The 144179-nt window shown below is 37.3% G+C and overlaps 8 protein-coding genes across 13 annotated transcripts; 4 read left to right on the plus strand and 4 right to left on the minus strand.

Annotated features, from left to right (window-relative positions):
* Positions 1 to 1981: 1981 nt before the first annotated feature.
* On the minus strand, positions 1982 to 5871 carry LOC145774560 (uncharacterized). Its single transcript, XM_082585827.1, has 5 exons — positions 5792 to 5871; positions 4540 to 5587; positions 4153 to 4303; positions 3476 to 4014; positions 1982 to 2680 (listed from the first exon to the last, which is right to left on the minus strand). The coding sequence occupies exons 1-5, from the start codon at positions 5869 to 5871 to the stop codon at positions 2243 to 2245; spliced, it is 2256 nt and encodes a 751-aa protein (XP_082441953.1). The 3' UTR covers positions 1982 to 2242.
* A 1312-nt stretch (positions 5872 to 7183) lies between these two features.
* Positions 7184 to 36579, plus strand: LOC145774848 (uncharacterized). Of its 5 annotated transcripts, none has more exons than XM_082586177.1 (48): positions 7184 to 7358; positions 7771 to 7831; positions 9101 to 9177; positions 9428 to 9587; positions 10476 to 10555; positions 10822 to 10987; positions 11662 to 11741; positions 11965 to 12127; positions 12679 to 12758; positions 12918 to 13101; positions 13395 to 13474; positions 14034 to 14229; positions 14865 to 14944; positions 15850 to 15988; positions 17030 to 17109; positions 17231 to 17414; positions 17572 to 17651; positions 17929 to 18112; positions 18279 to 18358; positions 18610 to 18793; positions 19555 to 19634; positions 19973 to 20138; positions 20865 to 20944; positions 21077 to 21248; positions 21514 to 21593; positions 21833 to 21998; positions 22277 to 22356; positions 22601 to 22766; positions 23419 to 23498; positions 23732 to 23897; positions 24177 to 24256; positions 24528 to 24693; positions 24940 to 25019; positions 25249 to 25414; positions 25679 to 25758; positions 26423 to 26588; positions 26839 to 26918; positions 27149 to 27314; positions 27605 to 27684; positions 27914 to 28079; positions 28360 to 28439; positions 28682 to 28847; positions 29175 to 29254; positions 29658 to 29766; positions 33911 to 34003; positions 34207 to 34300; positions 34776 to 34817; positions 35180 to 36579. In XM_082586177.1, exons 1-46 carry the CDS (start codon positions 7272 to 7274, stop codon positions 34296 to 34298), a joined length of 5511 nt encoding a protein of 1836 aa, XP_082442303.1. In that variant the 5' UTR covers positions 7184 to 7271; the 3' UTR covers positions 34299 to 34300; positions 34776 to 34817; positions 35180 to 36579. The 5 variants fall into 5 exon arrangements, with proteins under 5 accessions (XP_082442303.1, XP_082442302.1, XP_082442305.1 ...); XM_082586176.1 differs by having other exon boundaries at positions 35213 to 36579; XM_082586179.1 differs by lacking the exon at positions 18279 to 18358 and having other exon boundaries at positions 17929 to 18052; positions 18737 to 18793; positions 35213 to 36579.
* On the plus strand, positions 31842 to 33904 carry LOC145774850 (cartilage intermediate layer protein 2-like). Its single transcript, XM_082586184.1, has 2 exons — positions 31842 to 32160; positions 32482 to 33904. Exons 1-2 carry the CDS (start codon positions 31915 to 31917, stop codon positions 32614 to 32616), a joined length of 381 nt encoding a protein of 126 aa, XP_082442310.1. The 5' UTR covers positions 31842 to 31914; the 3' UTR covers positions 32617 to 33904.
* A 478-nt stretch (positions 36580 to 37057) lies between the features above and the next one.
* LOC145774735 (galactosylceramide sulfotransferase-like) lies at positions 37058 to 49349 on the minus strand. The gene is made up of 10 exons (XM_082586032.1): positions 49159 to 49349; positions 48728 to 48818; positions 47088 to 47189; positions 46008 to 46176; positions 44445 to 44689; positions 43835 to 43954; positions 39424 to 39590; positions 38890 to 38966; positions 38554 to 38656; positions 37058 to 37275 (listed from the first exon to the last, which is right to left on the minus strand). The coding sequence occupies exons 1-10, from the start codon at positions 49252 to 49254 to the stop codon at positions 37126 to 37128; spliced, it is 1320 nt and encodes a 439-aa protein (XP_082442158.1). The 5' UTR covers positions 49255 to 49349; the 3' UTR covers positions 37058 to 37125.
* A 4469-nt stretch (positions 49350 to 53818) lies between these two features.
* On the plus strand, positions 53819 to 73211 carry LOC145774073 (long-chain-fatty-acid--CoA ligase 1-like). The gene is made up of 14 exons (XM_082585223.1): positions 53819 to 53968; positions 58948 to 59062; positions 59854 to 59921; positions 62780 to 62981; positions 64094 to 64302; positions 65838 to 65966; positions 67059 to 67162; positions 67374 to 67482; positions 69450 to 69577; positions 69662 to 69777; positions 69937 to 70205; positions 70385 to 70501; positions 70949 to 71149; positions 72832 to 73211. Exons 1-14 carry the CDS (start codon positions 53891 to 53893, stop codon positions 72967 to 72969), a joined length of 1983 nt encoding a protein of 660 aa, XP_082441349.1. The 5' UTR covers positions 53819 to 53890; the 3' UTR covers positions 72970 to 73211.
* Positions 73212 to 75677: 2466 nt separating this feature from the next.
* LOC145774562 (oxysterol-binding protein-related protein 6-like) lies at positions 75678 to 101251 on the plus strand. The gene is made up of 23 exons (XM_082585829.1): positions 75678 to 75728; positions 77677 to 77757; positions 78598 to 78651; positions 79051 to 79164; positions 80307 to 80429; positions 81221 to 81296; positions 81410 to 81660; positions 82138 to 82260; positions 82505 to 82667; positions 85039 to 85136; positions 85598 to 85708; positions 85994 to 86107; positions 86446 to 86524; positions 86926 to 87101; positions 87709 to 87833; positions 88412 to 88474; positions 88729 to 88817; positions 90095 to 90173; positions 90793 to 90928; positions 93901 to 94045; positions 94790 to 94916; positions 95552 to 95674; positions 96196 to 101251. The coding sequence occupies exons 1-23, from the start codon at positions 75678 to 75680 to the stop codon at positions 96305 to 96307; spliced, it is 2613 nt and encodes an 870-aa protein (XP_082441955.1). The 3' UTR covers positions 96308 to 101251.
* A 4923-nt stretch (positions 101252 to 106174) lies between these two features.
* Positions 106175 to 118429, minus strand: LOC145774733 (uncharacterized). The gene is made up of 10 exons (XM_082586030.1): positions 118326 to 118429; positions 116969 to 117085; positions 114593 to 114735; positions 113541 to 113755; positions 112384 to 112509; positions 111403 to 111497; positions 109752 to 109887; positions 109078 to 109181; positions 107516 to 108111; positions 106175 to 107039 (listed from the first exon to the last, which is right to left on the minus strand). The coding sequence occupies exons 1-10, from the start codon at positions 118374 to 118376 to the stop codon at positions 106544 to 106546; spliced, it is 2079 nt and encodes a 692-aa protein (XP_082442156.1). The 5' UTR covers positions 118377 to 118429; the 3' UTR covers positions 106175 to 106543.
* A 13818-nt stretch (positions 118430 to 132247) lies between these two features.
* LOC145773978 (uncharacterized) lies at positions 132248 to 139164 on the minus strand. 2 transcript variants are annotated; one of them, XM_082585107.1, is made up of 8 exons: positions 138078 to 139164; positions 137590 to 137769; positions 135474 to 137349; positions 135124 to 135253; positions 134776 to 134942; positions 134148 to 134356; positions 133737 to 133915; positions 132248 to 133512 (listed from the first exon to the last, which is right to left on the minus strand). In XM_082585107.1, the coding sequence occupies exons 1-8, from the start codon at positions 138083 to 138085 to the stop codon at positions 133253 to 133255; spliced, it is 3009 nt and encodes a 1002-aa protein (XP_082441233.1). In that variant the 5' UTR covers positions 138086 to 139164; the 3' UTR covers positions 132248 to 133252. The 2 variants fall into 2 exon arrangements, with proteins under 2 accessions (XP_082441233.1, XP_082441232.1); XM_082585106.1 differs by having other exon boundaries at positions 135474 to 137352; positions 138078 to 139163.
* Between the last annotated feature and the right edge of the window lie 5015 nt (positions 139165 to 144179).

Below are 144179 nucleotides of genomic sequence, written 5' to 3' on the forward strand. Positions count from 1 at the left end.
ATTTTCTGAATGGATATTTTTTGAGTGGGTGTTTTCCCGTCGGGATATTTTCCGTATGGATGTTTTCTGCATGGATTTTTTTTGTATGAATTTTTATCGATTACCATTCCAAGAACACAAAATAAATCTTTATCACCTTTCACGAAGCGTGCGTGCAGTAGTTTGCATACTGCAAAAAGATGCTTTTGTTGATCTTTCCTTTCACTTTCATCGAAGTATGTTTCGTCTTTGTGCATCCCCAGTAAACAATTTTCCTTGGCCCAACGTTGGCTGACGGTTGTTTGGGTTGGCTGAGGGTAGTGTTGTTTTGCCAACTTTGCCAACTTTTGAAATATTTTAATTGAAGATACCTTCGAAGAATTGTTTAAGTTTGCTTCTTGGTATTCCTTTTAAAATTGTAATGGGACAATAAAAATGCAAAAAAAATTAGAATTAGGAAGTCGTTCTTGCCAATGTTTTTAAAATAAGTTGGCCCAACTGCGACAAATGGTGCAAGATACGTTGGGTCAACAGAGGAGCACTATTTTACCAACTGTCACACTACGTTGGGCAGAGTTACAATGTTTGCTGGGTCTTTTCTGAAACCTTTGTGTGGTAAAAATACAATTTGTGCATTGAAATAGGTTGCAATTTTGTTGTGAATCAGCCTTGAATCGAATAACAGTTAAACTGCTTCCAAACGGTTTACCCGAGTCTCTTCCGCACAGTTATATGTTAAAAGTGCAAATATTGCTAAAAGCTTTCTCACGTTTTTCTTTTTACTGTTTACTTCAAGGCAAGTTTAAAGGCGGAATATCTTCGTATGGAGCAGGGAAGGTACCTCACCGAATATGTTCAACGGAATCATTGTAATAAAAGGTTTGAAGGCAATTGAAACAGTCTTGGAATTACGTCTTTTTTAGAAACACGACATTTCGTTACACTCGTTTATACATAGTTTCAATAGAAACTACACTTAATTAAACCAGGAAATTTAAAAGCTTTTGTCTTGACTTACCCGGGCAGTTCATTGCCAATAAATTCATTTAATTGAAAGTCGCCGTGCCTGGCAACAGCCATCTTGACCGTATCCAACTACTAGGCTACGAGCAAATCATGGCATGTTTGCTTATATTTGATTTTATGATTTCTTGTAAAATATTTTGCATTGCTATCAGTTGTTGCAACTGTATAGAAAGAATCCACAAAGTGCACATATTGCACCACATCTAGCAAAATTTGCAATCTAGAGTAACTTTGAAGTAAAATTTGTAGTCTATGTGGTTCCATATTTATTTGGGAGAGTTAGATTTATTTAAGTTTGATTGTTCCATATGCAGCAATACAAAAAATAACCTAATAGTAGGCCTAACAGCACAACAGCAAAACTATTGAAAATGTCTTCTATATGATAAAAATAAAATATATTTTCGTATAAAAACGTATTGCAGCTACTTTAAAATTTTCTGTAGCTGCAATGAGATGAATAACAGTTCAAATATCACATCACGTCCTTTACCTGGACTTCTTTACCTCACATATCACGCCAAATGGTTGGTTTGCTTTGGTTTTGAATCTTTATCTTCGGACTGACAAAGCTTTGATGGGTTATTCCTGGTAGTTTCGCATACTTGTATAGAGGCTCTTGACGCAGTGCCGGTTACCGAGATTGGCAGAGTGACGTTTTCCGATTGTTGAAGTGTTGTTGCTGGGGAATTATTCCATTTACCAGGTGCCGCTGAATGGAGAGCAGTCCTGAAATGAGTTGCTCGAACGCACACCCCGAGAGTCGAACCAGCGCCGCGTGATTTTTAGCCAGGCGCGTTACCACTGAGCTAACGGGGCGGACATAAAACTTTTCAAGTCCAATTTGATTGTTCTATATGCAGCAGGGTGAACGCACAACAACTTTTACAGTCGTTTCTATTAGTATTAGCAGGAGTTACGAATCAGTGTAAAACACTGGTGGTGCACATTGTAGTGAAACCATCTACAATTCCTCTATTAAGAAGTTTATTACGCTAAAATGCAACTAGCTTGTTCTGACGACATAAACTGCAAACTGAATTGAGACTGAAAATAAACACCAGTAAAAACGACAAAGGAACTTAAGGCAACGTAACAAAGCAATCAGCAACGAAGCAATCAGCAACAACGTAAATTACAATGCAACTTAAAGCAATAACACGTCATTCACCCCTTCCATAGATTATCAATAGGGATCAACAAAAATTAAAGGCGCTAATACATTAAATACATTTAATTAATTTACAAATCTGTTTGGCGGTCGCCTTGAACGAGATGAGCGCCGGGGCATGGGGCGCTCGCTGGAATCAGTCGGTATATGAGTTTCCGATGACGGGGCAGGTGCATCTTCATTGACAGACTCATTATTAGTTGTTATTTGTTCGGGACATTCCACAGATGGATTGTTTATCCCTTCGTTTGGACTCCCGGGATCCGGCAAACTAAGAGTCGACTCGTCAAGGCCACCACGAGCAGTTGGAGCGATGTCACGAATTGACACTGTGGTTTCGCGTCCGTTCGCGAAACGAACGTGCGCGTAGTTCGGAGTTGCATGAGTCATTTCCACTTCTTCGACAAGCGGTTCATACTTGCTAGCACGAACGTGTCGTCTCAATAAAACCTTTTGAGGACATTTAACCCAAGTAGGTATGGAAAGACCTAGACTTGAACGACGCTGAAAATTAAAAAATCGCTCGTGTGGCGTCACGTTTGTTGCAGTACATAATAAAGAGCGCATAGAATGTAAAACATCAGGTAGAACACACTCCCATTTAGAAATAGGAAGATCTCGAGTTTTCAAAGCAAGTTTTACAGAAGTCCAAATTACGTCGTTGTATCTTTCGCATTGGCCATTAGCCCGTGGATTGTATATAGAGGTTCTGCTGGTAGGAATACGCAAACTGTACATGTAAGACACAAAATCCTTAGACATAAACGATGCACCTCTATCCGAATGCACATAACCACATTTACCAAACATTGCAAAAAGACTAGACATGCACGAGATTACAGTTTCAGTGTCTACTTTACTACAAGAAAAGGCGAAAGGAAATCGAGAGTACTCATCTACTACAGTCAGAATGTATTTGTTATTCGTAGCAGAAGGTAAAGGTCCTTTGAAATCGATGCTTAAGCGCTCCATAGGTTGCGTAGCTTTTATCAATGGAATTTCAATTGGCTTGTAGAACTTAGGTTTCAACTCAGCACAAATTTCACAAGCGGATGTCATTTTACGGATGTCATCAATAGAATAAGGCAAATTCTTTGTTTTAACATAATGATGCATGCGAGTTACTCCAGGGTGGCATAAGGCCGCATGAATTTCATACAACGAATTGTCCATCATAGTTGCACAATACACTCTAGATAAAGTGTCGGGAGCAGTATTATACTTCCCTGCTCGATAAACAATTTCATAATCGTACTGTGATAGTTCCAGTCGCCATCTCAAAATTTTTGCGTTTTTTACCTTGCCATGGTTGTTGCTGTTGTACATGAATGCCACCGATTTTTGATCTGTGACAAGTTTGAATCGGCGTCCCGCTAGAAAATGACTCCATTTTCGAATGGCTTCGATAATTGCCGTCGCTTCTTTCTCTATGCTTGAGTGAACTTTTTCACTTTTGTTGAGTGTCCTGGAAAAAAAAGCAACGGGTCGCCCGTTCTGATTTAAAGTGGCTGAAATGGCAATGTCAGATGCGTCAGTTTCTACTGTAAATGAAATTTCTTCATCTATCACCCCAAGCGTAACTTGAGCCAATTCAGCTTTCAACGTCGCGAAAGAGTTTAGGGCTGCATCATTCAGAGGAAAGGTAGTGTTTCGAATTAGAGGCTGAATCTTGTCAGAATAACGCGAAATCCATTGCGCATAATACGCAAATAAACCGACAATCCTCTGCTGTTGTTTACTACTTTTTGGAGGCGGGATTTTTAGCAAAGATTCCACTCTTTCGGGGTTAGGACTTAAAGTATCTTTAGAGATTCTATATCCAAGCAAGTCGATTGTATCTGCCGAATAAGTACTTTTTGCTTCATTGAAAGTTAGATTGCATTCTCGAGCTACTGCAAGAAATTTTGATAAATTTTGATCGTGCTCTTCTTGGGTTTTCCCGCAAATGGTAATATTGTCAAGATAAGCGTACGTACCTTTGCACTCGTAGTCTTTGATAATGTTGTCCATTATCCGTTGAAAACCAGGTACTGCATTCGTTAGACCAAACGGCGTTCTCTTCCATTGCCACAAGCTTCCATCGGCTTCGAAAGCAGTGTAATTTCGATCTTGCAGAGGAACTTCTACCTGGTGGTACGCACTTTTTAAATCTAGCGTTGTATAGATGCTGTACCTAGCAACATTGTTCACTACGTCTGACATAAGAGGTAAAGGATACGCGTCCAAACAAGTGAATTTGTTTATGGTTTGGCTAAAATCGATGACCATACGCTTTTTGTGATTTTCTTGAGTGACCACAAGAGGTTGTGCTCGCCATGGCGAACGACTCGGCTCAATTAACCTTCCTTATAAAGTCGCTGCACCTCTGAAGAGATAAAACTTCTATCGGCTTGAGAATACTTTCTAGGCTTTGTAGCAATCGGATGGCACTCCTTCCTTAAGTGTTTGAAAAGCTGTATTGAAGTAGACGTTTTAATAGCTTCTAATGCTCCGATCTGTAACGTTGGCATAGGCCCTCCAAATTGAATGTTCACGCTTTTGTGCTGTTTCATAAAAGTTTGTCCGATAATTAGGTCGGTGAGCAAATTTTTCAAAACAGTGACTCCTACATTATCATACTCTTGTCCAAAAAGCGCGACTTTTACGTTACAGATTCCTAAACTTTGCGATGAACATCCTTTCACGGCTAAACCAATGCGGCATTCACTTTCTTCAAGATTTAGTTTTAGACGCTTTCTTAAACGGTCGCTCATGTGACAAAGGGTAGAGCCAGTGTCGATGAGAGCATTGGCTTGAACTCCGTTAACTGTAACAGGGACATTGACCTTTGCGTGGGTGTCGAAAGATTCGGTTGTCATATTCATAATGACATCTCGTGGAGTAGAAGCAGATGAATAAATAGGTTTTCGATTTACCCTGGAAAGACGACAAACTTTTGAGAAATGACCTTTTTTAGAACATTTGAAACAAATAACTTCACGAGCAGGGCAATATCTTCTACTATGTCGCCTATTTCCGCAATAGTTACACTTTTCAACCAACGTGGCGCTAACATCTGAGCTTTCTTCCTTATCTGAAGAATCTTCAATTTTAAAGGTAGGACGTGTTTCAAAAGCTGTTGCGCCACAATCAAGTGAAGACGAAGTCTGGCTCGCAGTCATTTCGACACGATTGCAAAACGTTTGGGCATCATCTAAGGATCGGGCTTTATCAAAAGTTTGTTGTAGCGAAGCATTTTTGTCCTCTAGCAAGCGTTGTTTAATGTGATTTGACGAAATCCCAGCGATAAACGAGTCACGTATAGCTTCCTCTTTATGCGCAACTGCCGATACGGCCCGAAAGTCACAGGAGAGGCTCAATCGCTTTAAGGTCTGCATGTACTCGTCTAGTGATTCATCTGGCTTCTGCTTCCTAGTTTTTAAAACAAATCGAGAAAACATGGGGTTAGAAACCTTTTCAAAAAGGCGCTTCAGTTGTTCGATAGCTTCATCATAATTTGTTGTCTCACACACCAGTTCATATATTGAAGCGTCTATATGATTTATAAGCAAATTCAACTTGTCTTCAGCTGAAACTTCTCCGAGCTTTTCTAGATAAATTGTAAAAGACTTGTACCAATGCACCCATTGTCGTTTAGCGTCTTTACTTTGCGGGTCCGCAGCTAAGAGTCTAGGGCGCAAGTCTTTTAGATCCATACTTTATTAGCGTAATAAAATGTAGTGAAACCATCTACAATTCCTCTATTAAGAAGTTTATTACGCTAAAATGCAACTAGCTTGTTCTGACGACATAAACTGCAAACTGAATTGAGACTGAAAATAAACACCAGTAAAAACGACAAAGGAACTTAAGGCAACGTAACAAAGCAATCAGCAACGAAGCAATCAGCAACAACGTAAATTACAATGCAACTTAAAGCAATAACACGTCACACATGTTTCAATGTTGTAGATGCGTAAAATAGACACATTGCTTAGAAACGAATGAAAAATAATTGAATTATTCAAAGACTGTTCAAAAGGATCGTCGTACCACTCAGCATGCGACAATTTAGCAAGTGCTTCAACTCAGCAATTACATTTCAAATAGTGCCCAGCAGTCAGCAAATGAGATTTACTTGCTCAGTTTGGATTTGCTTGGTCATCCCTTGTCAAACTCATTTTGCTGACTTGTGAAATTCCAAGTTATGGCTTTCTTAGTTGTACTTACTCAGTTTCATCATTTGCCAACTTCAGCCACTTGCTGAAATGTTGCTAGCTCAGTTGTTACTTGCTCACTTGTCGCTTGCTCAATTCACAACTGCTGACGTGTAGAAGACTCGTTCCAAAGCATCCAAAAATGATGTTGAAAAAAGTAATTGTATCTTTTTGAAGCTCCGGAAAGTTTTATCAGCTGTGATAGCTTGGTTAAACTTTTCTGAATGATTTTCATATGTGGTTTTGAAATGTTGACCACTTGAAAAGTGGCTTTAACAATGGAATTTAATTTACAGTACAAAGTTACGTTTCAACGTTAAGAAGGTGATAATAATTTCTATTTAAAAAAAATATTTTTTGACTAATCCCATCAAAATTTGGATTACGGCGAAAATTTTCACAATATTTTGTCACCAACACGTCCATTACTTTGCAAATGACCTATCAGTATAAATAAATTTATATTACGTCAGCAATCGTAAAAATTCTTGAAAGTTGGTTTCATGCTGTGAGAGGGCAATTGCTGCCATCAAAAATGTTTAAAAAAAACTTAAATCCCATTCATACATTGTCTCAATGCTAGCAGACGTATAAGAAAAATCAACATGTTTAAAGTTGTTTTTCAGATTCTAGCTAAACTCCACATATTGACCCTGTGGTGCGAGATTTTTACAACTTGGTCTAGCACGACTATGACCCAGAGCTAAGGTCCGTGCTGTGAATACGTCACTGTCGAAAGCAAACAAAGCTAGTCGCTATAAAACCGGATTTCTGGATTGAAATTCATTTCAGTTCTTTGCAGTGACGATTTTACTGTTGAATTTAAAAATCTCAGTTGGCGCATCTAGAAGAATAAAAACTGAAATTCTTGTTAGTTTACGGATAGGATTGAAATTAAAATGCTCAAAAGCGTACTGGTGCTAATTTTTGTAGCCAGTTTTGCATCCAGCGTTCCAGTAAAGAAGAACACAAATGTACATCGCCGAGTAAGTTCTAGCAATTGATAAACTATCTCTTCAGTTTGTGATAAACATTTGAACTATTTTATCCTTATCTGTAGCTAATTTTTATTATATTTAAAATGCAAATTTATTTTAAGGCCGATATTATTACATAGACCAAATCAAAAATTATTAATTTATTTAGGGAACAAGTTTTCTTGTCATTTATATATTTAATTGGGATAATAAGAAGATGTTGTTATTATTTCTTAGTTTATTTGTTTTAAAGATTTCTATATTCGGAAAAGTTTCTCAATAGCAAGAACTGATGGCTATAGAAATAAGCGTCTTGGCCATTAGTAATAGAGTTTTCGAACATTTGTTTGGAATTACATTTGTCATGTTACTTATTAATACTTTTGACAAATCTATTTCTAACTTGTATTTTATTTTATAGGTTATAAGAGGAATTGAACTCCCCCCTTCAGGTGAAGGTTTTCGGCTCGCTCCTTCAACACGTAAGAAATATGTTGTATATCTATGAATTTAACACGCATGTATTATATTTAAAAAAAGATAAAGCTTTGGTAGAGAGTTTGCTTTGTTGAACCATAGAGAAATAAAACATAGTAACTTTAGCGGGTTTAGCATACTTTATTTCACACAAAATATAACATAATTAAATAAAATAAACTCAAACGTTTTCGATTCGTACGTGTGTCCTCATCAGGAATTAAATCTGCAATACATTTTTATCAAATTTATCTTACGATTTTCATTTTATGTATTGCAGATTTAATTCCTGATGAGGACACACGTACGTGTCGAAAACGTTTGAGTTTATTTTATTTAATTATGTTATATTTTGTGTGAAATAAAGTATGCTAAACCCGCTAAAGTTACTATGTTTTATTTCTATATTAAAAGAAATAAAAAACAAACTTTTATGAAGAAAAAAACAAGTTTGCAATAAAACATTTTATTGAATATTAGTGATAGTGGATATCAATAAAGCATTCCACCGATCACTAAGAAGTCGGTAGACTCCTGTGTAGACATCAATGCTATAAATGTGATTGTGGAATTGTTGGTTTTCTGCGTTTATCTCATCACCGCTTAATTTCACGCTGAGGTTGTTCTGCCAAATACGCTTCGTTATTCAAGCATACGGGATGAATGGGTTGCTTCTAATGGATCAGTTGGCCTCAAGTTCTTCATTTTTCAAACGTTAACTGATAAAGCGTCCATAAAGCACATTCATTATTTATCCTCTTCATTCAGTAAACAGACGCAAGATGGAAAATTAAATCCCTGCAACTAGTTACTAACTGATGGTTATGTAGCCTTAATCTCTTTCTCTAGAGCATTTTCCTCAGTTTGATGGAAGAACTTAAACGGTTTTGGCAACCTCTCTTGCAGGGCTCAGTTTCTGTTACAAATGCATAGAACCAAAACAGCAAAATCCTCAGTTTCACAAATTTATAAATGTTTTGTGACAAAACAAACCTTTGTGTCACGCATTACTGAGCATCGTTTCAAAATGATGCTCGGCTCGAAACAATTGTAACATTAAAAACAGTTGTAAGAGCACATCTGACGGTTACTTGGAAAATTATAAACAAAACGGATAGGATATAAAAAAACTCGATTACAAAGGGGTAGGATATAAAAAGTAATCTAAAACAATCATTTGTATAACAAACTTTTTGTATTAAAGATCTCATGTTTTTAAAGCACAGCAAATAGAATTTCCTATGAAATAATCAAGTTTTATTTGTGCTTACCAGCATCATGTTACGAAAATGGAAAGCCAATCAGTGGGGCACCGTTTGAAAAACCTGGAGATTGCGATCATTTCTATCAAGTGAGTCACGTTGTTTGACTTTACAGTTTGATGAATTGGACAAAAATCAACCTTACATTAAAATTTAAATTATCTAGAATACTGTATGTTGATATTTTCTAAAAAAAAATATATATATTTCACACAAGAAGTGTAGTTAATTTAATGAGTAGATTGTACAGTCCAGGTTTTCAAATACTGCGTACAACCTTGTTATTCTTAGAAAATGTTTTGTTCTAGTGTTCAAAGATTCATTGAAGTTTTGTTTTAGTGTTCCAACGGCCGACGTTACACAATGCCCTGTGCCCCTGGTACAGCGTTCAACCCTAAAATTGGGGTTTGTGATTGGCCATATAACGTACCCGGATGTGGGGCTTTTTTCCCCACGACAACCCTCCCAACAACCACGTCAAAACCTCTCTCTTTTGACGGTAAGTTTGTTTCGATTATGCACTTTGGAAATTTTTTAGCAGTATTTTGTACTAATTTATCCAGGCCTTCTCCTTGAATATACGCGTGCAGTTTCATTCGCAAGAATTGGTTTAAGATTGGCAACACTGACGTTACATATACGTTATTGCGTGCTTTACGTAATTACGTAGATGTCAACTCAGCTAAAGCAAAAGATAAACCAATCTTTTTTATATTGATCTAACGTCTTTAAATGTTAAATCAATAAAAACTAGACTTATTTGCTAATTGTAGAACCATAGTTTGTGGAAAGTGAACCCTTTCAACAGCAGAAGATTGACTATCAAAAATTAATCTAGTTCTAGTGGAATGGCACTGAACCGGCTGAAGCACTGTATAATGCTTGTATGTTGTACGTAGTGCAATGTATAGTGTAGTGTTGTTACATTGCTTAAGGATTGGGCATAACAATGCAACAACATTATAAGTATTTCCTTTTTTTACCAGAAATTCAACAATTCAAATAAAAATGTAAAAGTTTACCTAAAACACTTGTCGGCTTGTCTAGTTAGGCATGAACAACATGCCTGGAGATTTATAAATTGGATGAGGCTGTTCATCAAGCATTTAGTTAAATAACATAATACGTTCTACTGGTGCAAACTAAGCTTAACTATCACAAGACCTATAAGGCAGTAATCTACTTTTATCCCGATCTGCTTTTATTCTCTTTATTTTCTTGAGGTTGACACGAAATTTGGGTTCCATGCTTTCTTGCTTGGGATACTTGGTCTAAATCTACACTGACCATAATTTAGCCTGGATACGACAAACTGTGCACTATGCATAGTACCGGTTTAGCACGTGTCCAATTTACTTTAACGTTTTTTCAACATACTATATTGCAGCAAAGTGCATCAACGCCACCGGGTACCCAATTAGCTCGGCTCCGTTTGAAAAGCCTGGTGATTGTGACCACTTCTACCAGGTACATAGTAACAAGACTTGCATCGTTTAGAATTCTAGAGTAATTGGAAAGCTGAGTGGAAAAATGGTTGTCTCACATTTTTTAGATTTTGAGGTTTTGTCAATATTGCGAAGTTTAGTCCTACGTCAAATCACCCTCCTGTTTAAACGTTGATGCTATTTTGCAACATGGATTAAGTTTTATTATTAACACTAATCTATGAAGTCTGTGAGCCTCTAGCCTGGACGTATGGTCTTAAAAGTTGCAATTGTTTGTGTTTATTTTAGTGTTCCAATGGTTACCTCTACGTCATGCCATGTGCTCCTGGAACAGCGTTTAATCCAGCTATTGGAGTCTGTGATTGGCCTTACAAAGTTCCCGGATGTGGAAGAACAACCACAACAACAGAGAAAGTTACAACAACCACAAAAGCGACGCCGAAACCATTTGATCGTACGTTGATTCAAATTGCCTGTTGTCTTGTTTGTATCGTTGTTACAAATATAATTTACATTTGGTTGATTGGTTTTAAATCTTTATCCTCGGACTGACAAAGCCTTGATAGGTTATTCCTGGTAGTTTCGCATGCTTGTAGAGGCTTTTAACACAGGGCCGGTTACCGAGATTGGCAGAGTGAAGTTTTCCGATTGTTGAAGTGTTGTTTCCAGGGAATTATTCCATTCACTAGGTGCCGCTGAGTGGAGAGCAGTCCTGAAATGCGTTGCTCAAGCGCACACCCAGAGAGTCAAACCAGCGCCGCGTGATATTGAGCCGGGCGCGTAACCAACTGAGCTAACGGGGCGGACGAATTTCGTACGCTGTGTTGTAGTGACCGAAACAAGCTTTCATAAAGGGCCAAATTGTATTATACTTGGTTCATCGTGGATCGAAGTCGTTTGTAGTTTTGCTTTTGTCACCCCCATTAATACTTAGTAGGCTTATACAGCTTACCTAATCTTACTTCACAGCTACCCTCTATTACGTATATGTCAACAGCAAGTTAATTCGTTCTATTTCTTTGGAATCTTAAGTTATGGAATCTTACGCAGTAGACTACAGTAGCAATGTTAAAGTTTTGAATAAACCAAATTAAACCTCTCAGATTCTAACTGTGTCTCATGTTTCAGCTGAATGCTTGAACGCTACCGGTTACCCAATCAGCTCAGCTCCCTTTGAAAAGCCTGGTGATTGCGACAACTTCTACCAGGTTAGTAATACTTTGTAGATGTACTAATTTGTGTTAATGATTTCAAATCGATGCCTGAAGATGCTAATTTTATCTCATGTATCTTAATTCCCTTTGAAACGCCTGATGACTGCGACAACTTCTACCAGGTAATCTCAAACACACGATTGGACTTTAAAACTGAAGGTTATATTTTTAAGTAGAATTCTTGATTTCAAACTGACTTCAATTCATAATGGTACAGTGTTCCAATGGATACCTTCATACCATGCCATGCGCTCCTGAAACAGCATTTAACCCTGCCATTGGAGTCTGTGATTGGCCTTACAATGTTCCCGGATGCGAGCCATCTGAAGGAGGTGGAGGTGGAACTCCAGTGCCCCCAACTGATGGAGGACCATTCGACGGTTTGTCTTTTGCAGCAAGATTATGTTTTATAATTAATAATAACAATGAAAATAATAATGTGTGTTTTTATACAACCCTATACGTATGCTGTAAAGCGCTGAGAGCAATACATAAACGCATAATACTCATAATACTGTACATGCACGCATGGCGTATATGCGCTGCTTTTAGCCCTTTACAATACATAGTTTTAACGCAGCAGTGCAGTGAGGCAGTTGAGAATATTATTTCTCTGAATCCATTTCTTTGCTGAGTGCCAAGCAGGAATAAAATGCACCTCCATCCTAGTGATGGAAGAGTTTAAAAACAACAACTCTTCAACAAGCGGCAATTTCATTCCGTCAACCCTAATCGCTAGGCCTGTGTCAATGCAATGATACAAACCTTCTACAAATATACGAAACTGCCAGGAGCAACCTCTCAAAAACTTTCTCAGACCGCGGATAAGGATTTCCACAAGCATTCAATAGAAATTTCAATGCGCTTAATGTGATCTTTAAAAATAATGTATTACGTAAAACATTATTTTCAAGCATATCTTTATTTATAGATTTGTGTCTCAATGCTACTGGCTATCCTGTAAGCGGAGCGCCTTTTGAAAAGTCCGGTGATTGTGACAATTTCTACCAGGTAACACCAGATGCTTCAAAACCTATATTTGAATTCTTTGATTTCTTCTTGTAATCATTTCATCAGCAACTAGGCTTTTGTGTAGCAATTTTGCATGTTTATTGTACGTTGGTATTAAAAACATTATGAAATATAATTATACATGGAATGTAATTTTAGTGTTCCAATGGATACCTTCATACCAAGCCATGTGCTCCCGGAACAGTATTCAATCCTGCTATTGGAGTATGTGATTGGCCTTACAACGTTCCCGGATGTGGGTCATCTGGAGGAGGAGGCGGTGGAGGAGCCGAAGTCACACCAGGGCCATCAACATCCGGACCTCCGCCTTCCTCTTGTGATGGTGCGTATTTCACAGTAATTAATATCTTGAATGAACATTATATGAATGAGTGTATGAAAGAATGTTGTATTTCAAACTCTCTTGTTCATGTGTCATTTCAACATTGCTATAAAGCATATGTTTTGAAGAGACAAAAATCATATTTTGGAGCTAAGTAATCCCACTGCAGTTATAGGCTACAGATTAAGGTTGATCGTCAATTGTTTGTTAGGAAACAAAATAACTTAATTCATTACCAAAAGTAAACCTATTAATGTAAAAACATACTTTACCATCTCATTTACTCGTTTCAGCTCTTTGTGTGGATAGTTCTGGTAATCCACAGAGCGGAAATCCCTTTGAAATACCAGGGGACTGTGATCACTTTTATCAGGTGTGTAACTTTGTTATAACAATCATTGCTACCGCAATTGTGTGTTTGTATTACATGCTGAAGAACGCTAAACGATTCAGTTCAGTTTGTTTTTATTTGTGACCATCACAACGAAAAAAACAAACCATATATGACAAACATGTCAGAGGTCCAGAAAATGGTAGAAGCGACAAAACGCGGACGTTATACTTATAGCATGCATGATGCCAAAGCAGGACAATCAGTTTAAAATATGGCACGATCGCAACACAATAATTCTTATGATTCAAGATATACAAGTTTGTCATGTTTAAATAACCCTTTTAAGCAACTTTATTTTGCATGGTAAGTCAGACAAAAGCTTGCATTTGTACAGTAGATCATGAAAAAAGCATAACTATTATATATGCACTTTGTATGCAAAATTTTCAAACAAGGCTTCAGTTTTCTGTGATCCACAGTAATTACAGGTTAATTGCATATTATCGCAAGCTACTTCTTTTGTGTTCCTTAATCAAATTGACCAGTGTTTAATGCACTTTGTTTGTTAAACTTCGAACATACCTTACTTTACTTTTAGTGCTCCAACTGCTATCTTCACATCATGCCATGTGCTCCTGGAACAGCATTCAATCCGGTTATTGGGGTTTGTGATTGGCCTTACAATGTTCCCGGATGTGGTGGATCTGGAGGAGGAAGTAGTGAAGGAAGTACTAGCGGAAGCGGTGCAACTCCACTTCCCACAACAGAAGCACCAGCTCCACCATCATTCGATGGTAGGCCAATGTGTTTGTGGATGTTGGCTTTGCGTGCAGTGCCAGTCATAGACATATCCTAGACAACAAGATCCGTCATTTTTACATTGATTCAACGTCTGAAGACGTTGAATCAATGTAAAAATAACGGATTTTGCTGTCTGGGATGTAGCCTACCTTAATACTTAAATATCTACTTAGACCCATTCTAAACTTTTCCAAGATTTTGTTTTCGCCCTTCCCCGTTCATTGGCGTTGTGGTACATTGTTTATGATGAATACTGAAAAGTTTGGGTGTTCATCAGGATAATTATCGTTTCTAGCACTGTTTATGTTAGCGAATACTGTCGTGTTCGTTGGGGATACGTTCCTGACGGACAATAAAATGGCATAGTATTTAACGACAAATTAACATGAAATTTAGGAGAATCAAGCAATCGACTCCACATAGGAATAAAATTGTAAATTTAATGTTGAAAAAAACTATTTGTTTATTCGTCATTGAAATACCATGATAAAATACCAGTTTTGACCGTAAAGAATGACAGATTATTTGCAGGCAGATATAGCAACGTGATGTGATTTAATACTGATATATTGCTGCTAAACTAAAAATTTTGAATTGATTTATTACCAAATATATTTATTTTGTAAAGATGACTGTGTGGATTGGTCTGGAAACCCAACAAGTGGGAACCCGTTTGAGAAACCTGGAGATTGTGACAACTTTTATCAGGTAAATATTTTTGAACAGGAATTTTTTCCGGGAAATGGATACATTTTGTATCACATTGAGCATAATCTTGAAAACAGGTTTTGATTTATTTATTATTGTAACTGTTTTTTTAACAGATCACTTTATTTTACAACTTTACGAATGCACACAATAAATGCTATTGATCGCCTATTGCAAAAAGTGCTCAATGACAAGAAAAAAGTAGAGCGAATTACATCAAATTCAGTTACTATACTCACTAAAACCTCTACAACCTGTTTCACTTTACTAGGATCATCAGAAGGTCCTTATTCAAATAGAGTTTAATTCTAATTTAAATTATAATATAATTTTACTTGTAATATTCTATACGAATAAATACCTTCCGATGATGCTAATAAGGTGAAACAAGTTGTTAAGGTTTTTAGAGAGTAGTAAAATTAAAAAATGCATCTATAAATTTCACGAGCACTTTCTACTGCACATTTTCAAAAAGTGGAAAATTTTCTGTAGGCGTTTACATAAGTTCAGATTAGGCATATCTGCTTTTGGTTTTTCAGATTATAATTAACCTACAATCATTTACTATAGATTTTATTAATGCGTCTAAACGGCAGTTACAGTCTTGTAATACACTTCGGTCGTTCAAACTAGAAAAATATTATGTGTTGTTATTTGAGTCTTTTTGTTTAATGCTACGATAACCTTCAAATCTTGTGATTGCCTTGCTGAGATTATGTATGAATAAATTACATCACAGTTAATTTTTAAGTTAAGTTACATTATTATGACATTAAAAGTTAAATTACATTACATTATGACGTTAAATTAGGCTACATAGCTAAATTACATTGTTATAACTAAGTTACTTTGTTTGACTTTGATTAATTGACATGTGATGGTATGTGAGTTGACTTTACGTTTAGTGTTCCAATGGATACCTCCACACCATGCCATGTGCTCCTGGAACAGCATTCAATCCTGCTATTGGAGTATGTGATTGGCCTTACAACGTTCCCGGATGTGGTGGATCGACCGGCAACCCTACCCCTCCTGCTATTAACCGTGGGTCATTTTACATTCTAAGATAAACACGTGATAGTACACTAGGTAGATCTATATAATCCAAACTTCAATGTTTTTAATAATTGAAATGTTCTACTTAAAATCGCATTTTTCGTACTTGTCATAAATAGCTATCTACACACAAAAGTTCACCCACAAACCCCAACAAACCATATATTGCTGGAAACAAGCTATTCAAAAATATTTACTTTGTTAGGCTGGGGCAATCCATTAAGGGTTTATACCATTTTGAATTTGTACATAAAATCAACCGATTGTCTCCATTGCAGCCCTAAAAACCCGAAAATGGCTAGAGGTAGGGACTTCAAACTGCATGGTGATCTAGTAGGGTATCCTAGCCATAAATTGATAGAGGGGATTTCTTTTAACTCCTTTATTTTTTTAAATATAAAAAATTTCATAATTGCTATGCATCGAGAGCAAATTTGACTTCAGGATTTGGTAATAAAATATTTGTTACTCTGAATATTGAAACAAAACTCAATCATTATGTCCGTAAGGGCCTACTGTACATCTGTTAAAAATTTTAGCCAATTCTGACAAGAAGTTTTCTAGAAGAAACATTTTTATTGCACAAAAACATGATTTTGAGTAAATCGCATTTGAAAAATAGAATTAGGTGAATTTATGCCTTTGACTTTAAATTTGACTTCCGTTTGAAGCCTAATGAGGGAAAATAGGTAAAAATTGACTGCATATTCGGAATCTACGATAAATTTCCAATATATATCAATAAAATAAAATAAATTTGAAATTTTTTTTTTTTAAGTAGAACTGCCCCCTTACGTGTGTTGGTGAACAGGTAGGCTAATAGTTTACTGTAGGCTACTACGTTTACTGTACCACACACAAAACTGATAGGGTGATTTTTGAACATCAAAGTTACATAAAAGTGTTGTCAACTATGCATCCGTACTATATTAAATTTCCATTATTCTACGTTACAATCAGTAGCTGAAGTTACGAAGTTGCGTTTTTATGTTGTATGTTGCTTTTTTTTTATCACATTTTATTTTCCAGAGCCTTGCTACAATGCGACCGGTTACCCCATTAGTGGTGATCCGTATGAAAAACCAGGAGACTGTGAACATTTCTATCAGGTAACACGTGAATAGCAAAGGCGTCAAACATGATTATGTCACAAACCTTTCGACGCAGCAGTCGTTGTGACCTAAACTGGCATTGCTGTGATACTCATCTTTCGAAATATTATAAATACAGTGTTCAAATGGAGTTCAACATACCATGCCATGCGCTTCTGGAACGGTGTTCAATCCTGCGCTTGGAGGCTGTGATTGGCCTTACAACGTTCCCGGATGTGACGGAACTGGCGGAGGAAGCTCTGGTGGAAGTGGTGGAACTCCAGCTCCTACAACAGCTGCACCAACTCCACCAAAATATGATGGTAAGTTATTCCCAAAACATTTTGTGTGAACAAAATAAATTTTGATCGAAAATCTCTTTTTAAAACTTTTGCTATACCTTTTTTAAAATCAAGCGGCTTTTTAATTCTTTTAGGGTCATGTCAAAAAATAATTATATCCATTTGTTTATTTTTTCAGCTGAATGCCTGGGCGCGACTGGCTATCCGATAAGCACAGGTCCATTTGAAAAACCTAATGACTGCGACAACTTTTACCAGGTAATTTTGATACATTTATAATATTTTGACAAAGTGATAAAAATGCATACGTAACTTAAACATTAGCTGTATTACATTTTATTTTTGAAATGCATTTAAACCCTACTTTATGGTACAGTTTTTGTCTTGCATCAGCTGAATTTGTTTTGCCATTTTGCCAACATGATTTATTTCAGACACTTCTATCTCTTAAGTCTTGCTCTAGTTGTCACATGCAATTGAATCGTTGTGATGGTTAAAAATTAAATACACTAAACTGAACATAATTAAAATTCAGTGTTCCAATGGATACCTTCACATAATGCCATGTGCTCCTGGAACGGTGTTCAATCCAGCTCTTAGTGTCTGTGATTGGCCTTACAACGTTCCCGGATGTGGGACAACTGGAGGAGAAAGCTCTGGTGGAAGTGGTGGACCTCCACCTCCTACAACAGCTGCACCAGCCCCACCAAAATATGATTGTAAGTTATTGTGAAAACATTTTGTGTGAACAAACTAAGTTTTGATTTGAAATCTCTTTTTAAAACCTTTGCTATAATTTTTTTTGCAATCAAGCGGCTTTTTACATTCCTTTAGGCCTTTAGGGTCATGTCAAAAATAATTATGACAATTTGTTTATTTTTTTAGCTGAATGCTTGGACGCGAATGGCTATCCGATAAGCACAGGTCCATTTGAAAAACCTAATGACTGCGACAACTTTTACCAGGTAGTTTTGATACATTTATAATATTTTGACAAAGTGATAAAAATGTATGCAATCACTATACATAAATGCATTTAACCCTACTTTGTGGTATAGTTTTTGTCTTGCATCAGTTAATTTTCTTTGCCATTTTTCCAACATGATTTATTTCAGTCACTTCTATCTCTTAAGTCTTTCTTTAGTTGTCACATGCATTTGAATCGTTGTGATGGGTAAAAATTAAATACGCTAAACTGAACATTATTAAAATTCAGTGTTCCAATGGATACCTTCACATAATGCCATGTGCTCCTGGAACGGCATTCAATCCAGCTATTGGAGTATGTGATTGGCCTTACAACGTTCCCGGATGCAATCCATCTGGAGGAGGAGGAAATGGAGGTGTGGAAGTTACTCCAGGTCCATCAACATCCGTACCTACTCCACCACCATTTGATGGTTTGTATTTAATCACCATTTGATGTTGAGCATTATCTTGTCTCCTCATGGATAGCCTACTCATGTATTCATTGTTCCAGTTAGTTTTTTCTTAACTACATATCGGAGCGATTTTTTGCTAACTCTAAAGAGCTCGGAAAGATAACCTAATTATGCGAAAATTTATCAAAAATAAACTTTGTACAATAATAACAAGAAAGGGATAAGCAGCAGTTTATAAAAAATGATCCATTATTTTGTCAATTTTTACCGAAATTATGATGCACTGTTAATGCAATATAAAATCTTACAACAGGGAAACTTAGAGCTTCATTGCCTCCAATACTCGACGAGAGAAAGGAACTTGATGATGATATAATGCACACTTATGCAATATTTTTACATTTAGTGTCAGAAAAAGTTTTTGACTTTGGCTAGCAGCTTGTTGAGCATAAAAAAGTTGCTTTTCACAAAAGCAAGTGTTGGTTGTCTTACTGCTGGAGCAAGTTTCCGGTAATTCAAATCAATAATGTTTATCACAACTTTTTTTTACATTTCCTTGATGTAAGATACAATACCACAGCTGTAAATACCAAAATCAAGACTTTTCATGAGCAGCTCTGATTCTGTATTTTGTGTCTTTAATTTTTAGCACAAAGCCAATTAAAGGAACATTTTTTTTATAATTTCAACTCACAGATTTAAGGTCAAATTTTGTGAGCTTGAATGTAACCCTTCAAGTATTCTAGCAAAAAATCATAACAAAATGATTTTATTTTCAGCTGAATGCTTGAACGCAACTGGCTATCCAATAAGCACAGGTCCATTTGTAAAACCTCATGATTGCGACAACTTCTACCAGGTAGCTTTTATACATTTGTAATCTTCCAATAATCCTAAGAATAAACAATCAATTTTCCCTAAAATTTACCTTTATAATATAATCTCATGCAAGCTACCGCAAATTGTAAACAATCATTGCAAAACTGTGTTGAAATAATCGCAAGGTCACAATTTGTATTTTACATCATTTTTATTTGATTTTCCTGTTATGCTTGCTTGCCGTTGAAAAGTCTTTATCGATTTTTAAACCTCCGGCATGTTATGGCATTCGGTTTAGTTGCATCGTCAGAAATTGAGAAAATTTTGTCAATATTTCAGAAAGGTTTTTAGAACTTATATTGCAACATATACCTTCAGTGTTCCAATGGATACCTTCACATAATGCCATGTGCTCCTGGAACAGTGTTCAATCCAGCTATTGGAGTATGTGATTGGCCTTACAATGTTCCCGGATGTGGAGCAACCACCACGACAACAGAGAAGGTCACAACAACCACGAAAGTAACGCCAAGTCCATATGATCGTGAGTTGATGAGATTGTTTGAGAATATTATAAAACTATAAGAAGGTTAACATACAGTTATAAGGCGACAGATGCAATTTGTAGACCACAACTACACCTATGGGTATCTAAACTATTATTAGACCACTATTAGACGTAATACCAGTAAAAACAAGCAGAGACATCAACAAAGATCACCATTTAGCAAGACTGAGTACATGAGCCATAAATACAAGTACAAAATAATGATTTTATGCTGATGTCAAACGAAACAAAGATTTGAAAGACTTTGACTGCCAACGTATGTATGAGATCAGACACATAATCATCATAGTTGTACAACTTTTTCAAGATCCGCATGATAAGACAACCCACAAATTTGCCCAGTTTTTCACTGGTTTTAACCAATTTACTTTATTCCCCATATGGTAATGATGTTGCTTGAGTAAGAAGAGTTGATTGTGGCATTCAAAGACAAATCCCAATTTACATTATTTGCATTTGCTCACGTATCATTTTGTCATGTTCTAATTTGAAACTAAGTTTAAGAACTGAATAACGAACAATTTGGAACTGAAATTATACGCAAATGCATTGCCACAAATGCTTTTCGAATATACCTAACTTGTGTGTGACAAAAACCATTTTAATCATTAATCACTTTAGCTGTGATGTTGCACCACAGTATAAGTCTTTTGAATAAACCAAATTAAACCTCTCAGATTCTAACTCTGTCTCATGTTTCAGCTGAATGCTTGGACGCGACCGGTTACCCAATCAGCTCAGCTCCCTTTGAAAAGCCTGGTGACTGCGACCATTTCTACCAGGTTGGTTGTTAATAGTTTGTGGTTTTATAAAAAATTTTTTCAATAATTGAATGAATGAATCTCAAACTACATCCGATATTATACCATAAAAGCAAAAAATCCAAGTTCTTATTTTTATTTCCAATATTTCAGTGTTCCAATGGATACCTTCATGTCATGCCATGTGCTCCTGGGACAGTGTTCAATCCTGATCCAGCTGTTGGAGTCTGTGATTGGCCTTACAATGTTCCCGGATGTGGAGGAACCACCACCACAACAGAGAAAGTCACAACAACCACGAAAGCGACACCGGCACCTTGCGATAGTGTGTATTTCATAGTAATTAGCATTCTGAACGAACGATTGATGAGGGACAAAAGAAAGATTTCAAGCTTTCTTGTTCATTTGTAATTATAACATTGTCACAAAGCATATGCTTTGAAGACACAAAAATCACATTATAAGCAATCCCACTGCAGGTAATGGCTAAAAATCAAGGTTGCATCGATGATTGTTTGTTAAGAAACAAAACAAGTCTTTTCATTGCCAAAGTTGAACGAATAACTTAAAACGTATTTTACCCTTTTCAGGTCTTTGTGTGGATAGTTCTGGTAATCCATTGAGCGGAAATCCATTCGAAAAGCCTGGAGATTGTGATCACTTTTATCAGGTGTGTAACTTTTTTAAACAAGCATTTCTACCACTATTGTGCAGTGTAGCCTATTGCATGCTGGAGGCTCCTGAGAATACCTTACACGATTCAAGGTATAGCCTACAAGTTTGTCATATGTATATTGTAGTCTACATAGAAATTTCTCAGCAAATTGATAGGCTGTAATAAATCAGAACAAAATTTTATCATCATCAAAAAGGAAGAACTATTTTACATATTGCCTAATTTGCTTCTAGTGCTCCAACTGCTATCTTCACACCATGCCCTGTGCTCCTGGAACAGTGTTCAACCCTGCAATTGGAGTCTGTGATCATCCTTACAATGTTCCCGGATGTGGAGGAACCACCACGACAACAGAGAAAGTCACAACAACCACGAAGGCGACACCGGCACCTTGCGATAGTGTGTATTTCATAGTAATTAGCATTCTGAACGAACGATTGATGAGGGAGAAATGGAGGATTTCAAGTTCTCTTGTTCATTTGTAATTCTAACATTGTCACAAAGCATATGTTTTCAAGGCACAAAAATCACATTATAAGCAATCCCACTGCAGGTAATAGCAACAAATCAAGATTGAATCGATAATTGTTTGTTAGAAAATAAAACATCTCTTTTCATTAACAAAGTTGAGCTAATACCTTAAAAACGCTCTTTACACATTGATTTACCCTTTTCAGGTCTTTGTGTGGATAGTTCTGGTAATCCATTGAGCGGAAATCCATTCGAAAAGCCTGGGGATTGTGATCACTTTTATCAGGTGTGTAACTTTTTTAAACAAGCATTTCTACCACTATTGTGCAGTGTAGCTTATTGCATGCTATAAGATTTTGAGAATAACTTACACGAATCAAGATGTAGCCTACAAGTTTGTTATATTTATATTGTAGTCTACATAGAAATTTCTCAGCAAATTGATAGTCTATCCCTGTCTTTAATAAATCAGCATCATTATCATTATCAAAAGGAAGAACTAGTTTACCTATAGTCTAATTTGCTTCTAGTGCTCCAACTGCTATCTTCACACCATGCCCTGTGCTCCTGGAACAGTGTTCAACCCTGCCATTGGAGTCTGTGATCATCCTTACAATGTTCCCGGATGTGGAGGAACCACCACGACAACAGAAAAAGTCACAACAACCACGAAGGCGACACCAGCACCTTGCGATAGTGTGTATTTCATAGTCATTAGCATTCTGAACTGTACTACGACAGTTCATCGAACGACAATTGATCGAACGACAATTAATCGAAACGACAGTTTATCGAAGGACAATTCATCGAACGATGGTTAATCGAAACGACTGTTTATCGACACGACTGTTCATAGAACGAAAATTAATCGAACGACTAACCATAACCCTAGATAAATTTTGTTTCGGGAGATTCGTCGTCGGATAAACTGTCGTTTCTGTAAAAGTGGATCGATGAACTGTCGTTTCTATAAATTGTCGGTTCGATTAACTGTCGTTTCAATGAATTATCGTTAGATAAACTGTCATTCGATAAATTGTCTTTCGATTAAGCTGTCGTTTGATAAATTGTCTTTCAATAAATTGTCGCGTCACATCCTGAACGAAGGATTGATTAGGGACAAAAAGAGGATTTCAAGTTCTTTTGTTCATTTGTAATTCTAACATTGTCACAAAGCATATGTATTCAAGGCACAAAAATTTTATTTAAGCAATCCCACTACAGGTAATGGCTACAAACCAAGGTTGAATCGATGATTGTTTGTTAAGAAACAAAACAAGTCTTTTCATTGCCAAAGTTGAACGAATAACTTAAAAACATACTTTACCCATTGATTTACCCTTTTCAGGTCTTTGTGTGGATAGTTCTGGTAATCCATTGAGCGGAAATCCATTCGAAAAGCCTGGGGATTGTGATCACTTTTATCAGGTGTGTAACTTTTTTAAACAAGCATTTCTACCGCTATTGTGCAGTGTATTGAATGCTAGAGGATCTTGAGAATAACTTATACAATTCAAGATGTAGCCTACAAGTTTGTCATATGTATATTGTAGTCTACGTACTGTAGAAAGCAAATTGATAGGCTTTAATAAATCAAAGCAAAATCTTTATCATCATCAAAAAGGAAGAACTATTTTACATATAGCCTAATTTGCTTCTAGTGCTCCAACTGCTATCTTCACACCATGCCCTGTGCTCCTGGAACAGTGTTCAACCCTGCAATTGGAGTCTGTGATCATCCTTACAATGTTCCCGGATGTGGAGGAACCACCACGACAACAGAGAAAGTCACAACAACTACGAAGGCGACACCGGCACCTTGCGATAGTGTGTATTTCATAGTAATTAGCATTCTGAACGAACGACTGTTAAGGGACAAAATGAGGATTTCAAGCTCTCTTGCTCATTTGTAATTCTAACATTGTCACAAAGCATATGCTTTGAAGAAACATAAAAATCACATTTAAGAAATCCTACTGCAAGTAATTGCTACAAACCAAGGTTTAATCGATGATTGTTTTTTAAAAGACAAAACAATTCTTTTCACTACCAAAGTTGATCTAATACCTTAAAAACGTACTTTACCCTTTGATTTACCCTTTTCAGATCTTTGTGTGGATAGTTCTGGTAATCCATTGAGTGGAAATCCATTCGAAAAGCCTGGAGATTGTGATCACTTTTATCAGGTGTGTAACTTTTTTAAACAAGCATTTCTACCATTATTGTGCAGTGTAGCTTATTGCATGCTGGAGGCTCCTGAGAATAACTTACACGATCCAAGGTATAGCTTAAAGTTTGTCATATGTAGTCTACATATGTATATGTACATATGTAGTCTACATTGTAGTCTGCATAGAAATTTCTCAGCAAATTGATAAGCTGTAATAAATCAGAACAAAATCTTTAACCTCATCAAAAAGGAAGAACTATTTTACATATTGTCTACTTTGCTTCTAGTGCTCCAACTGCTATCTTCACACCATGCCCTGTGCTCCTGGAACAGTGTTCAACCCTGCCATTGGAGTCTGTGATCATCCTTACAATGTTCCCGGATGTGGAGGAACCACCACGACAACAGAAAAAGTCACAACAACCACGAAAGCGACACCGGCACCTTGCGATAGTGTGTATTTCATAGTCATTGGCATTCTGAACGAACGATTCTTATTCATTTGTAATTTTAACATTGTCACAAAGCATAATTATGCTTTGAAGACACAAAAATCACACTTAAGCAATTCCACTGCAGGTAATTGCTACATATTAAGGTTGAATCCATGATTGTTTGGAGACAAAACAACACTTTTCATTACCAAAGTTGAGCTAATAACTTAAAAACATACTTTACCCTTTGATTTACCCTTTTCAGGTCTTTGTGTGGATAGTTCTGGTAATCCATTGAGCGGAAATCCATTCGAAAAGCCTGGGGATTGTGATCACTTTTATCAGGTGTGTAACTTTTTTAAACAAGCACTTCTACCACTATTGTGCAGCCTATTGCATGCTGGAGGCTCCTGAGAACAACTTACACCAGTCAAGATAATGCCTACAAGTTTGTCATATGTATATTGTAGTCTACATAGAAATTTCTCAGCAAATTGATAGGCTTTAATAAATCAGGGTCTTTATCATCATCAAAAGGAAGAACTATTTTACATATAATCTACTTTGCTTCTAGTGCTCCAACTGCTATCTTCACATCATGCCCTGTGCTCCTGGAACAGTGTTCAACCCTGCCATTGGAGTCTGTGATTATCCTTACAATGTTCCCGGATGTGGAGGAACCACCACCACAACAGAGAAAGTCACAACAACCACGAAGGCGACACCGGCACCTTGCGATAGTGTGTATTTCATAATAATTAGCATTCTGAACGAACGATTGATTAGGGACAAAAGGAAAATTTCAAGTTTTCTTGTTCATTTGTAATTCTAACATTGTCACAAAGCATATGTTTTCAAGGCACAAAAATCACACTTAAGCAATCCCACTGCAGGTAATGGCAACAAATCAAGGTTAAATCGATGATTGTTTGATAAGAAACAAAACAACTCTTTTCATTACTAAAGTTGAACGAATAACTTAAAACGTATTTTACCCTTTTCAGGTCTTTGTGTGGATAGTTCTGGTAATCCATTGAGCGGAAATCCATTCGAAAAGCCTGGGGATTGTGATCACTTTTATCAGGTGTGTAACTTTTTTAAACAAGCAATTCTACCGCTATTGTGTAGCCTATTGAATGCTGAAGGATCTTGTCTTAAAAATAACTTACACGATTCAAGATGTTGCCTACAAGTTTGTCATATGCATATTGTAGTCTACCATGGCCACCTGAAAATGCGGCCTGATTGTAACATTTTGCAGATTTTGATTACAGCTACTGCTAGTGCTTGAGTGACATTTTCTGAGTTTTTATGCTTTTTGCTGACTCCTAATGATATAAAAGCGTTTTGTTGCCTTGGGGAGGCAGTAACAAATGAGAAAATGTAAGTTGAAAAATGCTGAATCAGACTGTTATTGAATAATTAACAGTCTGACTAAAACCTTCGAAATCAAATTTTCTTTGTTTTTCAACATCTGATTATGTTACTTAAGACCAATTCTGTCATCTGGGGAAGGCAGTAAAGAAAGCGTAAAAATATAATTTTTAGAAACATTTATTTAAACATTTGTCAAAAGTTAGCAACATCTGGAAATTTCTCAAAATGTGAAATATCAGGCCGTATCTTTAGGTAGCCATGAGTCGACATAGAAACTTCTCAGCAAATTGATAGGCTTTAATAAATCAAAGCAAAATCTTTATCATTATCAAAAAGGAAGAACTATTTTACATTGTCTACTTTGCTTCTAGTGCTCCAACTGCTATCTTCACACCATGCCCTGTGCTCCTGGAACAGTGTTCAACCCTGCCATTGGAGTCTGTGATCATCCTTACAATGTTCCCGGATGTGGAGGAACCACCACCACAACAGAGAAAGTCACAACAACCACGAAAGCGACACCGGCACCTTGCGATAGTGTGTATTTCATAGTAATTAGCATTCTGATCGAACGTTTGATTAGGGACAAAAGGAGGATTTCAAGCTCTCTTGTTCATTTGTAATTCTTACATTGCCAAAAAGCATATCTTTTGAAGACACAAAAATCATATTATAAGCAATCCCACTGCAGGTAATGGGTAATTAGGAAACAAAACAAGTCTTTTCCCTACCAAAGTTGAGCTAATAACTTAAAAACATACTTTACCCTTTGATTTACCCTTTTCAGGTCTTTGTGTGGATAGTTCTGGTAATCCATTGAGTGGAAATCCATTCGAAAAGCCTGGGGATTGTGATCACTTTTATCAGGTGTGTAACTTTTTTAAACAAGCAATTCTACCGCTATTGTGCAGCCTATTGCATGCTTGAAAATCTTGAGAATAACTTACACGAGTCAAGATGTAGCCTACAAGTTTGTCATATGTATATTATAGTCTACATAGAAATTTCTCAGCAAATTGATAGGCTTTAATAAATCAGCATCTTCATCATCATTAAAAAGGAAGAACTATTTTACATGTAGTCTACTTTGCTTCTAGTGCTCCAACTGCTATCTTCACACCATGCCCTGTGCTCCTGGAACAGTGTTCAACCCTGCCATTGGAGTCTGTGATCATCCTTACAATGTTCCCGGATGTGGAGGAACCACCACGACAACAGAGAAAGTCACAACAACCACGAAAGCGACACCGGCACCTTGCGATAGTGTGTATTTCATAATAATTAGCATTCTGAACGAACGATTAATGAAAGACAAAAGGAGCATTTCAAGTTCTCTTGTTCATTTGTAATTCTAACATTGTCACAAAGCATATGTTTTCAAGGTACAAAAATCACATTATAAGCAATCCCACTGCAGGTAATGGCTATACAAATCAAGGTTCAATTGCAGATTGTTTGCTAAGAGATATATTGCATGCTGACAACTTTTATCATTACCAAAGTTGAGTTAATAACATAAAAACGTACTTTACCCTTTGATTTACCCTTTTCAGGTCTTTGTGTGGATAGTTCTGGTAATCCATTGAGCGGAAATCCATTCGAAAAGCCTGGGGATTGTGATCACTTTTATCAGGTGTGTAACTTTTTTAAACAAGCATTTCTACCGCTATTGTGCAGCCTATTGCATGCTGGAGGATCTTGAGAATAACTTACACGATTCGAGATGTAGCCTACAAGTTTGTCATATGTATATTGTACTCTACATGGAAATTTCTCAACAAATCTATAGGCTTAATAAATCAGAATCTTTATCATCATCAAAAAGGAAGAACTATTTTACATATTGTTTACTTTGCTTCTAGTGCTCCAACTGCTATCTTCACACCATGCCCTGTGCTCCTGGAACAGTGTTCAACCCTGCCATTGGAGTCTGTGATCATCCTTACAATGTTCCCGGATGTGGAGGAACCACCACGACAACAGAGAAAGTCACAACAACCACGAAGGCGACACCGGCACCTTGCGATAGTGTGTATTTCATAGCAATTAGCATTCTGAACGAACGATTAATGAAAGACAAAAGGAGCATTTCAAGTTCTCTTGTTCATTTGTAATTTTAACATTGTCACAAAGCATAATTTTGCTTTGAAGACACAAAAATCACACTTAAGCAATCCCACTGCAAGTAATTGCTACAAATCAAGGTTGAATAGATGATTGTTTGTTAAGAGATAAAACATCTCTTTTCCCTACCAAAGTTGAACGAATAACTTAAAACATACTTTACCCATTGATTTACCCTTTTCAGGTCTTTGTGTGGATAGTTCTGGTAATCCATTGAGTGGAAATCCATTCGAAAAGCCTGGGGATTGTGATCACTTTTATCAGGTGTGCAACTTTTTTAAACAAGCATTTCTACCGCTATTGTGCAGGGTATTGCATGCTGGAAAATCTTGAAAATAACTCACACGATTCAAGATGTAGCCTACAAGTTTGTTTTATGTATATAATAGTATATTATAGTCTACATGGAAATTTCTCAGCAAATTGATAGGCTTTAATAAAGCAGAATCTTCATCATCATCAAAAAGGAAAATAACTATTTTACATATAGTCTTCTTTGCTTCTAGTGTTCCAACTGCTATCTTCACACAATGCCCTGTGCTCCTGGAACAGTGTTCAACCCTGCCATTGGAGTCTGTGATCATCCTTATAATGTTCCCGGATGTGGAGGAACCACCACGACAACAGAGAAAGTCACAACAACCACGAAAGCGACGCCGAAACCATTTGATCGTAAGTTTTAACATAGTCACAACTTGTGTCACATTAAAGTCATAACAAAGACGCTCCACCACATCATTGCAAGTGGTCTTTTTTCAGACCATAAAAGTGCGTACTAACTTATTTATAGCATTGTTCGGCATAGTGTTGATGTATAGAAAACCATGTTATCTTTTTTTTTTTATTGAATTGGCCTATTCGAATGAATGCTTGTACTCATAAGACACTGCCTTGTTTATTGCATGTTTAGGTAATCATCGAAATAGTTTGCCAGAATAGTTATGTAACGTTCTGAATAGTCGTGTAGATTTACTGAATAGAAATACTTCTTTGTTTCAGGTGATTGCGTGGATGCGACTGGTAAACCAATTAGTGGAAATCCATTTGAAAAGCCTGGTGATTGCGACAATTTTTATCAGGTGAGTTATCGTTATCAATATGTTCTTCATAGTGTTGTTTCGTTTGTAATGAAGAAAGAATGTTTGAAGATAACAACTAAATGTTTCACTTTTTAGTCTTCAGCCCAAAATTCTGTTGTTTTGTGATATGCAGCTACAATTCTAGACATAATCTCATCTTATATTCACACCATTGATGTAAAAGTTTCTGACGAGTAATCGCCTCCTTTTGTTCTGACGAGTAATCGCCTCCTTTTGTTCTGACGAGTAATCGCCTCCTTTTGTTCTGACGAGTAATCGCCTCCTTTTGTTCTGACGAGTAATCGCCTCCTTTTGTTCTGACAAGTAATCGCCTCCTGTTGTTCTGACGAGTAATCGCCTCCTTTTGTTCTGACGAGTAATCGCCTCCTTTTGTTGGTTTCAGTGTTCCAACGGCTACAGATATGAAATGCCATGTGCACCTGGCACTGCTTTTAATCCTGCCATCGGCGTTTGTGATCACCCTTACAACGTTCCCGGATGTGGAACCAAGGGTAAATAATTAATTCATTTACTTGCAAAGTGCTCTGATAACTCCAACAATTCTCAGGCAAAAAGTTTTGCTTGGATAAGTTACTGTAGCCTACTTTTATGAAATTTGTGTCGTGCCGTTTCATAAGCCGTGTTAGTGCCGCCTATTGTGAATTAGATATTTCAAAAATTATCATATCAACTAAAAGTATTTCAAACTTTACAATGAGTAGGAACAGTTTAAATTGTCGTAGCTGCCAGTAAGCTATAGTGCTCAAAATTAAGGTTCTAAAATTTAAAAATACTTTTCTATTTACGAAAGCATTGTTTAGAAACATTTGACCCCGAAAGTGTTAGAAATTTTCAGAATTAAAAAACATTCAGGCATACTTATAAAAAAAGGAATTCAAGTTAATATTTTGTATGTTTTGTATGTATCGTATGTATTAGTTTTTCTTCGTATATTTGATTTTTGATTATTTTTGTGTATGATTTTACCGTTATTTTTGTTTTGCTTTTATCTAAATTCGTTTTGTTTTACTTCGTTGCATTTACGCTTTTCCACAACTGTCATGATCATATTATGCGTGCATTGTAATAGTTCATATGTATGTACTATCGTTGTGTGTTGGAAAAAGTAAACACGTAAATCTGCCGACAAATGAATACGTGGATACCCAAAGAACATTCTGGATCAAATAAATCGCTTAATGATTATTCTGACACACCTTACAAAGACAACAAGTTACTGAAATGATTGAGAGAAGCCGAGTAACCCCGATCCTCATTCAACTTCACTACTCCGACAAGTTAGTATTCACTTTGAAACACAACTTGTTTTGGTGTTGACGTGATCACTAACTTTAATCCGGTAATCCTAAATCTAACAATCAGTGTGTTGTTGATTATTGTTGTCGTCAGTGCTGCATGCTGTCACCATCAATAATTGTAATTAGTCATTGTAATTCACATTTCATAAGAAATTTGCCGTTTATGATGCGACATTAAATCTGCAACACAACAATTTTTTTTTATAATTGATGTTCTTTTGGTTTTTGTTTTTATTTAAAAAACGTTAACTCTGTAGCAAACATCACTTGAGCAACTAAACAAATATGCTGTCTCATCATGTTTTAAGCACGTAATTGGACCAGTTTAGTTTGTTCTCCTAACAGGCAGAGTTTATGTTTGTCTATAATTTATTCTTTATCATTGCAAAGTTATCGTGGATTTTGTTAACTTGTCAAATTTGTTAAGTTTTTTTAATTCAAAATTGGCCTGCAATTTATTGAACAATTTACACAATTAAACAATGTTGAGTCAACACTGAATGTGTTACAATCAAAAAAATTACTTTCAACTCGTTTTAAATGTGTTTTGCATGCGATGCTTTACAACACGATCATTTCCCTAGTTTTATAGTGATTTATTCATTTATTGTTTTTCAGCAGCAATTGCTTTGGCAACAACTCTATGTGACGTCACTAATTTGTTATTTTCTGAATCAGAACAAACCGAGTCACGTGATTTTGAGTTGATACGATTTATCGTTTCGTTTACGTTGGAATTTTGTTTGCTTGATTCTAATTTCAAATTGTTTTCCAGCAAATCAGTCCTGTTTTCATTGGTTTGACTTATTTAAATATAAAATGAACGTGAAAAAGAACTAATTTGCTGGCTGTGTTAATTCAATTCATCAAAAACTTGCAATAAAGGATAATTATTTTGAACAATATAATTTAAATTTATTTATTTGTTTTATTTATTGTAATTTATAAATACTTGTTATAAATTACAATAAATAAAATTATTAATTTAATAAATTTAAATTAATAACTGTCAAAGCTTGATTACCCTTTACTTTGTGTGATACTTTTTTTTAATATTAGTTTAAGTTTTATTTATTTATGCAACTACCAAGGTCATTAATCATCATTATGATCATCATGAACAACGCTCTTAGAACTTATGAGACCACTTGATGATTTTAAGCATATTTTATTTTCACAAACAATGATGTGCTGTGGCGTTTTATTCAAAAAAGAAAATTAACTCGCAAAACCCATTGCATTTATTTGTATTTCACAGTTGAGGTTTATAAAATACCAGTCACAAAAATGTCTGTGAACGTCAAATATGCAAAAGCATAAAAACATGATTTTAACATAATAATGCAATCATTCGTCTATTCTGTTGTCACAGATACCTTGGGGCTGGACTGCACAGCTAAGACATGGTCACCTTGGTATAATACCCACCATCCTAACCAATATTGGTGGTCGGGAGATTGGGAGACGATCCCCAATATAGAGAAGCATCGGGGAGGGATATGCGCAACCAAACATGGCTGCATCACTGATGTTGAGTGCATATGCGCCGGCAGTGGTGAAAACTGGACAAATACTGGGGACAAGTTGGTTAGTGACGTCATTATTGTGACTGCCCCTTTAAAGATTGATACCTCATCATTTAGAAAACGTATATGAATTTGTATTAATTGCAGACAGTGGCATAGTATATGTAGAATTAATTTATTGTAAAACAGAGCTCTTGCTAATGAACTTTACAATTTGTATTTTTTAAAGTCATACATTGCATAACTACATCAACTTTTATTTCCTTAAAACTAATATTAAGTTATTATTGATTTGTTAAAATCATATTTTTTATTTGAACACGTCTTCGTCATATGTGCTTTAAAACAAATTGAATTAAATTTCCTTTTTCTTTTTCTTTAGACTTGTAACACAGAGATCGGTCTCCAATGCCTCAACTCAGAACAGAAGCATGGTTATGCATGCATGGACTACGCAATACGGTTTCAGTGCTCTGGAGAATGTGTCAACTACAAGCCAGACCCAAATGGTCTTTGAACACCTGTGGTTTCTTTTTAGAAGATTTTCTCATTTGTTAATTTTATTCCTTTGTCTCTTGTCATCAACAACCACTTTTGACACCTGTTTGAGGACTTGGTTTTGAAGTTTTTTCTACAATGAGAGATATAGATTGAAAGGTTGTAGGCTCACCATATCGTGCCATTTTGTCATCGATTGACTTTCTTCTAAGCCCTCAGTTGAACTTATCAGTAAAGTTTGCGCATTTGCTTTTCACTATTGTTATTTGACGAACTAGTTTGGTACGCTTTGGGACCTGCTGAGTTTGGGACAAAATTATGAAGTTTCATTCTTATATAGGGACATATTTTGTGTCCCAAAGCTTAAAATTGAATGAGACAAAGCTAAGCAAAATGGCATGGCCTTCCACACAGGAAAATTGTGTTTGTTCATAACACAAAAATGTTGTTTCTTTTTGTTTTATTTATGTTTGTCGTTCTTCATATCGCAACACCATAAGCCGTTTATTTTCACAAATATTGATGTTACGTCTAATCATTTTATTAAGTACAAAAAATGTATTTTGCATTAGTTTTTATCAATGAATCTTTCGATAATGAATCAAATGAAAGGCTGCTTCATCCTTACGCTATCTGTCTATTCTTTGTGCGGTTTTTACGCTTTTCTGTGGGATGGCGCAGCGGGTAAGGCGCTCGCTTTCCAATCATGCAATCCTGGTTCGACTCCCGGCTTATGCTGGTTGTTGACAAACACCGCTCACCTCTACCCAGGGTGTAATAAATTGGGTGGGCGTAGTTGCTGAAGTAAAGGCGGCCGAGAGAAAGGAACTGGCCACCCTACTCTCGTTAGTGCCGAGGGCTTAGTATAATGAGAACCTCATCTTCTCATCCCCCGATGCTTGGATTCAAGTATGGGACTCACCTTTACCTTTATATTTAATATACAATATACATTAATAGATTGCGTGCTTTAAAAAAAATTGAATGCTAAAAAATGCTACTACCATATGTCTAGCGCGTTGTTTTTGTTTAACTTTTTAAATGTAATCATGTTAAACCATGGACTTCTAAATAGTATCAGGACTGGAAACTCAGTTGGTTCAACAGTAGGCCAACAGTGGGCCAACAGGGTTAGTTACTTGGCTGTTGGCCCACTGTTGGCCAACTGTTGTACCAACTGTTTGGCCTACTGTTGTCAACTGAGTTTCCAGTCCTGATACTATTTAGAAGTCCATGGTTAAACATACCTGCATTTGCCCGTTTAATTTCAAATTTTTTAGATAAGTTTTAACATGTGGTTTTTAATTTTCCAGGACCGTCATGCACTGGCAGCAACGGTGAACCTCTGAGCACTCCTCCATTCGAAAAGCCTGGCGATTGCACTCATTTCTACCAATGTGGCGCAGGTGGGAATTATGCTAGTTTGTAGCAATAATTTGCAACAACTTCTTGTCACATCAAAAAAGCCCAAACAGCTTGACAATGCAGAGTATAACTAACGAAGACAAGCATCCTTTGAAAGAGTGACGTTGAATCACTGTTTACTTTTCAAATTCAATTTTGTGTTTCCAACGTGAAGTTTCAAAAACTTGCATATGTATTTCTCCAGGGATCCTGTACACTATGGAATGCGCACCTGGTACCGCTTTCAATCCAAAGCTGAGCGTTTGCGACTGGCCTTACAATGTTCCCGGATGCTAGTGGTGAGCTATGAAAGTTGCAAAAAATTTTCAATCGTGTAACTTCACTACTCTAACTACAGAATATAGTGTAATACACATTCTTCTTTATTCGTTCTAGCTTGCACCAAGGCCTGACGGTATATAGCTACACATTCCGCTGAATACCTGATTTAACCAAACAGAAAACATTTTTATAAACGAAAACAGTTTTGAATATCTATACCCTATACCTTTTGCTTTGGAAAACTGTGCTGATTAGAAATTCCCTTTCTGAAACTTAACCAACATTAGTAGAAATAAATCGAAGAAAATATGTATAGGTTCATTCATCTCAACACGAAACATCATATGGTAATTAGTTAGCTACAAAAATCTGAAAATAAAAAGTTCAACTAAAGTTTACAACAAAATCAGATGCCAAGAATATGTGGTGGAACTCCATAGAATTTAGTAACAGTAATTATATCTAATTAATAAAACCTTAATATATTTGCAGACTTCTACTTTCTAATTCAGCTTCAACTTCGTTGTTTTCAAAGTAAGTATGTTTAGATAATTTGTTTTATTTTACAAAAGAGCGTTAGTCAGTTATCCATCTATTAAAAAAAACGCTATTGTAAAGTGTAGTTTCTGTGTTTATAATTTAAATTTTACAGAAGGATACTTTTGTTCCATGTATTTCTATTCACCAGGCTCATTAACTTTCATAACGCAGCAGACCTTTTGTTTATTGATGCAACGTCTGCAGACATTGATTCAACCTAAAAAAAGGATCAATACCGACCAGAAATTTTTTTACAGTTTGCTTTGTTGTTTGTTAAAGAAATTTTTTTTACCCGTTTTTTTAATTAAAGATAATCATAATGTTCAAACTTTACCAATACAGTGTTTCCGTTTCAGATTCATTAATTTAGTGCTTCGTTGCCGTTTCAGATTCATTAATTTAGTGCTTCGTTGCCGTTTCTACTTTCGATATTCCTTCCAGCCACATCAGCAACATCTACACGAAGGGAGGCTCGATCTCATCGCTTTTGGTTTCGGCTGAAAAGTGACGTTTCTTACGTACATGACTTCTAATGAACGTAAACTGCGTCACTTTCAGTTAAAAACCCCATTGTGACGTAGTGACTGTATGAATCTGTCTTGTCTTTCCTTGTCATAAGCGCTCTCTATTGTGTCATTAGTTGTCAAGAGGAAAAAAGTTGGTAGTCAGAGCCAGCTAGGGAAATAGAAATATTCTTAGTCGTTAAATCAATGGAAATTTTAAGCATTTCCCAGCATTTTTGGTCCCTGTAAGTTTGTAAAAATATTTACACTTTACAATAAATATTGTGTGTTACTAACTATGTTTTTATTTTTACTGGTTATTTTATTAAAACCATGCTTTTTATACTTGTTATAAGCGGCTTGTAGTGATAAATGTTGGAATAGTGCCATATTTTCCATTGTACGGTGGGGTAATGATAAACTGTGTGTTTTTGTATTTGTAGCATATCACCGGGTCGTTGTCAAACTGTTTATGCTTATCACTGTTTCAATTCATCACCGAATAAATATTTATTTAGTGTTTTGTGTCGCCTTATGTCAATGTCTATTTTAATGTCTTGTCTCGTCAATAAATGCTCAAGTAGAAGATGTACTCAGTCAACATGACTGGTCGATCAAATGGCATTTTTGTTGAATATGCTGCAATGATAAATTAATGTTACTTTAATGTAAATTTTATGTTGCACGGTAGTGAAAATGTAACACATAGCAATGTAGCTGAACCGGAACTTTATATGTTTAATTGCTGTAAGTGGAGATGACAGCTGCTCCCCCAAGGTAGAACACACACACACTTCAATAAATATTTTTAATTAACTGACAGTAGGCTAACTTTCACCCCTCGTTCTTTAAACTTACAGCACAAACCTAATTCAAAGAAGTTTTTTTCCAATTTGGGTCACTGTTTTGTTTGGTTTTCAATTTATTTTAAGCTGCCTTTCCACTTGGCAAATGTTACTGCTTTTGTTTTAGTTCAAAATTCCTTAATATTGATTTTTTTTCAACAACTAATTGTACCAACTGAGTTCCTTAAACTAAAACGCAACATACATGAATGTCAAATTTCGATCTAAAATATAACTATGGTTAGCTTCGGTTTGTAAGATATTATCCCCAGCTTACAAAATCAAATGTTTTTACATTTTTTCGGCGGCTTGTTCGTTGTATAAACGTGAAAAGATCTGATTTCCCTGCTGGGTGTGCTTATGCAAGCGTGTGCATTTATCATCAAATACAATTCGAAAGTACATGGAGTTGATTGTGAGACTCGTTATACTCGGATTGAAAAAGCTTTTCTGTTAGGTAATTCCTGATAGTTTTGCACAGTCTATTTGTAGAGGCTTTGAAGCACTGACGCAGGCCCAGTCATCGAGATTGGCTGAAGGAAGGTTTCAAATATCGAAATGTTATTATCAGTAAATGTTTCCATCCACTAGGAGCCGCTGGATGAAATGCGTTGCTCAAACACGCACCCCGAGAGTACAACCAGCGCCGCTTTGATCTTGCATTTCTTTCACTCGCCTTCCTTTTAAATTTTTTTTAAATGTTTTTTTTAATTTTTACTGGCCTAAGTAGGCTATCAGATATTAAAGTGTTACTCTTTGTCAAAAAATCTGAAATTGATTTGATTCCCTCCTTCTCGTTACAAAACCCTGCGTATGCCATTGCATGTCAACATAGCAAAGGCCTAGAGGCGGCAGAACGCGAGCGTTAAACGTGCTTGAGACCGAAATAAATTATTTATTTAAGAGTTTGGCAAGGTCGCAACAAATTTGTAGACAGCTATTATGGCACTGATTTTAGGCCGAAGTTTTAACAGCGTCAATGCCAATGACGCCACTTTGCGCTTGTTCAAGCATGACTTTCATTTCCTCTTCTGATGGTTGCTTTATCAACTCAGTGTTGGTATAGGACTGCTGAAAATGACGGATGGTGTCTCCAAATTTTACCTGTAAAGTTAAAAATACACCAATTTACTTCAATAGAACATACAGTAGTTTCACGTCCAGGCGTTTATAAGCTAAAATTTAAAATAGAATGAGCCCACAAGGAAATAATCCAGAACTCATACTTATCTCCAGTTGAGTGAGCTATTAGAAATTGTCTTTAAATCCCCAAAACATAACTTAATTTGCATCTTATGTTTTTTTAGAGACATGAAGTCCCAGACCAAGCAAGATGAAACAGCATATAGCTACAATTTGATTTAAAGACCTACTAAATGAAATTTTCAAACGGGAATTAAGCATTAAAATGCGTAAACTGAACACTCAAGAATACATTTCATAAAAAATTACTGAAAAAAAAATGTTTTCAATGGCGCTGGCAAGGCGCAAAGTCCAATGTTTCATTTATTTTTTATTTTTTGCAAAATAACCAAAAAGTGGAAACAATTACGTCACCAGCGACTAGCAGTAGCATTATCAAAAGTCTTTTCGCGCATTGGTTGGAAAGTTCAAACGTGTTGCGTTCCAAGAATTTTCACATTGATTCAAGGCCTGGACACGTTGAATCCATGTAAAAAATGCTGATTACTCCACGTTTTCTGAATTGCCTAACTGAAATCGTTTCACATGCCTTTGTGGAATTTGCCTTCAAAAACTTGTTTTTTTACATTTTCATTTTACATTGATTGAAGGCCTAAATACGTTGAATCTATGTAAAAGAGGCTGATTTACTGTTTGAAGAACAAGATCTGCCATTTGAAGCCCGATCAGCTGATTGCTAGTCGCTGGTGACGTACACTGTATAATCGCACGCTTCGCTGCTCACGCCCATTCCGGTTTTGAAAGCTCTGACAAAACGCTCGCGGAATGGTGGTCAGCCCGCAATGGGGCAAAATTTTATTCAAAATCGTTTTATGGTAGCATGTTAAACACAAAGAACGTGTATAATCGCCAAGTCAGGTTTTTCATTTAGTATGACTTTAAAAACATGGTATTGGTGCATTGAGTGGCGTAGCGGTCAGTGGAGTAGTGTCTCACTCCACCGGCCCGTGTTCCATACTCAGTGCTGTCACGGGAAGCCTCACTTAACTCTTAAATGTAAAAAAAGAAAAATGTAAAAAAAAAACTCTTAGCTATCACTTTCAACTTGCCAGTGAAGCAGTTTAATAAACTAAATGAATAATAGAAAAATAATCAATATTAAAAATAATAAATATTAAAAAAATAATAAATTGACATAAAAAAATATGAAAAATGATAAGCAAAGTATGCCTAACTAACCTCTCCCCAAGATAAGGTTTCGCAAAATTTATCCGTGTTGTCTTTTAACTTTATCCGGCTTACCCAGGGTTTGTCTTTCTGCTGGTCGTAATATAAAATGCATCTAAAAAGCATCAAGTGCTAATTGATATACTTTATATTTAATGTTCTGAAATAACCCTCTTGAAAGTAATTTGCAGGCGAGATCTCATGTTAGTTTTCTTTTTATCATAGTCGCTATCCAGTAGGCTTATTTACTACTTTTTTTTATCTATTAATTTGTAATGGTAATAACTTTACAAACAAACAATTTCCAAAAAATTAGATGAGCTTGAGATATTAGTTGTGCTTAAATACCTTTGGTTGGCTTCTTCAAGTAATTGGTGATATTTCTTTAACGATTCTTTCATTTTCTTTTGTCCATATTGTCGAATCTTAGTTAACAAATAGTAAATTACACGCGGCAGAAATAAAGAAGAGGAAAAGTAAAAAAATACAACATCGATTTACAATTAAGCATCTGTAGTATTAAAAACGTTGATCAAAAGCATATGAAAAAATACTTGCTTTTATCTCATTACAGAAATACTTTTTTTTAACTTTTGGACATACGGTTCTTTATTGTAATCTCAGATTAGAAACTCAAAAAGGTCAGTATTAAACTGCCCAGCTTCCTCGATATGCTAACTAAAGCAATAAATACACACCGCATTCTCTACGTGTTTATAAATTGTTTTGAACGAATTCAAAATGAATTATTAGGGTCGTAGCCAACTTATTCAGATGTTATTTAACTTTTCTTTGCCAGCCCTGCATCTTTAGGCTACACGGGTTTAACACCAACAAGAGAAAAACTGAATTTGATTTTAAAATTTATGTTTGATTTTAAACCTTTATGTCCAATATTTTGTTGAAGTGTTCATAAAGCTTAAAATCTAAAAAGTTCCATTGTCTCATTTGATTTCTCATTTCATCAGTCGTGTTTCTTCGAGCGAAATCTTGACGAACTTTCAGCCTCAAGTACACAATTTCATCGAAAGACTCCATGCAAAGCAAATCTATAAAACCAGTTTTTAAGCTTAAAAAATAATTTGAATCTAATTGACGACTTTATAGTACGTTAAAGTTATGTTTGTCGAAATTCTTGCTTTCCATAAAATGTGTTACCTAGTGTTAAGTTAAAAATATTTGACTAAATACGTAGTTGTTTGTAACGTCAAAATTACTTAAAAAAATATAGCAAGACAAAAACCTAACCAATTTCTTTAATTAGCGTGTGCACAACTTGCATCACTTTGATTGAAGTAGAAAGGCATTAAATGAGCAAATGCATCTTATATTATAACAAAGAACATATAGTGTCCCACAAGGATCAGTTTTGAGTCCACGTTTTTTAACATTTACACACACCACTTGTTAGTACATGTTCGCAATATGTAAATTGTATGTATGGTAAAAGTTCCCATACTGACAGGAAAACAATGAGTTGATCAATGATCATACGATCCATGCCTACTGGTTAATTATCATCCCACTATGATTTGTCAAGTCATTAGCATTCATCTTTATGGAACAGTTTATTTCTAGATTTAATACTCTACGAGTCTACGGAATGTAGATTGTAGAAGGTACTTTAAGCAAAGACACAAAAACAGCCTTCTCAACTACAAAATCTCCACACAGGCATTGATGGGCTGTTTGCTCAAACACTCGCTAAATGAGATGGTACTGTATATAGGCTATCCCTGGCTATAATGAAGCAGACTATATCGTCAACAATTCCTTCATTTTTAGCCTAATAACTAGAATGTGAGATCTGCATGCCTTAGATGTGAAGCCTATACTACTATTGTATCCGGCCAAACGTTGAAGTCAATTCATGTGGAGTAGTAAAATAATCCACCCTCTGGCTCCACCCCATAGCCGTACGAGACCAAACCATTTTGGGGGGGCAGAACGTAAATTTGCCCAAATGTGCACGCTTTTATAGAAATTGCCCAAATATAATGTACCGGTATGCGGTGCGTGATAACAATAAAAAACTAACATAACAAGATCACCAGCAGTGGCGTGACGGTGTGTTTCGCTTATGGCGACACCCAGCAGTGGGGGGTCTGGGGGGCCTCCCCCAGAAAATTTTGAAAAATTACTTTGAATTTGGTGCATTCTGAGAGTATTTTCAACAAAAATGTGGTTATGAACATAGGCGCCTAACTATTTTTTTGGCCGTGGGGGCGAAAGCGTGTTTCACCAGCAGCAACGTAAATTCAGCGAAATGTCATGCAGATGGATGACGTAATTATGTCGTCACACTAGAATTGCTTTTATTGCCACACTCGGAGTTATCGCTGCGTTCGACCCACCGTTAATTATTATAAACAAAACTCGACCAAAACACATGCTATGCGTCTGCGTTGGCTAGCGGTTGATGGACTGCGATTCTTTAAGCTAAGCGCAACAAAGTTTAGCAACGAACTAGATTTATTAGCATGAAACAAGAGACGAAAAGGTTTACTAAAAGGTATTGTCTGTAAATGGAATGAAAATACTAACTTGATCATACGCTTGAAAATATACCTGTTGAAAGCAAAATCAGTCATGTTTACATCAATTCAACAACACGTCACCTTGAATAAATTTAAAAGTTGCTGACATCCGTAAACAGCCCTTGAAAAATAGTTACATAGAGACGTTTGATTAAGTTTTCGACTTGACATTGCACCCTTTTCACTACAATATCGCAACTTATGGCTGACCAGCTTTCAAGTTTCAATTCGCTGTGATACGCCCGTTTTCGTGTTGCAGATGAAACAAAAGATGTGCATATTCCCCGCCTTTGATCGGGTTTCTATGGCAACGGTCGTGTGTGCGCTATGCAGTTAGCGTGAGTCCGTCGTTGTGTTGATTATGCCACGTGTACGCAATGCGGTTTGCACCAGCCCTAGTTACGTTGGTTAGTGGTTACCTCGGGCCGAGACTTCAAGTTCATTTTCACAGCAAGCGATTCACTGCCGCGACAATTCTCTGCAGAGGTTTCGACTTTCGAAAGCGACATCGAGTCTGTTTGCATGCGCATAAAGCTAAACGCACGCTGCGTCAACGTAGCAAATTATGATGTTTTTGGGTGCATTCAACATCTGATGACATTGAATCGACGCAAAATGGTAGATTTTTGCTATGTCTCAGGCAGCAAAATCAGTCATTTTACATTGATTCAACGTCTGCAGACGTTAAATCAATGTAAAAATGACAGATTTTTTTTTTGGTGTGGGATTGTAGCATCGCTATTCGTTCTAGTGATTATTTAGCGCGAAGCTGTTGCGGTTTGCATTTAAAAATGTTTTCCTGCTGCCGATCGCTAGTTCATCTATTGTTTTATGGATCAATGCAGCATAAAAAGTTGCTCCCACGCATAAATATGCATGGGGGCCTGGCCCCCACGGGTTAGGCGCCTATGGTTATGAATATTCCTGTAAAAGGGTGCTGTCCGGTGGCATAGCAAAAGAATAAGATCATGTTTTCTTCAGCATGTTTCGGAAATAAAGCTACAAGTCTCTATGTTTTCTTGTTGCTAATTCCTGGCTGAGATATTTGAATGTTTGGTAATGGCAAAACTCGCTCTTTGCAATAGCCTACCCACCCCCCTCCCCTCTGGCTACGCCACTGATCACCAGCTAGCTAGAATTTCTTACCAAAGTAGGCTAATCAAGATAGAACGACTGAATTCATCTCTGAAGATACCTTGCTTGTGCATTGCTCGATGCTTCTGCACTTTGGCATAGTAAGTAGGAGTAACAAATATTGTTTTACACACCACAAATAATAAACAACGCCACTTAAATATTCAGTTGTGATGTCACAAAAGACTCAGAAAAATAAACATTGCAGGAAACCGGCTCAGGGTGACCATGCGGATTCAGAAAAAACTACATAACAATAGATAAATTATAATTAAATGTAATAAAACACAGACATACTACTTCTGTTCAAATAAACTTTGTTCAATCAATTAAAGTAGTTTTGATGATACAAATTTTAGTACAAAAATAAAAAGGTCTGGCAGCACTACTTCTAAAAATATGGTTAGGCTAGGTAATTTGATGACAAAAATAACTAATATACAGTATTGTAAGTTTGCATACAGACGATGACGTAGGATTCAAAGAACCCAATTAGCCTAACAGTACGTGTTTACATTGATTCAATGTCTGAATATTGAATAATATTCAATCATCGGATTTGCAGAAGGCGTCGTTGGATTTTCAAAAAATCGCTGAATAGGCAACTCGCCGAAAAAGGCTCTTGCCGAATAGGGAACTCGCCGAATAGTAACAGAACCTTTTATAAAAGTAAATAAACAAAGCTAAGCAACACCTTAACATTACTTTTAACAGGTATAACATGTTTTTGTTAAATGTTGTGGTGTTGCTTAGCTATGTCCGTTTATGGTTGAAAAAGTACAGTGACCTCCCAACCCGAATTGTTTTATAAAAGTAGGCTAGGCTATTCAACGGATTTATATAAATTCATATTTTGTAGTTGCCCAAATCAAGATGATGCATTTATTAATATTATGAAAAAAATTAAAGACTGTAAATTTTGATGCCGAGGCAACTGCATCATGCCAATTTGGGCAGTTTTATAAATAGACTATGATCAGATATTTTCATATTTTTTTGTTGCCCAAATCTAAACGATACAGTTATGTAAATGGGAAAAATTAATGAATTTGTTTATTTTGGGGAAACTGCCTCACGCTAATTTGGGCAGTTGCATAAACAGACTAATCAGTTTCATCAAATAGCCTAATTTCATGTTTTCAGCTGCCCAAATCAACACGATGCATGTGTGAAAATTAATAAAATTAGCTATGAAGGTCAAATTTTGCCATTTGATTTGTTCAGTTTCACAAAACTATTAGAGACATATTTTGGTGGCTGCCCAAATTGGCATGATGCAGTTGGTTAAATGCATTTCGTACTACAATTTGATCACCATGGAATACAATACATCAATACGGGTGTGCCAAATGACAATTTTGCGGCACATTTCTTGTGCAAATAAGAGGCTGTACTTAGTTTGATAGGTAAAAGTTACGAATTTATAGTTTTTCTTAATTCATGCAATTTCGTAGCTTTTTATATAGCAATTTTTGCCCTAATAATTTCAAGATTTTGCCCGAATTCGCGACGTTTTGAAACAACAGGGGGGGCGGCTGCCCCCCCTGCCCCCCTGGCTCGTACGGCTATGCTCCACCCCAACAGTTCAAATCAAGAAAGTAACAAATTAAAAACTACAGTACCTTTTAACAACACGAGAGATTCATCCATTCTTTCCGTGATTAAAACCAAGTCAAAGTGTTTCGATACTTCCTGTATCACCACTTCGGCGTATTTCAAACCATTTTGATCAGAGTCAAAACCTGGTTGATAATTAAGAGCGATTTTAACACAAACGAAATACGATTCTTTCTACTCCTGGATCAATCAAATCGTTGCAAGACAATGAAAGCCACTTTATTATATTATTCACTTTGTGATGTTGAAGATAATCTGCAACCTACTTTACAACAATCACTGGCGCCGCTATTATGATGATATTATGTTGCTTGCAATATTGTAATTACAAACAAACCTGTAATTTGTGCCAAAAGTTTCCATATATCACAACAATATATCCAAACGCACCTAGACCTACGGTTACAACAGTAGCCTACAGCTTATAATAGGCTTAACTGTAGTTCCTTGCTCAAACTCTACTTTTGAATGTTTTACCAGCAATGAAAAATTTATTTTATTAATGTAAGTTTTAAATAAATTCGAACACTGTAGACCAGTAATGTCCAATTGATATTGCCTGACAGATTTTAAACAACCCGCTTGCTTTGTAGTTATTGCATGAAGATATCTTACCTAAATCAAAAGTCATATAATTTTTTGCTCGAAAGTACCAAGGTGTTGAAACGTTGTAATACTTGTGAGGGTCATCAAGGAATAATCGGAGATTTTCTGGCCTGGTAATATCGTCGAACCATTTTGTATAAGGCCAATCTCGAAAGAATGCGAATCCAGACTCAAAACCATCAGCAGGGTCACGCAGCAAGGTTATTGCCACCGCATTGGATGAAAGAGCGGCTTGCAGATTCGCTTGATCGTATCTACAAATGCATAATATGCGGCGTATCTTTGATAAATCACACTACATAAACCTTTTACAGCAACGTTGAAGGGGAAAGGAGGGGGCAGGGAGTGCTTTTGGACGCGGGACCGCATAATTTTAGGGGCTTTCAACCGTTCAAAGGGGCCGGATGTTTGAAGAAACCAGGAAGAAACCACCTCGTATTCTTTCGATATTGCGCGATTTCTTAGAAGTATCTCGATCCGGTGTCCGAAAGTCATTGGTACCTGGCCCAAAGTATCCTCTCAACTGCTCTGGTCTTTTAGAAACACCAAGGTAAAGTTCACAAAGCCATTTAGATGTTTAACCATGATCATATTGTAATAGATAGCTATCATTTATCAACTCCTGTATACAGTGGCGGCTGGTGAGTTCTAGAAATGGGGGTGCTGCGTGTTCGCCGAAGGCGAATTGAACAGCGGGGGTCTGGGGGCCACCCTCAGAAAATTTTAAAAAGTCACATTTGATTAGGTGCATTCTGAGCGTATTTTCAGCACGACAGGGTAATGTAACTCACATGGTAAAACAATGTTAGTAATATTAAAATAATAATATTCATTACAGTAACAAGCGGCAGGTCTGCTGGTCAGCCATAAACAACAGCTGTAAAGCTTAAAACCAAACAAGTGGTTAGTCATGTGAACAACGTTTAAAAGGCCAAATTAAAAAATGCCAAACAAATTTTTTGCGCAAAAGAACAACAAAAAAGGCTAAAAAACTGCCAAATTTTGAAAAAATGCTAAACAAGATTTTTTCACGCCAAATAACATAAAAAAATGCCAACCTGGCAACTCTGAAATCTGAATTGTGCTGTTTGAAACGCAGCACAAGCTTTTGCTATTAATTTGTCTAGGCAACTCAAGAAAACACGCGGCTCGTTGACGTCACGATCGAGTGTTTGTTTTATTGTAACCTTGCGCAAAATATTTCACAGCACGCAGAGTTGCCAAATATAATCTACACAGTCAGCAATTCTGTGAATAGAAAACATAAACTACATTTTGGGCAGAAGAAACGCTAAGATATTTGAAAACTTTTGTGGGAGTGCTGCAGCACCGCAGCACACACTAGCGAGCCGCCCCTGCCTGTATACGGTTTAAATAGTTAGGCTACGCAAGTGACCTATTGCAGTTTGTTGCACAACGCACTTAACAAATGCAAGATCTTATTTGTAGATCACTTAAACGTCAAGCAACATGAGGTCTGAACAGAATAACTTGTATTTGTTAGATACCGTACTACAAACTAAACTTGATTAAATATCATCTCAGTTGTACATTATTTGCTCTCCGGCTCACCTCAAATGATGACAGAGCACGTCATACTTCGGCAATTGTGGCACAACAAGCCTGCGATCAAACAGAGCTGGATAACCACCTAACTGCCAATGTTTTGGCATGGGAAGTCCAACACTCAACCGGTTTTTCAGAGCATAGCGTAGAATAATGTTGGTGACAGTGGTGCTACCTTAAATACAAAGTAGAAGATAAAAGTTTTTTCATGCCATAGCATAAACAACGCATTCCGTCCCTATAGCTCAGTTGATTTGACTGCATAGCTCAGACTGCTGCTCAGAAATGCTCAGACTGTATGCCACATTATCTATCAATGTCTTGTATATCGACCCTAGGGTAGATTTGTGAACCTATCAGCGCTCGATGAACACACAATCCATTGGCTGCTGTGCCTGGATATACATGTATCTACGTAACTTGTAGCGGCCTCAAACGCAAGAACAGAACAGTTGGTTTAGAGCCCAACTTTGCACCCGAAGAAACCGCAAGATCAAACAGCGTTGATTTGGCTCTCACTCTCAGGGTGTGCACTTGGGCTTGAGCAACACACTATCAGCACTGCTCTCTGTTCAGTGGCATCTTTTAATAGAATAATCACAGACAACACAACACATCAACAAACGAAAAATTGTTAAAGGGTCAACTGAAATTCAGTTTATCTTTGTGACGAACCCTGCGTCAATGGTTCAACGCCTTTACAAGTATGCGAAACTATCAGGATAAAGATGCTACAAAGAAAGCTTTTTAAGTTTGAGAATATCGTGTCCCGCAATCGCTGAAGCTACAGCCTTTTGTATATTTCGATTACATTATCTGCATTGAATACATTATCTGCATTGAATATTATGAAATATCATTTGTACTATTTACAAGAATGTGACCTTTTCTCCTGACTAGCTTGTTTTACAGGATTTTAAGCCATTGTTATTTAGCATACCAAATATTAGAAAAATGTTTTGCTGAATTTATTATCAGATAAATAGCATAATATAATTAGAGACTGTAACCTAACAGTAGAACATACTCAAACAATTGCTGTAACCTGCTGTATTCCTCTAAACAAAATTTTGTACTGTGGCCTACCTGTCTTGTGAGTTTTCAAAAATACCACAGCCTTTTGCTCTTCACAAGATGTAATTGAAGATTTCTTACGCATACGGCGATAAAAAGATAAATCTTCCTCTTCTGAAATGTGAAATTAAAAGCTTGTTTACCTATTTCCACTCCTTTTTAAAAATTTTGATGAGTTCAAAAGTGATGCAATATTTGTAAGGCAACAAAAACAATTACATTTAACGATTACAAGGCCATGTAAGCACCATCTTGCACCCCTCCCCGAAATCTACTAATGGATCCCTATGTTTGGTGATGGCGCTAAAAAATAAGACAAAAAAGTAGTAGGATAGGACCGCAAACTCTTTCAATGTAGAAAATTTACATTTATCATTTTAGCAAAGACTAAATAACTTTCAGATTTTCTAGAAGAAAATAGTTACTAGGCTATGCCGACAATGCAGTAGCAGATCTAGTAAAAAGTTGGGGAAGGCCCAAAATTTTACCAAAGCGACATTTGTAAGAAAATTTGACAATGCAAAACTTAATGTCCGAAAAAGAAAAGTCAGGAAGGCGGTTTGGGGGCTTTCCCCCGAAACATTTTGTCAAATATAATCTTGTTTTGGTAACGTTTTGGGCCTTTTTGGCCCGGTAATGTTATTTTCTAATAAAATACAAACTTTATATGCAATCTTAGGTCGCTATGCATGTTACAAAATTCATCAAATTAAAATTGAATTTGGGTAGAAGGTTTGGTTTAGTCTAAAATTTAATTTGGCCTAACATTTCAAAAAAAAAATTTCATTCAAGACCACAGAAGGATTTGAGTGATTTATTTCTTTAAAATTTGTATAGCCTGATGCTGTGTAGCCTGTGCTGTGTAATTTTGTAGCTGTGTAATTTTCAGGGCACATTTCAATTTATAGCCTACCTCGATTAACACTGAAGTTTATCAATTTAACCGAACTAGGCAATTTGAGATAGCAATGTTTACTAACAAGCCAAAAAACGCTGCACAAACTAAATATGTGTGAGCCCATAGAGTAGACGGAAGTGGGCCCCAGCCGGGGTTTGGGAAGCAGTGAATACGGTCTTGCAGGATTTAAGCTATCTATGATACCAATTGATCGTATTTGTCCGCCCGATAGCTCAAATAGTTAACCCGTGACCTCGTGAACAAATAAGCTACAAGATCAAGCGTCGCTGGTTTGACTCTCGGGGTGTGCGCTTGAGCAACGTATTATGAGAACTGCTCTCTATTCAGCGGCACCTATTGGATGAAATAATTCCCCGGTAACAAAATTTCAACCTAATCGGAAAATTCACACTGTCAATCTCGGTAACCGGCCCTGCGTCAAAAGCCTCTATAAGTATGCGACACTACCAGGAACAACTCATCAAGGCTGTGTCAGTCCGAGGATAAAGATTCAAAACCAACCCAACCAAGCTTCTGTAGTAACTTTTTTATTTTTTAAATTTTTAAATTGTCAAAAATCGTTAAACAGATTAAAAGGAGTGGTTTCTAAATAGCAGTGGGCCATTCCGGCAGGGGATACGGGAGGGGGGCAGTTAACAAGGCCTTGGCTACAACATTAATTCAAATTATGGCTTATAAAGGGAAGGCTGAACTGATGGCATTTACAATAAACAAAAAATATTCTACATCTAACCTTTGGTCTCTCTTTTACTTTTTTTTGATAAAAACAAAGGAGCTTTTGACCGTCTAGTTTTCTTCAAAGCTTCTTGACTTTCCAGATAAATCTGAAATCACTGTATTCGATTAATTGAGAAAGTTCCAGTTCATATTAAGGTAGTCTGCTTATCATAGCCAAAGAGATTACAGTAGTCTGGCATATCCACGATGGTATCCTACTTTACGAAACAGTATGTTTACACTTCAAAAATATTTGCCCACAAACAGTTACTTTGCTTCCCTAAAAATTTCTTTCTAATTCCGTCAATGAGTAGTATCCTACCTTATGATATACAGTAGCATGTGTGCTGGTTACCATAAAAAAATATTCTGAAGAGTTTCGTAAAGTAGAATTAGGCTGCTACAATAGGCTGCTGTTTCTGGATAGTTTTGGTGACCTACTCGAACCTGATGAATGTGCAGCAAACAAGCACAGACAAGGATAAAACCCATCAGTCGTATTGGTCGAGTGTATTTTCTTAGATTTCTCGAGGTCTTCACCATGTTTTAAACAAGGCATTGCCTTGGCTCAAACGTATCTTTGCACTCGTATTCTTTCACATTTTCTTTCGACTTCGAATTGACTGCTAAAAGTTACATCTTTTGTTATCAACTGTGGCAAAGCCTACTAAGACGCACCAATGATTGGTGAAAGAAAATGTTTGTGCCTCAGGCGATAGGTGACGCTAAACACAATTTGGCAAGCAACAACTTTTGAAATTAGAACACATCGTATGTCTTTGGTGACTTTAAAGCTGGTGTTTATATTCTTTTTAAATTCTACCTTTACACAATCAAATAAAACATTTCTTCTGCAGTAAGCTTGTTCTCCACTATCGTAGCCCTTTTATGTCTGTTGACTAAACATTAATCAACCATAATCTTTTATCTAAAAATCAACACCTTATTGTTATTTTTTTCGTGCATTTGAAGTGGTAGCACTCATGTTATTCCGTCCAGGCACTGCAGCCATTGAACTGTGCTGTTGTCAAGCGCTGTAAGATTGGCATCTCTATTTCGAGGTTCGTAAATGGGGCAGTGATGAATGATGTGTTGTACGGTTTGGCACCTTATTGAAACATATTGCAATTAAAACGTCCCACTCCTGTGCAAAGATGTTTGAGCTTCTCCCAATCTTTACGAGATAATTCTGATCCTTGTGGGAGGGAGGTGTTTGGAGGTACGGTCAACTACTCTAATCTAACAGTTTCATCGCAACGTTTATTTCAGACTCTTTAGAGGTGAAAGTAAAAACATAGAGCTGTGTAGCATGGCGAGAGAAGAGACTGCAAGATTTGAGGAGCTGAAGCTCGAAAAGTTGTTCTTTAAAACCAATTGATTTAAAGAATGTTTTCATCCAGTAGCCTACAGCCCGAGGTGTTAGCTCGTGTACCATTTTGTCTCTAAACAGGTTGACTGGAGAAATCTCTGACAGTACACAAATGGAAAGATAGGCTATAAACCAGTGACGTAACCTACTCAAAAACATTCCACGGAGGAAAGTTTGATTTTTTTTTTGCATAAGGCCACTCTGGGCCGTTGAAATTTGGGTTCGGTATTAACTCGTGACCTGGTCCCCCAAACAAGACACCTTTGAAGAAAACAATAGCAACCAAACAAATACTACGTATTTTGAATATTTCCGAGCTCGCTGGAAACATTTCGAGCACCTGAAATAATACCGAGTTAGGGTCCAAAGAAGAAAGCTTTATTGTGATTTGATAAGAATGATAGGCTATGTATCCTACTGCCACTGACAGGACTATAGCCTACTTGAGTGGAAAAATCTCTACAATACCCTTGAATATATCAATTTAGTATGGTAGCCTACCATTGATTTCTTCAATACAAAGTATCCGCAACCTACAGTATTTACTTCAGGCCTTAACGCATGCGCCTGATCGTGCCCACAAATTGTATTGAAAACTTTAGCGTATTTTGCGATAAACCTAGACCAGAAAAACTGTTTGCGGCTGTCTAGCAACATTTTGGTCAGTTTTCGTAAAGTAGCAAATAATATTTGAACTTTGACTGCAAAAATGCTTTGGCTAAATACAAATTTTAGCATTCATATCCTACAATGAAAATGGTAGCCTACCATCCATTCACCATCCACAATGTAAGCTAAAAAGAACTTCCATCAAAAGCTGAAATGATTTTAATTTCTTAGGTTTTTATATTGATTCCACATGAAATGATATAAAGTCTCCAAAAGCAAAGGCTTGGGAAGCAGCTGCTAAATTAAATTTGGTGTGGAAATAGGCCTAGCCATAGAAATCAGAAAACGTATTGACCTTCGTCACTAAAAGCGGGAGGAGAAAATTTTCATACAAGAGAAAAATCTAAGAAAATTTTTGTGCTCTTCAGAAGATTTTCCTGTTTTTTAAAGTCAAATTTTATGGATTTTGCGTCTATCCGCTTGTAAGTTACAAATTTTCTGCTTCTCCAATTCCCTATTGACATTAATATCTGCATTTTGTCATTGTTTTATTGCTTATCAGGATTTTGTTAGGTGGGTTATCCTTTATTTTGCTTTAGCGACATAACCTTTCAATGGTTTTTGTGCTATCGAGTTTAATAAAGACATATTTTTGATGTAATACTTTAACGATTCTAGCCAAGGAATTATCTGTCACGAAACAAGAAAGTAAAAGTTGTGAAGCTGGTTTCTTAATTTTGAAATTGTTTGTTTGCTTTGAGGTAGTAGGGCTGCTTGAAGCAAAACAAGGCTGTTGTGAATCCAGGCTAACCACTTGACCTGCTGGAAATAACCCGGCTGTAGTTTGCTGATGAGCCTGATTTTTCGTACATAGTAGTTGTCACAAGCTAATTGCTTTGCAATTGCATTATATCTTGGATGTTTAACGTTCGCCGCATATTGGGCACCCCTCCATTGTAGCCTACTGGCAAGAAAGTTTTTTTCTTCTTTAATTGCTGGCAATATTGTACCGAGAAAAGGATTTTAGTTTGCAATGAAATTTTACTTCCTAAAGACTGGTTACACAACTTACCTCGCTTACCATTGCTGACATAAGTTTGTTTGCTCTACCAGACATATTAAATAACGCAGTCTTTTGCACATGATCAGAAATTTGAAATATTCAAACACATTTAATGTTCTAATAATTGTTAACAGCTGTAATATCTTCCAAAACCAAAAATGCAAAAGACTTAGAATAGAAAGAATCCTAAAGTGGTATGTCTGCAGCTTGTTTGCGAGGAATACCAATAATAATAAACAAATAAGATGTTTCATCTTGCGTGTGGGAGGTTAGCTATACGATGTCGGGCAGTCTCTGCAGCCACGCTTCACCCTATTCATCCGGAACAGAAGCCTTTGACCTTTCAAAGGTTCAGCGTAATTGTCTCTCTTCAACAGTTGAGGTTTTGTGGCGCTTTTTTGTCTTCATTTTGTTTCATTGTTCTGGTCGTACCGAACGTTCGCTGTTCGTAACAACGAACACAATTGGTGTCACTTTCAGGGCCTTTGTTGCGATTCTTTTGTAAGGCGTCCCGACAATAAGCAACAAGACACTAACAGAACATTCACATGTCAGGCTATCGTTGGCCACCTGGTTTTTTGACGCCACTCAACTGAAACTTGCTATGGTTTGCTTTTACAAGATAAGGTAGCAATTAAGTCCGCTCCGCTTAAACGCTTAAAATAATTATCATTTGTGTTTTAACCAACTTTTCGAATGTAATAGTATTTTTTTTTGACATTCTATTAACTCAAACATATATAAAAGCGTCCCGCAGGTTTCAAAAGGTTTTGTAGAAAATTTTCCGCATTTTTTGAAATAACAGTTAGCGTAGTTGAAGGTGAATTTTAGCTATGTCCTGCAAAATGCAATCTTTCAATGCTTGAAGCTTTACCAGCCTGTGCTGCTCCTAGTGTATTATCCACGGCATTGGCAATGCTTTTCAACAGGGCATCTGCAAAACATGTAGTGGGGTTCTGTGAATTTAAAGGATTCCGCGGAGGTTCTTTTTTTTAGGGAAATTGATTTTTTGCTTTATTATATTGATGCGTTATTCTCAATTTTTAGATCACCGTGCCGCATTCACACTACAAGTTGGTCAGGTAGTTAAACAAGAGGTTGAGTGCAGTCAGTAACCGAAAAAAAAACATTGATAGCTATTGCCTTAGTTATTGTTTGTAACCTAAGCTTTTGTTAGTGGAGGTTTTGTGCCATACAGGAAAGTACATCAGCCGTTCCGCGATGGCAAAAAGTTTAAAGAGCGCTGGTCTATGATAATACTGTTAAACTTTGAAGGCAAAATTATTCATATATAGGCTATTGCTTGTATACAGCAAGCTGCAACTTGTCTTAAAAAGTTCGATATTTTGTCACAAGCTCTCAACAAAAGCTAAATACAACCGTCTGGACAATTACCAAAGAGTAACCAAAAGAAGGTAAAGAACTGGTCGAGATTGTTCATGCAGTCGACGATGGTTCGATGATTGGTGGAGGTACAACATTGAAACCATAGCGAAGAGATGAAAGAGCTCTGTTGCTTGCGTTAAACTTAAACTGACGTATGCTCTGGAACTAAAACAATGTCTTTAGCCTAAAAGGTTTTTTATACATCTTTACACTTTGTGCATTGCAAACTTTTTACGAAACACCAAACGCAATTTCTAAAAAATTGCATAAGTTAGTCGCTAAACTAAATTCAATCACAGTTTGTTGACTGTCTGTCTTTTTTTGTGAGATATCTTGAGCCTGCTTCACTTTTGATGTGTGAATGAGAAGTATGAACTTGCAATCAGGGTAAGCTCATATAGAATCGTTGCACTTGAACCAGCAAGCTTGCAGACTTCTTTGTTATCATTGAGTAAAATGTGGCTAGCCACCATGATAATGATGTATCACGTGAAAGTACAGCATAGTGGAGAACTTTTTGTTACACTAGACGGTTTTTCGCAGAACACCACTGAAAATCAATGCCTAGGAAAAGTGTTAAGAAGAGTGATGCATCAGGCGCTGGTTCGCTGCTAGAAAAGTGTTTCTTTGAATCATAAACATTACAGAAGTTCAACGAAATGTTTATGTGTTTCAGCTGTAATACGATTCGATTCTCAATTTATAAGCTTAGATGTTTTATAAGCTCTGTTCTCCTACAACTACACTTGACGATGAGCGGCAACGATGAGACAGTTTTGAACATCATTCCAGTCTCTCAACTGGCGTTGAGACAAAGCGTTCCCATCAACGTGAGTAGCTTGTTGTCTATTGCCTGTAGTGGATTGCTTTTCCGGTGCAATACCAACGTTTCGCTGCCTTCCATCGGTGGATGAATCAATTTGTTGCAATCTGCTGCGAGCCGGACACGAGCGGTTGGTGAACAATGAAATCACTGGAGAATGGACACAGTGGTGGATCCAGGGATGGAGCGATTGCTTTCCCTAAAACATAAAAAAAGTAACTTTATTCGCGGTGTATTTGCAAGTTCGGATTAATGTGGATCTACACATCATCGTATTTTGTTGAAATCGCCCCACCCCTCTAAGGCTACTTGCTGGATCCGCCCCTGAATGGACAGTGACGTAGAAGCGATTGTAGGGTTTTGCCTAACTTACTGTCGTAATTTGGTTATAAAATAAAAGGATAATTTAAAAGAATATTGAGACTCTAAGTCTCTAATTTAAAAGTATACTTTAGAAGGATAATTTAGGCTTCTGGCTGTCTAGTCTAGGGGTATGACTTCCTACAAAAGGCAAACGAATTAAATAGAATCATACATTTTATTGTTTATCAATATTACAAGTTTTAGTATTCGGGGAGTTGAGAAAATACCTAACTAATTTAATTTATTGAGACGGGTGTCGGGTGAGTGACATTCTCCCGGCGTGAATTTAACCTTCTCGTTCTAAAATTCAGTCCGTTCGTTTTGCTAGTCAAATTCCGAATGCCTGTCATTTTCAATTCCCCGCTTACTTCATAATATACCGGTAGAGCCTTTTCATCAATAACAGCTATCGTAAGAATCAAGGGAAAAGCTATACCGGTTTCATAGTTATGTCGCTTTAGAAATACAGATGTGTTGAGCTAGATTCTGTGTGAGTGGCGTTTGTTAACAGGAAGCTTGACTTATGTTCTATGAGAACGTTAGGTTTTGAATTTGCAGCATTGAAATGCATTTTGCAATACTGATAATTTTCGGTTAAATGTTAAAATATAATTTTGTTAGTTAAAAACATGGTACATGTTACACACTTCCCTCCTTACGGCAAAATAACAGATAAATAATATTACAATAACTCGGTTATACATGATGCAATCTGTGCCGATGCTTTACTGCTTTCGTACAATCGAATTCGGCTGTTAGCGCAGGAAATTCTGCCAATAGGGTGTTATAAGTATCTGCGTGTGAAGGGTTTGCGTTACGTGAAACGTGATTTACTGAAAAAGTTTTGATAGAGTTACGTGCTAATTTTTTGTTAGCGATGTCAACGGTTATTTCGTTCGCCTTTAGAAAGTCGCAACCTAAAATTCCTTTATTGATATTGCACAAGTAGAAGGTTTGGTTGAAAGTTTTCTGCAGTCCGATATCTATTTTTGCTTGAATCAATCCATAGCATTTGATGCTTGGTCTACCAGTTACGTCGCTAAAGTGCATGATTGGTTTACGCTTAGTTTGACGGCTGTTGACTGGCAGAATTGACACTTCCGAACCGGTGTCGATTAGAAACGTAGACCCTGTATTTTTGTCGATAACATGGAGTAGGTTTGTGTGGTTTTCACAATTTTCCTTCCCAACAACCCTACTTATTGTTGGGTAAATTGCGCGTTTTTTGGAAAGGAACAGTTGCCTTCGCATTTTCGTGCTCTGTAACCGAAGCGAGCGTGGTAAAAACACGGTTGTCTCGGATTAAATTGCGCCCTAAAACCGCTTTGATTTGGCGAAAAGTTAGATCGATTCCCGTTCTGTTGGGAAAAATGTCGATTCCAAACCCTAGGTTTAGGTTGGGAAGGCGTATTTCGGTAAGGGGGTTGGAACGGTTGTCTCGGAGACCAATGTGAGAAAGAAGCGCGCGGGTTATTGCTTGCAACGTTGTGGTACGGAGGCGTATGAGTTGTGCTCTCTTGAAAATTTACCATTGTCTCCAATTTTTTTGTCAAAGTTGAAAGTTCTTGCTGGAGATGATCATTTATCAGACCTTGGCGAAGGTTTTCCGCGTTCGACAGGTTGTCTTGACCACAGGCGTCGTTGTTTTGTTTAATTAGAAATATACTATCTGCGATTTCCGCCAGTTGATCGACTGTTTTTTCTTGTAAATGCCCTGCCAAGGCGACGCGTACGTGACTAGGCATTTTTTGAATGAAAAGATTTAAAAGTAAATTTTCGCAATCCCTACCGAAGTATCCAATCTGCCTAACGAGCGTTTTCATCTCGCCTAGGAGGGTGGAAGGTTTTTTATTTTCTAATTTCAGGTCGGTCAGCAGCAGCTGCAGCTTTGACGCTGTAGTCTGTTCGTAGTGTTTAATCAGTGTTTTTTTTAGTTTCGTATAGGGATGTGCATCTCCATCATCAAAGATGTGGTGCACCAACGCAACCTGCTCCTCGTCAAGAAATTCTAAGGCGTTAGTGAAGAGATGTTCTTCATTAGCTATATGGTTCGCTGCTGCTTTTGCCTCCAGCATTTTGAACCACAGTTCCGGTTGATTTTTGTAAAATTTCGGGAGAGATATTTTTTGTCTTGCATTAGCCAAATACAGCGACGGGTCGTTTCTAGAAGTAGCAAATGTTTCGTTTTCTGTATTAAAAAATGCGTTGTTAAGCGTGGCGTTTGGGGGTTGAATCGCGGTCTGCGACATCGGTGGCGGTTCGTGATTTCCCCGGCCTGATTCCGGTGAGCTAGTTGTCGCGTTTTCGTTGTTCATATCCGTGTTTGCGGCCGAGTTACGCGGTTGGGCGCTTAGTACAACAGCGGTCGTAGGCAAATTAGTAGGTGAATTTAAAAAAGATGTAGTTGCGCTTTCTGAAGAGAAAGATGTCGAATTTTCAGGCGTTCGAGGTAAAATTGATGTGTTTTCTACTACCGTCACTGGGTCAGACTGGTGTCTCGTTCTTTGGCGGACAAATGGGAAGAATTTGCCAGTCACTTTTAGAAAATTGGACATTGGAAAAATAGCCTCAATATAAATATTAATACATTACCGTTCTTTAGGTTTCTTTTTTTCTACGTCTTTGTTTCATACACAATTAGTTACTTAACTTTTAGGCTACCAGTCCCTACTGAAACAAACCTTACAGAATACCTTCTTCACTTAGTTGCTTTCCCGATCAAAAAAGAAGTTACGTTGATTATTACAAAGAGCAATACAATGTCAAAATTAGGGACCCCAGACAGCCTCTATCTCTGTCAGCACCAAAAAGAAAGATTTCGGAAAAGAAGAATAAGATGCAGAAATAAAACTCGTTCAAATGAAAATGATTAACGTCTGATTCATTTAAAAAATATGATAAAACAGCAGTTTTTTAAAAAGATTTTGTGTAGTCAAATTAGATAGAATTTTATCAGACAGTCATTACAATCAATCGACTCACAAAAACATTCTTAACAACTGTTACTACGTTGGCGACCTCCGGACGCAAGTTGGTTTGAAAAAATGAATTAAACTTAATTTATAATGTGCGCAACTGCGCACCTCCTTGGTGACACCAACAAAGAGTTCAAGAAAATTTCACCCCAAAGCAGAAAGATTTGGAGAAAAAACAGAAAGATCAGCCCTAAAAGATTTGGCAAGCAAACTCTGCCACAATTTCTATTTCTAACTTAAAATCTAAACTAACTAACCAAACAAACCGATGATTAACCTCTAATTAATTCCACAACACACTAAAAACAGCAAGTGAGTATAGCGGAAATATATAGAAGTTGATGAGATATTAAAATAAAAGATTACTACGTTGATGACCTCGCACGTACGTAGGTTTAAGCAAAAAGGTAAGTTTAACAAGTTTTAGCAAGCAAAATATGAAGAATCTGGCAAGCACGCCACGCTACCACTTTTTCGTTTCTAAGGCAAAAAAGCACTTACTGATGAATGTATTTTTAAATAATGTTAGGCCTACACTTCGCCTTCGGACGAGCCCCCAGTGTAGGGTTTTGCCTAACTTACTGTCGTAATTTGGTTATAAAATAAAAGGATAATTTAAAAGAATATTGAGACTCTAAGTCTCTAATTTAAAAGTATACTTTAGAAGGATAATTTAGGCTTCTGGCTGTCTAGTCTAGGGGTATGACTTCCTACAAAAGGCAAACGAATTAAATAGAATCATACATTTTATTGTTTATCAATATTACAAGTTTTAGTATTCGGGGAGTTGAGAAAATACCTAACTAATTTAATTTATTGAGACGGGTGTCGGGTGAGTGACATTCTCCCGGCGTGAATTTAACCTTCTCGTTCTAAAATTCAGTCCGTTCGTTTTGCTAGTCAAATTCCGAATGCCTGTCATTTTCAATTCCCCGCTTACTTCATAATATACCGGTAGAGCCTTTTCATCAATAACAGCTATCGTAAGAATCAAGGGAAAAGCTATACCGGTTTCATAGTTATGTCGCTTTAGAAATACAGATGTGTTGAGCTAGATTCTGTGTGAGTGGCGTTTGTTAACAGGAAGCTTGACTTATGTTCTATGAGAACGTTAGGTTTTGAATTTGCAGCATTGAAATGCATTTTGCAATACTGATAATTTTCGGTTAAATGTTAAAATATAATTTTGTTAGTTAAAAACATGGTACATGTTACACGATGACTGACTTGTTTTACGCTTTCATGATGATGTCTTCATTTTGTTTGCGTCATTTACCGTCCTGAAGCTTTAGGTGCTCTCGGGTTATTGTGACGTGGTGACACACTTCACTACGTCTATGACGAAATGCATGAAAGTGACGCTGCGCTTGCACTAGCATCTCGCTATGACAGCAATCCACGATCGAAATAGCATGTAGGCCACAAACTATTCAAAATAAAAACCTCTCCCGCTGGCTGTAGGCCAGAAGCAACAGCTAACCAATTAATGCATTTTTTTCATTTAAATGCAAGCAATCAGTTACCGGGGACAGGAGTCTTCTAACAATGGATGTCGCCCTTTCTGCTCAATAGTTTACTTTGGCGACCTCGTGTGGCTACTAACACTTGTATTGAACTGTGTCACTTATTTTCACAACGTTTGATGCAGGGAAACGATCAGATTCGGGGATCTCCCTTACTGAAAACAAGTGAGCCTATTGCCTTCTTGGATCCAAGCACTCGAACACTGCACGACCTATTCCTGAGGGGTCTGAGATTATCCGGTAACTAATCAATAGAAAGTTTTTCTTAAATATTGCTTCTTTTCAGACTTCTGCCAACGTTAGCAGCAGGTTTGTACCATTATTTCTGTAATTATTTCTTGGGAGGTATATTCTCGAACACACTCTACAAAATAAGCATCACATTTGTTAAACTGGAAACATTGGAATTCTGTTAATCTCTGCCACGACAGTAACTTCGGTTGGACAACTTGTATTTGTTTACCAGAACCATGCCTTACCTCTGATAATTTCCATGATATGCCACAATCCAGAGTTAAAAAGTTACATAAAATAATCTAATGCTGAAATATTAAACAATTGCAAAGGGTCGGAGACTCTAATAATTTCATTAACAAGAATTCCAAAAATATCTTATTCAAATTGAATTTCATGAAAGCTGTAGAGTGTAGACTATTTCATTTCTTTAAATAAGAATTTTTTAAAAAAATTGAGGATACAAATTCGCTATGATTTAGTTGATTTCATGATAAGCTCGTTCAACGTTCACCTTTCAACTGAGTCATCTCGTTGCTTTTACCAGTTTTCAACAACAGCACTGAAAACAAATGTTTTCCCAATGCAGTACAAAGAGCTTCAAACTCCCTCGGCAATAGTAATGCAACTGCTAGTTTTTTTTTATGCAGAATTGGAGGTTATAAATAATAGCAACAACACTAAAGCACACAAGTGCTGTTAAAAGCTAGTGTATGGTGATAGTTAGCAAGATGTTTTTACATACAAACGTAGATACTGCATACGTAAGAGCTCTAACGACTTGTTTTTTGTTGCAGATGGAGGTCCTTGCGTTGGTTGGAGGCCGGAACCCGGGAAGCCCTTCCAGTGGATCACATACCAAGAGGTGAACGTTGTTTCTTGTTATTGAGTATTCGCTGTAACAAGATTGAACTTAACTAATGGTGAAGGTAGTCCTGATGCAGCAGTTGGCGCCAAAGTAAGCCATCGCGCAATCCTTTCATCAATTGGCGTAAAATTGCATTCAGTTGTTTATCAGCTTCAGCTTTTTATTCAAAAACTGCTGATCGTTCTCGGTGCCAATGCATATTTGTTGAACACGTTTTGTATTAGCACTTTCCCACCAATATCTTTTTATTGAGCAGTCAATTTAAAGATACTAAATCCTGGAATATTATGGAGTTGTCAATAGATCAAAAACTACATTGCACTGCATTACTGCAAAGATGCAAAACAATTCTAAAGATAACTGCTGAAAAAAGCTGCTGATCGTTCTCGGTGCCAATGCATATTTATTGAACACGTTTTGTATTAGCACCTTCCCACCAATATCCTTAGTAGACTATTGAAAGATACCAAATCCTCGAACATTATGGAGTTGTCAATACATCTGAAACTACTGTACATTGCACTGCATTGCAAAGATTCAAAACAATTGTAAAGGAACTGGTTGAAAAGCGCATAGAAAACGAGTCAATATTGCAAACTCAGCCACTTGTGGCTTTTTACCGAGTGCAGACAGTGACACTGACTCGACTTATATACCCACTATCTGTTATGCACCACTTTGGCTTTCTATAGTTAAAGTTTCATCAAAACGCTATCCCATTGGTACTGTGTCACTATTCAACACGTAGGGGAAAATGCGGCACAATTGGACTTGGGGTTCAATTGGACATCGCATTTTATAGAAAAAACTAGATGTTCGACTCCAGCCTGCATGTTCGACTCCAGCCACCCGCACTTGCTGTTGTTTCTCTGGGCAAGAAACTTTACAATAATTGCCTCTACCCAGTGATTGATTTCGAGTAATGGGTAGTACCATATTTAAGTCATAAGTAGAGTAGACAACCGGAAACAGACATTGCCGTCGGCTGCAGCGTGGGTCAGGTGTATGTCGGAAGGCGTACACCGATGCATAGCGCTCTAGTCCGCTTTCCCGCAATGCAGGATAAAGATATGAAAAACAAACAATTTGTAGTTTTTTTTTGTTTTTTTTTTTATATAAATTAAGAAATCAGTTTTTTTTCTCGTGCTGTTCAAGCCATACACAGTGAAGAATCTTTCATTACCGTATCTTTGATTTGACCAGGCCGTTAGAATCGATTTTAGTATGTGGGGCATATTGGACACATTTTTTGAAGTACAATTGGATGAGCACACATGACGTTGGCCGTATGATCAAACTGTAATAATAGTTCTTTAAATATTGGATGGTAGTCTTGTGAAATCTCTTTCAGCTTAATAAAAGATAAAAGTTTGGAAGGACAATTGCACCTCCAAAACTCCGGTGTGGCTAAGTCCCTGATTCTACCGCTATTCACTAGAAAACTATTTATTAGAGTCATCATTGTCTTTTCCTTGATGACTTTGTTTGTTTGTTTTTCATATCTTTATCCTGCATTGCGGGAAAGCGGACCTGAGCGCTATGCATCGGTGTACGCCTTCCGACGTACACCTGACCCACGCTGCAGCCGACGGCAATGTCTGTTTCCGGTTGTCTACTCTGCTTATGACTTAAATTTGGTACTACCCATTACTCGAAATCGATCACTGGGTAGAGGCAATTATCGTAAAGTTTCTTGCCCAGAGAAACAACAGCAAGTGCGGGTGGCTGGAATCGAACATGCAGGCTCTCGACTGCGAGCCCAACGCGCTAACCACTCGGCCACTGCGGCCACTGTTGGTTTAAAAGTTGTTTCTGAAGTATTGATAAATTATGCAAATGTCCAAATACGCTCATTGCTGGGGAACAATTGAGTATAAACAACACTATTTTCAATTAGGCCTACATGTGATATTTTGTATGCATTACTTAAATGTTGTTTAACTGTTTCATTTTGTTAACAGTATGATACTTTGTTGTTGTACAAAAGTTGGACTTTGTTTAACTTTTAAAAAGACGAGTTTTCTGGTGTACTAATTGTTGTCCAATTGTGTCCCACTATACCACATATTTGTATGGAGATGTGAAATTGTTTGGTGTTAATCCTACACGAACGATATAGTCCAGGAGTGCCCAAAGTGTTTTCACCGCGGGCCACATTTTTCTATTTGCGGGCCGCATTACATTTTTCACTCATTTATGTCCTTCAAAATTGGCCTTAGCTTCAAAATATTGTCTGGAAGACAGCCACGAAATGTTTTCAGTTATACAATCAACTCCGTTTAATTTTCCCACGTTTAATCGAACTATTTGCTTAATCGGGCCATTTTTTGCTGGTCTCGAATCTAAACCGATTTTTCTGTGCAATTTTTCTCTTTTGATCGGACCATTACTCTGCTCAAACGGACCAACCTTTCCACTAAAAATAAGGTTTGTAGTTAAAGTTTTTTTCACGTGTGTTTAGCGAGATTACATTTCCTTGAAAAATAATCATTTTCTCATCGTGTTTGAACTTTCTACACTCACTTGCTAATTTTCGTTTCTTGGGTGCTGCCATTTCTGGTGACTCGCAGTAAAAGGTTTTCTTTCATTAAGTTTGTTTAGTAGCGGTAACAGTTGCGAAGCACTGTTTCCATGGCTGACTCTATCTGATGTTGAAACAGAGAAGTGAAGTAGAGTTGAGCTCAAGCTTCTTCTGCAGACACATTCAATTATATTTTCAAAACTTGCCGCGGGCCAATAATAACTGGACCGCCGGCCGTAGTTTGGACACCCCTGGTATAGTCAAAGCTATTGTACAAAACGTTTGTGATTGTGATTCATCTACAAATAACAGGAAACTCAATTAAACTTTTCAGGTTCTGGATCGTAGCCAGCATTTCGGATCCGGTCTAATCGCGGAAGGGGCGAAAGCCAGTCCGTCTCAGTTTATTGGAATCTTCTCACAGAATCGAGTCGAGTGGAAAGTGGCTGAGCAGGCCTGCAACTCGTTCTCTATGGTGGTCATTCCACTGTATGATACACTTGGGCCAGAATCAATTCATCACATCCTTCAACAATGTAAGCAATCAATTCAATTTGTTTTTTCTTTGTTGGAAAACAACAGCAATGATAAAGTTACAAATAATGCACGGGAACAAAACCAACAAATTGAAAATTATGAGGTCTTTGGATCATGGGGCAAGACTACGTGGCGTGAAAGTCAAGGTTTCTCAATGTCCGACGCAAATATGTTCAAGCCATTTGAGTTAATGAAGCAGGGCGGGTTAAGAAAGTATGTGCAATGTATACTGTATAGCCCCTAACCCCCTACGTACATCAGTACTCCAACGGTTTGGTGTGTTCACTCAAGTATCGAAATTCACTTTCGGCTATCGCTTTCCTACCTCTGGTCCATGGCGTATTTGTAGGTCGGGATGCTCTTAAAAGAGGGCCGTAACTCATCTAAAAATAATACAATTTGCGTTATTAAGTAAAACGCTTTTAAAAGTAACCGATGTTTTATAGCTTTCTTTTTATTAGACCAGTGATTTTCAACCAGTGTGCGCAGAACATAAGTGTTTTGTGAAAGATCCTCAGGTGTTCCGCAAAAAACTTATTAGTTTGATTGATAGTCCATGGAACACCGGTCGAAAATCACAATTACATGAGCTTCGCGTTTGTCTTAATGCAATTCCTACCCGAATATTAACTTTGTGCTCATCCAAATAGGCCAAGATATCACACTGAGAAAACCTGAAAGTGTATAAATTGTTATGTTGTTTATTTTGTTGCATCAATATAAAATTTGGTTTGGTGTTTTTCAAGATTATTTTAATGCTAAAAGCGTTCCGTGGTTCAAAAAAGGTTGCGTGAAATTAATTAAACCTGCGATTGTTGTGTAAAACTATAAACAATCACACATTTGTGCTTGTGTGCTCTCATGACACTATGAAAATTAGCTGATTCTTTGTCAGCATGTATTTATCTAAATCAGAACTCTTCAACAGGAGTTTCACGAGTTTAATATGTTCTGCATGGTTTTTTTTTTTTTTTTTTTGGGAAGTTGATTTCTTGCCTCAGTATATTGGATGCGTCATTCTAAATTTTGAGATCACTGTGTCGTATTTAAAGAAGAGTTTGGGTGCAGTCAAAATGGTTATTTATCATTTGAGTGGTTTGTTGTGTTTCAGGTGAGCTCCAATACATCGTCGTAGACAAAAACTCGAAAGCAAAAGCTCTTCTGGAAGAATGCAAATCTGGAGCATGTCTTTTGAAGTTGTTGATTGTCATGGAAACGCCAAATGAAGAAATTGAAAAACTCGCTGAAGAATCTGGCGTAAAGCTTATGAAGTTTGACAGCGTCGAAGCAGTTGGAAAAAATAACTTGAAAGAATTTGTTGTAAGTTTTTTGTATTTGGAAATTTATCTTTTTCTTGTAAAAATTCGTTTGTGAACGAATGATACCAACTTACATTGATTTTTTTTATCTAATGGTTCTTGAAGATCGAATCGAGTTGAAAAACACAGAGGAAGCGAAACAAAAATAGCAAAGCACATGAACCGAGATCATGACATTTATAGACAGAGTGAGCCTTTGTATTGACTTGAAACGACGTAGTCGATCCATGACCATCCACAGGATTTTTGCTAACGGTTTTCAATCATCATCATCCATTCGATCATGGCCGAACATCATTAACATAGTTTCTCTAAACATCTTTATCCACCATTCAGTTTGAAGGTTCATATTTCTGTACTCCAGTGTCCTGTTCAGTTTTCAATACTTTTAAAACTAAAGTGATCAGGCTGTTTATAAACACATCTTCTATTAATTTGATCAACACTGTGAAAACTCAAACAGGATTCATTCAACATGTGATCTAATTACTAGTAAAACCATCTCTTGCTCTGCCTCGAAAGGAGCAAATGGCTTTCGTTGCGCTGATTGGTTGTCTTCATTGTGAAGCGCTGTGAAAGGGAAAAAGTTCCGCAGAATAGTTCACTCAAGTGAAGTGGAATTTCTCCAACAATAAACAACATTTTTCTTCCAGATGTAGCATAATATCGCACAAGACATATTATTAAAAAATATTTCCATTTAAATTATCTTCTGATATAGAGACTTCTATGAACTATTAATACAATAAACAAATACAATTAGCAACCACACGGCATTTAACATAATAGACCTACAATAATAGGAAAATAAACTATAAATTACGAACGTTTTTCGCTATACTCATGTTAGCCCTTATCAAGTAACAAAATTACTGATGCTATATCTAAATGAAAACACAGTAGGCTACTGACCTACAGTACCTACAAAAAAACAAATGCACAAGAATGCACCGGCAAGGCGGAGGAGAGGCAAAATCACATGAAGGTTAATTACGCAAGGCAAAACACAACAGATGACGCAATTATTAAGTGAAGACGTTTAGCAGATAGGAGGCAATCAAGGCGCCTGCGGCAAGCAGCTGCCTATTGAGGCGAGGATTGCAGGATTTTATGAGCAAAGCCTCGTGGATTTTTGCATCAAATTTGGTGAAGCATTTACGTACAATTCTAAAATAAACTCTAGGGATGGTTTATTGTTTGAACAAGTTTGGCAATCGAGTATATGATCTTCAATGACACTTTTTCTGTTGAGAGTAGTTTTTTTTTATAATGTAGATTAGTTCTGTATTTTCAATTTTTGTATACCATCAGTCATTTTTTACTTGATAAGGGCTAACATGAGTGTGGCCAAAAACGTTTGTAATTTATAGTATGTTTTCATGTTATTGTATTATGTTAAATGACGTGTAGTTGCTAGGTTGTATTTGTCTACTGTCAAGAAAATCACATCTTCGTCACAATTACAGAATGCAATCGCTTCAACACATTGTGATGACTACTGCAGATAAGGCTCATATAACATGTTTTACTTTTCAGCCACCAAAACCTGACGATTTGCACACAATATGTTACACCAGCGGAACCACAGGTCTTCCTAAGGGGGCCATGCTCACACACGGCAACATAATTGCGAACCACGCGGGAGTTATGGGCATGGGAGAGAAGGTGAGAAAGCATTTTTAAGTCAGTAAGAAATGATGACGTCATAATATCGACCTGTCTTTTGTAGCCTACATGCGAGACCAGGGTTTATTAACTTACAAAGACCTATGCACACCTATTTATTTTAAGATATTTAATTAACGCATGGCTATCTTCGTTTTTGCTTTAAACTAAAATGATAATATCATCCTCGGACTGACAAAGCCAGGATTATTCCTGGTAGTTTCGCATACTTGTAGAGGCTCTTGACGTAGGGCCGGTTAACGAGATTGACAGAGTGAAGTTTTCCGATTGTTGAAGTGTTGTTGCCGGGGAATTATTCCATTCGCTAGGTGCCGCTGAATGGAGAACAGTCCTAAAATGCGTTGCTCAAGCGCACACCCCGAGAGTCGAACCAGCGCCGCGTGATCTTGAGCCCGGGGCGTAACCACTGAGCTAACGGGGTGGACATAATTCAATGTTTTGGAGATGTCTCGTTCAGAGCTGACGGATCTCGTAGCTGGAATTTAAGCAAATCAAGGTTTTTGAGATAGATTGAGATTTCCGTAATCTGCACTAAGCCAGTTATTGGATAAAAAATAACCACTAAGGTCTGAAAAACAGTCGAGAAAAATTAAAATAATTAGATTTACAATTGTGGATTGGTTGGCAACATTTACCCTTGGACTGAGCTTATCAGCAGCTTGATCCAGGCTTTGTACTGCTGACCCCAATCCAGTTAGAAGGGTGAAGTTTTTGCTTGTTGTCTGTGAATCATTTCAAGTAATAGATGTCTCTGAGTGGAGGATTGTTTTTGAAGTACGCTGATTTCCTCCTCATGTCGGCTAGTAGATTTTTAATTTTCAAGACAGTGTTTATTGGTGGACTTTTTGGGTTGAACTTTTGCTGCTTAAAAATGCAGTGATATAGAATGAATTAGCAGCACAACTTATTCCTGGTTGCAGGTTACATTGTTGGCAATACTACCAGAAACGTATGGACGTCTGCTTTATTGAAATGTTTTCACCAGAAGCTTGGACTAATCCACTGTCGGCGTGTTTCTTTACAACTAGAAGCAGCATGCTATGTGATATCATCCTACGGTTTACTTTCCAGACCTTTTTCGTTTTAAGCAACAAGGATGTTTACATCTCCTATCTTCCTCTCGCCCACGTGTTCGAGCGCCTCATGGCGATTGTTATTTATTATGTTGGTGCAAGGTAAGTGGCGCGCCATTGCATGCAATTTATTCTGCAGACATTGAATCAATGTAAAAAACGATTGATTTATTGTCTGAAAAAGCTAATTCATGCTTGTACAATTCCCTTCATCAAACAATCTTGACTCAGTCGTAGACAATAGACATCCACTATTCAGGCCTTGCTAGAACTCTACATGGGTGCGGTAACCAATCTTTGATTGTTGTTGCAGCGTTGGCTTCTTCCAAGGAGACGTCAAGCTTCTACTTGATGACGTGGGTGTCCTAAAACCAACAGTGTTCGCTATGGTTCCGCGGCTCATCAACAAAGTTTACGATACAGTGAGTGCTTTCATGGTCTTCATATTTTTCAACTTTTTTTGAGCCAAAGTACAGTAGTACATTTTACGCGTTAAAATAATCTTGACACCAAGTTAAATATTATTATAATGATGCAATAAAAAAGTAACAACGATTTATCCCATTTTAAGTTTTTCTCAATGCGATGCTTGGCTTTTTTGAATGAGCTGTGGGCATGAATTGCAAAAAGACAAATGAGAAGCTCTTTTAAGTTTGATTTTCGACCTGTGTGCCATGGAACACTAATCAAACCGATAAATATCTTGTGGAACACTTGAAGATCTTTCATGGAACAATCTTTCATGGAACACTGATTGAAAATCACTTGTCTAACTAATGCAGTCGCTTGATTGTTTGCTATGCCTGGTGTTTGCGTCTGCAAGATGAATTAGCTGCCAAGTAGATTTATAAACCTCGCATGTAATCAGCCCACCTGGATGTCAGGAACTATTCAGGGGCATCCCATGTAGCATAAAGATGTTGTGTATTTCGATCTACAACGCTGGCTGTTTTAATGCATTTCCTGGTTCGTTTATTTATGATGTCATAGCGCCTGGACAATACATCCATCTGTAAATTGTCTTTCCATATTATACGCCATTGAAAATACATTACAGACTAAAATATACAATGGGTCCATGTGGGCCACTAAGTACGATGGGTCCAATATATTTTAAAAGTAGTAGGCTATAACATACACAACCGTGCATAAGTTTAGGCGTTAGGGAGAGTCATGTCTGTTTAATTAGTTTTGGTGCAGTTACTTTTAAAAAAAAATAAACATTTACCTTTCTTGGTGATCGTGTCCTATGACTATGCTCCTAACTACTGTAACATTTCTCACTAAACACTAGTGTTGGTTGCGGCTTGTGAGCAAGCAGTAGCTTCCTGCTGATATCATACAGGGTTTAAAGGCCTAAGTTTTGGAAAATATTTTAAAGTAGCCCCTTCCTGTAACACAAAAAGTTAATTTTATTTACGGTGCATTTGCAAGGCCGGATTAATTTTGTTAAAATCGTCCTTCTTAAGACTACTTGCTGGATCTATCTGCCCTTGAGTGTGCAACGTAATTATGTTTGCTATTTCTACATGAGTGTTTTGGTACACGTTCAATTGTCAATGACCCTGTTTCTAGAAACTAAGAAAACATTTCTCGCATATCAATCATAAAAATTCAGTTGATTGAAGTATTTGTTTTCAATTTTTTAAGTCGTCGGCCATCTTTAATTCTCATCATAGTGGCGTCACACAAGTTTAAAAAAACGTTGCAGCTAACTCTCTAAGCCAGGGCTACTCAACTGGCGGACCGCGGTCCGAATCCGGACCTCCTGGCCCTCCTGGGTGTTGAAGGTGGACATCGGGCTTCCGGAAGAATAACTTCATTGCCACATTTTAGGGCCTCTTAAAACAGATTTCCATTAAGGAAAAGCAATTTTTTGTGATTATCCAAGGTACTGGGGACTTCGCCCCCAGACCCCCCAACGCTTTGCCGTATTCTCTGATGTGCGATCCACACAGCTACACTACAAAGAAATACAATACATTTATTCCTTTTTTATTTCTTTGTTTGTGTCAGACAAAAATCCAAGATGTGTTACACACTACCGGAAAAGTGTTTCGGTGCTCGTTCTTGTCGCTTAATTTTCGTGGTTGCATGTGAAATATTCACCGGAGCGCAAAAATATTCAACTTGTCAAAATGGACCTTTGCTAAAATTAGTTGAGTAGCCCTGCTCTAAGCCCTGGCTACATCTTGGGGTCCAGGCGGAGGAAACGTTTCATTGTTCATGCTTCGCTCTCTCACTCTATTTTTCTTCATAGAAACCTGGTCTTCATTCCTAAACATCAACTGGTCGACATTGCTTGGTCAGCACTGAAACGTTTTTTTTCCGCAGTGACCCAGTGACAATGAAGCTATTTTTAGGTATTGTGATGATTAATTTGTTCCAGATCTGGGGGGGTGCTTCTCAATCTCTCATCAAGAGCTTTTTGCTGAAGAGAGCCACTGCAGCAAAGATGTCCAAGTTGAAGCATGGCAACGTCACTCAAAACACATTCTGGGACAGCATTGTTTTCAAGTAGGTTGATAGTTGGGATTCAATGGCTCTGTGTTTGGAACGACCATGCTGTGTATTTGCTGTGATGGCTGTTTACTTCTTTAGACAAGTACGCAAGAAATTGGGGGGCCGTTTAAGAGTTTGCGTCACCGGAGCGGCTCCCGTTTCCTTGGAAGTGATTAACTTTATGCGGTGCTCACTGGGAATTCCTTTTACTGAAGGTGAAATGTGTTTTTTATGTTTTTGATTGAGAATTTTGCAATTGATCGGCGGTTTATGGGAGGCGTTTCTTGCCCATTTTTATTTATTTACTTTGTGTTAGGACCAAGTTGTTATACTTTGATTTGTCAAATTTCCTCAAGCTATTTCATTCCAACCAGGCTACGGGCAGACAGAAGGCACTGCTGGCTTGTGTCTTTCCATCCCCGGTGACTACAACAGTGGCAGTGTCGGAAGCCCAGTTCTGTGCAACCTAATCAAGCTGATTGACGTTCCCGACATGAACTACTTTGCCAAGGATGGCAAAGGAGAGGTGTGTGCGAAAGGAGCCAACATCTTCATCGGTTACTACAAGAACGAAGAAAAGACTAAAGAAGCACTGGATGAGGACGGTTGGTTGCACACTGGCGACATCGGGATGTGGCTCCCGGTAAGCTTCTATCGGCATTGTGAGATATTTCTGTAATGTCATTTTTGTGTGATGGCTGCAGTTTATGAGCGAATATTCTCTAAGCGCTCCTTTTCTCTTCAAATCGCTTTCCTCCGAAGTTGACTGAACTGAACGGTCGAGAACACTGAGATGATCTCACTGTCTCAATTTGTTTTCAGAACGGAGCCTTGAAGATCATCGACCGAAAGAAGCATATCTTCAAGCTGGCACAAGGCGAATACATCGCTCCAGAGAAGATCGAGGGAGTGCTAGTTCAGTCCCTTGCCATCAGTCAGGTACTACCATCTAGCACCATCTTTTAATTTATTGTGTTGTTTTTTATTATTAATTAATTATGAAGTATTGTTATTTAGGCTATTGCTGAAGTTCTGTGTAAAAAATCAACATTGCAGTGAGTAATTTCAACGCCATGAACCAACAGTAGCTCTAGTTCACGGCATCATTCCCTATGCGAGCACTACCGGAACAATTTGATCCTGCGTTTGAGTCATTATATGTTTAAAACCGAGGAAGAAATCATGATAGTCAGAACTATTTTGTGATTTGATTTGTACAATTTATATTTATTTCAGACGAAAGTTTTTTCTTTCCCTGCACCCCTTCTGGGTTATTGCTGCGTGCTCTGCGTGGCCAAGCAGTGACGTCACAATGTTGTCGATATCGACGACTTTGCAGACAAATAGCTTTGTTTTCAAACTTTTAAAACAAAATTCGATGTCCAGGTCTTTGTCTACGGAGAGAGTTTGAAAGCGTCATTGACGGCCATCGCCGTTCCGGACCCTGACAACTTCAAGTCGTGGTGTGAAGGTAAGGGTGTCAAGGGGAGCTACGTAGACCTCATCGCCAACGATCAGGCCAACAAGATGGTCCTTGAGGACATGTGCGCCATCGGGCGGCAGAGAGGATTGAAGTCGTTTGAATTGGTGAGTTGTAGCCTAATAATAACCAAATCGTAAAAAAATTGTTTCCCGTAGACTTGACCAGTAGCACATGAACGCAGACTACAATCGCGCAATGAGGTGAGCTGCAATCCCAGCCAATAAGTCAAACTGGGTCTCAATGGAAATTCAAGTGGGCACCTGGGCTTGTGGGCATACCATATGTGGGTTATTTATGGGTCACAAATGTGTTAACACAAGTCCAGTTTTTCATGTATGTTTAATTAATTGCCCCTAAACGAGGCCCATCTTTTAATTTCAGTTTTTTAATATTTTTTTTAGTTTGAAAAGAAAGCAGGAAATATGAGCATTAATATGGGTTGAATCTGGGTAGCCCAGTTGTAAAATCATCCAAACATGGATGGTAGGTGGGTTGCCCGATATTAAAAAAATGTTTTACAAAACAAAAAAATTATTGGCTGTATAAACAACTTTGTCAGTGTTGTTTTTATACAGCCAATAATTATTGCAAGGGTTAATGTGAGATCTTATGTGGATTCAGTCTGGGTAGCTTAGACATATTACAAAATTTAGGCTGAGGTGAATTTCTCACATTAGTTTAGAATATTATTAATTTAAATTAATGCACTATGGTATTTGTTATAATGGCAGCATAGCCTACTGTAAATATTTTAACATATTTTCTTCTTTCACCTTCCTTTCAACTACGAACAAAAACTGCTTTCATATTATCTTTCAACTCGAATTTTTTTGGCCTGGTTCAGTGGCGCATCGCATCCGTATGTGACCCAGATTACAAAGAACATCAGTTCGACACTGCTCGGAAACGTTTATTTTCATACATTTTGAAAGTGGGCTGCTAATTAGTTGAGTATAGGATCTTAAACCCGTGGACAAATTTAACTGGGACCCAGTCAGGCAGCCCAGTTGGGGCCCAAAATATTGCCCGTTTGGTACCCAGATAGGCCCCAGTTATCATTGCTGGCTGGGATGCTCTTGTAGATGAGTTAAAAATAGGGGAGGATCCAGCAAGTGGCATTAAGGGAGGCGATTTCAACAAAACATGAAGTGTAGCCAGTGGCGTAGCTATATGGATGGGGGCGGGGAGGGGGGCGGCACTTTCAGACTACGATTTTTGATTTTGATTATAAACTGATAAAAAAACGCATTTCATTTTCACATGCTTTTTCTTGAAGGGGCGGGGCGGATTCAAAATCTGAATCCGCCCCGGGCGCAACTTTCCAAAAGGTACGGTACCATTAAAAAATCCCCTTTGAGAAACAAAAGAAAAACGCGAATCTTTATTAAATTAAGTCATCCGTTTTCCATCGGCTGACTTGGCGCAGGGGGTTAGGGCGGTGATAGGCTAGTCATTTCATTGACGTGGGTTTGATTCCCACCACTGCTATTGCTCTTTTTTCTTCTGTAATTACCAAACAAACTTCAAAGGGGATTTTTTAATGGTACCGTTTGGAAAGTTGCGCCCCGGGCGGCACATTCCCTAGCTCCGCCACTGTGTAGGTCTACATTAATCCGACTTTGAAAATACAACGTAAATTAAGTTACTTTTCTGTATTTGAGTGGGAGGAGGAGATCACCCCATGTGCCACCACTGAGTTAGAAATGGAGTGTAACTGATCGTGTAGTGTAGGTTAAGTTTTATGCAAATAGCAAAACATCTCTAACTTGTCTCTAACCTGCTACAGCCAAAGAAGATCTTCTTGGCAGGAGATTTATTCTCGGTCGAAAATGGAATGTTGACCCCTACCTTCAAAACGCGCCGTCCACAAGTTTACGCCCATTACAAAGACGTGATTGTCAAGATGTACGAAGAACTGGATTAACATCGGCTAGCATAACTTTCACGAAGAAATTCCTTAAATTTGACATTGTGTTGCCTTTTCTAATCATGCCTTTGATGCACTGGCAGCTCGTCTATTTCACTGAAGGGAGCGCTGCTTGGCGAGATATTAACTGTTTGCACTTAAGTTTATCATTATTGAAGTGGGTAGAATGTTTTATAGAATATCGTTTTGTTTAAACGACTGACTTTACTTTCATCCATAAACTAATTACCTTAACATCGTTCGCCGCGGTAGGCTATGTTTTTTGTTTGTCGTATCCAGGCTTACACCCGGTGGTTGAAGATTTAGATTAAGTGAACGGAAAGGCAAGGAGAAGCCAATATTCGTGTCCACCTTCAGACATGCCTTTAAGTGTCTTGCAAAAGACGCAGCTGCATGCTCTTGAGCGGGGTCAAACCGGCGCCCCTTCGATTGCCGTTCCAGGGCTCTCACCGCTCGGCTATGCGCTATGCAGCCGACGGCTATGCGATGTCATAAGAAGATGAAGATGATTCGATGTTCAATGTATGCTTTGATCGAAGGAGGTTGTCTGCTTGTCGAACTATTGCAGTTTTTACTTATCCGTTTGTAAGGCCTAATATCATGCTTTTCATATTCACATATCCAATAATTCAATCCAAAAGTACAGTGACATAGGCTAGACAAGGACCGTGAGAGTTTATATTTCGCCAACAGATAAGTTAGCCTCGGCTATCTTAAACTTTGGTCAGAATATAGCCTACTAAAAAGTAGCATTAGGCTACGTTACTCTTGATAAAATATTTCAAATTATATCAAAAGCTCCCATAGCTCTCCCAGTAAAAACTCTTGCGTAGGTAGGCTACGCCACTGAACGTATTACGTAGCCTACGCTCAATACGCTTGGTTCTACTAGATTGAGTAAGCCAACCAGGTCTACGTCGTTTACGTAAAAGATTATAGGCTACGCGACGTCAAGTCAAGAGTGTTATAGGCCTATCACTTTTTTTTTCAATATAGCCTAACTTAGGCTGTAGCCTACCGTACTGGTTCGCAAATGGGCGTTTTTTCAATCTGTTTTAGTTTTGTTTCGAAGAATAGATTCGAAAAGAAATATTCAATTTATTTTTCGTACTCAAAATGCAGAAGAAATGATATTGTGAAAAGAAAATAGCCTACTGTAATAAAACCAACAAAATGAAAAGGTGGCTTAAGACGTGCATGAAAAGATCCAATTCTATGGTAGCCCATAGCCTATGCATCGATAAATATAGGCTAGTTAAGCACGGCCACCAAACCTGATAAATATGTAGGCCTAGCCCACGTGCCGCGTCGTAGGATAAAACGTCCTCTCATACGTAGCCGTCAAAGTGACAACACTCTTGGTCTTGGACACGAGGGGTGATCAGGACACACGGTCTTCCACGTCTGGTTCATTCTTGAATGTAGGCATGAAGGTGAGGCAATACGGCAGAGATACTATCAGCATACGGAACGAAAGATAAAAAATAATAGGCCAACATAATATCTAACATAAGCCATAACCCATAACCATTAGGCCTAACCATTCTTAAAAGTAACCGTAGCCTCCAAAACAACTAACACAACAGCTATAGTGACACAAAATGGTTGCAACTGCATGAAAAAAACTAGTTTTGATTAGAAGTGTGTCGCTTGGGGGGTTACAATCACTACCTACACAAATGCACAATGTAAGGAAACCACAAAAATACGTATATAACATCAATGTGAAAAGACGATCAAGCAGTGAGTGGAATTTTATCCCAAAGGTTCTGGAGGGAGGCAAGAACGCCGCGAGAATCGCAGAAATAAAGTGAGCCCCGCGGATTATACAGATTCCAGAATTTTGAAGCAAAGCAGGAATGATTGACGTCAGAAAACGTGAAAGCGAGCTTGTGCAGTTGTGCTGCTGGAGTGCTGGTTCACCTGGCTGTGGCAAGCTACAATCTATGCTACAATACAACGTGCATTTTTTTCTGGATGCTTTCAAAGCAGACGCGTAATTAGCAGGGCATGGGGAAATTGCTCCCCTCCGAAATATTTGTAGAGGCTGACCGACTTTTAAGCTAATAGCCAACTGATATGATGGACTGTGTGAGTGTCAGGTCTCACCATGATGCAAATAAACAGAAACAGAACAGCAATTCCAAGTGAACTCGTAACGTACGGTAGCCTACAGCCCTACACCTCTTAACTACTAATTTCGAAGTTGGCTAAACAGTTGCAGAGTCAACCGTCGCAGAGTCAACCAACCGTCTTTGAAATTATATAAATGTTATTGAAATGTATTTTTGTGCTAATTTGTATATCTATAGAAAACATAGCAGGAAGGGAGTTGCAGGCTGTATTAAACACCTAAAAGGGGTCATGAACCACAAAAAGTTGAGAAACACTGGCCTATAGTAAAAAAAATTTGAACAGCATTAAACCACTCATCCGGAACAAAACATAATGAATGTGGTTGAAAATCACTGAAGGATTAAAGTTAAGGAGGATTACAGTATGAGTTAAAGTTAGGGTTTTGTTCTTAGCCCAGGACTTCAAAATTTTCTATATTATCATATATATAATACAAGTTTTTGTTTGCAACGTCTTCAAAATTTTCTCAATTTAGAGCAGTATTCCTTATCTGGCAACACTATTGCAGGAAACATACTAGCCACTTCCCATTCTAAAATGCAATATTTACACTTGACCTCACTGCTATAATGTCTGCTGCTGTCCATTCTTCAGCGATTGCTACAGTAGCTGAATCACAGGTGAACTTTTCCTTGCAAAGAAACAAGACATTTTTCTATGGTGTAAACATATTGTTAGCTGTATTCTCAAATTTGCTTAATGCTGCAATTAATGTGGAGCCTATTAAACAACCCATGTTTAGCCGTAGTCTATCACTAGAAAGTTGTATACAACCGGTATATAATTAATATGAATGTCATTTTAATAAGTTTTGACAATTTTCAGTCCAGCCCTGGAAAAAATAGGGAATCCGGGAATGACATTCCCGGGAAATTTGCTGACTCGTGGAAAATTTTTACTGTATAATACCAATCACATTACTAACGTCTTACATTTACCATCATCGTAATTTGCTTAACATTAACATTCCCGGTAATTGGTAATTTACTGACACATTGCAGTTCCGACACTGATTCGTATCACTGCGTATTTACGACCTCCAACTTGTACCTCAGAGCTGAACATGTTCTTAGCAAAATTGCACAAATATATTGCAGTAGTCCACCTAAAGACGTCGTAAAAAGCAAGGGAAGTGTCATTGAAAAATAAAAAAGTGTTTGCGGAGGTACAAAAACATCCAAAAATAATAAAGACGTTAGCGACCATCTGCTCATTGACTGGAATGGGCCACACATAAGCAAGTGTAACAGCATCATAAAACAAGCTATTATCTACATTTCAAAGGAAAACCATGGCATTTTAGTACTAATGACGTTCTCTCCAAAATGTACAAAGTGTCTGCTGTGTAGATAGACTAAACAACAAGAAATTGTCACTACCGTATCTTTCATGTCCCGGTAATGTATTTGTAGTGATTTCACATGGACAAAACTTGGTTGCGGTTACTTTGATTTACAAAAACAGCTGTTTTAGCGTTGTAATTTTGATTTTGTTATCAAATTAATTAATGCGTTTTGTTATTCTTCGTGTAGCGGACTGGTTGTTTTGTAGGTTACAGAAGTAATTTTCGCAATGTCTTGTGTTCTCAGCCAAACTTGTGCATTCAGCCGTCTGGCCGTTTTTTGTGCTATGTGCATATATCGCTTTTCGTAATTGGTTATGCTATTCATGCGCATTGCACATACTATATCAACTCGTTCGAGCATGAAGTGTTGTTATTGTCAAATATGTAACAAGCGGATCGTGATGTTGTATTGTTTCATGACATTAACACGGTGGTCGGTGAGTCAGTGGATTTGATTTTTAAGCGTGCTGCGTCTACTTTATTAAGCCTATGGTTGTTCCAATTTATTCCGATCAAAGTGGGCACATCAGGCACAAATAGTGCGCCATGCCTACTTACGAATAAAATACGATACTAAGACTATTTATTGGAACTATGAAGCTACAGATGGCGGTCTATAACATATTTTTTGCGTGAGGCATTTCGTCGGAAAACGTTTATATGGTATAATTATGATGTCATTATTGTGATTGCAAGCCGCGGGAAATTTTTTCGCTAAAAAACAGATTCCCGGGAAGCTAAACATTTTTTCCAGCCCTGGTCTTAACACTGCTCAACCATTCAAGTATATACTTGGACCACATATTTATGTAGTGATATCTCAGTTAAATTGTGTTTCATATCATATGGTTTTGGATGTTACTTGAAATTATTTTATATTATCTAAATTCATTAAATCTACTTTATGAAATCAAATGCTTTTTTGTTTATGGTTTCATGCTTTTTTAATCGGTCAAAGCTATTGGTTCTCTTGAGTTGAACACATCTCTGAATTTGCAACTTTAGCTTTGATACCTTGTCAGGTTGAGTGGGAACAGTTTACCGGGGAGAATAGTTTCTGCTAACCTTTCAGCATAAAGGAAGTTAGTTTTGAATTTTGATTAGATATATGTACTAAAATTATCTACGCTGCAGAGCAATCATGGCAACATATCTCCGACATCTTGTATTAGATGCACAACATCTCACCACATCCCGTATCATAATCCACTAATGCTTTGCAGGTCACAAGTAAAGAGTTGCCTGAAAAGTATGAAGGGTATTTGCTTAAGAAGAAAAAGTGGCCTCTTAAAGGATGGCACAGGGTGAGTTGCACTTGTATCATTTTTTTAGGTTTAATATATCAATAATGTTGATAATATAAAAGTAAAACTAAAAGCCTTGAACCTTATCTCAAACTATCAAGGTCATCCAGTTTTTTATGCAGTGACTTTTTACTTGCTTATTTACATTACACCATTAATACTTAATAGTTAAATCTTCATTTGATCATATCGCCTTCCACTGAACTTTTGTCCCACTTATTTTTGGTTTTCTATTTCTAGCATTTCCACCCACAAGTGCTTTTTGTATTTCTTTTGCAGCGTATTTTTACACTCTTTATCTGTTCGTTGGCAAATGTATTATGTGATATACATAATAGTGAAAATAACAATAATAACTTGTCGATTTTTGTTAAATATGTGTAAGTTTTTTTGGCAATGACAGTAAACAAAGTGGCACTTTAAGTGCCCAGTACTGACTTCCATTTAAAATAATTGTGCGTCGCTACTTCCACACCCATCCTTTTATTATGATACAAAACACAACAGTTTAAGTCTTTTCTTTTTGTTATTTTTAAGATTGTGATGGAGGAGTTTGCATTAAGAAATCACATGAGTCAGAGTTGGAAGTAATTTTAAATAAAATCAAGAATTATCAAGCTATTTTACTCAAGTTAATTAGCATCGATAAATTTATTGATCATATGCAACTTTTTTGCTACTTTTGCATGTGTCAGTTCTGGTTTGATAATTATCACGATATTTTCTGACTGAAACATTTCTGTGGAATTGAAGTGAGAAATTTATAGCACGTTTCAAAAATGAGTGGTTGTTTAACTGGGTGAGTAAGTGGTTAAACATTTATATTTTTCATGTCATTAGAGATACTTCTTTTTGGATAATGGGTTCCTGAAGTATGCGAAGAATCCTCGTCGTGTGAGTGTTTAGTTGTATATGATATAGTAAGATTTTTTAAGTACTGCCCTGGAATCATAAATCTCTAAACAAACAAGTTAATATTTTTCCTTTTTCCAACTGAAGGTTGTAAAGTTATATCAATCTGTTTGAAGAATGTGAAAAATTTAATGTTTTACTTGTAATACAGCCTTTCCAGATTGTAATATTTAATACCAGTCTTAAAGAACAAGTAAACCGTTTCTAGGTGTGTTGACTTACAGAATACAGGTATATATGTGTTTCTATTGATCAAATTTTCAAAAATTGTTATCTATACAACAGCTAATGTACTTGGTTTTTTCAATACCTTCAGCAAAAGTTTCAAAATGTTTTGTGGTTATTTTTGTGAAACTTCAAAATATTGAATTTTTCCTCTAGCTGATCAAGAACAAGGTCCATGGCTTTATGGACATGGGAATGAGCGTAATGTCGACCAAGAAAAATGCTCTTACAATAGATCTAGATGCCGAAGACAATATTTTCCATTTAAAAGTAATGTATATTGTATATATGCAATAAATTTAAGCTTCAATAGGCCTAAAGAAAAAAAAATCAATAAGAAATGAATTACATATCACTTCACTGCATATTCATATAAAAAAAATGCTTTTAACAAATCTTCTAACCGTTTAATCAAAAGGATTTTGTTGATGACTTTGATCAAACCCACGAGTTTTCTACAAATCAACAATAAAGACTTGTTTGCACGTATTGTGGTACAAATACAATATTCTATCCTCACTGGGGAGTGGGGAGGCTAAGGGTAGCATTTGTTAATGTTAGATGATTTCAGTAACATATAATGAAGTTAACATTTCAAATAAAGTTTTCAATAACATACAATGGTTTGTTAATCATCATTCCAAATAGCTAAAAATTCGTTTATTTCATTATTTGAGGCCAAACGTAACTGTAAAAGTTTTAAACTTTTGCAATAAAGTATTTTACTACGTTGCTTGTAACACTTCACCAGCACCAATCAAGGTTTTAAATTTATACTTGTAAGATGTTAAGCTGTCATTCACATGTGTGAAACCGATCCCATTGCAACTGAAATGTGATGATGTATTGTGATTATCGACTTTGGAGTTGCGCCTTACTTTATTTGCCACAAACACCAACTTTACGACTTAATATTTTCCTTGCTCATACGTATGTTCAATAAATTTATTATTGTTAAAAGTGTCACCTCTTTTTGTGATCATCTAAAATAGTAAGATCCTGGGTTGTCCGATTAATATAAAATATATTTGCTTTCTCCGTTTTATTAGTTCACAGTTACATGCCATTGCTGTCGTACTTTTGTCCAACAGTGTGCATATCGATAATTGGATGCCTTTCTTCTGAAGGAGCGGTCTTCCTGACGTCACCACAAGGCTGACTACTCACTAGAGAGCATTGCGTTTCGCTAATCATATCGGTGTAGCCTCCACGCTAGCCATCAACATTATTCCAAAAACATATGTTTCTCGGCAGTCGAGTGTAGCAAGAATTGACAGCGATAGACACGTGTTCACATACAAAACTGGGCTCATCAGTATCGCACCACTAATTTATGCCACACAATTTTTCTGGTCATTTGTTCTAGTTGTTAAATCATTGTATTGAAGTCTAATAGACTTGTTCCATTGCAGGTGAAGTCGTCAGGCCTTTTCCACTTGTGGGTTTCGAAATTACGTTTGCATCGAGATTACCGTTTGCTGGAGATGAAGAAAGATGTGACTCTCTCCCACCCTAGTACTTTAGGGAGCCCTGATGTGCAGGTGGTACTATACTTCAGCTAGAAAAATACCTTCTCTGCAGGTTGATTCGACGTCAGCAGATGTATTTCAACGTCGTCTACTGTAGTTGTCTCTTGTGGAATTTACTATTAAGCTTAATCAAAGCAAGAAGTCAATTTCTTAAAGGGATACTAAAGGAAAAACCTGACTTGGCGATTTTCCACGTTCTTTCTGTTTAACATGCTACCATAAAACGATTTTCAATAAAATTTTGCCCCATTGCGGTCTGACCGCCATTGCGCGCGTGCTTTTGTCAGAGCTTTCAAAACGAGATTGGGCTTGAGCAGCGAAGCGTGTGACTGTACAGTCTGCGTCACTAGAGACTAGCAATCAGCTGATCTCGCAATAATTGTTACTGCGGGCGATTTGACTGTAGGCTATGTATGTACATCAAAACATCAGATTTCAACATCAAAACATCAGACAGTTTGCTCAAAACATCAGATGTGGTAACGTGGCTTTTGTTATTGCTGTCTTTTGTGACGTATTCTCGAGCAGTGTTTGCACTTTTGGTTATTTTGAAAAAAATGAAAATAAATGAAACATTGGACTTTGGGCCTTGCCAGCGCCAATGAAAATATTTTTTTTCGGTAATTTTTCTTGAAATGTATTCTTGAATGTTCAGTTTACGCATTTTAATGCTTAATTCCCGTTTGAAATTTTCATTTAGTAGGCCTTTAATGTTTAGAAATCAAAATTTCGTAATGCATGGGAATGAAAGTGTCAGAATGGAAATGATCTTCAAACTTCATTTCAACATGTTTCAGAGCCCGTCTTTAACAATCAGCAACGATAATTTCTTTCTCAAAGACCAGGAACCCTCATTTGAAACCTGCAACCAAGGTGATTTTAAAGTTACTCTCTAATTTCAGTTTTCTATTGCAATTGAAAGACAGAGCAATCCACCGAAATTGTTACACGCTAAAACACTTCAAATCAGTTTGTATTTCTTAAAGATTTGGATCTCGTCCAAAATCAAGTCAAACTTTTGGAAAAGATGACAACAGAATTGCAGCTGGCGACGACATCTGTCGTTTCATCACTTCTCACGGCCCCCTCTCCCAGTTTGGCCAAGAAAGATAAAGACAAGAAGCAAAGGAGGTTATCAAAGAAAGCGTTGAAGTCCAGCGCCAGTATTGCAAGCAATGGTGGAGTTTCGAAATCATCCACCGAGTCGGTTGTACCCTCGTCGCCCAACACTTTCTCAGTAAACACGTTTAAGGCAGGTGGAGTTGTTTTGTCGTTATAATATATTGTTTTAACGTTTTTCAAAATAGAAAAGAACATACACGGACTGCTTAATAAGCTTTTGTGTGACCTGACTTGTGTGACGTGACCTAGCTTGATGACTCTATTCGTTGCTACTTTCAACTGTCTGTTTGGCTACATCTGTTGGGTTGGATCTGCAATGCGCAATGTGATGCTGTATCATTTGTCACAATTGATTGTTTGATTTTCACTAAACTTTCTTCCGCTTCCAACTATGACTCTGTGACGTTGCATTATGCTTTGCAAGACCTAGCCCGTTGCTAATAAGAAGCATAATTTTGGAACTACTTTGATTGTGGTTTCAAGCCCGTGCTAAATTAAGGAAGCATATGTCATGATGGACATCATGTGCTATCTCACTCTGTAAACAGATGCCGGTGATTAACACTTGAACGTTCCGTATGTTTATTACCAGATTCCTGGGGTTGCTGAGAACAAGCACCATATGAGCAGAAGCAATCCTGATCTGAGTCTTCTCTCTCATCCTAGCTGTTCTTCTTTGGCTAGTGAGGATCGATGGTCAAAGCAGAAGGCCACTGTAAGTAAAAAAAGGTCGATAGCTTGATTATAAGTCGACTATCCAGAATTGGATAATCAAAAGTTTTTGCGCTCATTTCTTAAAAAAAACTTAAAACAAAACATAAAAAAATTCAGTTTTTCTAGGGTTTGACTTTTTGACAAAACTTTTGGATATGTTCATAACTTTATTATTTCCTTGCTCTGTTTTTTTTTTTACTGCAAACGTCGTTGCGGAAAAAGGAAAACAACTCAATTATTCGCAGGGGTGCAAGTCTGTTCAATCCACTCCTACCTTGGCTCGTCCCATCAAAGCATCCGGACTTCCTGATTCCTCTTCCTTCTCATCATTCCTTGCGTCTTCTTTCTCTCCTGCCATATCGGAACTTACCGACAAGCAAAAGACGTTTGCCATCAATGCATCGAACGGTAGCAGCTTACTTTTTTTCTTCTGGTACCCCACTTAGCAAAATTAGTTATTTGTTTACGTCTATACAACGTCTGCAGATTGTCAACCTTCATTTAACTTTATCATTCAAAAGAATTTGGTTTTTAAACACATTCAGTTGTCTTCAACGTCATATTAATCCACTGCAAACATTTGTAATTGATGTGTGTTGAAAACTTTAAATTCTGCTAACACCTACGATAGCTCATGAGGATAAAGCGATGTCGAGGTAATCCATCTCTCCGGTGACTTATAATATCAAACATTCTTTTCATAAACGACGTTGTGAGAGTTCGAGCTGCAATGGCTTGTTAGCGCACAGCCGCACAGCTTACAATTTTGAATCGACTTTATAGGAATGAAGTTTCAGGACGTTTTGGGGGTAGTTTTAAGGTGTTGAATGCAAAAATGGCACTTAATTTTCCCTAAGTGGTCTAGTTTTTTAGCTATTTAATATTTTAGAATGATGAATTGTTAGCTTTTGCATGATGTCGCACATTCGCACTTTGATAAAGAGTTGCTAATATGTCTGACACTTTTTGTAATCACATCCTGGACATAGAAGTAAAGCTCACTTAGCTCAGCGATGACAATAAAACATTGACAAAGCAAAGATGATGGCATTGTATTTCCACTGTGCGCGTGACTGAGATCATCTGAAGGCAAGCGCGAGACTAATTTAGTTTCTCGCGCGAGCTTGCGGTTATCGAAGCCAAACGTCACACCACAATAGAAAAGTCGGTAGGTTTTCTAAGCTTCTGCGCTTGCCGTGAATAGCTACAATTGGCAATCTCTTTCAAGCCCCAACGATAACCTGCTGTAATGTTGGTATTCCAATCTTTTATCCATTGTTTTTATGCCGGTGGAAACGCTCTCTTTGCTCTTCACACAGCACATCCATATTTTTAAGAAAATAGTTTGATAAGTATAAAAAATGTGCTGCTACATTCGCCTTGCGCTCTACTTATTGCTAAGAGTTTGACCACTGCTCCACAAGGCCATAGTGGTTGGGAGCTTTACAGAACTTGCCAATAAAGCGAGGTTACTCAACTAATGTTAACAGAGGTCCAGTTTGACAAGTTGAATATTTTTAGCGGTCCGGTGAATAAGTTATTTTACACGCAACCATGAAACTCAAACTATCTGTACCAAACCACTTTTTTAGGTAAAATGTAACTCAACTTGGATTACTGAGAATGTGTTGGGGAGTCTAGGAGGCGAATCCCCCCAGCAACTACAATAATCAAAGTAAAAATTGCTTCCTCCCAGTAGAAACCTGTTTAAAGAAGCCCTGAAACGTGGCAATTAGGTTATTCTTCCAAAAGCTCAAGGTCCACCATCAACACCCAGAAGATCCGGATTCGGAACGCGTTCCGCCAGTTGAGTAGTCCTGCAATAAAGTCTTCAGTAACCGCTTTTAACCAATCGCCAAGCCACTTTCCCTGGATTGCCCGATAAGTGGGAAAGATTAGATTTGCGTTCGATGACGTATCTGCAGATATCAAAAATTTCCGTCTTCTTTTTTACATTACTTAATGCAGGAAGCTTTTAACACAAAAATGTGCAAAGTTGGCACTTTATACTTTATATTTAAGCTTTTAGAATTGTTTTATCAGTCCCGGTTTGTGCGGATGAGGCAGTAATACAGTACTTGCGTTAATCAAAGAAAATTGTAAAATGTTAAACATATTTGGCCAGTTTTTTTTCTAATCCAATGCCATAAGAGATGCCGTTCCGCAGGTGAACACAAAAATGTTCTGCATCCACTTTGCTGCTCAAAACTATTTTAGGTCAGCACAAAGTCATCCAATTATATTGAGTGTACATCTTCAAGATCATAGCTATATTGCATGGTAGAATGTCTAATTGCCCAATCAGCATGGAGACAACTTGTTGTTGTTGCTCAACAAGTAGAACATTCTCAACTAGCTTGAACGCTACCTATGAAGCCTCCATTTACTGCTTACACATTGGCATCGTGAGACATTTACAAGTCATTTAACATCACGAAAGAATACAATTTTATTTTTCCACCACGAATTTTTTGAAGAGAATTTCTTTGTGCTCTCTGTAGGAAAAAACTTTAGCATCCCAAATCCACATAGGCAGCTTGCTAACAACCACTTTAGCTGGAATGTTAGGTATTTAAAAATATCAAAATCATCATAGTATATAATATAAGCGTACAGTAGTATAGAATTATAAAAACTAATACAAATTTTGAAACTAGCATCCCCGAAACTCCCAAATCATTTCCAATGTTCAAGTCTCAAAAACTTTGTGCTTCAGCAAAATTGTTTTCATTTTGCGTTGAATGCAAAAATGCAAATCCACACTTTGTTATTGTCGCAGTTCAAAAGTCTTTGTCGGCCATCATGGAAAAAGTCAAACTTGCTGATGAGGCCTGTCAGAAGACGAAGTTTGTAGACATGAAAAAGAATTTCTCTCAGGTGGGCGAGACTACATATACCAAGTTGCTTGACAATGAAATTAGTTAAAATATCCAAGTCGAGATATCAATATGTTAACACTGAAATGCAGGCTTGAATATAATGGAGTTTATCCAGTTGTTTACTTGCAATCAGCAAGAATTATTTAATATGTAGTCAGTAGGTGAACAGCCAGCTTCTTATGTGTAGAGCATTGTCTGTTTTTGTTAAAATGTTTCAACTGTCAAAAGTTTCATCAAGTGAGATCGTTTGATTTGAGGTTGATATTCATTAATTCATTCACTTTGGTTATGCAAAAAAAGTTGTGATTGTCAAAGCAATGTATTACATCTCAAATGACATGTTACCCAGTCAGCAAATTTTGTGTTGTTGAATCTGTGTCAACACACGTGGAATCAATGTAAAAAGGACGAATTTTTAACTTGTCACTTTTTGCTTACGTCATGTTTCCATGACTTCAGCTCGCCAGCGAGAACAATGAACTTCGAGCTCGTCTTCAGAGAATCCATAATGAATCGTCATTGTCGGAACCGATCATGCAAACCCCACAAACGGTGATCAAGCGACGGTTGGTGAGTATCGCGATGCTAGGGTCTCGCCCCCCTTCGATTGTGGTAGAGAGAACAAAGCAACTTCAACCAATTTGGAGTTGCAGTCATTTTGGCCTTTATTTTATGTAGGCTTTAAGGTTTTCCATCTTAAAGTGAACATGGTTGTTTAAAGGGGCAGGGAACTTGCATTTTAACTATGCACGGTAACGAAGATAATATCGACTATAAGCATCACTATTTACTGATTTTAAATACTTTTGACATAACTTTTGAATATCCTTGTTGACATTGCTTTGTTGTTTTCAGCCGAATAAATCTAGGAACAGTCACTTCGGGAGCCTCCTTTCAATATCGGAATCGGAGATGTTCTACGATGCGGAGGAATATCTGCTCTCCGACGCGGAGAGCACATCAGAGGAGGTAGTTATTTGTTGTTCCATACAATTGCCTTTATCTGACAGATGAATTAAGATAATGTACAAGGCTGCATGTAGACGTTAGCACAGAATGTCCTGTTTATGTCACATAGAACTTCAATATTGGTGAAGTTAAGGATGCTATTTGGCATAATTCATCTGTGGACCGATTGTTTAATGTGTGGGAATCCTTTAAGATGCCATGTGGTTTCGAAAAATTTATGTTTGACATTGCATAGCCCAGGGTGTGTGTTGGTGTAAATAAATGTATGGGATGGGAAACATTGAGTTGACAAAAAAATACCTAATATTGATGATTTTTGATGTAATTGTCATTGATAGGAAAGCGAAGTTGGCGACGATGAAGCCTCAAGTGAAGCCGACTTTTCAGACGGCAGCGAAACGACTTCCACGCAAAGCTGTAAGACTTTTTTCACATTTTTTATACTGTACTGGAAATTTTAAGTTACTGATCATGATATTTTATCTCGTGGTGTGGTTAAAGGCACGAATTTAAAATTACGTTGTGAGATCAATCCAATTCCACACTCTGTTTCTGGCCCCTGGACCCTTTTACCTTTTATGAACGGAAAAGAGTTGTTTCAGTAAATATTCGTTAGTTACCATTCAGTCTCATATCCTTAATGAGCAAAAAAATCTCTTGCTCAAAACAACAAGATTTACTTGATTTCCCAAGATGCACATTTATCCTTACTGGATGGGAACCGAACACGGGACGTCTCGATTTGCAGCCTTGTGCGGTACCACTGCACTACGGTCAAATGAAGTCCTTACAATTCAATTTTGACATTACATTTACAGTGCCATACGAAGTTGACCAGTTAGCAAACCAAGTGACTGGTCGTCGTTCGCAACTTCCATGTTATAGGCCCGACACCGATGTGAGCTTGTGGAATATCTTGAAGAAAAACATTGGAAAGGATCTCAGCAAGGTTGCCATGCCTGTCACCTTGAACGAGCCTTTGAGTGCCCTTCAGGTAACGAAGACCGATATATAAAACGTCTTTGTATTTATACTGATTTGTATGAAGGTAAACGCGAAGATAGGCTTCCTTGCATTCCCGTTCAATTAATATAAATCTTTAAGTACCGGCGTAAGACTGGATACGACTTTGCTTTATAATGTGGAACGAAATGTGATTTCAAAACAAAAACACCTTATGTATATATACTGTTTTATGATTGGCCGACTGTAGAGTTGGATGGATGGTGGTTTGAACACTGCTTCCAGACAACAAAGTCCGTCAATTTTACATTGATCCAACGTCTGCAGTCGTTGAATCAATGGAAAAATGATGGATTTTACTGTCTGTGCTGGTAAATTCGGATGGTTTTACTACCTGGCTTCAGCACAAACTGCACCAAAGAAGTTATTTAATGTTTATGTAACTACAGAAGTTTTTTCTTTTCTTTTTTGATGAAAAAGCATTTTACTTGTACCGTAGTTTAATCACATCAGAGTGGTCAACCACTTTATTAGCTTTTACTATTTTGTCCATGATTGAGAAGGGTTTCTTCAATGTGCCTATTTCATGTTTAATAAACTGTTGGTTTTTAATTTGATCGTTTTTATTTTGTGTTCAGTTATTATGTGAAGAACTAGAGTATAGCAGCTTACTGGACAAGGCTGATAGCTGCGACGATGTATATGAACAACTCGTTTATGTCGCTGCTTTCGCTATATCTTGTTATGGATCCACCAACACCAGGTAAAATCTGTTTCTTTTCGCATTGAATTACCATTATTTGTAATTTATGAGCTGCTGCAGGGCAGCTTACTGCCCAACTGTAATGTTTTTATTGTCATACGCATTCCGCTTCCTTTGAAATGTAAACTTAAGAGGGCTTGTACGAAGGCCTTGTTACCAAATTAGATTTCTGTTATCGAATAAAGATTTAAATTTTTATTTTCAAACTAACTTTTTAACAAGTGAATAAAAAAATAACAGTAACCTCTCAAGTACATGTAGCTCCACACAAAGTGAAATTTGCATGACTTTTGACTCTTCTTTATTTCTTTAAAAAGAATGTCCAAAAAGACATTTGTAAAATTGACTACAGACAGTGGCCAGTGTGTCGATCTTCCGATCTCTTCAGCGTTGTAAAGTGAAAGTGGAAAGTCGTCTTGAAGAGATTATGGTTTCTAATAAGCCAATGAGAATTAATTTAATTTTTAATTTTGGACTTTTCGGACTAATAACGACGATCATGATAACTTATTAACTTATCACCATAACTCGTTAGCTTAATCGTTATAACTTATCAGCTGTAACTTTCTCTTTGCCAGGGCTGGCCAGAAACCTTTCAACCCAATTCTGGGGGAGACTTACGAGTGCATACGAGAAGACAAGTGAGCTGATTTTCTATGATAAAACTTATTGCATTTGTCGCCTCACAATCACATAAACAACGTAAGCACCAATCTATTGCTCTATTAGGTTGAACAAGGTTGGAAAACGGAGAAGTTTTCCGTATTGAAATACAAAATGAATTTTCCAACTCGAAATAAAGCTAGAGCCTCTCTAGGATTGCACCCCTTGTTTTGAGCCACACAGCAAACCCTTAAAATTAAATCGTATTCTATAACGTGATTCTTGTTCTCAGGGGTTTTCGCTTTATAGCTGAGCAAGTGAGTCACCACCCCCCTGTGTCTGCGTGCCATTGTAGTGGTGAAAGCTTCGATCTTTGGCAAGGTTAGTCTCTCCAGCCAGCAAATCAGTATCTTTTTACATCGATTCAACGTCTGCACATGTTCGATTTCAGGCCACGCTGTTCCATTCGTTGATGCCGCGATATGCGTTCGTGCTGTGAAGGCATGAGACGAGATATCCTAGTCAGCAAATCAGTCCCTTTTTACATTGATTCAACGTCTGCAGACGTTAAATCTATGTAAAAAAGGACTGATTTACTGGCTTGGATCCCACGTTTGTTTTGAAAAAGACTTTTTGTGCTTACGCGTTGCATGGTCGGAGGGTATCTTCTAATTGTAATCGCCATTCACTCTTCGTGGTGCATGCAAACATTCGATTTGTGTTCTTGGAAATATCATGAACGTCGCTATTCCATTGATTGCTTGTGTCTTTTTCGTTACCACGTGAAGTCGATATTTTCTCTGCAATAGAAATCTAACCATAGAAGCCATTAAAACAAACAAAATATTAATAACTAGAATTTTATTTAATATTCGAAATTGAAGGTTATGTTTAATTGTTCAATGCAATATCTATTTCTTCTGAAGCGTCTTTTCCGCGTTCTTACCGTATCGCTACGATACCGGCTGCAGAATGCAGATTGTCGGCTGCGTAGCCGAAAGGTGAGAACGTCTGCGCGACGTTCGAAGGGACGTGGGTTCGACACCGCTCCAGAGCACGCGGCTGTGTCTCGGCAAAGACACTTAATGGCAAGCCAAAATAAGCGAAGCAGCTGACTCGAAGACTATATGTCACTTCGCTGCTTCCTGTCGTCTGTTGTATCGCATCTGTGATCGCAGTGTACTGTATGTTAACGCAATGGGCGCAAATAAAAACACGATTATTATTATTATTACCTACGCTGTGTGTGAATTCTGAAAAACTTAGGTTCGAGTCTTGCTGCAAACAAGATGAAAACTTCTTTGGGAAACCGACTTCTGGTGTTTTATAACATTTAAAGTTGTTCAAAAGTCCAACCATAATATTATTCCTCTTTTGACAGTGATTGTACATTTGTAAATGTTGAATCAATGTCAAAAGGAGACTGATTTGCTAACTGGGTAACTGGGCTTTGCTGTTACGAGTGCTATGTCCCCCTGGAATTATAGAAAGAATGTTTTAATTTCCACATTTGTCTGAGAATATCTCTTCTATAATGTTTTGCCAGTATGGCAGTTTGATTTTTTTGTATCGTTATGAAAATGCTGGTAAGCGTTGAAACAATGCAAATAGTCAGGTCTGTTAAGAAAGGTTTTGATTCCCGAATTTCACAATTGCAGATATTCGATTCAAGAATAAGTTTTGGGGCAAATCGATGGAAATATTTCCGGTTGGGTCTGTACATGTTCGACTGAAGAAGTAGGTAGTTGAACTATTGCGTGATCAAACCATATTTTCAATTTGCTGCATTAATTTTCTCTTGAGTTAAAGTAAATTTGAACCGAGTAGTGATACTGGTTTTTGTATGTTCTTGAACATCAAAGAAATTACTACCCAGACAGCAAAACCCGTAATTTTTTCATTACATTAACGTCTGCAGACGTTGAATCAATGTAAAAATGACTGATTTTGTTGTCTGGGTAAACCCCATCTAAGTTATCATTTTCACATGTTTTCAACGTCTTGTATTGTTGAAACGATGTGAAAAGGGGAACTTTCCTTTTTTGAGCCCACACTATATAGCTTTATACAGAAAGTTGACCTTGAATAGCAATAATATATGACCTTGTTGAAGATGCTATCAAAAGATGCCAATGTACAGTTCTATAGTAATTACCCAAGCTATAGACTTGTGCTTTTTAAACTCATGTTCGATTGAAACCCTTAAACTTATCCGGTTTCGTAACTTGCACTACAAACTTGTTACTGGCGTGAAACCTTGTATGCTGCCATAACATGGACAACTGTGAGGATCGCTTATGGTTTGGTTCAATTGAGTTACACAATCGCATATGAAGGCTTCGCTGTTATGACCCAGGCAAGGAAGGGAGTACCACTGGAAGAAGGTGACGTCATGTGTGCACAACATCATGGCTGGAACGAGGTGGATTGAGCATTATGGTGACATGGTCATCTCGTGCGGGGGAGACACTTGTAAAGTCACGTTCAGTAAGGTGGGTTCAGATTTGTTGGGTGATAATCATGTGAATTTCCGCAAGTTTTGATTGATGAGAGTAATCTCAGACTGGAAAATTTATCATTTTTACATTGATTTAACCTCTGCAGACGTTGAGTAGATGTAAAAATGACGGATTCTGCTGTCTGGGATAGTCTGGTACTTTTTTATTGAATATCGTCACTCATAGGCGCCGAGTTTTCAAAATAGCTGGGCGGGCGAACACATACTGTCACGTCATAAAGGTTATTTTGTGCGTTTTTAAATAGGCGATTTTGCTAGGTTGTTGGGCTAGCCTAGTATTACATTTAAGTCTATGTCTCCTCTAACACGATTTGGAGACAAGTAATAAATATAATTGGTACCTTACGCAACAACGTCTGGTCCTGGTAATTCAGTTCCGCATATTTTTTGTGATTGGTATGTGCGGGTTGCAGGACGAAAACTGCAATACTGTACCCGTGTACCGGTACTAGTTCCATAATTACATTACTATTGTTGATACAACACGATAATACACACACAATACATCGGTGGGTTCATACGATAAGTCGCTCCTAGCGGGCGCACAGATAAGATACAAGATGCTGTAATGCAACGCAGAAGCGATTTTACGGCAATTCAGTTCCCGAGAAGCCATCTAGCGATAAACTGCGCTATTGAACCGAGCTTACATTGAATCTACAATTAGAACAGTTATATAACGAAGGAGCTGAATTGCAATTAATGACAACCAACGGTTTCATCCGGCCAAACCAACAGGTGTGCACAGTTTAATGTCAGTGACGTAACAGACGCAACTGTGATGATTGAGACGACAAAATAGAGCATTTTGGCAGCAGAGTTAATTGATAACGTCGTTTGAGAGAAAATTACTCCTTTGAAGAACAATGTTACAGTTTTTACACCGATTTAACGTCTGGCGATGTTAAAACGATGTAAAAACAGTGGAAATTGCGGTCAGACTTTTGCCACGAATGAAGTTCCTCGCAGGTTTGTGCAATTTACTTGATTTATAGCACTGGGCTACCAGTGGCAGAGTGGAGACAAACAGGGGCGCCGGAAGCGGGGGGGCAGGGGGGGCGGATGCCCCCTGCCCTCAAATTTTCTGCAGATGGAGGGGCAGGGGGGGCAATGGTGCCCTTTTAAAGTCATGTAAGCAACTGCACATTTTGCAATATAACAAGTTCTGCTATTCGCTTTTAGCCTAATAATAATCTTTCATTTTTGCCTCAAAATAATATTTACGGCAGAAAATTTTGCAACACAGTACAGGCCTTAAAACTCGTTTTTTTTTCGGAAGCTCCTTCTCGGCGGCCAAATCTGCGTGCTTGGAGGCCAAAATACAAAATAAAAATAACGATAGCACAAGTAAATAGAATTAAACTTGCAACAATATTAAAATGATCACTTAGCGTTGTTGAAGTCTGGGCCTGGGCGACGTCCTACAATAGAATCGTCGCACCGCGCAATAACTGCTTTATCGGGATTGTAATCCAGTACTGCGGGACCATCTAACGACACTCGCACGAGTGTCTCCAATGTGGCTGATTTTAAAGAAGTTCGCCATTCCCCTAGAATTCTTTTTAGCAACGAAAAACAACGCTCGACATGATTGTGTTGACGATGACGGCAAGGTAATAAAATAAGTATTTCAATGATGTGAAGGACATTACTAAAAGAAGCATAATTTTTGCAAAATATTATCAAAAAATGTTTTCCCCTTGGATGTCAACTAACCTAGTTCTCCTTTTTAACAACGATTCAATGTCCGACAACATCGAATCGACATAAAAACGACAATATTGCCAGCCGATGTAAATTAGCACTTCGGATTAACACTATGTTAAGATAAACGTCGAGAATTACAAACAAGACTTACGGTACAGCGCTGGTGATTGCAGCTGGATATATTCCATCAATAACAAATATCCCCGCACAATGCAACAGTGGCGATTATGACACGCTGACCTAATTTTGCGTCACTCTTTGATACTACATATTTTCGACAGTTGCCATTGTTATCCACGACCATTCTATTGCAAAATTAAATGATTGGTTAGAAGAGACCGGCGGCCAAACTTGGCCGATTGAAGAGGTAGCACCGGCGGTCATTTAAGCACTACTTAGCGGCCATGGCCGCAGGCTGCTTTAAGGCTTGACAGTAGGTTACATCATTATAACATAGCACGATGCCCTTCTTTGTATACTGGACACTTGTATGCTATCATTACTCAATACATAGTGAGCTGATAGATTAGCATTATCGCTATATCTTAAAACTTGACAAAAAATTTGCCTTTTAGTAAAAAAAGTGCCCTTTTTTCGTAATCTTGCCCCCCCAGTCAAAAATCGTTCCGGCGCCCCTGGAGACAAACGGCACGGCTGGGCACTTTTGCTCGTTTAACGGCGAATCAACGTTGTTTGACGTTGCATGAACGTAACAATGGCAATAATTGACGAAAACTAATCGCTTAATTAGTAGGTCTAGTAGGGCCTATCACATGGCGACAAAACCCTGCGAATAAGTTAAGTAGGCTAGTATCAGAAGGTGGCAGATGGTTGCAGAAATTTTGGGACTTAAAAATGCATTAAATTTTTTTTTTAAATTCCTGAAATGTCCGGCGGCCGCGGCCCGCCCGCCCGGGACTCGGCGCCGGTGACGCCACTGTTAAGTTGTCGATATTTGATTGTGAGAATGCGCATCATTTCAACTATCGGAAGCGTTTTGGAACCAACTTTTTCCCTGATTTTTTTGCTTAGTCTCTGCTGTTTCGCATGTTTGTGGATGTTTTAAACCTCAGACGCAGGTAAGAATTTATTCGTGAGAAGTCGAATTTGTGAATTATTCCACCCACAAATTGCTATTGAATGTAGAAAATAATCTTGAAATGTGTTGCTGAACTGCACACCCCGAAAGTTGAACCAACGTTGACTGATCTCGTATTTGAATTGTTATTTTCACTACAGAGCGGCTATTGGAGTTCCAAGAACGGGGAAGTGACAGGCACAGTCATGGACAACAATGGAGCTGCCCGGTACAAGCTCCATGGGAAGTGGTTTGAGGGGCTCTACTGCGACATTGGTGGAAAGACCAGGACAATATGGAGGCCGAGTCAGTTTTGTGTGGATTTGTTTTGAAACATTCTATGCAAAGCAACTCAGCTAGAACGTATTTTAACTGGTTTATTTATTTTCTTGTCTTTCGTCTAGTTAATTTGAATAGATTGATTTTGAAATACAACAGTTACTTGAGGTTACTTAATGTACTTTATTGAACCGTTAAGGTGACACTTTTTTTTTCAGAAGTTAGCAAATAAATTGAATTTGAAGTCTCTACAACATAAGGCACTGATTGTGGGCAAACACAGGAATTCTTTAAAGCTGTTTGACTTGCAATTAATGTTTTTCCTCCCGGATAGTGGTGCAGTGAAAACAAATGCTCTAGTGCAGGGTCACTCAACTAATGTTAACAAAGGTCCTGTTTGACAAGTTAAATGCTTTTAGCGGTCCGGTGAATAAATTATTTCATACCCAACAACGAAATTTAAACTATCAGTACCAGTACCGAACCATTTTTTTAGGTAAAATGTATCTCCACTTGAATTTGTGACAAAGTGTTCAGTTCAGGGGTCTTGATGGCTTAGCTACTAAGATAATCACAGAAAATTTTGTTTACTCCCAGTAGAAATCTGTTTAAGGAAGCCCTGAAAAGTGGCAATGAAGTTATTCTTCCAAAAGCTCAAGGTCCACCATCAACACCCAGAAGGTCCGGATTCGGACCGCGGTCCGCTAGTTCAGTAGCCCTGCTTTAGTGCTGTGGTTTTAAAACTGCGTCCCAAACGTTACTGGTTTTTAGACCCCATGCCTTTGGACTGTGAGCAGCAATATGGCTTCTCCAGATTTGCCATCGAATTGAACGAGTTGCCACCAGAGATGATGGGTTTGCTTCCCAGGACTGATACGCGTCTCAGACCCGATCAAAGGTGGGTAGAAGTCTTCGGTTTTTGTGATCGTGCTTACTACAGACATGCAGCCTGCCTAACAGCTTCAACAACTATTCATGCGCATTTCAGAATCTATATACGTTGCTTCAGTGTTTACATGTGCATTATTTTAAACTGTCTATTTAATATGTAAAAATCCATCTTTTTTCACAGAAAACCGTAAGGTTCTTCGGTGCTTCCTGCCTATATATTTACTCATTACATCAAGTGCAGTTACTAGCCACTAAAAATCTTTATAGACTGTTTCACCCTTAATTGACATCATCGGAATGTTTTTATTCAAATAGAATTATGTATTATATTATAATAATCATCACGGTATGTATTTGACTTGCAATATTGAAAGGAAAATAAACAATCTCTCTATCTCCCCCTACAAAGTTTTGTCACCTTTTCTGCGTTTTGGTGATTTGTCTGTTGTAGCTTGTACTTTCCATATTTTCCCTGTCTTGCTGTTTAAGAAAAATCTCATAACTGTTTTCATATTTCTATGATTCACGAAAAGTTTTGATGTATTTGTAAAAGCTGTGCTTTCCCTGACAGTATTTTCCAATTATTACGTCTGCAAACGTTGAATCAATGTGAAAATGACGGATTTTGCTGTCTGGGTTTAGATGTCTTGAAAATGGCGACGTACTTGGAGCAGAAAGAGAAAAAGTGAGAGTGGAACAGCTTCAGAGAGAACAAAAGAAACGAAGAGACATAAAAAACGAACAATATCAACCTCTTTTCTTCACGTATGTGGAAAAAATAACACAATTACCTAAAAACGAAAAAGCAGATGAGGAAATCTTTTTAGAAATAGTTAACTTGAAAATTTCCTAAAAGTAGTTAAACAAATTCTTAACTGAAAAGTGATGTCACTTCCTATGTTTGCTAAACCCTTTTTCGAGAAAATTTGCAACTCGTTTTTTTTGACATCAGCGATTGGCAACCATGATTCCGACACTGTAACCATATCGCTAATAATATGAAACAAAAAGCACTACGAGAGATAACTCACCTGCAAGACCTCCAATTGTGACGATATTTCGAATGTTTCAATGAAGTTGCGATCTATTTATTGTGAAAGGTCATTAGGCTTGAAATGCTTTACATAGCAAGGCGAAAGAAAAACCGGTGAATTAATATTAAGCTACGAACATTCCGAAGACTTTTGTCATGTTGATATGAAAATAATTCGAAAAACGTAGTTATCATTGAAGAAGTAAGCCGTGCTGTAAATTCCCCGGCGTATAAAATTAAATTGCTTTTTCAGAAAAATAAATGGAAGCTCTGACGGCGAGGGTTGGACCTTCAAAGGAAACTACTGGAAGCTGAGGCAAGATCCTGGGTTCAAAAATTTTGCAAAGCTTCCTCTACTTTGGTGATGACGCTTCATGAAATCATGATGATGTCACGTTCCATATCAACATCACTACACAACTTCTGACCAACAATCAAAAGGCAAAAGCGAGAATTTCCAAATGCTAAGTCAGAAGTAGTAGTTAAGGCATCACCACATCACTGTCTTGCCTGGCCCGTCCAATCAAGTGCTGCTTTTTCAATGTGGTTTCCTTCTTAAACTTGGAGTCGATACTTTGTTGATATTTATTCTATGTACAGTAACGTTTATTTTCGGTCATCGCTTATAATTTCATTCTTTCTATATTAGTGTTTCCTAACTTGTTTGCAGTCTCGTAGCCTCCTCAAAGAGTTATCACGTCTTAGGATCACTAACACTTTCAAGAATGACCTAAAATTTTCTTTTATTAATTAAGTGAAAACTTTACAAATTTACTTAAAGATATGAATTTCAGTTCTTTCTTCCTAAAATCAATACATACGTAAACCCCTTAAAATTTGCCCCTCATCCCAAGTTTAGACCCATTGTCCTGTTGGTGCTCCTCGTGGTATCTCTCTGTCTGCTCGGGCGATCTCGCCTCCTTTGTTTTACACTTCTCCATCCAATCCGATCCCTGGTGCATCCACTTTCAATATATAGTAGATGTTGTTTCGATATCTTCTTCTTCAATGTATCGTGCGCTTGTCTTCCAACATCCACCGATCTCAAGGGTGCATCTCAAGTGTCCTCAGAAGAACTTCATCATCATTTGCAGTGTTTTTATTATTTTTTGCAACTTTAATTCCGTGCTGTGCAGTATTGTTAATCTCAGCGTAGTTTATATTAGACCATTAATCCTGTACGTACATCCATTGAGCTCGTGATGTTATAGCACTTTCTAGCATACAAAATGTCTTCTTTGCAAAGAAAACCCTTATTTCATCCAGATGTTATTCCGAAAAGATCTAGTTTAGATCCGGCACTCCTTGCAACTGTCCCTATTGTTCATTCTTTCAAGCACCGATATGTAGTCCCATGTTTACATTGTATTTTTGACTGAGAAAAAACATTGCTGCTAATTCACTCATCGAATGCCGACGTTTGCACAAAAATGTAATCTTTCAATAACATGAGACGTTCTTCTGATGTAAACTATCACAAAGTGTACAAGGCGATGGCAGACCGCATTTATTCCGACGTTTCACCAATCAGACACGACTGACTTCTTGAAATGAAACTGAAGAAATCCGTGAATACTGCACATTGTAAAAGCTGCACAGATTTAATTCTGCACAGATATACTGCAGAGAATACTGCACAGATTTAATTCCTGATGAGGACACACGTACGTGTCGAAAACGTTTGAGTTTATTTTATTTAATTATGTTATATTTTGTGTGAAATAAAGTATGCTAAACCCGCTAAAGTTACTATGTTTTATTTCTCTATGGTTCAACATTGTAAAACATAGCTAAACTTCTTTGCTATTGACGGATATGCTCGTATATCCGTTATTCACAGCTGGTGTGTCTGCAAAACTTGATCACAGCAAAATAACTAACAGGAAGTTAACTTCATGTGGTACTGTGCCCGTACTGATAGTGGAGTAAAGTTGTTTTGACAATTTGACAAAATTGATTTGTCTTGTTAATTTGACAAAATGAAGTCGATGTTTTGATTTATAGTTACCGTGTTTGTATTCCAGAAAACAAAATCCATCATTTTTACATTGATTCAACGTCTGCAGACGTTAAATCAATGTAAAATGATGGGTTTTGTTGTCTGGGATCAGCCTATATAGTAAAAGCTTACACTGAAATTACCGTAATTTAGATTGTACACCTGCCAACTGTGAATTGCATGTTTTTGTATGCTACTTCTAATTCAAGTTTTTTTTTTTAACTTATTTGTACGAATTATACAAGGCAGTAGAAATGACAACTTTTACTTGCTATAATTGCCAATTATTCAATGTTTTAGTGCCAGTGTAGTGGCCCAGGAGTTACATCAGTGCATAACTTACCTCATATTTTCGGAAAAAAGAGTTGCCAGATGAGTGTCAACAGATATTTAATATAAGCGATTTGAGAGTCAAGGAATTAAAACAATATATATATTTTTTTATTCTAATGTGTTTGCCGATGTTGAATTTAAGCATCGGTTCTTTTTGATGGAATTTATTTAGTAAAGCATTTGGCAACCCTGGTAACTGCTGGGCCGCATACCGTGTTTAAACATACAAATGAGCTACATCTTTGCTGACGAAATGCTTCACGTATCGCTGTGATTTTATGCTAGGAAGTTGCATAGGCCTATGACTTCAACGCGTGCAACTGTGATCACCTTATAAACCTCACCTTTGATATACAATAAAAAAAAAGTTTGGTTTGACTAGTACCCGAACCGGTAACTCTGGTTTTCCGAATACTCACCCCTTTCAATACGCGTGAAGGTTGTTCACAAATATTTTGGATTGTTTTTACCACTAATTTATAGATATATTAGAATATAAATACATTTTGATAGATTATACGAATTTTCTAATATCACTTGCCTGTAACCGTATTTAAACTTAACTAGCAAAATTGGTTGTCTTGACCATATTAAAGGAACAATAAAGCTCGCTAGAAACTTTGCCGCCCATCAATTTGTTAGACTTTTCAGGGATGTTCTTGTAATAGTTTTGCGACGCAGGTCATGCAGGTTCACATGTTATGCAACTTTGCACAGAATGACACAAACGAAATTGTATTGAGATACAGCATTAGTATACCAATGCCATCATCCATATCTCATTGCAATCATTCACAAGCTCTCACATTTAACGGTACTTCAAAATTGTGTTTTCACGCATGAATGAAGATCAACTTCATGGTTGGCTAACTTGGTGTTTTGTCACCCTCCAAGCTCTTGAGACCTAACATGCAGTATCTGCAATTTTCCAACCGGCATATCCCGTCTTCATATGTTGAATCAACGCAATTAAGACGGATTTTGCTGGTTAGATTGTTGTCACATTCTTGCTCTTCTCATTTGGGAGAGTGTTTACATTTAGATATGTTGATGTAGACAGCACTTACCGTGTGTGTCCAGCTGTGGCAAACACAAAGCTAAATTTGAATACTGAAAAGTTTGGGTGTTCATCAGGACAATTATCGTTTCTAGCACTAGTTGCTACGTTCATCTGATGAAATTGAAAGTAAAATTAACAACAAACAAGATGGTTTATTGCTTCACTGACGTTTCGCGCACCATGACAATGCGCATCCTCAGAGCGAATAACATACAAAATAAAATTTCACCAGGTTATATACTGCAGTGCGATTGAAGGCAAATTTTCGTGATGCAGCAGCTTGGGTCTGCTACTGAAGTGATTATGTGTCGAAATTGTTCCATAGCGTTCAGCCGTGCCAGTTATTTCGCCAATGTGTAGTATTTGAACACATAAAAAAGTGAATTCAACAGACATGACGACTGATTTGTCGACTGTTGAACGCTCGGAGGGTTAATGCGTTTAACCTTCATTGAAAATATTAAGTTTATCAATTTCGTAAAAGTGATTCTAAACAAAGGAACTTTGTTTCTTACTTGACATTCAATACGCTGGTATTGCTTTTTAAGTTCGGATTGAGCCAAATTGCATTATTGATGACTTTTCTTGTAAAATTGTTTTGTACAGAGAGGTTACTTGCCTACAAGTTCTGGCATTTTGCAGTTCAATTTTACAAACTCTGCGTGCTTACCAAACACTTTTTGCCAGTTCGCTGTATTGTTTTCATTGCTTTCAATTGAACCGTGCTATCTTTGAACACGTTTATCTGCTATTTCCTTAGTTGCCGTTTCAAAACACGTTTCTGCCCGTGTTGTTGAGTTTATGCAACGTGTGTTTTATTGAGCGGTGCAAACTCATGTATCGATGACTGGAGTATCTAGTTGTATCTACATGTACCATGGCTACTTTGAAATACGGCCTGGTTTGGCGCATTTTGCAGAGTGATGCTAATAGTCTGAAATCTTAAAATCTTGTTTATCTATGTTTTACCGCGTTCTATTGTAATAACCTTTTTGCGGTTCGGCTCTGGATGTGCGCTTGAGCAACGCATTATAGGGACTGCTCTCCATTTAGCGGCACCTAATGAATGGAATAATTCCCCAGCAACACTTCACTCTGTCAATTTCAGTAACCGGCCCTGCATCAAAAGTCTCTACAAGTATACGAAACTACCAGGAATAACATATCAAGGCTTTGTCAGTCCTAGGATAAAGATTGAAAACCAACCAGTCGACACAATGTGACAAATCAACCCATCGGTCTATCTCTTGGTGGTCCTGCGTGTACGTTAAATCGATGTTAAAAACGTGAAATCTGATGAACCTAAAATGTCACCTGCAATCTTCCATTGTACTCAGACTATGCTGTGACGACATTGTGCTAGGCCAATGAGAAAGATACTTTTTTATCAATGAATGTCGAATGCTGTTTCCAAATAACGTGTTTTTGAGATGCTGTGTGGTTTTCACTGCTGCAATATAGGCACTTCACGAATATATATGCTGGAACGTGTATTTTGCTTCGTGCAGTTCTACTTGTCATAGTTTGCGTTTGCTGTTGTTGTACACTTTGTTGAGTCATAGAGAAAAACTTTGTTGAGTGTTGGAAGGGAAAAAATGCAACATACCTGTGCTAAAATAAAAGCTCAAGACCCAGACAGCAAAAATCCGTCATTTTTGCAAAACGTCTGCAGACGTTGAATGAATGTGAAAATGACCGATTTTACTGTCTGGGAACTCACATCAGCTTATTTCGAGATGGAGTTTGAGATGAAAGACTGCACAGCAAGCCAGTTTCTTTTTACATTGATTCAACGCCTGCAGACAAATCAATGTTTGAACTTACCTTCTTGTCTTGACTGGTCTGGGATGTTGGTAAAATACATTTGTTTGCTATTCACGGTGGCCTTCGCAATACAAAGGCAATTATAATCAATAAAGTCAACCGTATAAATTCAACATCTCTCGCAATACAGGGTAGTTAGCTGGCACTTGATAAGTAGCCTATTTTGTAGGGTGTTTCATTTTTTCACCATTTTTGAAATTCAAAATGCCTGGGGTCCCATCTGGTGGTATTTGAGGTAAAAAGTTTACACCCCAAATCTTTTTCAATTATGACGTCATATTGAGGTGGTCCACAAGGTTTGAAATTTTTGAGTCTCAAAATCTCGAAATTTGGCCGTATCTCTGGAACCACTCATCATATATCGACAAAATTAGTGTCAAGATGCGTAGAAGGGTCGGTTTCCTATAAATACCTGTTGTAGAGAATATTAAGGTCTATCTGCTTCAGAAAAAAAGTTATTTCAAAAAATCTGATTTTCGGTCTATTTTCTCCTGATGAACAGAGATCAGGTGATCAAAATAAGAAGTTTTTCTGTATTTTTCCATCTTAGAAGCTGCTATTGCGTAATAATAGTCCTTGTTCGTTTTGCAAGAGATAAAATGGTAATTTGAAGGTATTACTATCATAAGTCAATGTAACCATTCTTCGTCGTATGAGCTTTCTTCCGGACTATATGTTTGGGCATGAGGTCATCAGCCACTCGACAGTCTCATCATCCAGGGCCTTCAGTCCAAGCGTTCCATGTGGTGGTTGATGGATTGGGTAGTCATGGTCTACTGTCTGGTCTGTGGCACCACACTCGCATGTAACCATTGAGGAAGAGGTATGCTGCTCACCTGCTTTAGATTAAGTGTCATTATGGCATTAAGGTCAGGTAGGCTATTAGTAAGTCGATGCAAAATTTCAAGGAATTGGAGAGAAATGTGCTTCCCCTTAATTCAGATATAGTCAGTCAGTATTTTTACTTGAGGAAGAAAGTAGCCGAAGCTAATCCTAAGTTTTTGAAGAAAATACCCCATTTGAAAGATGGAGTTGGCCTATTGAACAAAGCTGGTCTTCCAGTGCTTAGCAAACAGAGAAACCTAGCACTTCTGGCATACAATCTGCCAAAGCATCGGCACTACTATGTTTGAAACAGAGAAAAAAAATGAAGTAGTTAGATGTCTACACAGTAGCGACTCTGATGGTGACATGAATTGAGAAGATGATAAGGAATAAAAGCTTCTGAAACCAGCTGTTGGGGAAAAGTGTTCAAGAAAGTACATTCTTTTTCAATAAATGATAGAAGTTGTGTACTTGCTGATCGTAGCATGACTTCGGTACGCCAGCAGTCAGATCTTATGAGGTCGGTTCTTGGAAAAGATCAAGTGGCTGCAATGCTGCATCACCTTCGACAGTATACCGCCAACGACAAAAAAAGAGAGAAAAATCTCTGATGAGAAGTGAGAACCTTCTCAACTCAGCTTCTGCCATGCAGTTATGTTGTCGATAAAATAGATCGATACGTTTTTTTGCGCCAACTTGTTGATGATAATGGCATGAAGCACGAAAGTGTGCTTGTTGTTAAATCTTTTCCCAAAAGTGTGTCGGTCACTGCAGAACTGATTTTTGGCACCATCATCCAGGAGGCTTGCAGAGTTCACCTATCCCAAGTATATTCAGTAATGGCTGATACGACTGCTCTCAACACCGGGAAAAAGTCCGGAGTCAATACTTGACTGGTCAATTATTTTGATGATGAAGTTGGTCATGATATTCATACCCTTTAATGCATGTTACACATAAACGAAATATATCTTTCCCATGTCATTTCTTTTATGGACGGCGCCAAGTAGGCTAGAGTCCCGGAGCAATGCAAGACTGGGCTTTGCTTATAACCAGATAGCAAGACTAGACTAGTCCAGTACTGAAACCTTAACACCAACTATTATTACGCAATAACAGCTTCCAAGAGTAGAAAAATATAGAATAACTTTCATCTTGATCACCTGATCTCTGTTCATCAGGAGAAAATAGACCGAAAATCAGATTTTTTGAAATAACTTTTTTTCTAAAGCAGATAGACCTTAATATTCTCTACATCAGGTATAGGAAACCGACCCTTCTGCGTATTTTGATACTAATTTTGTCAATCTATGATAAGCGGTTCCGGAGATACGGCCAAATTTCGAGATTTTGAGACTCAAAAATTTCAAACCTCGTGGACCACCTCAATATGACGTTATAATTGAAAAAAATTTGGGGTGTAAACTTTTTTTCCCAAATACCACCAGATGGGACCCCAGGCATTTTGAATTTCAAAAATGGTGAAAAAATGAAACACCCTACTATATAGTATTTTGTGTATTGAACTCTTCTGTGGTGGCCTATTTGGCTTCAAGTCTATATTTCTCTACCCAAACAAAGTAAACTCCATCTCGCAGCTTTATCATTCCTCAAATGTTTTTTCAAAACGTTGCATTGTATTACAAAATCCGTGCCTTTGAATACGATATCAGTCATTATACATCAAAGTGACGTAACAATGTGGTTACAGGGGCTGTTCGAATATCGCATAACCCATTTCTTGCTTTCCCCCATTATGACGTTGCTTACTCAGCTAGTCAATCTATACCTCAACATCTTTTTCACGTTTAACGTCTTGTAGACGCTGAATTAATGTAAAAATGATTGAGCCAGCTGGGGTAATAGAATACGAGCAAGTTACCAATGGCACATATGATATTTCAACAGCTCCTTGGTACATAGCAGCAATAGTTGAATTAGTGAAGTTTCTACCATACACTAGTAACAAAACGTTATTTGACGTAAGATTTAGATACGTGTATAACACAATAGAGTTTTCCGTAAGCGTGAAAGAAAAGTGAAAATAATAAAATCTGAACATTTCAAGGCGCGAAATTCACACACAAAAAAGTATTGGCAAAACTAGATTTAAATAACAATTTCTGAGGCCGTATGAAACGAAATTTTGTTTACATAAAAACTCGTAGTTACTCCCAATTCAAAATGTAGTTGTTGGTAAAGAAGTTCGTTTTGTTCTGCAATAATTGGTTCGGACACTCTTTGAAATTGTTTTAATAACCAACAAGGTCGCTTTAGTATTTTCTTTCACCCTTCATGTAGTCTACGTGTAACGCCAAATTGACGGTTTGGACACCCCCCCAGCCGAGTGATAAAATTACTTCTAAGTGAGTCCAACTTGAACCAAGTGAAGTTAATTTGAAAAAAAGTTTTTTTGTTGCTTGCATTTACTGGTTGAAGAGCACTGGGTCATCGAACTACTTAAGTCACATTTTGTGGATATTGAGTATGACCAAAAAATAAAAATGCGTTGTATGAGGGTCAATGCCTGCCCCATGCAAACTTTCATTTAAAAAGGGGCTTAATTTTTCTACAACACACGCTGGTGTTTGCATAGAAATAAAAGATTAAAGAACTTTAACTTGTTTTATCTCAAAAGTTGTAATTTGGACTAAAGTAGTCAGAGGCGCCGGAACGATTTTTGACTGGGGGGGCAAGATTACGAAAAAAGGGCACTTTTGTTTACTAAAAGGCCAATTTTTTTCAAGTTTTAAGATAAGATATAGCGACCAATGCTAATCTATCAGCTCACTATGTATTGAGTAATGATAGCCTACAAGTGTCCGGTATACAAAGAAGGGCATCATGCTATGTTATAATGATGTAACCTACTGTCAAGCCTCAAAGCAGCCTTCGGCCATGGCCGCTAAGTAGTGCTTGAATGACCGCCGGTGCTACCTCCTCAATCGGCCAAGTTTGGCCGCCGGTCTCTTCTGGCCAATTGTTTAATTTCGCAATAGAATGTTCCATGTGGTGAAGGATGAATTTAAAAAAGTCGGACTGAAGGAGGAAGATGCAAGGGACAGGGTGAAATGGAGAAAAGGGATTAAAACAATTGCTGCGCGGAAACAATCGGCCACCCCCACTAGTGGGGAACAAACCGACGATGGATTATGATGATGATGAATAGAATGATCGTGGATTAACTGTCGAAAATATATAGTATCAAAGAGTGACGCAAAATTAGATCAGCGCGTCATAATCGCCATTGTTGCATTGTGCGAGAATATTTGTTATTGATGGAATATATCCAGCTGCGATCACCAGCGCTGTAAGTCTTGTTTGTAATTCCCGACGTTTATTTTAACAAAGTGTTAATCCGAAGTGCAAATTTACATCGGCTGGCAATATTGTCGTTTTTATGTCGATTCGATGTTGTCGGACATTGAATCGTTGTTAAAAAGAAGAACTAGGTTAGTTGACATCCGAGGGGAAAACATTTTTTATCATATTTTGCAAAAATTATGTTTTTTTAGTAATGTCCTTCACATCATTGAAATACTTATTTTATTACCTTGCCGTCATCGCCAACACATGTCGAACGCTGTTTTTCGTTGCTAAACAGAATTCTAGGGGAGTGGCGAACTTCTTTAAAATCAGTCACATTGGAGACACTTGTGCGAGTGTCGTTAGATGGTCCCTCACTACTGGATTACAATCCCGATAAAGCAGTTACTGCGCGGTGCAACGATTCTATTGTAGGACGTCGCCCAGGCCCAGACTTCAACAACGCTAAGTGATCATTTTAGCATTGTTGCAAGTTTAATTTTATTCACTTGTGCTATCGTTGTTTTTATTTTGTATTTTGACCTCCAAGCACGCAGATTTGGCCGCCGAGAAAGAGCTCCCGGTAGGCCACGATGGCTGCCGAAAAAAAAACAAGTATTAAGGCCTGTACTGTGTTGCAAAATTTTGTGCCGTATATAGCCTACTGTATTATTTTGAGGCAAAAATGAAAGATTATAATTAGGCTAAAAGCGAATATCAGAAATTGTTATATTGCAAAATGTGCAGTAGCTTACATGACTTTAAAAGGGCACCATTGCCCCCCCCCCTGCCCCTCCATCTGCATAAAAATTGAGGGCAGGGGTGCATCCACCCCCCCTGCCCCCCCCGCTTCCGGCGCCCCTGAAAGTAGTTCTTCCACTCCGGTCCTCAATTGCAAAATATTTGCTTTTACGTTTAGCCTACTTCCTACATGTTCACGAACGATTTATTGCTTCCAGGGTAAATAAATCTACTTCATTTGTTGAAGTCATTTTTAGTGACTTTGCAAATTGCTTTGTGTTAAGAAATGGCAGAGCGACAGTAAAACATAAAGCAAGTTACCCACCCCGCGCGATGGTTGCTAAAATGGCAAACCTGTTAGTTAATTATTGTCCTTTCGATATCGATACAACGTCAGCAGACATTGATTCAACGTCAGCAAATCAATTTTGCTAGCAGGAGATAGTTAAATATCTTTTTAAGATGAAGCATAAATAAAAAGGCATTGAAATTTTTGCTGAAACAGCATTTTCATCACACCATATCCAGAATCTCTTGTTCAAGTTTTTTGCGCTCGGAAGGGCTCATGGTTAAAGAGCTTCCAGATGATGAGGAACGATTAAGACTTTTATCGCTCTCCCTAATTTCGCTTTGTCTTCTGCTGCTCCTTGACGAAGTTGGGATCTTTGAGTTCCGGGATGCAGCTGAAATAGGTCTTCCGTTTTTAGTTTCCTTAGCTGATATCGCTGGCGAGAATGACACAATAGTTTTTTGGCGGGATTTAGCGAAGACTCCATTGCTTTTTTGCAAATCGTTAGGTGGCAGCACTGGACTGTTTTCATCAGCAGTTCTGTATCCACTGGTGCAGGATGCAGTGTCAAAAGCGGACATTCGAATCTCCTCATCCACCAACGCAATGTCCGAAGAAGCTCCGGAATTACTGGTGGTCGAAATGCTACTTGAGTCTGTTCTTGGTTTTTTTCGTAACAAATCAGAGCTTTCCCGTTTGGAGAGACCTCTTGTGCTTGGTCTGAAACAAAGAAAACGTGAAGATTTTGTGTAGAAAGAAGCAATCTACATGGCAGTCAGTACAAGGTTATGTACTCACTAGAACACCGACCAATTGTGATTCGCTAACTATGTTTTGTTTTTATTCGACCCCTTACAAATTTAAAATCTTTATCAATTAAAAACCACCGCTGCAGTGCTGCCATGTTTTTATCTGTAATCCGGGACTTCGGTAAAACTTTAAGGTGTTTAATTTGTACGAAAGCGCTTGAAGTTCATATTCCTAGTTTACATTCACTTAATGCCCACCGCCCTCGTTAAAGGAAATTATCATTTCCCAACATCTCTTTCCGACAGCTAGTCAGCTACCAACCGACAACATGTCTAAAAATTGGATAACAACTAAAATAAAATAAAAATACAGAGCGTCCGACAAACGTACATTATTATCTTTACGATAATTTCTTGCAAAAAAACGAAGTAGTTGGTCTTTCTTACCTGCTGCTGTTATCGGTTTGAGGGCGAGATGAAGTTGATGTTATATCACTCCTTCTGGACGTCTTATCTCTCGACGAACTTTCGGTAGATGGAGTGATAGGGTTGGTTAATGAGGATTTACTCTTGGCAATATTTTTAAAATTGTTGACCGTGTTGTGGTTAAATGATGTTGTCCAAAACTCTTCTTTCTCTAAGACATTTTGCAGTCTATCATTGAGATAGCACACGTCTAAATCTTCCTGAGGATTTTCACTACTCTTCTTGGCCCCCCAGGAAATAGAAACATTTTTCCCATTCTTCCTGGACTCCCTTAACCCTATACCACCTCGAATTGTTCTTGTACTAGCTTGCTCATTATTTAAACCGATTTCTTCAATTGTTTTGTCCACTTTTCTCCCGCTCGTGTTTAAATCGCGCTTCAACGAGTCACCACTTTCCAGGTCGGTCAAAGGACGGCTTCGCTGCGTCACTGACGACCTCATTGGTGACGTCACTGGTGTACCAGCATCACAGGCACCGTCTTTGATAAGTGTCTTTATGTCCCACACTTTCACGTTGCCGTCGTACGAGCCGCTAAGTATCGTATCATGATGAGGCTGCGGAATACAAGAAGATAACATAAAGACATAAGCTAAATAGGCTACTTAGTTCAGCAGATAGCCCTAAGGGGTGCAGGCATTTCTCTTTTCTGTAGAGCACCCACACTGTTCATAATCATGAGAAATCAAGGGCTATAGTCGAAGAAGTGCCACTCCGCAATCGACTGCATGCCTTTAAGTGTGTGTTCATTAGCGGTGTCGAATCGGCACCCTATCGAACCAGGGCACTCATCACTCGGCTATGCAGCCGGCAGATACAGCTTGCCGTAGCCATTGAACTGGAATGTATCTCATAAACTGAGACAACGTAGTTGTTTAAACGCAGTAATAGTGTTTGTTATCATTTTGTTTCTTGCAAATGATCTTGATATATTTGATCGCGTAGCCATTCTGCGATTTCAAACTGGAATCAAATGTATTGTATTTGCAACAATGCTTTCATTTCTATGTAATCTTTGATTAAATTTTACAGATAACTCAAAAGGTCTGCTGCACAATCAACACTTCCATTTCACAATAACACTGATATTGTTTGAGAATTATTAAAATAAAGTTCAACCAGCCTCATGTTTAAAAATAATATATATTTCGCTACATAATGAGCATCTTCAGTTCTGCAAACAAACAAACAAATTACTGCAATGACTGCTGCATAAAGGGAAACTATGCTGTAAGCCTCTATAATCAAAATTAAAATGATGAGCAAAATTTCTTCAATATTTACACATTAAGAAAATTGTTTACGTCATGGGATATAAAAACCAATGTTTAAAGTGAAGAATAAAAACCAAGAATGGATTTGGCAAATCTTCTCTCGTCGGTAAATGGCAGTTCACTTTAAGAGCTATCAATAGGTAAAGTAAAGTGGTATCAAGAAATGCAAACACTGATATTGGAAATATTTCTTCTGTTCATCATAATAAACCACTGTCACGTGCAACAATTATTAATGACGTCACTTACAATAAGTGAATTAACTTGGTACTTGTGGCCTTTCAGCGTCAGCTTCAGAGAGCCAGATTTTGAGTCAAAGGCACGAATGGCACCATCTCCTGCTCCAGTAAACACTGTTGACAAATAAAACAATTGTTTCATTGCAAAGTGATTTACAGTTTCCATAGATGATCAATGAATATTGAATAACTGGACTATCATTGTTTAATGTATTTCATACTTTTTAAACTACTTTTCGCAACTAACATTGTTGTTTCTAAAATTGTATTTTTGTTTGAACTTCTTCTGGAATGTTGAAGAGTTTTTGATATTGTCTTCGATTATGACTTTAATAATTCCTTTAAATTCCAGTCTAATCAGTAGGTTTTATTGTTACTGCATTAAACGCAAATGACTGGTTTGGTAGAGGCGGTTGCTGCAGTACATAATGATTTTGTCCTTTATTTTGTGTGACGCATGAAGTCCAACCTAGACCTCTATACGTCTTGCTGTCAGTTGGTTTTCATTACCTAATGATTTGAAATTGGTTTAGTTTAATCTCAAAGGAAAAGGTTGATTGCTACGATTTCCAAAAACTTATGAACTCGTGCAAATAACTTGAACAAACCGGTATAAACCAGATCAAATCGGAAAATGTACTTTGAGACTTCAAACACCTTTAACACATTACACAGAGCACTCACCTATCCCTTGGTGGTATCTCATGTCTGATATCATGTGCTCATGGCTAACGTACTTTCGAGTCGTGTCGCCAAACTCAGCTACCCAGGACTTGGCTGTTCCGTCCAGGCTGGCGCTATACAGTAGTCGATGATGCAACTGAAACAAAACAAAAATTATTTTACCTCGATGTGCAGAGACTGAAATAATAGCTCATAAAACATTCTGGAAATTATGCTAGTTTGATTTTTATACTCGGAATTTTTACTAGTTTATCCTTGTCTATTTCACAAAGTTCCATAGTTTGTCTTGAACCAAGTTTGTGCCGAGTTTGTTTAGTTTCTTTCTTTTCGGTTCCTTATTTTTCATGCAAAATATCTGTTTATGAATTCAAGTTGAGGTACAGAGAGAGTAGCAGCTATTTTACACAGCAGGCCACTTTGAAAGCTTAACTATAAGAACCAACTTACGCAACATTGAGTTTCAAAACATCTTGAGAGAAAGCGTAAATATTGGGCAAACCAACGTTAGATCGATGTCAATAATGAAAAAATGTTATTGATCTTAAAACTATACGGTCCTTAAACACCATTTAGAATAATCATCAGGCTATAGAATTTGTGCGCCCGGAAGTTTGTTTTGGTAACTAGAAGAAAGATATAAAAGTAGCGAGAACAAGGGACTATGCTTGAAAGTCAACTTATAGCTAAAATTTGCAGTAATACAACACAAAGCAACAATGCTTCAACATCAGCATTTAACAATTTTCAAAGTTAGCATCCTTACAAATTTATAAAAAATCGAATTAAAAATTGCATGTCAAGTGACACGTAAGCGTGAAACCAGTATTCGATTGACTAAGAAAGGAAGAGAAAGAAGAAAAAGATGACACAAAACACTGGGAGCAAACGTCCTCGTTTGCAAACTTTAAATTGGATGAAAAGTAATATACAGAACCGTAATTGTCAAAACGTGCTAATTACTCTACTTCACCAAGCTCTCACTAAACGCCATGAAAAATTAACTGGTACACAACGCTAAGTAAACTAATACGTCAATGCAAGAAACAACTGTTTCTAATCTCCACTTATTTTTAGACAGCAAATCCCTCCACTGGTTTACAACCATAGCAGCAATGCTACGTTCTGTGCTTATGTGTCTATAAGTCATAACGTTAAAACTTCATCGATGAACAGAAATTTAAGATAGCATTTGCTTTTAGAATGCAAAAACAAATTGTAATTGCATTAACCTTCACCGGCCAATAGCAAAAGGCCCGCGAGTCTTCGATGGTGGAACTAATAATTTCATTGTTTTAAAAAAATAGATAAAAGCCTCATCTTTACTAAACCATAAAGAATCGTAAATTATATGTTTGTTTCTTGTAATTTTAAAACATTAAATTGTAAATAATGTACTGTAAACATTCTAACATTACAGGATATTTTTCTGTTTTTTTTTGTGTCTGAATTGACAGAACTATCATATCTGTAGAGTGGCAATTGACTAGTAGACCGTATGGTGGCTTGGTCGTTTTGTTGTCTCTCTGTCAGTATGAGAACTTGAGCCACTTTTGCAGTGTAGTGTATATAAAACTTGCATATTTCGACCATGTACTGTTCCTATTTCTGGCAATAAACCATTGACTGATAAATTGATTGAAATTTGAATTACTTGTAAGCACAAGACTGATCCTTCGTGACCTTTAAACACCTTGAGAGGACTTCCTGTCAGTAAGTTCCATTTTCGTATTGTGTTGTCTGTGGAGCCTGGAAAACAAACATGGAGCATTGTGTTGTTTTGATGAGTAGCTTACTTACATAACGTTACGTCACTCTGACGTAGCGTTGCTTTCAATCAACGTCAAAAGTATATCATTTGATTTCACAAATTAATTTTTTTTCAAAAACTATTTTTCATCTTAGCCTACTACCCTTTTGCCTTTGCCTTAGAGAACACACTCAACTATATCAATAATTAAAAATAAACATAAAAAAATCTATTTTTGCAACAATTTAGGGTCTATTTCAATCAACAAAAGCTGTTGTAATATCGCGTTATGGATGTATATGAGGCAACTTTTGTGTGGTGGGTCAAGATTACAACGCCCGACTTAAAATAGTATTTGTTGCTGGGTGCTCAAAACCCCAAATATACATGATCAAGATATTAATAATTCATAAAGACAGAAAATGTTTTAAAATAACGGTGTCTGATGTGTGCGACTTACATAACACAAAAATGTCATTGGTATTTGCGTAGAATGTGCTACCGAACTCTCCAAACTATATCGTGCTTAATGGAAGGTAGGAAGTGGTGTTCACTAACTAATCAGAAAATTAGTCCTTATTTACACTGATTTAACGTTTGCTGACTAGAAGTCATTTAAGGTGTTAAAACACAAAATAGTTCAGACGACATGTTAAAACGGTAAAAAAACACGTCATATCTCTAAAATACAAAAAATGGTTTCGAACGAACAAGAAAAACATCATAACAAGAAAAATATAATTAACACATAAAGTATTCGATAGTTATCCAACGCTTGTAACAACCGAGTCTATCAGGCACCATTATAATGTGCCTTTGGGCAACTCAGACCTCTAGAAACTGGCAACACTTATTCTTCGAGAACTGTAGTTGTTTTTTCCTAACCTGTAAACAGTATCTTGTTTTCTCTATCGATGGTTAAACAGAGAATAGCGCCTTGATGTCCACGAAATGTGCGCAGGGATTTGGCTGACCATATGCTCCATAATTTTGCTGTTTCATCCATTGAACCTGGAATGCAAACAAACAAATAAAAAAAATGAACACAAAACAAATTAAAATGGAATCAATTGTTTTTTTGCATTTCAGGACTGCTCTCCATTCAGCGGCACCTAGTGAATGGAATAATTCCCCGGCAACAAGACTTCAACAATCGGAAGACTTCACTCTGCCAATCTCGGTAACCGGCCTAGCGTCAAAAGCCTCTACAAGTATGCAAAACTACCAGGAATAACCAATCAAGGCTTTGTCAGTCCGAGGATAAAGATTCAAAACCAACCAATCAAACATTTTTTTTTTTCAGCTACTTTAACTTAAACAGAGAAAGCTGCAAGTCAGTTAAAAATAAAAACGAAGATATTTTTTGCCATTATGGATGAAATGCCAGCACCCACAGACATCAAGCGTTCCCACCCAACCGCGCAATCTTAGAGAATGGCATCATCTTACTGCTAGTGTAGTGGTTCGGAAGAGACCTTGGACCACACCATTTTGCAATGTCTACCAAATATACCAAAAGATCTGGGTCTTGGAAGGTTTTTCCAGGGTTCTGCAGTAGCCTCCAAGTACAATCCCGGAGAATCGCCAATAATGAGGTGATAAAAAGCAAAAGAGCAGGATTTACTTAAAGAAAGCGCGGAACTATGTTTCGGCAGTCTAACGTTAGTGTAGCTGACTCGGTGATTGCATTAGTAATTAACTATCATATTTATCTTCTTTTAGCTGTCATATGCATTTTTTACACTGTATGTTGTTTCAACAGGTACAATGTCAATGGTTTAGTTGTTCATTTCATTCATAAAAGATGTTGCAAGAAAATTTTATGATCGTAAACAATGGCGCATTGCATCTACCCTTCACAACGAAGCAAGAACATGGTGATGATGATTTTTCAGCAGGGCTTGAACATCACCCTAAATTATCAGAATCATACATTTGTTTGTAATGACGCTTTTTTCATGATTATTGTTATTATCATACTACATTTAGGAACATTTTTCTTGAGACTGAAACAGACTTAATCGTCTCTCCCCAGCACTCACCAGTAACTATGGAGTCTTTATTCTTCTCAATATTATTTCCTCCTCCTGGATCATGATCGGATCCTTTCACATACTCCAAAGGAAGCACGCTCTTCCCATGTCCTCGGAACACCCGGGAAGCTACTCCACTGCGTAAATCCCAACACACGGTTGTACTGTCGTAGGATGAAGAGAAGAGATAAGAACCAAAGAGCAGCATCCGGTTAATCACTCCGCTGGAGGAAAAGATACATTTATGAATATCAATATTTATATTTAAACATTGAGGAAGCAGGTAGCAGATGTTGGGAGAAAACGTGCAAAATTCATCACAGCAGAGCCAATGCAACAAAATAAGAAATCGAACTATCAAAGTTAATCGCAACATCTTTTTTTGCAGAATTATCGGGCGAATACTTATTCAAATAAAATCTGTTATAATATATTCTATTTAAAAATAACACAATTGATGATTGTGAAAGCAAAAAACAAACAAGGCAGCGCTTTACATGTCGCCAGATGTGTTACCTAATATTCATTAACTATCTTTTTTTGTGCAAAATTGAAAAAGCTATTATTGCAACAAGATCGATTTTTCCATAATAAAAGATTAGAAGGTTGCGTGGAGACCGGCATATACCTTATGCATCAGTAAATACATATGCAAAAATGGTGCCTAATGTAATGTTAGAGCATAAGCAAAGTGACTCAAAACATAGCCCATCAATAAGCTGCACAAGTCCAAAGCCTATTTCATATTGACGAAATTGCCAAGAGCCTTATTCAAACAGAATAAATGAAAATGTGCAAAACATAGTAGGCCTACATATAAATTTTTTTGGTCCAACCTTGGCTACCTACAATTACAGCCTTATTTGTCTCCTTATTTGCCTCATTTGGTGGACTTGTGCAGATTTTGCCTAGTGTTGAATAAACAAAAATTATATCTTCTCTTTTTTCACTCTGTTTTAAACCTTTTACAACATCAAAATACTAAGTTCCAGGTAGATGGTCACTTTTTATCAAAATTATAATTTAAGATTGGCTTCATAGATAACCAACAGAATGTCCACCTGTGCTTCCTTAGTTTTAAAATGCAATTTCCTGTAGAGATATTCCATTTAAGTATGGTCTTATCAAAACTTCCCGTCAAAGCGTATTCTCCTTGCCACAACTTGCAGCTACTTACATAACCTCCATGCCCTTCCAGAATAACCTGGAAAATACGAATATACATCTTTTGCACTGCAATATACAGTAGACAACAAACTATATTGATTTATCACATAAAAGGTTTCCAACCTAGTTATCGGCCCTATTAAAGCTTTTATAAATATATGGCGTTTTATTTATAAGACGTGCAGAATTGCTTCAAAATATTTGACATATTCTTTATAGCATGTCCTTAGTTTAGCATTGGGTTAGCTCACATAGATTAAAAGAAGACTGAGGATTTAAATTGCCACATGCTCAATGAAGCGTTTGTTCAACATTGTAAAACTAATTCTTCCATAAAAAAAAACAAAAAACGGTACCAAGTTAGATAATAATAATTGCAATATACTTATGAGATCTATTCTTATTGGTGAAGCATTTGTGAATATCCATGCCAGCAATTTTGTCCTTTGTTACAATGTTTCAACGTCGTCAGTAGTTGAAACAATGTAAAATGACTGATTTGTTGGTTGGTTAATAAAGTAGCTGCGGATGTTTTTTAACCTCAGTTCGGCTTCTCGGTGTAAAGAAGAATTAAAAGTTATACAAGAATCCACAAACCATGAAGTTGGCGTGTTGCTTCTTGCTGGCGTGTTTGGCAAAGTGTTGCAGAATAAGTAAAACTTTGATTTGGAAAGCTCATTGGTGGAAACACGGTATCTGCAGCTACTCTTACCATACACCTACAACTACTTAGCACTTCAACAGGTGCATTACAATAATCATTACAAAATCATTTTTTATTGAAACTTAAATTCTACTAAAATGCTAAATGGTATTGAAATCATTCAAAGCTCAGCTGAGTAAATTTGTCCACAAAGATTTTAACTCTCTTGTTTTTTCACTCTCGTGATAAACAACAAAGTTTTGACAACACTTGCGTATATTTATCGTAAAAAAACGTTCCATCATTGCTAAAGTACACACTTCTTTCCATCTGTTTATCATCTTTGAAGTCCATCTATAAACTCTAGGTTTCAACAGCTATTGTTATAATCGTTAAGCTAACCAATACTCCTTTCATTTAAATAAACAAGAAAAACAAAGACCTTGCCAGAACCACTACTCTGATATTAATTCAACGTCAATAGATGTTTTATATCTATAATATTGTAAGTTTAGTATTGGAGAAATGAAGATAGAAGATAACCAGCGGATTATAAAATTGTAAACCAAAGCTAATTTTGCCAGAAACAGTTTGCGCGCAAGTTTAATATGATTCTATTTGAATAAGGACATTCTGATGTTTTTAGTGACTAGTACCTATATTTGATGTAAGTGTTATTGTGTGTTATAATAGATTGACAGTAACATGTTGGTAATATTTATAATGATAACAAGATATTGACACAATTTTTTCGGAGGCATGTCTGAAACTAAATTGCCATGTTCGACCAAATTCTGAGGTTGAAAGTTGGATTTGTTACAAATCTGAAACAATTTCAATGCAACAGTTAACCACTGAAAATTAGAACACAATCTCTCTGTATTTTGTGTCATGCGAGATCGTAACATCTTGTTAAGCTTAATCAACTACACGGCTGGTCACTGTGTAAGAAGCATTCAGTGAAAATACTACTGCTTTTCAATTCTAGTGCATTGTTGGCGCTAATAAAGTATGATTTGATGGGTAAAGAGATAAAAAATAAAGTGTCTTTTTTACATTGGCGAATATTGATGTACAGTAATTGCACCTCAGGTACAAGCCCAAATTATTCAAAAGGGCTCAGTGCTTTACTTTCTTTGCAGCCATGCGTTGCGCAAAAAAACATTTTGCGGAAACTAGGAAACAATCTCACGGAAAAAATTAAAACAAGATAGGGCTTTGTGTTTGCAAACTTAACTCATTCAGCTCATCAGTCAAGGGATGACTGATATTTATAATAGACTTTTAAATCGGTAAATATAGTTTCATCGAAGCTAAATTTAGCACTGTCACTAACTATGGGCATAGAAAATACTTTTTAAAACTAAAAAAAAAACGTTCCAGTGAAAGAAAACTGTCATTGGTCACCAATCAGTGTGACAATACGACATTGGATTTTGGTGATCATTCTTAAAGAAGTAAAAATAATTTTAGATCTCGGTCACGTTCAATTGCATTCATGCCAACTTAAGCGTTGAGAAGCCCATTTAAGTTGACTCAGCAAGCAGGCACTCATGTGTGCATTGCTTCAAAGTCTGACTGTTGATTCAATAGAATAGTGTATGCTTTCACTTGCAGACACGTTTACCTTGCATTCATAGCTTGTGATGTCCCATACCCGAGCCGTCCGGTCGTCAGAGCCAGTCAATAACTGATCGTCGACTAAATCCATGCAGTTTATTCCACCTTTGTGACCGTCTAAGGTCTAAAAACAAACTTGATTTTTACGTCAAACCGTCAAATCTTTTTGTATTTTACTTCAAACAACTTAGCCTACATAATATAAACATCAGCGTGTTCGCTCAAACAGCATATATTAGACTTGAATCTCTTCGGAAATCTTATTTTATCTTTGTGAATTACAGACAGTGCTGCGTAGCTACGTTATGTATACTTTTGTGGAAATACCAGACGCCAAGATATAACGTGGCATGCAGCATTCTCCACAGAAAAATTATAAAACTACTATCAACTGGTTATCTGAAACTGCAATGTATGTACACGAAGAATACATCGATACATCAAATGACACATATTATTATGCTTTATTTCACTGAAAACCCAAATCCGAACTTCCATTTTTTTTAAATAAGATACTGAAGAAGTCCTTTGCAGTGGCGAAAGCTTTATCAATAAATTATATACACGTTTCCAAACCTAACTGATTTTGCTTACTTATCCAGATTAGAATCTACAACAGATTATGCTGTGGGCTTGAAAGCTATCCAAATGATTCTTTCTCGGCGCTTAGGAAGTGTCAGGCTCACGAAATTAGTCATTAATTTTTTGCAGTGGTTACAATAATTGTAACTTGTCCTCAAATCAAACTGTTGAAACCATGGCCACCTAAAGATACGGCCTGATTTGTCACATTTTGTAGAAATTTGCAGATTTTTCTAACTTTGGGCGAATGTTTAAATAAATTTTTCTAAAAATTATATTTTTACGCTTTCTTTACTGTTTTCCCCAGATGACACAATAGGTTCTAACATCCTCACATGTTGAAAAACAAAGAAAATTTGATTTCGAAGATTTTAGTCAGACTGTTAATTTTTCAATAACAGTCTGATTCGTGTTTTTCAACCTACTTTTTCTCATTTGCTATTGCTTCCCCAAGGCAACAAAAAGCGCTTATATCATAAGGAAACAACAAAAAGTAAAAAAATCTCAGAAAATGTCAGTCAAACACTAGCAGTAGCTGTAATCAAAATCTGCAAAATGTGACAAATCAGGCCGCATCTCCAGATGGCCAACTGGCCATGTTGAAACCCATGCAAATGTTTTTCTGCCTGTCACCCTTTGCCTCGCTACCAGTTAACAACAAACTTGTCATCGTGAAATCAACCAATGTTTTCCAACTAATTATAATCTAACAAAATTAAAGCTTTTAACCGTCTTTTGCCACCACCACTGTAAAATGCAAACATTTCAAGGCACAGCCTTACCTTGAGCAATGATTTCTTTTCTTCTGAATTCCTAGAAGCGCCTGTCCCCATGCCGTGGTATTTTAAATACAGTTTTTAATAACTGAGGATTGAGACAGTTCTCACATTATGCCAAAAAGTCTATCATCAAGTCTCTGGGCTACATACAGAAGAGTTCAGTGATTGAAGATAAGACAAAGCCTAGACTTCTCGAGATGATTTTAGAACTAAACAACGTCAAACGGAACGTTTATTTTTTCTGTGTACAAAAGAAAAAAGGCGCCAGTCTACGCTGATCTGATCAACGCCAGTTTGGGCATTTGCTGTCGCTCAAGATAGCTGAATTTATCTTCCAGAGATCGTGAGATCTAAAAATGCAGCAGGCAATGAGTGAGAATGCAGCAGGTCTGCTTTAATTATAGGGAAGGAAAAATCACCGACGTTTCATAAGTTAATTGCTCTCAGTGAACACATATTCAGTGAACACACAACACAGTGAACAACACAGTGAAACACAGTCAACACAGTGAACAACAGTGAACAACACATCAGTGAACACACAAAATTCGCTAGCAAAAGCTGTACTCGCACCGTTCCAACGCCTAGCAACGTTGAAACAAAAAAAAGCAGCTCTTCTTTGTTGGGAAAGATCTGTCAGTAGTTGACCAATCGTTGGCCGTTCATTTGTCAATCTTTTAGACACAAAACAGGCTCCGCGCTTTCTGCAGCAACAATTCGCACTGAAAGAACTGATTGCACACAGTACACAACGACGCTAAGACTTGGAGTAAACATTTAGAAAACAACATTATTTATTTGTATTTAGAAAACTGCATTATTTCCTTGTTTCCTGTGGTCTAGTCGTTGTTGTGGTATGACGTCTTTTTGTGACGTTAGTTGACGTTTATTTTGCAACGTTTATTTTCTAAAGATAAAACTGCATAACATTTTATCTTTTCAAGTACAGTATAGCAACTATAATATAGTATTGTTTAAGTATAGTAACTACCTAGTAGCGTTGACAGAGGGTCCGGAAGTATTTTGGATCCTTACCCGAGATACTTTTTGGGGGGCCGGAACTTTTCAAAGCGGACTAAAAAATAAACACTGAACGAACACTATTTTACTATAAGGCGTTTGCATGAAACTTTTTCCTAGTTTAGAGACATGACTGCTTTTAGTGAGAAAACTAACTCCTTTCTGGATGGTGTTATTAACATGCATCCTTTCGTACGATTGGACTGTTCAGGTTTTAAAACAATTCTCGGCATAACCCTGGACAGGTCACTCACGTACTGCCGAAACCTGGAGTCACTGCGTAAAAAAACTATCTACACGCGTCGCACTTTTGAGGCGATTGGCGGGTTCCGGCTGGAAAGCTGGTGCCAAAACACCTCGTACAGCCACCCTAGCCCTTGTTCATTCCACCGCTGAGTATTGCGCACCAGTCTGGTGCCGTGGTTCTCACACACACCATGTTGATACCGCCTTCAACGATGCGCTGCGTACTGTCACTGGATGCCTGCGTCCCACTCTAACGGACTACCTACCCATCCTAGCAGGCACCCAACCTACTGAGCTACGTCGTAAAGGAGCCACGATTTCTCTCGCTCGCCGCGCTCTGAACCCCGACCATCCCCTCCATGCAACATTCCAGCAATCACCACCTATAAATCAGCGGCTGAAATCAAGACGCCCCTTAGTGCCTGCCGTACAACAACTACTTAAGGACGCAGAAGAACTTGGGTTAAGTGCGAAACACTGGACGAACCACATGTGGAACACGGAGTGGCAAAACCACACCTCCACGCTCCGTGACTTCATACCCAACGCCGATCCTCGTCCACCGGGGACATCCCTCGCAAGGCTTGCGTTGGTCAGGCTTAACCGCCTGCGAACTGGCGTCGGCCGCTTTCGTTCGAACATGCACAAGTGGGGCCTGGCTTCTTCATCAGAATGGGAGTGTGGCGCCACAGAACAGACCGCAGACATGTCATCCACCACTGCCTAACCAACCAGCCTCCACACGGTGCGCATGAACTGAGGGTTCTAGACGACGAGACTGCTGAGTGGCTGATGACTTCCTGCCCTTCAATCTAGACTGGAAAGACCTGCTCAGTGCTCATTCGCCGATGACAACGAAAACAATTCTTCTCATTTTGATAATATTCATTATGACTGCTGAAAATATTTTGAATTTGTCTCTCAAGATTTTCATGCACATTGACAGGGTGGTATCTATAACCTAATTATATAACAAACAGTAAGTACATATTTGTTTTGATTGCGTCCAGCCAAACAAATCCATACGAATACTTCCTGTGGATTTCAGATAACCAATCAATAACTCAAATAAAGCTACAGTAGGTCACCGTTAGTGGTTTAGTATGCCAAAGGCCAATCCCACAACATTATGCAATCAGGAAAATTTAAAAAATTCCTCTTTGTGATGGAACCCTCCCCTTGAATTTGATTGCCAAGTTGTAGGTAAGGCCTGTGGGCTGTCGTCCGGCCTTTCTCGCGGATCTTGTTGATGCATCCATTTTGACTATTTTTCAGTGATAAACTATCGCCAGAACTCTGACAAATATGATAGAAAGAAAGTACAAAAAAATAATCTAAACGCGGTTTCTTTATTAACTTTACCAATTTGACAAGATGAAGTTAGCAAATGCGTCTCTCAAATCAAACTTGGAATTCAACGTTTTTTTTTAATTATTACCATCTTTTTTCAATCAGTTTCATCTTTCATTTAGAAAACATCGACTGTGCCGGCTACATTTTCTACCAATTTACCTTTCTGATGTGAACTGTGAAGTCAGTTTTTGCTTTCCAAACAATATCGCTTGGATAATGTCAAGGGACGTCTAATTCTTTGTTAGTAAAACCAGTAGGTTGCATCATTTGTGGTTGATGAAGTTCATCAAATTGATTTTTTTTTTTGTCAATTAAAATACAAGACTGTGCCATAATGATAATCTACCCTGCATTCTGTGCTGGGTTGCAATATCTACGTTCAACGTTTTTTTTAGTTTCTAAGATTCTACTCAATACACAAACACTACAAAACAAGCTTGAACAGCCTGAGCTGCACATGACTTTTGTATCTTAATAAATAAAATACTCAAATTAGAGCAAATGAAAAGAAGCACTGAGGAAGAGGAGGGGCACAAGCAAAAATACACCCTCGCCTTGACATTACAAATAATTCAAAGCGCACTTATTTGACTTTTAGCTGTGCTACAAAACTATCATGTTCTTTTTCAATTTAGACGTTATATTTGATACAGAGTCTTCTCAATAACTCTACCAGCTTTCTTTTCGCTATCAGGTTTGTTTCACTGAAGTAAAGCAAGCACACTTTTCACACCTCAGCACGAGAGTACATGTTGTCGCGTAACAATACCTCATTGTGAAAGACAAAGAGAATGCTTCTCTGATTACGAAGCCAGGTCTTGTGCGTCTGTTGTTTCTGACACCGCTCTGTTATCTTGATTACTGAAAGCGTAGCAGGGGGGGAGGAATTTGGAATTTTTTTAATACTTTCAGTGAATGTGGACGAGTGTGAAGTTCTACAGTACAAGTTCTTCAGCTACGTGGCCGATTGGTGAGAACGTCTACACGAAGTTTTAAAGCACATCGGTTAGGAACAGCTCCAGAGCACACAGCTATGTCCAAAACATGAAATATCATGCCAAACGTGTAGGAAGCTATCTCGATGACCAAATAGTCTTTTGCTACTTCCAATCGACGACGACAATTTTCAAATTCACTGGAAGACGACGGAGCACAGTCATTGTCGTCGTAGGCTTACGTCATAGAAGTTGTGTGGCCTTTAAATGAAAGCACATGCTCCGTTTGTAAATCTCGCCAATACGCAAGTCTACAAATAACTTTTGTCCTGCAATGTTCCAAAGTGCTCATGGTAGCCTAATAAGCTGCAACAGCCTGAAATAAAATCCTCCAGTTTGTCATTGACACTAGAATTCGAACTTCATGGCCATTCTATTTAGTAAATTGAACACGTTGCATCAACCGTGATAGAATGTTCTAGCATAAATATTCCAACTTTTCCTTTTTATATTATTACAAGAATACGAGTCAGTAAAAAAGCGAAATTAAAAATATTTTAAAATGTTTCATTGACAAGGTCTTAAACAGAATAATATTTGGTACTTTACAAATTCTTTTACGCCTTTAATGTATTTTAATTAGAAACAAAGAGGCTCACGTGCTGCAAACAAACTACTGAAGACCAATTTATCAATGCATTTACCTGGGCGGACCACCAATGGAGCTCGGAGTGAAAGAAAAACGCCTCAAGACTCCAAAGTTTCATCTCCGACACCGGCCCCCACCCAACCGGAATGCTTTTTCTAAGGAAGGCCGCCTGGGTGCGGTCTTACCGCTTGCGTACTGGCGTCGGACTATTTCGCTCCAACATGCACGGATGGTGGATGGCTCCATCCGCAATCTGTGAGTGTGGCAAGGCAGAACAAACCGCAGAACACACCATCTGTACCTGCGCCATCTACCATGCGCCAAATGGTGTGCGTGGTCTGCGTAAACTGAATAATGAATCAATTCAGTGGCTGATTGACACCTGCCCAAACATCTAGACCGAGTTGCTGCCAGTGCTCATCAAGGGTGGTAAATAGCAGAGCCCCTCGACCTTTGGAGTGGAAAAAAGGTTTAAACGAAGAAGACAAACAAAATGGCAGTTAAAACGTTCTATGTTTTGTAAACTGTTTTCAGTACCTTGTGAAGAGTTGTCTAACCTAATTGGAAAAACGGTTATAGGTGAATTGTTCGTAAACAGTTGTTCGTAAAGCAATTTTTCGTAAACAATTGTTCGTAAAATCAATTCTTCGTAAAGCAAGTCTTCGTAAAGCAATTGTTCGTATACATCAATTCTTCGTATAGGTGAATTGTTCGTAAACAGGTGATAGGTGAATTGTTCGTGAACAATTTTTCGCAACAGCAAGGTTTGTCTTGCAATTTCCGATGAAGGTGCGTAATGCAAATTTTCCTGAATAACCAAGTTACGACGACACAAACAAACAAGCACAATGAAAAATCGCATTTTTTGTTATTTATTGGAATACAACAATTGTCTGTGTTTAGCAATTCTTTGCTTACACTACCAATACTACTTTGAGTAACTTCGTACAAATTGTCCACGAGCCAAGTTTAGTATGAAGTATTGTGTGCAATTCCACGCAAGTAATCACAAATTTCATCATCTTGAAAGTCTTGACGCCAAGTTCGGACGACTCTAGTTAGTCTTTCTGCACTGTCCTTGTACTTCTTCTTTGGAGGGGGTCCTGCCTGGCCACTGACATACTGTTCAATGCGAACCTCATTTAGGTTTTGCTCTCGCTTGATTGCAGATATGAACTTCCAAATATCTGGATGATTTGCAGATACCTGGAACATGAACCCTCTGTGCCATCCTTCAATGCTATTATTAGTTTTGGGAAGGCCACTGAGGACGCCATCATAGCAGTTCCACATTTGAATTGGAAACATTGGAGGACGGCGCCCTTGACGACGATCTGGGCGCCCAACCCAAGTGTCTTCAAAGTAGTCAATTACTGGCTGAGCAACATCTGGTAATACATTCCCATCAATGAGAATGTCAAAGGCCCGGCTGACTTTATCAATAGACACAAAGGCCAGAGACGACAACATGCACAGCCTCAGAGCAAACTCTGCACTTGTCTCGTACTGCTCCTTCAGGCCACTTGATTGCGTCTTTCTCCAAATGCACTGGCACAAATGGAAGAAACAGCCACGGTGAGTTGAAAGTGGGTACTCTCTCTTACTGCATTGACCATGGCCATCTCAAAGTCAGTCATGATTGTCTCTGGAACAGCAACAGCAGGTAACAACTCCTTGATCTTTTGCAGCAGATGAATGTATGTCCCTCTCCTTTTGTCCCCCAGCAGGGCATACACCAGAGGCACTGAAGTGTTTTCCTTCAGTCCGTGTATTGTGTAAAGCTGTTCAAACATTGAAGGCACTGTCTTGAAGGTGCCGTCAGCATACCAGTGCTTTGAACGGGCAAGGAGCTGCAGATTTCTTTCAGTGGCAAAGAGGACCATACGGTTATCTCCAGGCCCAGAATCATAGGCCAAGAATGTTACACCAGCAAACGTTTGCTTGTACTCTACTGGAAGCACAATGTCACGGAGAGAATGTGGGATTGCCGGGCCTGCATTTTCCTTCAATCGCACTTGGGTGACTGCCCTTTTCATGCTCTGCACACTTGGCAGTTTTGCTGCCGTGGCTTGACTGAGTCCAATAGTTTTTGCTGAGACAAGGTAACTTGGGGCATCACGACTGTCTTTTGCTGCACAACGAATATTTTCCATAACCTTTGCTGCTTCGACATGACCAGCATGATTGTGCTCACCTCTGGATTGTACAATGGCTGCCATAGCAGTTGTTACTCGTGCAGGACATTTCTTATTAAAATGCTCACATTCCCAATAAGTAGTTTCTTGCCCTTGTGCGTTAAGTGCACTATAATCTTTGTAATAAAGGTGGCCACTATACAAAAGTTTTGGCTTTCCTTTTTCGCTGCTCACAAACTGTAATGCCATTCTGAATCAGGGACTCTACACTCTGTCTGCTCGTCTACACTCTACAGGTACAGCACGACTTTAAGCACAATTAGCACATCTCTAGCATATAGGCTACCCTAATTGATTGTTCGTAAACAATTGTAACTGTTGTTTTTAAAAAAAGCTGTAGCCTAACTTTTATGAACATTTGTTTACGAACAATTAGTATTACGGTCAATTGCATGCCCGAAGAATTGCTTTACGAAGAATTGATTTTACGAACAATTGCTTACGAACAATTGTTTTACGAAAAACTGTTTACGAAAAAAACGTCGGACACCGGAAAAACAGATCTATAGGTTTCAAAAAAGCAATTCAGTCTCTTTTCGTTTTGTTGAAATCTAAGGTAGTGAGAATTAGAATTTGTTTATGGGTTTTTCCGTTCGTCTTTTGTGTCTATTTCTTTTGACGTGAATGAATGAAGATACTAGGCCGTTAAGTGTTTGTAAGGAACTTAGTTTGTTTGTCTTTATTTGTCTGATATTGGTGGGCGGAAAACGTAACTGGGCAAATATGTTTAACTCTGCGTTAAACGTAAATCCGCAAAACAAGTTTTCTAACAAAGCTTTGAAGCTTAACAATGATCAAATATGATAATTAAGGTATTTCAATTCTGTCGAACTGATAGAAGCAGGTGTTGTGAGAAAAATGAACTCAACCAATCCAACAATGGTTTTAACTTCTACGTCAACACAATTTAACAGAATAAAGAAACAAGCCAAATCCGGCATGAGTCTACAAAACTAAACTATCTCTGTCATCTTTTACATAGAATTACGTCTAAAAACAATGAAAACTATTAATACTACAAAAAGTGCTCAATGCCAAGCAAAAAGGCAAAGCAGAGCGAATTAAATCAAATATAGTTATTACTATCTGAAGCCTTTACAAATTGTTTCACCTAACGGATCATCAGAAGGTCTTATTCAAATAGAATCTATTTTGAATATTTGATTCTATTTATTTTATTTTTTGAATATTTGATTCTATTTGAATAAGACCTTCTGATGATCCGTTAGGTGAAACAATTTGTAAAGGCTTCAGATAGTAATAACTATATTTGATTAGAATTACGTCTATATACAAAAAACAAAACATTCTTGCATGCTTACAAATGCCCCATACGCGGTCAAGACTCAAATGTAACAGTGTTTTGATACTAGTTTTACTTGGCACGTGATCGAGAAGTTACTGGAACAACTAAATGTCATTCAATTTATTTAAACCTCTTTCAGATATATCCCAGGGATTAAGCTACTGCGTTACGCAAAACTTCAACCATTAATGTGAGTTTTGTTATACAAAAAATTCTATTAACACAACAAAAAAGTGCTCAATGCCAAGCAAAAAGCAAAGCAGAGCGATTTCAAGCAAATATAATCATTATTTCCCAAAAAAATTTGACAGTTTGTTCCAAGTTAATTTGTTTTTTATGAAAATTGAAAGCCTTGAACTTTACAAATTTGTGTCCAAACATTTCAGCAATGAACTCATTCAATATTTGTAACAAAAAATCTCCATCAATTCCAAATAATCAAAATTATGCTGAATTTAATAATGTTACATGGTATTATAGGATTATGATACAACAAAGTGAACTTCAGACCTGAGCTCTGTGATTTCAAACAAGGTACGTAAAACTAACCAAACGATAACGCCATAATACGTAAGCTGTTAGTGACGCCATTATAAACAAAGTAAACAGATAAAAATGTGTGTTATGTAACAATAACTTTGATTGCCTTCCATTAAATCACTAAAATGAGAGGCGGTACATTCTGTATTTCCAGAAGCAATAACAGGGAGGTGTATGGGAAATTTTTATACCCCAGCCCAGGTTGATTTAAACGGCCGGAAGCCATTCTATTGGGGCCGGTAACTTGAAGAAAACATCACCTGCTCTTTTGCTGATCCATTTGGTTTGCTGATATTGTCATATTTTAATCTTGCTTTCTGTTTGTCTTTAGGTTTGCCTTGTTTGGCTGTTATTAGTTATAAGGATTGAGATTTTATAGATGCCAGTCCAGCAATACCCTCTCAATAGCCCTGCTCATGGCAATTCAGTTTTTTTTTTCACCGCATGTGTTACAATCTAAAAGTATGCAAAACTGCCAGGTTCAAGCTCTCAAAGAAACTTTCTCAGCCCTAGGATAAAAATTTCCACAATTCATTACAATCAAACAACTAGTCATCTTATGAAAAATAAAGTATACTTACCGGAGATACAAGTTTTTAAATTGTTTCTATAGCTCTTATGAAAGGTAGCCTACAGTAGGCCTACTCACACTATAATTGTTTTCAAGTTTTGAAATCGATCATGTACTAAATTTTTAGTTACGTATGCGATTTTGCCCGGGACTTTGACTAGGTTTTATGGAAGTCTCGAGTTTCCAATTTTTGCAAAGACAGCTTTACTTTTTGATGTACTGTACTTTATAATCCAACATTTATCTACTAAAAATAGATTTACTGTCTCTCTAATTTACGATTCGAATATTCAGTAACTTGTACCAACATGGTAAATTTTATGGTAAACAAATCCACATCTAGGGCAAGGTTTATTGATTTAAAAGATTAAAAAATAAACGGAAAATTTATAAAGATATTCGTTTTATTGGCCAAATAAAAAATTAATAAAAATTGAAATTTTCTGATCTTTTTCGTAATTAACACAAACACCGAACCTGACATTATAAATTACAAAATGTTATAGCACCAACGAACTCCTGTGGAGTGATATAAAAACTGGTGTATTTTGAAATGGCTTCGCCCATGGAAGGATATCTTTCTGTGAGATTTTCTTATCTATCTTGCTCTGTTTCGTGGTAAGCTAAACGCATCGATCTCGATGTATCCCCTTCACCGTCAACACTCTTGTTTACTAACTGAAGCAAAGTCAGTTATTGGGTTAAAAATATTAGCCCATCTGAGAAGAATACGAGAAATCACTTTGACTTACACTGTTAATTAAAAAAAATGTTTCGTTGTCTGGAAGTATATAAAATTAACTTAATTTAATGGTTATCTTAAAAAGTTAAAGCCTATTACTTATATTTAAAATGTAGACTTGCTGATTTTATTGGAATAAGGCACTTATGATGCTCAACAGTTGTAGAGCGAAATGCATATGCTATAAATAGGGCTCTGCTGATTCTCCATTTGTAATAATAAAATATTGAATGTAATATAACTACTATGCAGAAACGGTTTGCAGTTAAAAATGGTATGATAACTGTAATAAACAAATGTTAAAGCCCTAATTCAAATTAACATAGCAAAAAAGCAATTCTTTTTAGATTGATTTAAATTCTGTACAAGTCAACGTTTTCAAATTAAAGGTTTAGTTGAATAACACTGATCGTGATTTGAGCATTTCACAGCAATTGGCAACACGATTTTATTGAAAAAAACAGCTACAGTTCATGAATGGAAGCTTTGCTGTGAGGAGAACCGGACGATTTGTTCATAAAAAACAAAATTCAACAATTTTACGGTCATTGGTTTTGTTTACAAGAGACATTACGAAATTTCATATTGTAGGTTATTACGTAACATGCAGTGATGCGCAATTACTCTTCAGAATTTAGATTGTATAAAAATCACATTTTGAGAATTTGTTGCCACAGCTCACCGTGTTTTCTGCCTGAATGTAATCGAGTGTGGTAAATGCTGGTAAACATAACGTCGGTAAACAATACAATATAGTACAAATTTTTGTTGACTAAAAAGGCAGTTTCATGGTAAGCTTGTTTGTAATGTTAATTTATCAAAATTGCTACTTTTTGTAATCTTCCTGCGGTGTGCTCCCTTGCAATTTCTGCTGCATTGTCAGCGTGGTTCAAACTAGAAAACTACAGCACCACAACGAAAAAATATTTTTTGCTGTTTAATTTCTTTCTGTATCAATTTCATAGCAGAAAAAATAAACGTTTGCTGCAATTTCATAAAAGAAAGAAACGAAAAAAAAATTCCAAAAAGAATTTTGAATTGCTTCATAATCATTCCTTGAATGAAAGAACTTGCATCTCAAAACAACTGCTTAGTAACGTCAAACTAACTAAAAACTTATTTCCTTAGATAATCTTGTGTCATGGCCAACGAAGCATGAAGAAAGGTTTATGCAAGAAATTCTCCCAAAACTTTAGTGGTTAAACCAGCCTGAAACTTGATGAAAAAAATATTGCGCTTTTGTTGATACAACATTAGCAGACGTTACGAAAGCAAAAAAAGGATAAATAGATTTTTACAAATTTTTCACCTAGTTACAAGCTTCAAAAGCTCTGAGGTATTTGTAGACAACGTTTCAAAACACAGGATACGCTCTCATACATTTTCGAGGGAAAATATGATGAAGTTGTTCGAAACGATTTTATTTGATCGAAACGAGAAAAATCCAAAGAATTCAACCCGAATCGAATTGAAACTAAAGCAAGGTAATAGGCGTTAACGTATGTACCGTATGTATCGACATGTGTTTGCGTAGGAGTGCTAACTGCAAGGTCGTGGGTTCGAACCCTGTCTGCAGCATGTCTAATTTCTATTTTCCAGGTAATTAACAAGTTGGTGTTCTGTCAGCATTAAAGTAGATCAGTGGCCCTGGGGTTTTGCCTTTGGCTCTCGTACTGGTAGATCTGAAATCGATTCCAGGCCGGGTCAAAACGAAGACTTTAAAAACGGTACCGATTCTATTTTTTCTTGCGTACCGCAGTGAGATCTCGGGTAATAATGTGATGACATCTACAACCTGGTATGAATTTAAAAATGAGCCCTGTCGCTAAAAGTCTTTAGCTGTTGTAGAGCGACACTAAATAAAACCTCGTTATTATTATTGTTTCAGCCGGCTTGCTTCCTTGTCAGCCATTGCTGCTTAAAGAAAACAGAACCACCTCTAATTTTTTGACTGTGGTAGCATATGTGTTACATTTATCCATAATTATTTAGAAATTATTTAAAATTTAGATATTGAGTACCCAACCTTTTGTATACATGGGCGCATTTTTCTATTGATGTGTCTTGGCGGGCCGCAATAATCTATAGGCCTACTATCAATAATTTTTATAGTAAATTTAAGCTTAAATTTCGAGATTCTAATAAATATAAACTCAGACGAGAACAGCAATAATTCTTTCTACGGGTCTCACTTCGAGAAACCTTTATTTTAAATTAAAGAAAAGCATGTTTCCGATGGCGACATTGCATTCAGCATCTGAGCAATGTGAAAAAAATATTAACTATTTTGAGTCAATAGCGCCACTTGACGGATAAGTTTTGCAAATTGTGTCAACTTCCGTCTAAACACAGGTCTTCTCACATTTCGCCTAAACTTAAAATTTCTTTTAATTCTTTATTTATTCTGAAAGCAGTGTCGTGTGAGCACCATATCGCCCCCTTTCCCCTGGTGGACCCCTATTTCTTAGTGATGATACCCAAAATGTCGCACTCTTTCAACGTAGAGAAAATAAACAAATCACTTTTATTATTTTCTTAACTCTCCAATATTCTTTGGCTAAAGAAGAGTTAATATGCTGACAACGTGGTATCGTACTTTAAACACTGATTATTATAAATTCCGATAGCAAAACATCCTGCTTTGAATCTAGAATTTTTTTGAAAACGATACCGTCTTTTTCTCCATAACATTACAAAAAACTATGGTTTGATAAAAAAAAAGTGAGAAGAGCTACTTCTGCTGCGAATACGACAAAATAGTTTTCCCTAAAGTTGCTAGCAACAAAAAAAGGAGTCTCGACAAGTGACGTAGAATCAATTAGACTTAAATATGAAAAAAGGTTGTCGAGACTATGTGTTTCCGTACGTAGGTTTGAAATGTGATGAATTGTGTTATTCATAAGCCCGTACATTTTGATTGTCTCTGGCGCTTGCATAATAATCAGAGATTGTTTTGTCATTGTCGCTAAGTGGCGGTAAAGAGTTAACAAGAAATTCAACAGCACAGTATATTTTGTCATTGCAACATTGCTCCCTTCAGGAGCGGATCAAGAAAAGGGGAGGGAGCTTTAGAGGGAGTCGGGAGGGTGATTTAAACAACACATAGTGATTTACAGGTATACATTAATCCGACCATGTTATGGCACCGCGAATAAAGTTACTTTTCTGTGTTTTGGAGGGATGATCGTCCCAACCGCTTGGCTTCTGGATCCGCCACTAGCTCTCCTTCGATTTGGTGAAAGTTAAAGGACTTATTCTTATTTGCAGTCGCTTCAGAAAAATTTCATTAACTAACTATAGTAAGGGTGGCCAGTTTTTTCTTCGGTTGCCTTTTTTTCTTTTCTTTAGTAACTACCCCCAACCAATTTATTATATCCTGAGTAGAGGTGGGCTATGTTTCTTTGAACAATCTACTCAAGTCGAAAACTGGACCAGGATCGCATGAATGGAAATTGAGTGCCGTATCAGCTGCGCCATTTCACCACTTGTAATTGCAGGCTTTTTAAACAAGTATTTGTTGAAGTGAATCCCAAGTAAAAAAAAACAATTTATTGGCTACTCTACGCCTACCCAAATATTTAGCCTTGTCACTGCTACTGCTGCCCAAAGGTGATAAAAGGCAGGACCCCTCGATCCTTGGAGGGATGCAGAAGAAAAGGTCTCTTGGAAACATCTCTAGCATTGTCGCTATATGTCAGGGCACCGGTCGATTGGCCACTGCCTGGTGTAGTTGTTAATAGAGTCTAGGCCCTCTATGCCATTAGGTTGTGTGTACAGCAATAAATCTTTGTTTATGTGGGCTGCTGTCTGCATTTCACCACATTCACAGGCAGCACTCTCTGCCAAACCCCAACCCAAAATGTCTGCCACATATAGCTTTCTGCACCATCAGTGAGCATTCGGTTACGCCTTGATGAAGTACAAAGTGATGCTTACAAATAATGTAGCTACCTCCTACCACAAAGTAGCAATACCTAAGCCTTTTTGTTTCCTACCATGCACAATTCCGTGCGAAGAAAATTATCTCAAGGAGTTAATAACGGAATTTCCTACAATTTATGTAGGATATGTAAATAAAACGCTAATATTCTTTCTACAATTTTCTAAAAACTATGACTAAATAAATGATTTCTTTCGTGAACCAATTTCCATTTTTTATTTTTAGTTGGCTAACACAACGAACTAAAGATTGAAGCTAATTTTTCTCGGTAATTATGGCTTACGAAACTGAATGCTCTCTTATACGTCTAAGATATGCACTGTACTTTAGAACCAATAAGAAAAGTATTATCTACTGACCAAGTTCAATTTTGTTCTTGTTTTTTTTTTACTGCTACAAGGAACAGAAGAAGTTTGAAAACATTTGAGTCAATTGTAAAAGAGTTTATTTTTGAAACAATATAAATAGGTTACGGCGTTCATCAAAAACATCGCCCACAAAATGTCATCGTCAAACCTTCAAAAGACAGAGACAGAACTTTCGTAGTTTTTATAAATTTAGTTTTAATTTTGACGTGAAATCGTCTTCATTGCAACAACATTTATCAACCAAACATGAAATAAATTAAAGAATATTGTAAAAATAACGTACAAAACCGACTTCAAAAACAATGGGACCAAAACTAAAAAGCTTTTCAATAAAAGCGTACATTTGCCAATAATATTGATACAAAAATGCAACTTTACTGCTACCTTGCGGTGTGATTTTTTCTATAAATACAATTTCACATGTTTGTACTGCATCATAAAAACCAAGTAGCAAAATACATCTCAAGTGTAATCTAATGAAGTGAAATCTCAACAGAGCATGCACAGCAGCCCAGGCTAGTGATATAGTCAATTTTTTAAACCATTTTAACAGAAACTTAAAGGAATGCAACTAAGAGTGTAAACTAGCATTGTGACAGGCCATTGCTTGTCAAATAAAAGTTTAAAGTGCAAATAAATTTCTTTAAGTCACTGATTCTTGGGAACTTTTTAAAAACAAATACAACCAATAAATTTTTCGAAAGTTTCATCTTGAAACATATAGTTTCTTCATGCCCAATCAAAAACAATCTTTGTTTTGAGGGTCAGTGTCACGATAAAATGTTGTCATAAAGGCAGTGGTCATACACAAGAAAGCACAGCTTCCCAAACACATTAATGATGGTGCAACGTATTCCAGCGTTAAAATAAGATCAATATGAAAAAGTTCAAGACAAATGTTTATGAACGTACATAGCTTCACAAGCTGAACTTCAAGTCTCTTTCTAACTATTCAGCTTCACCGCACATCTTTAGCAAGTCAACTCGTGTGATAAAACTCTGTCGTCTTCTCTTCTCCTAATTAATCTCAAGAAAAATGTCATTTTTATGCACAGTCTGTACCATTTATACAGTTGATAGCATATCAAGGGTCCTTTGTAGAGTTTGAGGGAATGGGATAGTCGGGAATTCAGCGCTGTGGCGATATAACTTCCTTGATCCTAAGGCAGCAAGCGACGTAAGTTCTGGCATTATTCCAAGTAACTTCATAAAGTAGTTTGGACGGTCGGCAGTGATGATGCTCTTGCTGACGTGCTCTTTAAGACTATTGATCACCATTCCCTGCAACTCTTCAACTTTCTTGCTATCTCGTAAGCCGGGTCGATCTGTGACAACAGCAATGTATTATGACCTTTTCAAAATTTACCATTTCTTGTGCCAGAAACTATTAAACACCATCAAGTCATTAAGAAATGGAGATTTTAAACTGGATATTGAAAAGCGGTGACATCATATTACCAAGAAACAATCAGTTGCTTTTGGCACACAATCGCTGGGTTTTTAGTCATTCAAACGTAGCACTTCAACATGTGTTTTTTAAGAAACTCACCTTGAAAGAGAATGAGGGCCAAAAGACAGCTGAAAGATGAAATATCAACGTTTAAGTCAGACAACGAACAAGCAAAAGAAAGTATGTTGTCAATCCAATCTCCAAAACCTCTGTACAGTTGGTCACGGTGAAGCGCTAAGCCGTTGCAGAAAATCATTTTTCCTTCTTGGATTTCAGATCTGCGAACAAAGAGATAATTATACAGAATTGCATTACTGAGAAACAAAGTTTGGATAAGTTCCAATTCATTCAAATACTTTTTAAATAGTTGGCAGTGCTTTGGTTCCATGAAAAACTGGCACTGCTTTGCATGGCTACTTAACTCTTGTTATCTCTTAAAAAATTGGCACACGTTCAGGCTATAAATACACACAGAAAGAGTGGTACAAATGCCATAACACGGGGTCATACCTGTATGCAAGTCTCAAAGCAAAGAGTTCCATGAAAGAGCTTTCAACAAGAATAGTCTGGTCTTCTTGGCACAAATTGCAAAATCCCGGTATTTTTTCTGCCCATTGACGAGCTACGGGAACACAGGAACTCAAAATGTCGTAGAAATTGTTGGTTTCTTCGGCTGCAGACAACGGGGGAGAACAAGGTGGCATACCCGGTGGGCGGTACTGAAAAAAATATATATATATAAAATACGTGTCGTAATTTTATTTTTTACAAAAAAAAATATTGCAATGTAGCTACTTCATAATTCAACAAATCTTTATCACAGCAACTTTCAAAGGTAAAGGTGGTCCAATAATTGATTCAAGTGTCGGGTATGAGAAGATAAGAGTTTCATTGTACTGAGCTATCGGCACTAAGGAGAGTAGAGGCGGCCAGTTCCTTTTTCTCGGCCGCGTTTCTTTCAGCAATTATGCCCACCCAATTTATTACACCCTAGGTAGAGGTGAGCGGTGTTTTCAACAACCAGCTTAGCCGGGACTCGAACCAGGTTTGCATTATTGGAAAGCGAAGTCGCATCCGCTGCGCCATCCCACTGCCTTCAAAGGTAGGTGTTAAAATGTTACGGCAACGAAATATTTACCTTGGTCGTATCTGTATTGGAGATTGCGGGGTTAGTGTCAACATGGGCACGAACTAAGGAGGTGATGAAGCTGACTGGGGGTGATGGTGGGGCTACTGGGTCTTTGGGCCCCTTTGGCTTTGAGGGTAAGCGTCCTCTTCGTCCTTTCAGGTGGTCGGTACGAACAACTGTAAAAACACAATATTGTTAAAATTTGTTTATTATAATTACAATGAAATTTAGCAAAAAATCAATATCAAGCAATCACTTTAATGTCAGAATTGGACTGCAAATGTTTCGATCAAGTGTTGTGGCTGCAATGCACACATTGCATTAAGTAAACCTGCTTCAAAAACAAGCTAAACTAACCTTCTTTAACCATTCCAACAGCAAGGCATTTTTCAAACCGACAAAACTGACATCGGTTGCGTCTTCTCTTGTCAACTGGGCAGTTCTTATTAGCCAAACATACATAAGTAGATTTCTTCTGGACAGTTCTCTGTAAAAAAAATTACAAATTTACTACTTATGCAGTGCTTGGGTTTTTCAAAAATTGTTAATTAGTGCTAGGCTACAGTCACAAAGACAATGTCAAGCAGTTTAGAAGATCACCACTCCATAGGCTACAGTAGCCCGGATACAAACAGAATTGTTAAAATTTCCCAGCTAGGATCTTTAATTTACATTAAAACAGCAAAAATATCATATGAGTTAATTACCTTGAAAAATCCTTTGCATCCTTCACATGTTCTCACACCATAATGTTGACAAGCTGCATTGTCTCCGCATACAGCACACAATCCTTCGCTGGATGGTCGCACTGAAGAGGAAGAAGAAAGAGAACTGACTCCTCCTACTCTGTCGTAATGTCCGGGATACGAATGATGATGCTCTGGAGCGGAATAATGGTTCTTGAACGGGTTGTAGTTGGAAGCATTTGGAATAGAAAGATACATTTGTCCATTGTAAGGCAAAGAACTCGGGTAAACAGACTCGCTATCTTGTTTAATAAGAGTTGAGGCTGCAAGGCTTGGGTGTAATTGATTTGTAAAAGCATTTGTAGTAACTTCTTGAGGAAGATAAGGACTTCTGTCTATTGATCGGTATGGAGACCCGAAAATGTCGGGCAATCCAGTGATTTGTTGTTGATCTTTAAGATGTCTAGTTAGTTTTTCATCAAATGCAACATGTTGCTGCTGTTGATACGCTTGAAACTCAGCTTGACTTCGGGGGCTACTCACTGAAAGATCAGTTGGGCTTCGTTGAGGAGAACTGCTGGAGACTTGCTCTGCATCGCAGTAGTTGTTGGAGGAATTCGCTGGAGAGTTCAGCATTGAAATGAAGTTACGTTTGGTGTCCAAAGAAGGATCGTGTTCATCGTATCCCCTCAAATACTTAATTCCATGAGATGATGGAAGTCCTTCATCAAAAGAAGATGCCAGAGGTTGGGAGTGCTGAGTCATAAACTCAGGCTTGATGTGAGTAACTTCAGGTCCAACTGAAATGCTCTTCTTCAAAAGATGAGCAGACAAAACATTAGAATGAACACCGTGATTCATCAAGTAGGGTTTAGTATCAGATTCAGTGTAGGTAGGAAAGGTGCTCTTGTTGAATGCTGACATGCTAGAAAGAGTAGAATTGGCTGCACAAGACGGCACATCTGTGAAGTTACTCCTTCCGTAACTCTCTCGGATGGTTGGAGGTGACGAAGAAGCGATATTGGAAGATCGTCTTCCCTCAGAGAAGGAGTGATGACGATATTGCTTGTGATGTGACAAATCACTGCCAGATTGAAGTGCCATGCCAAATTCCTGTCCATACTTTGCACCAGCATTGCGGACTTTATGCGGAGAGTAGTTGTCCTGATAGTATCCTGATGGCATCGTAAGAGAAGGCGTGAGAGGATTTCTGCATTCGGTTTGAATATCCTCTGAATGATGAGAATAAGCAGGGCTTACCGACTGAAGAGAAGAAGATGGGATATTTAGCAAAGAAGATGTGGAAGCCACAACTTGATTCTTTTCGGACATTGGTGATAACAAGGAGTTTTCCATTCCAGGAGAAGACTGCATCATTTCGTCTGTAGCAGAAAAACTCTCGGATGAGTAAGCTACAAATGTCGGTTCATTCATCATCTGAGATGAACCACTGTGGCTACGCTGATCAATCAATCCAGCCGAGCTTCTCCGAGACCCGGTAGCATTCGTTCCTCTGTTTCTCTGCTTTAAAGACCTGCTTGATAGACTAGGCGAAACTGAACCAAGAATCTCCATCTCAGGGACGGTCATCAGGGGTTGGTTAACATGTCCTGGAGATCCAGCGCACACGTCATTATTATCCTGCGTAATGGAATGCTGCTTTCCAAGCATTCCAGGATTGTAAGAATCAATTTTAGGCTCCCATTGCTGTCCCATGTAGGACGACACAGCTGTGGCTGACATAGTTTCTCCTGAATAAGACAAAACCGAAGATTCAGACTCTGGAGTGGAAGATGGAAGAGGAGTTGTTCCGGTGGAGATCGAGTAGTGCGATGACGTCATAAATTCAGAAGCAGAAGACGAAGAAGGAGAGCGTTGAACAAAGTCTTGGTAATCGCTCCTGAAACAGATAAAAAAAAATTAACTCCATTGCAAGAAACATTTATCTAAAATCTGTTTTAAAGAAAGATTGCCTGGTTTCCAAATGCATCATTTGAGAAGATTTTTTCACCAATATTTAAAGCATTGGCAGAACAAGTTCTTGTTTTTCGTTTGGTTGTTCACGCTTCTCGAATATGTAAAATTATAGAGTCAATTTTAAGCAAGCTGTTTGGAAAACATTTTTATAGTTTTTTACCTGAATGGTTCAAAATTATTGACCGCTAGTTGTTGCTGAAGAGTTTGACTTTGATCAGCACTTTCACAGAGAGACTTGACGTCGAATTGCGAAGAATAAGCAAGGTCTGAGCTGAAGTTTGAAAATCCGTTTGCTTGATCTATCGTCGTATTACCGAGGAAAGCGTTTGGCATAATGAGGCTGTGTAGACAAAATAAAAGTGTTAGTCACTTTCAAAATTTTAGTTAATTGCTATACTTTTAAGGATTAGAAAAAACTACTGCTTGTTGCCAAGAATGCTCATCAAAATTTGATTAACTTCAAACAACACTACATAAAAAACAAGATTTAACTCTTTATAACAATTATATTAGATAACAGTTGCTGGTAATATCGTTATTGGTTGGCGTTGTGCTGCATTCAATGTCCTGCATTAAACTAAATAATTTAGTATAAAAACATGAAAGGTTTATAGTTTTCATTGACAATGTCTTTTTATTTGAACTTACGTGGACATGGATAAAACAAAATCTTTTTCTTGACTTCGGTGAAAAAAGTTTTCGTTGGCCGACTTTAAAAGCTTCAGTTTCAGGTAAATCCGTTGTAGTGCATCGATGTTACAATGAACCGAATTTGCAATGCGCACTGCGTACAATGGATAATTCCAAAACAGCTATAACACTGATGAATTCTTTTAAATAAATTATTGCATTTGCACTATAAAACAAACAAAAGATATTAGTTTCATTAAAAAAAAAGAAAAAATAGCATTGCTATTGCTTCTACAAGTTAAAATTTTCTTTTTTCCAATGCGCATTTTCACCTGCAGTAGGTCCAAACGTTTTATGTTTCAATATGATGAGGTGAATTGAAAAAATCTAGTTGTAATTGAACAGCCATACTCGCTCGAAAGCTAACCTCAACACCAAACCGCAAAAGAACGAATAATGTGCCTCAGCCAAGCAATAGTGCAAAGGGGACTTCATTGAATAAATTGAGTCAGTAAGCTCTTATAAATAACACTTCTCAAATTAAACAAAACTTTATACCACATTGCTTTAACTGCCTAGTTACTTTCACGAAACGATTTTTTATACTGGTAGGTATACCCTTTAAACATATGTTGCCTTTAGCATGCACGTTTTTTTGACTTAGCTATGGCTTCCAGCACGATCAAAAGCTATAATCACGCAAGTAAAGGCACATTTTGCTTTCAAAGTTAACACCTGAAATACCAAATAGTTGTATGACGTGAGAGCATTATGAAGTTTGTCGGGTTAGCATCAGATATGCAGTCTATACTTGAATAGTGGTAATTGTGATTGATAAAGTATGAGCTATGTTTGGTAGCTTTTACAACCTCTTGATTTCATTCAAGTGCAAATCTTATTCTGAAAACTTCAAAACTGATTTTTTTACTTTTTTAAACTAAAATTGTAATCACATGTTTTGCTTTTTAATACTCAACTGCGTTGAACAATTGTCTAAAAAGCTATATCTAAGTTATGCTTTGCATCTACAATTGCCCTTTTAGTGAAGCTATATATTTGCATCACACTTGAGTGGACTAATTGTAAAGTGTTTCCGCTTGCATTTTATTGCTACAAGAAATTCTACACATTTTTAGACATCTTTTCTGATTCTTAGGTGCTAGCTGAGATGTTGGCAACAAGTTCTACTGACTGCTTAATTTCTTGCCTCATTTATATGAGTCGGCAATTCTCTCAATCGTTTTTTTCTGGCTTTAAAAAAGAAAAAAAGAAACAAAAAAGAGGAGCGGAGAATGAGAAGGAGCAGATGAAAGACGATTGACGTTCATTGGTAACAACCCGTTATTATGACGTTTTGCATGCGTAGGTGAAGCTATTTCTATCACGGGAACGTCACAATGGCGATGCCTTCAACTCAACGGAGTGTACGTTGGTACAGAAACCGTGGAAATTTGTCAATCGACGCATTTACGCATTTTTTGAAAAACTTTAATAATTATAACCGTTGATTACGTTGGGAAATTAATTCACTTTTTAATTACGCAAATACGGTTACGCAAAAAGCCACAGTTCACTTTTGTCACTTTTTTACGACGTATCCAAGTTAACGGAAAGTTGATTTGATTTTAAAAGATTTTCGCGTTTTGGCTGCAAATCTATATTAGTATAACGTACTTAAACTAATAGAATTACAAACGACTGTAAACGCTTTCCAATCGAAAAAAGCTGATTATGTTTTAGACTTAAAACTCAATCGTTTTGCAAAAAAAATGGGTCAATATTAACTCAAAGTAAACTTTTAGTTCATTATAAATATGTATCCAAATATAAAATACATTGAAAATGGTTACAGTTGTGGGTAGTTTAAATATAAGGCTTCGGTTGCAATATATCCTACTGGATAAACACGTTTTCGTTGTTGTTTAAATGATTTGTCAATTTTGCTTGTTTAAATAATGCAATTTTCTCGTTGAAAATATTATACTAATAAAATAAAATCGAAAACACATAAAAGATTACTCTTGAAATAAGTTAGTTAAGTTTTTGTTTCTATTGGCTTCTAGACTTAGTTATTTTTTGGACTGTATCTTGGTGTTTTCAGACATAAATTTACAAAAAAAGTTATGAATTGTCGTAATTTTAGAATAAAATATCATTCGGGTGGCATTTGACAGAGAATATTTGCCAATTTTTTCTCATAACGCCATTTAAACCATTTGAAAATGAGAATTTATGGTCTAGAAATACTACAGAGATGAAATCACACACTTTGTATCACATAGCTACAGATATATCTTTGTAATTAAATCAAGTTGAAAAATATAAAATATTTCTAGTTCTGCCTTTGCAGCAGCTCCGTAATTTTTTGAAACTTTGACTGTAATTAAATCTATTATGTTCAGATTTATTCTCAAATATCCTCAGAAAAAAATTTTGCTAAGAAGGTCTACTTAGCAATTAAGTTTAAATTATCCGGTTAGAAGACTGAACTAAACCTATAATTTTACCAAGTCTTTCAAAATGCATTTCAAAAATTATTAATCCATATCTTCATATTCAACCAAAGCAATTTATCAGAATTATGAGTGTTTTGATCATAAAAAGCAAATCTTATGGTAAGGTTTTTTTTTTCATTAACAAGAAAAATTGCTAAAAGATTCTAGTTGTACAAAATATCGAGTTTAAAAATAGAATTTTTTACAAAAACGTTTCTGAGTTAAAAATCGTCCTTGTATTTAAAGACACTGATAGGACATTAAAAAACATGACTTAACTACACAATTTAATGAAAAACAATAAATGAAAAGAGATTTTCTACTGTATTTGTTTAAAGACCTCGATAAAGGTGCAATAACTGGCATAAAAACAAATAGAAACATTAACAATCAAACAAAACTTTAGTTAACTTCGGTAAAAGTCTTTAACCTGTCTTTAAACAGTCTTTAAACAGTCTTTAAACCGTCTTTAACCTGAAGCGTTAGAAATTAAAGAACTTACAACTATTAATTCAATCTTTTCTTAAAACCTTCTAACTGCTATTTGTGTTATCGCTCAAAAATGTTAAATCTGCGCCAAAGAGCAAGAATTTACATTAAAAAAATATATAATTGTTACAAATTTAAAAACAATAAATGTATTTTACTGAAACATAACAATGAGGCTTCTAATGTTACTGCTGCTGTTATCTTGAACTTTATGAATACCTGAGATTGAACACGAGCTTATATACCCCGGCAGGACGGTATTTTTTCTCGCGGTAGTGACGCACGTCTCAGCATAACGCAATAGCTATTCTCACTGACTGTGTTACTGTGATGGGTTTCTATTTCAGTGTTGTGGTCGCCATTTTTTTAGTTGATAAAATCTAACATCTTGTGAAAATGACAAGAATATGCTTTCTGCAAAAACAGATTTTGCAATTTGCAGGTTATTGGGATCAGCTGCATGCTCAGCTTCAGCTATTTGGCGAAAAATTCAAGCCCGAACTGTCTTTGCTGTCGTCGTATAAGTCGATAATGCTTTCCAGAAATTAGACACTAAGGTTTTAATTCTCGCTACTGCTCCCTTTGTTGTACAGTGTACCACGAGTTTCCCAAAGTGTCTTGGTTAATAATAATGTTACGACTCATTTATTTACGTAGCTCCACAGCTGCAAAGTCTTTTAGCAATAGGGCTCATTTTTAATTTTTGTTTCAGATTTAGAATGTCACCACATTATCACCTGACTTATCCCCACTGAGTTATCAAAAAAAAAAACACAATCGATACCATTTTTAAAGTCTGATGTATGGCCTGACCTGGAATCGATTTCAAACCTGCACTAGCACTAGAGTCGAAAGAGAAACCTCTCGGCAGCTGAAGTGGTTAAGTGTCTTGATTGCTTACTTGATTTGTATTAAAAATTGGATAGAAAAGTGTTGCTTACAGTCTACCACGGACACACTTATCAAGTCAGCACTCAGCAGCCACCAAAGTAAAGATTCCTCATCTTTTTATGATGTAAATAAAGAATTTAACTTATCTTTGAGCTATAGTTTCCTGCCTTTAACAAGTGGTTTCAAACTCTCACATTTCTGACATGGTCTGTGCCAGTAATTTGGAAAAATCTTGTGCTTACCTTATTTCTGCTGCTTCGATGTTCCGTAACGTTTCCGCACTGAATGTACGAGTTTCATATGATACTAGACTACAAACCACACAAATACAAACGATTTAAGTTGGCCTAGTCGTAGAAGAGGCTGAGCACAATTAATGATGGCGCAATGTTAGGCAACTAATCAGCGTATGTGTCGTATACAATAAGCATATTTGGCATTGATTACACGCACTTATGGTATATTGGGCTGTACATTTAAACGGAAAACATAATGAAGACAACTTCCGTTGCAAATTTTGAATTGTGATCTTTTGGAATCTCCCTGCTCAAGAATAATTTGACTTTGAAGTTAGCAAATTTTGCAAGTCATCGTATGGATCGCCTACAAAGGCTACTGGCCCATCTTCGGCACAACTGCTGTCTGACGCAACGCCTAGGCACACAGAAAAACAAAACATTCTGTGTTCAAACTGAAACTAACTATTGTAATTCTCCGAAAAGTCAAATGCTTTAATTTCCCGCAGCACGTTGACTGCTCAGTGCTCACAACAATCAGTGAAAATAATGAAACAACAGACAATGATAAAAAATTGCAAATTCTGTAATCTGCAAAAACTTGAAAATAATAGGCTTAATAACATTCAAAGCATGTATCTACACATGTTTACAATATTTCCAAATTTCATCATCACCTACTTTTGAAATAACAACGTTATTTGCTGTGGAAATGGATTTCTTTTTTTCCAACATGTACTTTGCCATTCAAAGATTTAGCAAAACATGCATCATCTTGCATACTGGACACATCGGATAAGACTTCGCATCCTTTCATTGTGAGATAATACTCGTAACCCAAAGCGAATGAGGTCCACGTGGCCCTATAAGACCACCAGGATGTCATCTTAGTCCAAGGGGCCCACTGGACACCAGTTCGTGGTATGCTTTTAATGAAAAAATGTGAACAAGACAAGAGTTTGTTTCTCTCCGAGCAAGCAAAAGTTAAGATTCTTCCAACATTTCACCCACTTCTACTGTAAGTATAGCGCTGAGAGCAACACTTATCTGTCATGGATAAAGCGCTGCATAAAAAAAACATTATTATTATGATGATTGCTGTTATAACTTCAAGATTTGGCAACGTTGAAACGATGTGAATATTGCAACTTTTACTGGCCGGAACTTTTTTGGAAGTAAAATGACCTTCTTATTTTGCCAGTTGCGTCACTGAGTCTATAATGACAACACAGCCTACTCAAAGTAGAAGTCCTTAAGTAAGGTATAAATGATATAGGCTAGCATTGACAAGGGCCCAGGAAATACTTTCTGTCCCGGGCCCGGGACCACTTTAGAATTAGGAGCCCTACATTTTTCAGAGCTTGAAAACAAAGAATGCCGAGGAATCTAACTGTTTTCTTCAAAGGTGTCTTTTATGGGAGTTATAGGCCTTTCATTGGAAGACGATTATCCTTTAACTAACCTGAATGTGAATATTTTATTTCTAAAATTAATTATACAAGATAGAAATTTTTACTACGCAGTTATGGATGATTTAGTAAAAGTAATCTGTATGCTTTTTGTGTTATTTAATGTATGAATGCCGAAATTCATTCAAGGAATAGAATAAATATTTCCTAATTGTTGCCGATCTCATTCAGATCGTAAACATCGTAAAGCAAATCAAGACATGAATTACCTTCTAGTTGTAAGAACAATATTTATCTAAATACTACGACCTATTGCAGAATAAAACCCAAGGCAGAGCAGTTTCCGCAACAAATGTTAAAAATATAAACTCAAACACCATACTCCGGTGTATACCTATCTGATCACATTTTGGACAAATACGTGTTTCGCATTTGCATTCAAAGTTCTTCCTCATGATGCAAAAAATGGTCTGTATTTTTCCAAAATGTTAACGGTTCTGTACGACCATAAATTTCCGATTTTTAAAGGCCAAGGTTTTGATATGCCACTGTGATCACTGATCACCATGTGGAAGTTTTGTTTCCTGTACTATTTGGGAT

The sequence above is a fragment of the Aplidium turbinatum genome, chromosome 7 (assembly GCF_918807975.1).
Source record: "Aplidium turbinatum chromosome 7, kaAplTurb1.1, whole genome shotgun sequence".
Classification (NCBI taxonomy): Eukaryota; Metazoa; Chordata; class Ascidiacea; order Aplousobranchia; family Polyclinidae; genus Aplidium; species Aplidium turbinatum.

Bases quoted from the DNA above. Each gene is read 5' to 3' on its own strand.
- LOC145774850 (XM_082586184.1), top strand. From the start codon at position 31,915: ATGCAATCATTCGTCTATTCTGTTGTCACAGATACCTTGGGGCTGGAC. The intron at 32,161-32,481 runs GTTAGTGACGTC...CTTTTTCTTTAG, and splicing joins CAAATACTGGGGACAAGTTG to ACTTGTAACACAGAGATCGG.
- LOC145774735 (XM_082586032.1), bottom strand. From the start codon at position 49,254: ATGGTGAAGACCTCGAGAAATCTAAGAAAATACACTCGACCAATACGA. The intron at 38,967-39,423 runs GTTTAAAATCAA...TTGTTAACTAAG, and splicing joins ACAAAATATTGGACATAAAG to ATTCGACAATATGGACAAAA. The intron at 37,276-38,553 runs GTTAGTTAGGCA...TTAACTTTACAG, and splicing joins AAACCTTATCTTGGGGAGAG to GTAAAATTTGGAGACACCAT.
- LOC145774560 (XM_082585827.1), bottom strand. From the start codon at position 5,871: ATGGATCTAAAAGACTTGCGCCCTAGACTCTTAGCTGCGGACCCGCAA. The intron at 4,015-4,152 runs GTACGTACGCTT...CTTATTCGGCAG, and splicing joins CAAAGACTACGAGTGCAAAG to ATACAATCGACTTGCTTGGA. The intron at 2,681-3,475 runs GTAAAAAACGCA...TTTAATTTTCAG, and splicing joins ACAGCAACAACCATGGCAAG to CGTCGTTCAAGTCTAGGTCT.
- LOC145774848 (XM_082586177.1), top strand. From the start codon at position 7,272: ATGCTCAAAAGCGTACTGGTGCTAATTTTTGTAGCCAGTTTTGCATCC. The intron at 26,589-26,838 runs GTGTGTATTTCA...TACCCTTTTCAG, and splicing joins GACACCGGCACCTTGCGATA to GTCTTTGTGTGGATAGTTCT. The intron at 27,315-27,604 runs GTGTGTATTTCA...TACCCTTTTCAG, and splicing joins GACACCGGCACCTTGCGATA to GTCTTTGTGTGGATAGTTCT.
- LOC145774562 (XM_082585829.1), top strand. From the start codon at position 75,678: ATGTCTGCTGCTGTCCATTCTTCAGCGATTGCTACAGTAGCTGAATCA. The intron at 77,758-78,597 runs GTGAGTTGCACT...TCATGTCATTAG, and splicing joins CTCTTAAAGGATGGCACAGG to AGATACTTCTTTTTGGATAA. The intron at 88,475-88,728 runs GTGAGCTGATTT...TCTTGTTCTCAG, and splicing joins GAGTGCATACGAGAAGACAA to GGGTTTTCGCTTTATAGCTG.
- LOC145774733 (XM_082586030.1), bottom strand. From the start codon at position 118,376: ATGGGGACAGGCGCTTCTAGGAATTCAGAAGAAAAGAAATCATTGCTC. The intron at 113,756-114,592 runs GTGGACATTCTG...CTTTTCCTCCAG, and splicing joins TTAAAACTAAGGAAGCACAG to CGGAGTGATTAACCGGATGC. The intron at 109,182-109,751 runs GTGAGTGCTCTG...ATTTGTCAACAG, and splicing joins GAGATACCACCAAGGGATAG to TGTTTACTGGAGCAGGAGAT.
- LOC145774073 (XM_082585223.1), top strand. From the start codon at position 53,891: ATGAGCGGCAACGATGAGACAGTTTTGAACATCATTCCAGTCTCTCAA. The intron at 59,922-62,779 runs GTGAACGTTGTT...TAAACTTTTCAG, and splicing joins AGTGGATCACATACCAAGAG to GTTCTGGATCGTAGCCAGCA. The intron at 69,578-69,661 runs GTAGGTTGATAG...TTACTTCTTTAG, and splicing joins TGGGACAGCATTGTTTTCAA to ACAAGTACGCAAGAAATTGG.
- LOC145773978 (XM_082585106.1), bottom strand. The intron at 137,353-137,589 runs GTAAAAAACTAT...TATCTGTTTCAG, and splicing joins AATAATTTTGAACCATTCAG to GAGCGATTACCAAGACTTTG. The intron at 134,357-134,775 runs GTAAATATTTCG...TATTTTTTTCAG, and splicing joins CCAATACAGATACGACCAAG to TACCGCCCACCGGGTATGCC.